General features: G+C 46.0%; 2 protein-coding genes and 1 pseudogene across 6 annotated transcripts; 2 read left to right on the top strand and 1 right to left on the bottom strand.

Annotated features, from left to right (window-relative positions):
- Positions 1-30,972: 30,972 nt before the first annotated feature.
- On the bottom strand, positions 30,973-31,713 carry LOC130876836 (cyclin-dependent kinase 4-like; annotated as a pseudogene).
- A 9,252-nt stretch (positions 31,714-40,965) lies between these two features.
- On the top strand, positions 40,966-73,699 carry LOC130877326 (organic cation/carnitine transporter 2). Of its 5 annotated transcripts, XM_057774494.1 has the most exons (10): positions 40,966-41,587; positions 52,706-52,809; positions 62,270-62,424; positions 63,286-63,457; positions 64,571-64,697; positions 66,837-66,937; positions 68,592-68,806; positions 70,549-70,731; positions 71,935-72,070; positions 72,405-73,699. In XM_057774494.1, exons 1-10 carry the CDS (start codon positions 41,195-41,197, stop codon positions 72,490-72,492), a joined length of 1,674 nt encoding a protein of 557 aa, XP_057630477.1. In that variant the 5' UTR covers positions 40,966-41,194; the 3' UTR covers positions 72,493-73,699. The 5 variants fall into 5 exon arrangements, with proteins under 5 accessions (XP_057630477.1, XP_057630479.1, XP_057630478.1 ...); XM_057774496.1 differs by lacking the exon at positions 71,935-72,070; XM_057774495.1 differs by lacking the exon at positions 72,405-73,699 and having other exon boundaries at positions 71,637-72,070.
- Positions 73,700-79,327: 5,628 nt separating this feature from the next.
- Positions 79,328-102,027, top strand: LOC130876835 (uncharacterized). Its single transcript, XM_057773468.1, has 4 exons — positions 79,328-79,333; positions 80,689-81,147; positions 98,234-98,331; positions 101,211-102,027. Exons 1-4 carry the CDS (start codon positions 79,328-79,330, stop codon positions 101,383-101,385), a joined length of 738 nt encoding a protein of 245 aa, XP_057629451.1. The 3' UTR covers positions 101,386-102,027.
- Positions 102,028-141,387: the final 39,360 nt, after the last annotated feature.

Below are 141,387 nucleotides of genomic sequence, written 5' to 3'. Positions count from 1 at the left end.
ATCAGCTAGTTTGTAGCCAACTGCAGCTGCAGCTGTGAGGAGGTTCCTGCCGTCTCTTAAAGGAGCTGCTACAGGTTACAAAGGAAGAAAAATAAACCATTGAAAGATCTAAAGAAAAGGCAAAGAATGCATGCATTATTTTACATTTCTTAAGTGTGATTAATAATATCTGGACATGGTTAGTCAATTAACAGTCTTTCCTAACACCTGAATATCAGGACCTACACTGTCTGGACTAGAGAGATGGGGAGAGATCCACTTGACTTGGGGTGGGGGGATTGGGAGAGGGTGGGGCTTGTCTCTTAAAGGGACAGGATACCAAGGTGACAGGGCAGGCCAGCAGATTTATTACAACAGTATATTTCTAGGAATTGAACTCAGTTCTTAATGTTTGGTGGCTAACACCTTTATCACCAAACCATATTGTTGCCCCATTCGTGTCTTTCCGCAGAGTTTTAAATTTTCCTCTTCAGGACTCTGACCCACTCTTTACTAAGAGAATTCTTTGACTCTGAAATATTACTATGGCTAATGATACCTTATTTTGTCACATTATTGTTGTACAGGACTGCACTCCAAATCAAACAAACACCAGCTTTGCTTCGCTACAAAAGATCATCCTATCTGGGGTTAACAGTTTGTTTCCCCTCACAGAAGACCAGGGAGGGTCACCTGAGTATCCACCTACTCCCTGCCTCTTGTTGGATGGAACTCATCCCTAATAGCACATGGTCTCAGAGAGAGACTGGAGTGTATAGACCAGGGAGACTAGGGGAAGAGGGACATTCTAGCTATGTGACTGCAGGTAGCTCTCATTTCTAATGCATGCTTTCCGTTCTGGCCTTTTGTGTGGGAAAGAGAACACCCAGAGGTGACTGTTGGGGGCCAGTCTCGACAAAAATACCCTCTTCCAGAGTGGAGGTGTGGGAATTTAGAAATACAGTAGACTACGAAGGCGTGAACGAAAATAATAAAATGCAGAAACATATAGAATAGTTTTGGGAGGGAATTTTTCAATGAGTACTGAAAATTTACCCGTGTTTAATTTCCAACTGGTTAATATACCCCCAACCCTAAGAGCGTAGGAGTAAAACAAAAGACTGCATTAACACACAAATTGAAAGTCGTGGCTACAGTCTTTGCTCGAGCCCTAGACTCACGCCCTAGACCAAATACTCTGTAGGCAAACCACTCCCTGGGTGCAATCCCAAGTTATTTCCATAAAGGGAACTGGAACTTAGTTGGATCCTTAGACTTTTGTTTTAGGTAGGAACCAAGTACTTCCCTATTCCGGGAGCACAGGGCTAACAACCAGTGTTGACAATAGCCTTGAGAGAGCAGAACTCTGTTTCACAACTAGGTGGGACCTTTGAGTTAGAAGCACGATAACCTTGAATGAACAAAAAACAAGTCCCAAACTCTCTGACCTTGTGGCCTCTTTGGTGGGTGACGGTGACGTTGTGTCCAGAGCCACAATGGGCTGGGCCCTCACCTCTCAATCACTAATTAAGAAAACACCCTACTGGATTGCCTACAGCCCGATCTTATGGAGGCATTTTTGCTGTTGAGGCTCCCTCCTCTCCCATGACTCTAGCTTATGTCAGATTGACATAAAACTAGCCATCATAGGAACTAAGCCCAGAACCTTGTGCATATTAAGAAAGTGCTCTACACCAAGCTTTAACCTGACCCATTTAGCTACCTACAAGAAAAGACAGTTGCTCCTAAGAACTTTATAGTACTCCTGGGGCTAGAGGTCAAAATGGTTGGTAGACTGCTTGCCTAGCATGCACCAGGTCCTGGATTCCATAAAAGTCAATGTGATGATGCTTACCAAGTGCAGCACTGGGGAGAATCCATACTTCAATGTCATCTGAAGGCACATATTGAGTTTGGGGCCAGCCTGAGATATATGAGACCCTGTTCCCAAATATTATTATTTTTTAAAGGAAAAAACAATCAACGACAAATGTGTTCCTAACTCTCAGTAACATAAAGCACTCCCCCTACACTGAAAATACCGAAAATCCCAGACAGAGAAGACCTTGTAAGACCTACCCTAGGGGCTCTAGTATGTTCCGATTGGAGGAAAGAAGACTGGTGTCTGTCTTAAAGACAGTAGTGTGAAGAGGGGGAATGGATAACGAGAGTCATCACACTAGACAGGTTGGTTGAACAGATTTGGAGGACATAGGACTTTAACTTTGATATCATAAAAAGAAAGAAAAAGAAGACATGTGTGTTGTGGAGGGTACTGCAGCTATGGGTACCTTGAGTCAGTCACAGCAGGTCAGGGCTCACGGTGGGGGCATCTGTACTGGGTCAGGATGAGGCTAAAACCAAGAACTTGAGCTTGGAAGAAGTAGCCACACAACAGCTGATACGTTCTCAGGAGCAAGGGGCTTGGCACAGGAGGTCCTGGGGGAGGGACAACAAGGATATGAAGTCTGTGATTTGGGTTATGACAGCAGAAGGCTGGTGGCCTACCAAGGAAGAGGAGACAACAGGGGAGTCAGAGCAGCTCAGGTTAGGAGCAATGGGGGTGGGGGAATCTGTGCCAGGCAGTCAACCCTCAGTGTCTTTTCCTTCCTTCCTCCCTTCCTTCCTTTTTTCCTTCTTCCTTTCTTTCCTCTTTATTAATTTAATGTGTGTGTGTGTGTGTGTGTGTGTGTGTGTGTGCGTGCTCATGTGTGTGCATGTATATAAGTGAGCACAGGAGTGTGGGCATGTAGACTAGAGTGAATCATTGGATGTCTTTCAAAATTGTCCCCTGAAGTATTTATTTTTATTTTTTTAATGTTTGTCTTTGGAAAGGGATGCACACATGCCACAGCACATGTGTAAAGGGCAGAGAACAACTTGATGAAGTTCATTCTCTCCTACCAAGCGTGCCCCTGGACTTCAACTCAGATTATCAGGATTGGCACTGAGCACCAGCTAGCCCTATCTTTTGACATATACTCTTAGACTTAACCTGGAGCTCTCAGCCCACTCCAGGGATCATCCTGTCTCTGCCTGCCCAACCCTGGGATTATAAACATGCTCCACAGGGCCCAGCTCTTCTAGGTAGGTGCTAGTGATGTTAGCAGTTGCACATGAATCACCTGCTATTTTAATTATTATCTGTATCCCAGGGCCCCTCAATCAGTGCCCCTCTGGCCACTCAGGCCAAGGCCTGAAGGGGCTTCCAGTCCCACAGGCCCAGCTCTGCTGTGGCCATGATATGTAGGTTTAAGTTAAGTCTATATCATTCTATTTATCAATAAGACTGGGAGTCAAAGGCTGGGGTAAAAACCTGCTAGCTCAGAGAGATTGAGCAGCAACTAGATGACTTGCTTTTTAGCAGTTTTTTCTACTAGCCAATGTCTCTTCACAGCTGTTGTTCCTTTCTCATTAGTATTTTAAAAATTTAAAGTTGAGCTGGGAAGATGGCTCAAGGCTGGAGATATGGCCCAGAGGCTAAGAGCACTGGCAGGTTAGGAATTATAAATAGGCACTCTTCTGTCCTGTTCTTTTAAAGATGTAGTTAAAAAGAAAACAGTCTTTAAAATCAGTCACTATAATAGACCATCCCTTAGGTAATAAGAAGGCAAGGGAATTCCAGGCTGTAAAGATCCCATTGGCTCAATCAGCTTATTTATGACTATTAAATCTTTTAATTTCTCCATTTTCCAGATTTCCTTTTAATGACAAATACAACAGAGTTCCAAGGTCTGGTTATTTTTTTTTTAATATGTTAAGTATTTAGCTGCTCCTGTACCGGTTTTTCTAGTACCCATGATTTTTTTATGTCAATGGCCTTTGTTCTACTCACACAGGATTTTCAGTTCACCATTTTAAAGGTAGGGCTGTTGATCCTTTGAAATACAAACAGCTGTTGTGCTCTGCTTATGTACATCCTGAACAGTCTGTGACTGTTCTTCAAAATACCTTTTAATATTTCTCTCAGCAGCACTCTTAATTTATGGTTTGTTTCTAATACTGGAGAAATGTCAGTCTGTGTTTTCCATTGCTGCAATAAATCACATCCCCCTAAATTCATTGCTATGGTAGCCACATATGGCTTTAATTTTTTTCTCTGTCCCTCTGGCCCTTATACTCAACCTATCTTACACTTTGTTTTACCTGAGAAAGTTCCAATCCCTAAAAGCTGAATATTTACCTCCTCAAGAGGCCAATTTGGATGCCAAGATTTTGGTGAAATTATTGTTAAATCTGTACCTGTGTTTATCAAATCCTCAATTTCAATGCCATTTATTTGTATTTTGGCTTTGGTCTCTGATCATTTACAACGGTTTGCCAAAATACTTGCTTTCTGGTCTCTCCTGAACTTTTTGTTGTATCTATTGAAATTGTTCTGTATTTGATCACATCCAGAGAAGCATGGCTTCTAACAACAGGTATTAAGTCTTTTCATTGCTCTGTGGATGAGTTTCTCTGACACTGACAGGGAATGGTTGAACCAAGTTTGATATTAGGGCCTGCGGGAGGCCCCTCATGGCATTTTCTGATAGCAAAGTTTTATTTTGTCTGTCCCTTGTTGATCTGCATTCATTAGTCCAATGCCAGCCTTTATCACACCTTATACATACTCCAGAAGGCTGGCATCATGATTTATAGGCTTAAATTAAGTCTACATTGTTCTGTTTATCAGTAAGACTCAGGAATCAAAGGCTGGGGTGAAAACCTGATAGCTCAGACTGAGTAGCAACTAGTTGAGTTTTGGCTGGAGACACTGCAAAGAAACACATCTCTTCCCTCATCCCAGAACCCCAAAAGGAAGTTCAAACTCTAGTCTCCAGTCTTTCTTTACTATGTGTCTCCTCTATCCAAATTGCTGGTTTCTCTGTAGCCAATTCCAGTCAGCTAGTCATTGGGTCCACCCCATGATTCAAAGGTTAACTTTATTGGCAAGTTTCAGGAGTGTCAGAGTGTGATCAGAATATGCCACAACATGCTAGGGATTTGAATTCACTTTCTCATTCTTTCATGACAGGCACTTTACTCACTCATTCTTCTCCCTAGACCCAGAACCAGCACAAACACCAGCCCTAGTACCAGCACCAGCCCCTCAAGTTCTGAGAATAAGATCTCTGAGAGCCTCTTCTGTGAGAGAGGGACAGTGCCACAGCTCTAGTGCGACTTTCCACAGTCCTCCCTCTTCCCCACGTGGCCTCACTGCAGGGTAGAGAAGGAGGAGAGGGCCAGGTCAAAGGTAGGTTGGCACTAAGGTGTGTCAAGTCAACAACCAATAAAGAACTCCCTGTCTGTTTGGGTCCACACCCCTCATCCTAGCAGGCTCTACAGGAAACTGCTGGCATTAGGTCTGGGATAACATTTGTACTAAGACCTCAGGTCTGAAGGCCTTTGAGTTTCACTGAAAACTGATCTGTCTCAAAACAGGCGGAGTTCCAAGTTAGTTCCTGAAAGGGAGGACTTGGTGGAAGGACAGAAACAGTAGGACTAAAATAGCTACATTCCAGAGGCATTTTGGGGGTTTTTCTTTGAAGCCAGATTTTAACCCAACAGATTTTTATTTAAGAAATTCTGTCTGTGCCTACACTTTATCCTCCATGCTCTGGGAAAGAATCTAGATGCTTGGGATGGTAAAAATTCAGGTTGGAAATTAATTTTCACACTGATTGCAGAAGCTGAATTCTTCCCAAAGCTGTACGGAGTCTCCTTCTGGGCTGCACTTAACTCTCCCCAGGCTTGCCAGAGTCTTAGGTTGTACAAAAGGCCAGCCAAACTCTCCAAAGCAACGCAGAGTGCGGAGGAAGTAGGACTTAAGACCAGGGTCAATGACCTCCCGCACCCCAGCTTTCTCCCAGACTCCATGTCATTCTCAGGCACAGCACCATAACCTGTCTACAGACTTCTGTGTAAAATGGCAGCAGTTCCCTCCTTAGTCTTCTATAAAGAACTGCTTCTCTGTTTTCTACGGGTAAACCTAACCACTTCCTGTCTTGACTGATTCATCAATTCAGTATTTGCCAGTACTTCTAACATCAACACCCCACCCCTAACCCCTGCTATCCCATGCTAGGACAGTTCTTTAGACATGCTTAAAGCTCTCCTCCTCTGGTCCATATGTTTCCCTTCAGTAAGGGTAAAACTGATGGCGCCTTCTACAGCTTTGACTCACAGGAATCTCAGATTTGTTTGAAATTGAACTACACCAGTTATGTAGCTTTTATCAACCACGTATTTATTTTTCACTTATCTTCTAATGTATTTATCTTTTTATATTGAGGATCAAACCACATGTCTCCTGCATACAACTGTATTGAATCTACACTACAGTCCTTAAATGCTTTTAACTTGAAATGTAACATTATCCTTGTCTATTTGAATGGAATAGAAAAGACAAAGTTCAAAAACAAAAATTTTATTTTTTTGTGTCATAGCAGCAGGACTGTGAGACCCCTGGTCACACTGTGTCACTATTCAAGAGACAGAAAAAGATGAGTGTCTGTGCCCAGCTCTCTTTCTCCTTTTCCACCATCAGTAAGAAATTTACTTATTTTCTGGGCAGTGTTGGTTCACACCTTTAATCCCAGCACTCAAGTGTTAGAGGCAGGTGGATTCTTGTGAGATGGGAGCCAGCCTAATCTACCAAGCAAGTTCCAGAACAGCCAGGACTACACAAAGAAACCCTGTCTCAAAAATAAAATGAAAGGAAAGGAAGGGAAAGGAAAGAAAGAAAAAACAAGTTTACTTATTTTTTAAAAATCCAATGTTGGCATTGTCCAGAAAATTTTAACAGGTTTATTTATAATAATTGTAAAGTTGAAATGAGTTCCCCGAAACATTTTGCTTGCATTATTGCTTTACATCTTGCATTTATATTAAAATTTCACACACAAATGAAAATGGCAAAACTGCCAATACCTGATTTCTGTCCCCTATTTTTCCACTTGGAATCATATACTTAGGTCACTCTTGATGCCATAGGAAAAAAAAATCTCTAAGATTCAGAACTACTGATAACAGGAGGAAGACAGAAAAATTATTTAATAAAATGTTTCTTCTCATAGTGGACTCTTTTTTAATTTATTATGTATACAATTTCCTTCTGCATGTACACCTCCATGCCAGAAGAGGGCACCAGATTGCATGGCAAATGGTTGTGAACCACTATGTGGTTGCTGGGAATTGAACTCAGGACCTCTGAAAGAGCTGCCAGTGCTCTTAGGCTCTGAGCCATCTCTCCAGCCCCTCATAGCAGACTCTCAAGCACGTCATCCACATATGTGGCATGCTGGCTAGATATCTTTTGGCATAATTGTTACATGTTTGGCATGGATAGCACACAGGTTGGTAGCTTAACAACAGTCAACCAGATAGGCCACATTTGCCTCCTGCAACACGCTAACAGCTGCACTCTAAAGGCCCAGATATGTTTTGAAGACCTGAGCAATTTCTCGCACCCAACACTAGAAGGGGAGTTTGAGAATTGGAAGGTCAGTGGATGATTTCTGATTTGTTGTTGATGCTATTTTGGGTTATGTTTTTGTTTTGTTTTTCAAGACAGGGTTTCTCTGTGTAGCTTTGTCTCTGTGTAGCTTTGGCGTTTGTCCTGGAACTTGCTCTGTAGACCAGGCTGGCCTCCAACTCACAGAGATCCACCTGCCTCTGCCTCCCGAGTGCTGGGATTAAAGGTGTGCACCATCACTGCCTGGCTAGAGTCTGATTTTCTAGCGTCATAGCACCAAGTCTGTAAACATGAGGTTTCCTTACCCCTCCAGTAGAGCTTGCACTCTTGAGAGTGGGTTTTGTAGCCAGTTGTTTTCAGGGTGCTTTACCGCCTATGGATTTGCAGGTTGTCTGCTTTGTATGAGCCATGGTATGGGCACCTCCTTACTTACCCCTTCTCCTTCGGCTGGAGCTCTGCTAGTGAGAGGCAGCGCTGGCATTACAGTGGCACTATGGGCTGTGAATGCCCTTGCTCCTTTGTATTCAGTCCTGCTCCCTATCCCATATCCTGGCACCACCCACGATTAGAGTGGATCATTCCTCCTCAGTTAACCCAACCTAGAAACTTACTCACAAGTATACCCAAAGCCTTGTTTCCTTGGTGGTTATAAAGCCCAGCACATTGACAAGAAATATTAATCTTAATCAGGGGACTTAGCATCGAGGAGCCCACACTGGGATACTGGACATACCCCCTCAGCCCATCCTAGGGTCTATGGGAAAGAGGAGGAGAAGAGATCTGGTGAGCGGAGCTGGAAGGCATCACCGCCATAGGTCTTTTTTCCAGGTTAGCCCAGAGAGTGCAGAGTGGATTCTAGAAAGAGCTAGGACTCCATGATAAGAGGATGCTGTGCTAGAATCCTGACCCGAGCGACAAGGCCATCTCTGAAGACCCGCTGCTAGTGACCTGCTATGTACTTGCTGCACGGAACAGAAACCAGCTGCCAACACATCCTTCCCCAGCACTGCAATTTCATGTTCCCTTTGAGCCTTTGCACTGGTCACTGGGTGTGTGTCCAGCGCTGGGGCGGCCACTGCAGGGAAAGTAGACCAGCTCCTTCCCTGCCGTCCCATCAGCGAGCACTGTCTGCCTGGGGAGCATCAGTTCCAGTGCTGACCACCAGCCCTGGGAATATCCAGAGGCAGCTGGCTTCTGGGTGTCACATCCAAGGGTTCAAGGACAGGAGTGCGTCCTGACAGCCGGAAGTGCCACTGTTGTCTCCTAGGCCAGTGTCTGTTCACAGTTGCGGACAAGCGTCCCACACCCTGACTCCACACAGTGTCTCAAAAGAGCCACTCCTTGTCTCCTGGACAAGACCATCTGTGTCTCCCACTGGCTTCTTATTCTGAAAATGCAGCAGTAGGGCCCTTGTCAAGCATACGTGGGTTCAATTACTCCATCCTGAGGAGTGTATGAAGGTTCAGGTGGAGTTTGTATTCAGAAAAGAACCTTTCCTGGTTTGCTTTGTCTTTTATTTCACTGGCATTTGAAAGATTACTTAATTTTTAAAATGTTTATATATATGGGTGTTTTGTCTGCATGTCTGTCTGTGCACCATATGTGTGCAGTGCCTGGGACAGCCAGGAGAGGGCCTCAGATCCCCTGGAACTGGAGTCACAACAGTTGTTGGTGACCATGTGGGGCCAGGAATTGAACCCTGGTCTTGTGGAGGAGCAGCCATGCTCTTAATCTACTAATCCTGGAAAGACAGCTTTGTGAGAGTTGGATATTATGCTGATTTATCTGGAAGTTTCCAATGGAACCCAGGCTGAGGGTCAGTCAGGAAGGGCAGGCCACGCCCCACACAGCTCTGCCCGAGAGAAGCTCCGGATTGGTCACTTTTCCTGTTGCTGTCACAGAATGCCTGACAAGGAAAGAAGGGTTTGCCCGGGCTCACGGGTTGGGGTACAGCCCATCGCTGCAGGGAGGCCGTGGGAGCAAGGACTGGAGGCTGCTGGCCACACTGTGTCCACAGACAGGAAGCAGAGAGCACGGAGAGCTGGCGCTCAGCACACGTTCTCCTCTTATTCAGTCCAGCTGCGCCAGGTGTCTTCCCACCTCAGCTAACACAGTCCAGAGCTTGGCACCAGCTTGCCCAGAGGTTGACTCCTGGGTTATTCGAGATGCTGTCAACTTGATCAACTTGATCAATACAAGCACGTGGGTATACAAGAGCAGAGCTGTGTTCTGCAGGAAGAGAAACTGTCATTATCACCATCAGCAAATGTCCTTGTCCCTTTCCTCCCCTGCTAAGCTAATGGGTTTATCTGAAAAGAAGTTGGTGGCAGGGAATTCTCTTAAGACACATGTTATTCTCTGTCGTCTTTGTTCCCAGCTTGAGTTGTCACTTTGGCCTAAGGTTTCTGTATTTCTGAAAGAAAAAAAAAAAGTTGTATTCAACTTTACACCTTATGATTCTATCAGAGGCAGAAAGAGAAACAGGGGCAGCAGTCACAGAGTCCACACAAGGTAAGAGGTATCTGCCTGGGGACCATAGTAGGGACCTCTGATCCTTAGTCCCCAGAATTCATCAGGACATGACTATTGCAGAGGTCTGCCCATTCTTAGTTACAAGAGTTTTTCTGGGGGCTGGAGAGATGACTTAGAGGTTAATATCATTGGCTGCTCTTCCAGAGGTCCTGAGTTCAATTCCCAGAAACTACCGGGCTCACAACCATCTGTAATGAGATCTGGTGCCCTCTTCTAGCATGCTGGCAGAAACTGTACACTTAATAGATAATAAATCTTTAAAAAGAGAGAAAGACAGTTCTTCTGTCACCCATGGGCTGGCCCACATGCTACTGGTGATGGGCACATTATACCTAGGACAAAGCTGCCCCAGGCAAAGGGCAGCCAGAGGCCAGCACTAATGAGATGAGGGCTTAAGAACAGATTTTAATTTTCCTATTTAAAAAAATGAGTTCTTAGTTCTTACCCAAACAGCTCATCCTTTAGGGTAAGACTTGCAAAACCATCAGCCCGTAGACTGGGGTGGGAAGTGGCTGTGCTTAGGCAGCTATGTATTTGCTGCCTGTTCAGAATGAGGCAGACTCCAACAATATGCCACCCATTACCTCCGAAGAAAACCTACAGAGACTGTAGTGTGCAGCCTCACCAGGCTCCACCAGTGTCCAACATAATCAGCTCAGCTTGAGATGTTGCTCTAAGTATCAAGGCAATTTGAAAACACAGACCCATGGTCCTAAGAAGGGTAGGCTGAGAATGGGAGAGGCATCTGGACAAAACCACCGCCGTGATTTGGGATTTTTTTTAATGCCCCAAATTCCCATTAAAAAGCTAGGCAGTGAATGGTCACAGATGTAAGTGCATATATGTGTTAGAGCATAGGAGCAGCAGTGAAAAAGGGGGCCATACATGGGCTATGCAGAAATCTCTACAATGTCAAGATGATCAAATGTTAGAAAGCCAAGGTCATTGATGACCTTGACTCTACAGAAAGGAAGGAGAAAACCCTGTGCAGGTAGAGAGGGCCAGCAGTTCACGATCATCTTTTACTAGGTTACCACCTAGTAGATTGAGGCCAGCCTAGGCTACATGAGGCCCTGAAGAAAAGATAGGGAAGGAAAGCAGAGGAGAGAGAAGAGGAGGAAAGGCAGGCGGGAGGGAGGGAGGGAGGGAGGGAGGGAGGGAGGGAGGGAGGGAGGGAGGGAGGGAGGGAGGGAGGGAGGGAGGGAGATGAGAAAAAGAGGACATTGCTAAGTATAACCTGGCAAAGAAAACAAGATTGAACCAGGAGAGTAGCTAAGAGAGAGAAACACAAATTAGGAGTTCTGTGGATAAACTGTTAGGAGCACAAAGGTCTTTGCATCCACAGTCCACTGGGGAAACCGATAACATTAATCACACGTGGTGGTCTCCTCAGAGGAAGAAGTGCCTATTTTCCTCCTAGGAGGCTGAGAGTTGCTAACTACCTGGTGAGCCAGAATGTTTATCCCAGACTCTCCCTCCCTAGACCTTTAGCTTAGCTTTCTCAGTCAATAGAATCCATCCTTAGGGCTGGGCGGTGGTGGTGCACGCCTTTAATCCCAGCACTCGGGAGGCAGAGGCAGGCGGATCTCTGGGAGTTCGAGGCCAGCCTGGTCTACAAGAGCTAGTTCCAGGACAGGAACCAAAGCTACAGAGAAACCCTGTCTCAAAAAAACCAAAAAATAAAATAAAAAATAAAAAAAGAATCCATCCTTAGGGGAGATGTCAAATGTATCATATATCTTTATATCATATCTTTATATCATTCAGAGAACCACAGCAGATCCTAGACCCTTAAGCTATATGGAACCCTCTTCATGGTCACATGTACTTTGAGCTGAGTTTTAATGTAGTTATGCCAACTTGTGCACCCAGATGGCATCACACCACTATAGCTGGATTTTTCTTTGGTCACCACCTCACAAATAACGACACGGAGACTTATTAATTATGGAAGTTTGGCCTTAGCTTAGGCTTGTTCTCAATTAGCTCTTGTACCCTCACCCATCTATATTAATCTACGTTCTCCACGTGGCGTTACTTTTCTTCCATCCTGCACCTCTTGTTTCCTCTCCGTGTCTCGCTGGCAAATCCACGTGCCTAGAATCCTCCTCCCAGTTTCTTTCTCTCTGCCCGGAAGTCCTTCCTACTCTCTCCTGCCTAGCTATTGGCCATTTAGGTCTTTATTAAACCTATAAGAAGGAGACTTAGGCAGAGACACATCTTTACAGTGTAAACAAATATTCCGCAACATACCAGTAAACTTTGTCCAAACTGTACTGTGTTTAAATATTACCATAAACAGCCAGGTGTCGGACGCTCTAGAAGTTTAAACCAGCATCAACTAAGTTGGGCTGAACTGAGTTTTCCTTTCTGCCTCTTGTGGTTCCTTTCCCTGTCGGCTGTGACACTTGAAGGGACCTCCTCTGCTCCCCCCCCCTCGTGCACAATTATCCGCTTGCCATGCAGTTGTGAGAACCTGAATTCAGATCCCCAGAACACGTACAAAGTCATGCACAATCCCAGCATTCCTAGAGCAAGATGCAGGCAAAGACAGGAGACTCCACAGAAATTTACAAGGCGCCTGGGGCATGCAGTGCTGAATGAAAGATTCTGTCTCAAATGAGGCGGGAGACGAGGACCAGCACACACAGTAGTCAGGCCTTTGATCCCCACCAGGTTCCACCTTGCACCTGCATTCACACTCACCCATGGATCAAAGACAAAAAATGAAATAACAATTAACAATGACAACAGCAGGGCTGGAGAGATGGCTCAGTGGTTAAGAGCATTGCCTGTGCTTCCAAAGGTCCTGAGTTCAATTCCCAGCATCCACATGGTGGCTCACAACCATCTGTAATGGGGTCTGGTGCCCTCTTCTGGCCTGCACACATACACACAGACAGAATATTGTATACATAATAAATAAATATTAAAAAAAAAAAACAATGACAACAACAAACCCATTATAAGTTGACTTATTTTTTTTAGATGTGTTTTAGCATTCAAGGAAAGACAAGTGTGCATAGCACCCTAGAATGGTTGGGGTAGTTGCTGACCTGAGAAGCTGTTGGAAACCACAGAGACATTCTGCAGGTGGTGCAGTATGCTCACCTTCCCCTCTGACTGCTTGACAACCTTAGGGACACAGATATCCTAACCATCCTTTGTCCTAATAAACAGGTGACATCTGGGGCACCAGAATCCCCCCAGGAATGGACAGGCTCTTTCCTCCAGGCATATGCAGTCTGGTAGCCACGGTTCTTTAAGAGACCACACTGGCCTTTTGAAAGTTTAAGCAGTAATACTGTCAAACACCCACACCTAAGGTCGTGGACTAGGCCTGCTCTCAAGCACACCTTACATTCTTCCTTGCAATTCGTTCACAAGTTTGAACTAGGAAGCTGGGATGATAGCTTAGTGTTGTTAATGTGCTTACACTTTGCCAGCATAAGGGCCTGAGTGTGACCTTCAGAACCCATATAAAATAGCCTGGGTATGTTGTTACTAAACATTTATAATTCTAGTCCAGGAAAGGGACGACAGCAAACCCCTGGGGCTCCCTGTCCACCACCCTAGCCTCCTTGATAGAATCCAGACTAATGAGAGACTCTCTCAAAAACGGTGGATGGTACCCAAGGAGGAATGATAGCCACGGTCCTCTGCCCTCCATATGCATGCACACACATGTGCACACCCACCTGCATACACACATGCAGTGTGCACACATACACAAAAGAATTTTGAAATGTGTTTTTATTTAATCCTATGACAACTACCTCGCAGTCTTCTAAAAGACCAACTCATCATTGCCTGTTGTCTAGATGCAATGAAATGTCATACTGTGCCCTAGAAATAAAGTTTACGTGTTGAATAACAATAAAAATTATTTTAAATCAGGATGGTTAAAACATTAAAATTATCTAGGAGAACCATGATTGCTGGTATCAAATCCTGTGGTTATAAAAGGTTATGAACTGACTTCCATCTTTGGAACCCCCATGGAAGAAGGAGAGGACTGATGTCAGCATCTCTTCCTCTCCCCACACACTTGCCCACAGAAATAAATAACTAGCCGGGCGGTGGTGGCGCACGCCTTTAATCCCAGCACTCGGGAGGCAGAGGCAGGCGGATCTCTGTAAGTTCGAGGCCAGCCTGGTCTACAAAGGGAGTTCCAGGAAAGGCTCCAAAGCTACAGAGAAACCCTGTCTCGAAAAACCAAAAAAAAAAAAAAAAAAAAGAAATAAATAACTAATAAACGTGGGGTGGTGCAGACTAAACAATAGCAAAAAACTTCAAAGCCACAAATAATGCAAAGGGGATATATTCCCCTTTTCTAGTGTGACTGACTTTCTCCTATTGTAAAATACAGGCTGATCTACTACTACTGACACGTTGCATCAGGCAAAGGAAACTGTTTCTTTTGTCTCTCTTCAACTTTTTAACCCCTGTGGTTTTAAACCCAGGGTCTTACACTAGTCAAGAACTCTACCATGGAGCTATATCCCTGCCCCCCTTGTTTATTTTTAGAGGCAAGGTCTTGCTAAGTGGCCCACCCTGATCTTGAGCTCATTATATAACTTAAGCTAGCCTTGAATTTGTGTTCCTCCTGCTTTAGCAAATATTAATAGCTGGGATTATTAGCAAGCACCAGAAGCTGGAGGATGACTCAGTGGTTAAAGTACCTAAGGACCAGAGTTCAGATGCCAGAACCCAAATAAATGCTGGGCAGGAATGATGGTTCACCTGTAATTCTAGCCTTGCATGACTACACACATGCAAAAAGCATATACACATGAACACCATACATTAAAAAAAATGGAAAACTTTAAAAAAAAAATCACGCACTACTGAGCCTGCTAGATCTGTATTTATTTATAATAGAAACCAGGAGGAAAGGACTGGCCCCTCTCTTTAGAGATTAAACCTAACCATATTAACATATAACAACTGACCATGAAACTGCTGTAACGAATAAGACAAGTGGACAGGGGCCTCATTATACATTAATAATCCAGAATAACAGTAGCTCCAAGTCCAAGGCCACCCCTCGCCTTCCATCGTCAACCATGTGCTGATGGGGATGTTTGAGGACAGAGTCTTGTCCACCATACTGCAGCTCTCTCACACACACCAGCTTTTTAAAAAAGGTAATAGATGTTCACTGTGAAAGCTCCAAATACTATAGAAAACCTTGGGAAATGTGCTTTCCCTCCTAACTCCACAGACAACTCTAGAAGTAGCCGACCCAACAGTTCAGTGAGTACAGCTTCAGACATGCTTTGTGCAGTATAAACATATTTCTGAACCATCACAATTATGCATTGGGTATAACTTCCTAAAAGATAACATTGTGTCAGAATATCCTTTCATGTGAGTATATATTACTCTGGGCTTTCTTCTTAATAAGTGTAACATGAGTGGGCTGGCTTGTTTGTTTGTTGGGGTTGTCCCGCCCAGTACCCCACAACTGTTTAGTCCCAAAGAAAATCACACAAAGATCTCTATAAGTTATAAAGCTGATTGGCCCATTCACTCTAGCCACTCATTGGCTAAGTCTCACATCTTGATTAACCCATTTTTCTGATCTATGTTAGCCATGTGGCTCAGTACCTTTTTTCAATGGGGCAGATCACATCCTGCTGCTTTGGTGGTCTGGGCAGGAATGGGAGTAATCAGCTTCCTCCTTCCCAGAATTCTGTTCTCATTACATCATTTTTACTTCCTGTCTGGTTTTCCCACCTATATTTCCTGCCTGGCCAATCAGCGTTTTATTTAAAACATGATTGACAGATTACAATTTCCCCACACGAAATAAGTACTGTCTTCTAATATATGCATGCAGATAATTTATTGAACCTGGTTCCCATGAGCTGACATGCCAGTTCCAGATGTGTGTGTGTGTCTGTGAGAGAGAGAGACAGAGACAGAGAGATGGAGAGAGACAGAGAGAGACTGACAGATACAAAGGAAGAAAGGTGATAGTCGTGGCCTGCCATGGTCTTGGCTACTGCCTACCACTGCTCAGAGACCTGCAGCATGGCCTCATGGCCCACTGCCCCCACTTGAGGACCTGCAGCATTTCTGCCTCTGCGCCCCTTGGGGGTCCACAGCATTTTACTTAAACCATTACAACTACCACAATTTGAGTCAAATTCGAAGCAAGCTTGATTTTTTAGGGGCTGCACCCAAGAGCTGGCCAGCAACTGCCTCCTAAGTCGGGTTAAAGAGAGAAGTTCTGAATCCACGTCTTGAGCCCTTTTAAATCATGAATAGTTTTACAGAAAGGAAAAAATGGGCAATAAAAAAGTACAAAAAAAAAAGCCATGTGATCACCAACCATGTGATTAGAAAGGTCAGGAAGGGTCAGGGTAGTCTCAGAAACAAATTAAGGTCATGACTTGGGAAAGGTCAGGTTTCAGGAAACAGAGCTAGCTACTCAACTCTCACAGTAAATAGAAACTTATTTTTAAAAATACAGCATAATGAGTCCTGTCTTTAAAATGAAGTCAGGTAGGTTTCTCGCTCTCACCACCCATCTCAAGTTACTTCACCTAAGGAAGCTCTGACAGTGAAGACGTCTATCCAAGGAACATCTGTCATGCACGGATGGACATGCAGTTAGCTTAGAGCCTAGCAGTATGCTAATGTACAACCAGGAGGTAAATAATTGTAGGAGTGCAGGCTTGTCACGGCCCCCTCGTCCAGCAAGGAAGACACGCAACACCGGAGCTCTTCTTGCTAAGCAGTTTATTCAGGACTTTATTCTCTTTCCCTTTCTCTCTCTCCTCTCTCCCCAGGGAAACCTCTCCCAGCCCTTAAGTAGGCACGGGCCGCCAACCCCGGATTGCCAGGTGGGCACTGTCCATAGGTCCACGCATACGCAAGCAGCTGACAATCATTGCGTGATCACAGCATAAGTCAGGTCTTAGCCATAATTAGGAGCTGATTATCAGATGTGGCTTCACGCAGCTCGCTACAGTTCCCCCTTTTGTTTTGTAAAGCTACAGGCAAGAGTAGAGGTCTGATCTCTGTTAAAAATGGAACATGTACTAGTGTCTGTCCAGGTGTCATCCACCCAGAGAACACTAGACCTGTCCGGTGCCTTTTTACAGAGGTGGGAACTAGACACCAACCCACATGCAATCAGACTTGCTCTTCTTGAGGTTGATATATGCTTACCTCAAGTGCAGTGCGCAAGCCTCGCATCCTGTGCTCAAATATAGATAATCAAGCTTGAGGGGACTGTCCTACTTCAATGACCGTGAAGGCCTGAATGATCATAACTGCATTGCGATGCTGTGAAACCCTTATGTGACAGACGCACCACAGGCATACCAGGGAGGCAAGCACCATTAAGCCTGTTAGGGCTCCTACTCCCGCCCACTCCTTCAGATGATCCATGGAGTGATCCAGGAGGATAGTCCTTCTGCCAGGCTGGTGTCCATGCGTGTGGAATCTGCAGTCGCCACTTGCAGCTTTTCCAGTTGTTTTCGAATTCACCAGACCAATTACCTAAAGGATATCTAGACAATTCTTTAGACAGATTAGCTGCATGAGTCATATTGAATCCTGGTCACACACAGCCCCGGATGGATAGAAATGTCTGACAGACTAGGGTATAGACTTGCCTCTCTTAACATACCCCAGCTGTCATACCCCCGTGGCACATTCATTCTTGTCAGCTGAGTGCATGGAAGACACCTTCTCCCTCGTGCACCTCTTTGGCTTCCCTAGCAGCTCAGCTGATCCTGCTTCTGCTAAGTGACCATATGCTGCATTCTCATGGGTTGTCTGATCTTACACAGGATTTAAAGATAAATGCCCATGACAACAGGTGTTGAGATTGCCAGCAGTAGGGTTCCCAATCACCACTAGACCCAACCTCCCATTTGGGCTATGGTATTCTACCAACCCTTTGGCTAAAACAGATCACACAGGTATCAACAATCTGGTGTGCTAATTGTAACATTTCAAGGGCTATTCAAGTAACCATTGAGTTGTTTCACCACATAAGAGGCATTAGCAATATTAACAGATGTCATACAAATGAAATAATGAACAAGACATTTGTTGTACCAGCCGTAGGTCCACCTGCTCCTACAAAGGGCAGTCTCTTGATTTAAATTCACTCTGCCGCAGACTCTTCAGTGGCCTGCAGAGCCTGAAACTGCCATTGCCTTTTCCTTGCCCTGCAGCTACACTGCGTTCTCGGGCAGCCCTGTGGGGTCTGTGCTCCAGCTTGTCTCAGCTCCAGCACTTGTTGCGTTTGCTGATACTCTTAGCACTGCTGTGGCATCCGCCAAGCTAGGCACCGACTGCTGAGGCAATGTGCCTTCCACCACAGCCACCTAGCAAAGTTCTGCTCCAGCTGCCTTCTAGCCCCAGCTGCATTTGTTCTGGGTCCAAACTGGTGCATGGAGTGGAGCGGAACTCAGGGAAGCAGGCTTGCTGCTCTGAAAGAACCCCGCTTAAATTATCTTATAGGGAATTTGGACGTTGCATTCTTACTGCCATTTTCAGCCGCGCTCGGAAGCAGGTAGTGGGGGGGGGGAGCGGAGACTCCACTTCCCCACTGAGCTGGAAGGTGGAAGGTGGAGTCGTGGCAGCACAGAGCAGCCGCCGCCCACCCCCACCCCTTCGGCAGGGACAGAGGTCCAGGCCAACAGATCTTATCGCGGTTGTGCTGTGCTTCTATGCCCTGAGGCACACGCTGGGAGTGGCCTAGCGTTCTGGCCTTGTCGGTCCTCAAGGCAGGTCCTGGGTGTTTGCTGCTTCGAAGACCCTCAGCTGACAATCATTGCGTGATCACCGCATAAGTCAGGTCTTAGCCATAATTAGGAGCTGATTATCAGATGTGGCTTCACGCAGCTCGCTACACAGGCTGTGGCATCCCACTGGAACAACCTGTCGTATTTTGCTGACTCTCCTTCTTCTGAAAAAGGTTAGCCTAAATCTGCTCTCACAGCCTGTCTGCACCTTGACAAAATGACTCCCAGGAGCACGTGCATATCTAACTGATGCTCTGTGTCCGGTGCTTTACAGGGGCCTATAACAGACTCCTGCCCTACATTCTCATGGGCAGTCTGACCGTCCTGATTGGAATCATCACACTTTTTTTCCCTGAAAGTTTTGGAATTGCTCTACCAGAGAGAACTTAGACCAGATGTAGAAAGTGAGAGGGTAAGTAGCAAAAGTATTGGAAGAATAAACATGAGAGAATATTGAGCATGGTCTGGAAAAGAGGAGCTCTGAGTGGAGATTAGTGGAGGGGCACTGAGGAATATTGGCATGGCGACGGTGGAGGGATAGAGACCAGTGGGGCAGGAGAGAACAAAGCCCAAGAAAATAAAAGAATTCAGAATATGATTTAAAACAAACTAACCAAGCACGTATCAACTTAAAATCCTTTGGGAAGAGCAGAGCACACACCTATAGTACAAGCTTCAAGGGAGGGTAAGGTAGGAGGGTCACATGAATACAGGAGTTCAAGACCAGCCTGGATCAAATGATGAACCCCCTCAGTGCCCATTCATCCATATATACATGCATACATGCATATGTAAAAATAATCAGGTTTTTTAAAGAAAAAAATTAAATCCTCCCAAATACATCAAGATAAATTCTAGAAAGAAAAAAAATAGGACTAAAAATACAAAATCATGAATCTACTACAACAAAACAGTTTGTGTAAATGTGAACTGAGCAAAGAGGGGGAGACAAGATCAAGAGCTAAAGGTCATCTTACACACTGAGACCCTGGCCCCACACCAGACAACCAACAAAAAACAGCAAAATCAAAGCTGATAAGAAGGGGGAAATATGTAAAGCACAAATGTAGACAGAGGCTGATGTCCCAAGTTCTGCAGTCGTGGGAAGAGGTTTTGCCAGCAAAGGACAGGAACTGGCTACTTAGAGAAGGTAAAATTTAACTGTGCAGCACACATGAAAATCAGTCTACTCATCATACGTCTAAAGAAATAGAGGAGCCCGTGAGATGGCACAGAGGGTGAAGGTGCTGACCACCAAGACTGGGCACCTGAGCTCCGTTCCTTGATCCGAGAGTGAAAGGAGAGATTTGATTTCCCCCAGTTATCCTCTGTAGTAGATACCATTCTGTTGTGGTGATAAAATGCTGTGGCCAAGAACAGCTTACACAGAAAGGTTTATTTTGGCTTACAGTTCGTTTGCATCCATGTAAAAACCAGGCATGACTTCTGTAATTCCAGTTCCAAGAAAGCAGAGGCAGCGCTGACCCTGAGGCTTGCTGGTCAGTCAATCCGGTCAAATTAGTGAGCTCCAGGTTCAGAGAGATACTGACTCAAAACCCTAACATGCACCTACATACACATTTGTGCACACACACATCCACACACACAAGAATACAAATCTGGGTGTTCCCACAATTTGGCTCAATTCTAACACCACACCTAGCCATCAGACCCCTCAAGTGTGAGGGCCCAATCCCACACCTTTCTCAAACTGTGGATGCCAACTACAAGTCGTTCTCACTAATGTTTGACTTGGCTACAAAAGTCTGGGGTCCCACAGCTCCCATCTTTGTGTTCAGCCACTTGTTAGGAAGCCTCACAGCTTAGGGAACACTTCCCTCACCAGCCGTCAGCACTGTCTGAGGAAGAATACAGGCAGCTGGGTGCTGGAAACCCTGAGTGTGGGGCTACTGCTCCCCTGACAGCAGAGGCAGGCCATGGTTCAGGAGCTCCCCAAACCTCACAGGATGCAGATTCTCCATCCTGTGTGCTTGATTGGTCACTCACTCTATCCCCACCCTACCCTTCTCTGCAGAGGTTGAGAGAGCAAAGCCACAAAGGTCTGTGCTCTTAAATGAAGGCTTCTTCTGGGAGCCTGTCCCCATGCTGGGCTAGCTAAGCGCCCTCATAGAACTCAGGAAACCACAAGAGATTCGGGAACTCGGTGCCAGGACCCAGAGGCAAAGGCCAAACAGGCGTAAAGCTCAGCGGCTAGATGGAGAAACTGACTCTGAGCTGCATCGGCCTGGCTCCGAATTCCCAACTTATGGCGTAAATTAATTAATAGGGAAAGTATTTGTCTTCTCAACCGTCGGTCTTCCCATTTATTACATGGGAATATTTCATGTGACTGCCTGGGGGTTCTGTGAGATAAAGTGTTAGCCGTGGCAGACCATAATAAAGCTAAGTCCGTATGTGTAGATAATGGTCTGTCAGAAATTTGAACAGGTGCTTGTGTTGATAATTCATCTAATCATTCTGATTTCTCAGTATAATTCTTCAGTATTGCCATAAACTTCCTGCTACCCTTTAATCCTTTTTTTTTTTTCTTCAGGGAAACCAAAGAACTTAGATTCTTGACTTTGTGTTTAATCAAGAAAGTAGCTCAAATCCTACGTCATGAGGTCTGCACCTGTTAGGTTCTTTAGTTAGAATTCACAGGTTTTTCACTGGTCAAATGGGGAAATGTTTTCCTATGTCAGTCTGGTGTTTTAAGGAGAAGAGTCCTAACTGTTTAATTTTTTTTCTGCCACTGTTTTCTTTCCAGGTTCAGATGTGGGAAAAAACCAGCAGCCTCTGTGGACAGAGAAGAAAACCCCAAGGTTCTGATCACTGCATTCTAATAAGGGGTCCTCTGCACTTGGCAACCTGAGACACAGATGTGAGATGACCCGGGGTGATGGGACACACCTGTAATCCCAGCGTGTAGAAGGGGGGCAGGAGGATCAGGAATTCAAGGTCATCCTTGGCTATGTCAGGAGTGCCATTTTTGACCATAATAAAGGCTTTAAAATAAATACTTCTATTGCCTACTGAACTAGCAGGTCTCCGTCATTGTTTCTGTTTTCTTTGTGTTGCGGTGACCCTATAGCACCAGCGGGCTCAGCGGGAGCTTCTTTGCCACTGAGCTACACTCCCAGTTAGGCCTTAGGAAACAAAGGGACAGAACTTGAAGACTGCAAAACTCTGGCCCTGAGGTGACTTAGGTCACTAGCCCAGCCTGGTGCCCCCGACTGGTGCTGTTTGAGGAAGCTGAGTCTAGTCATTTTTTGAACATTTCACACCTTAGAGCACTCACCTCTACTCTTGGCCAGACCCAGCCAAGCTGGTTCTGCAGGGGTGGATGACCTTATCACCAAGGTGATATTTAGCAGACTGCTTAACAGGTTGGGAAAAAAAAAAAAATACAAGGACTTGAACTATTACCCAGTGTCTCTGCCTACGTTGGCACGGAAAAGTCTAAAACCTGATCCTGTGAACCTTGAGCCTAGATTCTTCCAGCACTGGGTGCTGCAAGCTTCCTATTCAAACCTCTGAGCCATCTCAGTGAGTGGCTCAGTCCTTTAATCCAGCACTAAGGAGGCAGAGGCAGGTGGATCTCTGAGTTTAAGGCCAGCCTGGTCTATAGAATGAGTTCCGGGATATCCAGGGTTACACAGAGAAACCCTGACTAGAAAAATAAAAAACAAAGCAAACAAACAAAAAACTCATGAAGATTCCCCCCCTGAGCCCCCTTCCCCCCTCCCCTGCCATCCACCAGCCCTCCACACTGCTCTGCCTTCCCAACTCCGCTGCCCTCTTTAGAGGCACCTACCCTTAGTTGATTTGCACATCTTCTCATTGCTAGGTTTTGGAGTGGGGGTTCACGAGGGACACAGACAGATTACGGGGAATAAGGAGTTTACTCGAAGATTTATTGATACCGTGGGCAGGCAGTGTGGCAGGGACTCAGAAGAGAGTTCACCACCCGCCCCACTCCACCCTCTGCCTCAGAGACAGCATGGCAGGGTCTCTGATGAAGGTCAGAAATGGGGTGTCTTTTTATAGTTTTCTGAGGCTGGAGGACGTTTCATAGCTCAAGTTTGTAGCCGAACTCTTGGATTCATAGAAGGCAGGGGCTGGGGAGCAGGATATGTGGCCATCAATACCCCCTTTGATGCTAACTCACTTCCCAGCTGAGAGAGCCTGGCACCAAGACCTCTAAGGACTCACAGACAGTGTCTCAGAAGGTGCATGTAAGTATCCTGTTGAGTGTAAGGCCCTTCAAGTTGGCTCAGAACACCTCAAGACCAAGTTCTCGGCACAAAGGAGATTTATATGTCCCAAAAGGACAGACAGGACAAAGACAAAGACAGGAGCTAGAGAGGGAGGAAGAAAGGCAAAGGAACAAGGAAGAAGGGGAAGGGATATTTGTCCCAGAGGAATAAAGGACTGCCTCTGGATAGAGAAGAGCAGACATGGGCCATAGGCAAATGGCAGTTTATAAAGGTAAAAAGGGAAACCCGGTGTTAGGGTGAGGCATTTAATTTTGATTGGACAGGTTAGTTAGAGTAGTCACAAAAGGGTTTCTGATTGCTGGACTTCAATACTTTGATAGCTGGACCTTAGTAGTCAGCCTCAGGAGGAGGAAGAGGCCGAATAAGGGAACAGACCTTGGTGGCTAGCTTTAGGAATGTAATCTGAATCCTTTGCTTTTTAGCAAAGCAGAGGAAATGGGGGAGGAAGGCAAGGCCTGCCAGAGCTGTGTTTGCCGTGCTCAGGCAGGCTAGAGTCCCCTCACTGGGGCTGAAGCAGACGGTGTGGCTGAGTAGAAGCTAGGATCTAATGTGACATTCTTACCCCTGCCCTTGCCTTCCCGGGCCTGGCTTCCCCTTGATGCCCCCTTCCTTCTGAACCCTCCCAGGAAGCTGCTTGTCTCCCACCTGCCAGGAGCTTGAGAGCCGGGCAAGGCCTCTTGCACCATCTCTAACCATCTCCAGCTTTTCTGTGTAACGTACCTCTGCTGGACAACAGCCAGCCCAGTTATGTGCCCACATTCTGGGAACTCCGCAGGAGCCTGAACAATCAGTCCCTCGCCTTGGGGTCACAGTTCTCAAAGCCAGGGCCACACCCAGACTCCGTGAGTCTCAACCACTCCACCCCCTCTATGAACTTTGCTTTCCTTCCGTCCAAGCTTATTCTGTCCCCAAACTTCCTCAGCTGACTTCTAAAATCCAAGTCCAAGATAAACTGGCCAGTTTCCCCTCCAGCCCAGGCTGAAACTGAATTAAGATGTCGCTGGGATGACTGCTGGGAAGGAAGAAACCACCAGCTGGGAGAGACACTCTCGGCTGTGACTGGAAGCCAAATCACAAAGTTGTGGGATTTCCTTTACTGGTCTAGGGTGGGAGGGACATGCACAAATGGCTGGAGTTGGGACTTTGGAATTCAGGTGAGCAGGGTGATAATACGATGGAGGAACTAAGATTTATTGACACAAAGGATCAGGGGCTGCAGATTGAAGAGAACAGGAAGTAAAGCATGACATGAGTCAAATTTGCAATGTTCATCTGTCTGTATGTGAGTGTGAGAGTGCGTGTGTGAGTGTGTGTGACTGTGAGTGTGTGTGTTTGTGGTATGTGTGAGTGTATGTGAGTATGTGTGTGAGTATATGTGTGTGTATGTGTGTGTGAGTATATGTGTGTGAGTGTGTGTGAGTATGTGTGTATGTGTGAGTATGTGTGTGAGTGTGTGAGTGTGTGTATGTGTGTGAGTGTGTGTGAGTATGTGTGTGAGTGTGTGTGAGTATGTGTGTGAGTGTGTGTGAGTATGTGTGTGAGTGTGTGTGAGTATGTGTGTGAGTGTGTGTATGAGTGTGTATGCACACACACACGCACACTCAAGCATGTCCTGCTTGTGGGTGCCAGAGCTCAACCTTGAATGCCTTCTCAAATGCTCTCCGCCTTATTTTTATTAGCATATTTGATGGGATCTCTGCAGGTGTCAGGCAGAGAACCTCAAAGAGGTGGAAGTGAAAACTGTTCAGATTGACTTCATCAACCTGGAATAAGACTTTGGGGAGTCTGATATCACACAGTTTATTCCCAACAAACTTAAGCCCCGTATAATTTAGCAGGTGGGGGTGGGGATGTTTCTGGAATTATTCTATTATAGAATCCCGGTGCTCAGGAAGCATAATTACATTGACGCTCAACCCAGGGTGCATGCCATGTCCTTCAAGATGGGTTCTAGAGATAGGCTACCTGTACTAGTTAAAGGCCTAAGGAAGGGTCTGGCCTGGTCTCGGCCATACAGATAGCATAGAGGTCATTTGGGCCGTTAGCCACCTCTAGTCCTGGTTGTGGGGGCTTAGGGAGCCCTGGGCTGTAAGGGTCATTTAGATTACTAGTCACCTCCGGTCCTGGATGTAGGAGCTTGATATGGCCTGGCCCAACAGATAACACAGATCACCAGGTAGTTAATCACTTCCAGTTCGCAGCTTTCTGGATGGAAGAACAGGTTTGCTACACCTTTCCCATTGGAAACACAAACCTGTTTTAACAGGTGCTTAACTGGAGATCTGTGGGCACAAGGGCCTTCATGATATGCTCCCAACACAGATTTTTTATTTATTCTTGGAGAATTTTATACATGTATACAATAAATTTTTGCCAAATTTACCCCTAGCCTCCTCCTTCTACTCATCTGGATCTCCCCCATCCTCCCCCACACACACTTCATGTCCTCTTTTATTTTTTAATAACACACCAAGTCCATCTAGTACTCCCCACATAAGCATAGATTCTAGGTCATCCGCTGGAACAAGGCCAACTTCCAAGGCACCGCACCCCTAAAGAAGAATGGCTGTCTCCACGAGCAGCTAGCAGCCCTCCATAGCTCCTCAGCTAGGTCCACTTGGAGCTCATTGACTTGGCTAGACTGGCTGGCCAGCAGCCCCGGACATCCTCTTGTCTCTACCCTTCAGTCATTGAAATTAAAGGTAAGGGCAACTGCATCCAGCTTGCTTTTGTTTTTAGTTAATGTGGGTGCTAAAGCTAGATCTCCTATCCTCATCCCTGCACAGTGATAACTTTACCAACTGAGTCATCTTCCCGGCTTCACACTGGCCTTCTTTGTCATTGCTGGAGTTAAGAGCCCGTGGCAGTGTACAGTATCTGGCAGTCCTATCAAGAAAGACATGATGTTCCTCCACTGAAGTTCTTTTTAAGTGACCTGAAGGCTGTAACTCATCTTCAATTACACAGTGAGTTCCAGACTAGCCTGGACAGGAGGAGGAGGAGGAGGAGGAGGAGGAGGAGGAGGAGGAGGAGGAGGAGGAGGAGGGGAAGGAGAAAGGTGGGGAAGAAGAGGGGGAGGAGATGTGAGAGGAAGGAGGCAGGAAAGGAGGGGAAGGAAGAGGAGGAGAGAATGTTCCATTCCTGTGTTTTGTTCTTTGCAGGCTTTCTTTTGATAGTCTCTGGGTGGTGTCTGTCCACACAGGCAAGGGTAGGTCTTTACTTGGTGTACTGATTCAAATTCTTTCTGGTTTCTTCTAGAACAAACCCTCACAGAAACACCCAGGCATAATATTGCACCCGCTACCTAGACATCCTTCCCAGGGAGGGAGACACATAAAACTGATTTCACACAGAGTTCTAACTGAACCTGCCACACACTGACTGCTAACTCTAGCAGCTGAGTAGACACCGTGTCTCTTCCGCTTCTCAGCAAAGGGCTCATCTTTAGTCCCACCCCTCAGGAGGCAGAGGCACAGGAAGGCAGATCCCTAAGTTCAAGGCTGTCCATTGTATGAAGAGAGTTCCAGACCAGCCAGAGCTGCGTAGTGAGACCCTAGAATAAACAAACAAACAAACAAAAACCCTGCAGAAACAGGTGCTGAAGAAATGGCTCAGAGAGGTTACAGACATATGCCTCTCTTCCTGAGGACCCAAGTTCAGTTCCCAGCACCCGCAACAGGTAGCTCACAACCACCTGTAACTCCAGCTCTAGGGAATCTGGTACCTCTGGCTTCCTAGGACACCTGAACCCATGTGCATATATCCACACACAGACACACATATACATGATTAAAAATAGTAAAAACAAATTTAAAAATAATAAAATTAAACCTTAAACAAGCAAACACCAGAAAATAACTTTGCTGATATGGGTGTAAGGAATCAGAATCTTTAAAGTTGCTTACAAGAATGTCAAAACTACAGTTACCCCCCTACAAACATGAGAGAGAGAGAAAGAGAGAGAAAAGTTCTTCAAAAAAGTTAAACATAGGTTTGGGGATATAGGTTAGTGGTAGAGGGATTTCCTAGTATACACAAGGCTTATTAGGTTTGATATTCAGAACCACCAAAAAAATAAAATTCAGGTTTTGGTGGCACATGTCTTTAATTCCAGTGTTCAGGAGGAAGAGGCAGGCAGATGTCTGAGTTTGAGACCAGCCTTGTCTACAGAGTGAGTTCCAGGACAACTAGAGCTACACAGAAAAACCCTGTTTTGAAAAGCAAGCAAACAAAAAAAAATGGTATTACCACATGACCCAGAAATTCTATATCTAGACATATACCCAAAAGATCAAAAGAGCCAGAAGCTGGGGAAATAGCTCAGTGCTCAAAGTGCTTGCTGTTCAAGAAAGGGGACCAGAAATGCTAGCGGGGTGATGTCACATCCCATAATTCCAGGTCAGAAAGTAGAGACAGACTCTTAGTCACTGTTCAACTGCTGTGAAAAGACACCATGACCAAGACAACTTATAAAGCAGTGGTTCACAGCCTTCCTAACGTTGTGACCTTTCAGTGCAGTTCCTCATGTTGTAGTGACCCCCCAACCATAAAACTATTTTCATTGCTGCTTTGTAACACAATTTTGCTATGTTTTGAATCATAGTGTAAATCCTTTTGGAGCCCCACAGGCTGAGAACTGCTGTTACACAAGGAAGCATTTAGTTGGGAGATGGCTTACAGTTTTAGAGGCTTAGTTCATGATCATTGTGATGGGAAGCAGGAAGGCACAGCACTGGAGCAGTAGCTGAGAGCTTTACGTCCTGATCTGCAGGCAGCTGGGAGAGAGAGAGAGAGAGAGAGAGAGAGAGAGAGAGAGAGAGAGAGAGAGAGAGAGAGAGAGAGAGAGAGAGACTGGTGCTTTTATGCTTTTAAAACCTGAAAGTTCATCCATGGTGACACACTACCTCCAACAAGGCCACACCTCCTAATTTTTCTCAAACAGTTCCTCTAACTGGGGACCAAAAATCCAAACTTGTAAGTTTATGGGGGTCTTGCTCATTCAAACCACCACAAAGGGGATCTCCAGAGCAAGCTGGTCAGCAAGAACAACTACACAGGTGAGCTCAGTGCTTGAGAGACCTTTCTTCAGTGAAGAAGGTGGAAGAGCAATAAAGAATCGTCCTGACATCAACTTTATGTAAGCCACTCTGCCCTTCTGGCTTGCACAAAGCTGATGTGCACATGAATGTTTTACATGTGTGGGTTTGCACAAAGCTGGTGTGCTCATGCATGTTTTACATGTGTGGGTTTGCACAAAACTGATGTGCACATGAATGTTTTACATATGTGGGTTTGCACAAAGCTCGTGTGCTCATACATGTTTTACATGTGTGGGTTTGCACAAAGCTGGTATGCTCATGCATGTTTTACATGTGTGGGTTTGCATAAAGCTGATGTGCACGTGCATGTTTTACACATGTGGGCTTGCACAAAGAGTAGCAAATTAGTTTAATGCATGCAGTTTCTGCTTTTGTAAACTGGAAAGTGTTCCACAGCGGAAGTGGCACAGCTCCACACTCTAAAAACACGTCACTGAGCTGTGTAGCTTGTAATGACTATAATGCTAAGTTTCACTGAGTAAATTGTCCCGACTTTCCCAAAGCCTAACACAAAACAATAATAAATTAAATTTAAAAACAATTTCCCAAACCTCTGCCATATCAGTTCCCCTTTTCAGAAACTGGTACCAAATGCCACCAAGTTGCTTGGGCTGAAAGTCTAGGAGCCATCCTCAGCTCTTGTGCCCATGTCCAATAGCTGAGGGACTAGTGGTTAGACACATTTCCTGATAGGCAGACAGATAGGGAGAGGAGCCATGGCCAAGTGACATGGTGAACTTCCAAAACAGCTGCCTTTCTTTCTTAATTCAAACTGACCAACTCTAAAACTGAGGAAAACCCCTTCAAAACCCTTAAAACCCCTGTCCCTGAGTGAGAAAAAGAAATAAAAGGAAGGACATGGCTGCTTCTAGGTATGGTGGAGGAGAAAGGTTTTTGTTGATAAAAGGGAGAGCATGGCCAGAGGCAGCGACACAGTGACATCTGGGAGAGCCCAGAGTGGCCATGCCCCTGATCCATGTGAGGTGACAGATGACGGGGTAAGGGGGACACAACCAGGTGCAGCAGCCAAGAGGTCAAAGGTACGAAAGGAGCAGGTAATCAAAATGTCTGGATTGTACAGAGAAGAGAGTCTCGGGGAAGGGCAGTCCAGCCCTGGGTTGGCAAAGTTTAGGGTAGGAACTGAGGGATGCTGAGACCAGGAGGCCAGGTCTGCTTTGATAAGTTAAATAGGCACCTCAGTCATTTGTCCCCAGGTTTGAGACTTAACATCCCCGCCTATTTGCTGATTACAATTGGTAAAGGGTGACATCATCTTCTATGACTACTTCCTGTTGACAGTGGGGCATTATTGTTGGGGACCCAAGAAAGCTGGAATGTTGGCCAAGGTCAGGGAGAGCGATCCTCAAGGGAGACTTCCCCAGCCCCCTTCTGGTCTGTGAAGGGTCTTTATCCCTGTGCGTGTGTGTCTGCTGTATGTGTGTGCTTCCTCACCCCTAGAGAAAGCCTTGCTTTCACTGCTCATCCTATCTGATCCTGTTTACTGTGTTTGAGAATTCCCCTGAGTCTATCTGCTATGCCTGAGTTTTTCCTATCTTTTTATTCTTTAGCTGGCATAGAATATGAACTGGATCAAGACCCCCTAGACAGTAACAATACTAACCACGCCACCATTTTACACACACCCATCTGTGTTTGTATTTGATGGTGAGGATCAAACACAGGGCCTCGTCCATCCCAAGCACATGCTCTATCTCTGGACTACACACCCAGCCCCCTAAATATCTCCTATTTCGCCCACTTATCTCTTCTACAGATGTCACACTAGTCAGACCATAAGAAGCTCCTGCCTGTGTTCTACCACAGCTTCCTGTCCAATAGACCTGTCTTCCTTCCTGTCAGTTCCTCGACTCAAAAGCACCCTAAGAGCCTCCCAGTCAGGATAAAACACACATACACACACACACACACACACGCACGCACGCACGCACGCACGCACATACATATGCGTGCACATACACCTTGGAACTGTCTATGGGTACTCTTAGGTGGATTTCACCTCCCGTCCTCATGTGTGACCTATGTCCCATACCAGCTCACTTGGATTACTGAGTTCCTGTCACACCTCACATTTGTGACTCAAGACTTTCTAGTCAGTCCCCATGCTGTTCCTCTGGCTGGTAACATTCTTCCAGGGTCTTTACAGAGGCCATTTGGTTTCTTTCTTGCAGCTCAGCTCAGACATCACCTTCGAGAACAGTGTTCCCTGCCTGCGCACTCTCAAGTAACCACCACCAGGTGCTTCCTACCTCAGCATTCTCAAGCTCATTCTTGGTACCGACCACTCTGGAAAATTTCTCTTTATTCCCACCACTGTATTGGAGGCCTCCCAAATGCAACTAAAGCGTGAGTGTCCAGAGAATGAATATCACACTTCTCACCCAATCCCCTGAGCCCGTGTTTGGCATGTACCAGCCTATTCATTCCTTACCCTTGCCAGGTGTGGAACCAGATTACATCAGTGAGCCAGTGTCCCCACAACAGTCTCACCAAGCTTTGGGGAAACTCATCTTTCTTTTTATTTATTTTTTTCCTTTGTCTTATTTTGCTTTTCTGTACACACACACACACAAAAAGATCCCTATATAAATCATGGAGAAAAGAAGACAAGGTATGCCCATGCTTTAGTAAAGAGAAATGGGAAGGCAAAAGGGTGAGCCTCATATGGAGGAGTAGGGCATGTCATAAGGCTTAAATATTCTCTGGAAAAACAAAAACAAAAAACAAAAAACTGGAGGCATCTCCACAGCCTCAGAGGAAAGCAGAGGTGGCCTTTTCAGTAAATTTTCTCCACTCAAGTGTCCAGAAGCGGGGAGAGGCAGCCACTCTTCTTCTCACTCCGGTCACCTTCTTCCTTGTGTGGACACGTGCTGCAGGGCTCGGAAGGAAGGCAGAGATTCGCTTGTGGGTTAAAAGTCAGCATCTCTAGCACTGCACGTTGAATTCCTCCATCTCAGGCCCTCTGAGGGAAGAGGCTTTAGCTCCGGAGGCCAGTCATCTTCTGGAGGCAATCCAATAAGAGCAAAGATTTTGCCCAACTGGCCAGCTTCGGAGTTTCCACAGAAGGGAGGTTTTCGACAAAACATGTCTGCAAAGACACAGCTGTAGATTCTGTCTAGGACAAGGTCAGCCAGCTGGACAGCCCTGTTACTTGTCACCAGAACGTTCTCTGGTGTCAGGTCCCAGTGAACAATGCAATATGCATGAAAAAAATATGGACTGCTTAGAAACTGACCCATCAGATCCCTGATGGTCTCAACCGGCAAGCCTGGTGGGGGTGCTTGTTGCGGTATGCCCTTAGATCCTGGTCAATACGCTTAAACACTAGGGTGACCTTGATGTCTGGATCAGTTCAGCAAGTAGCTACAACAACATTACGATGCTCGAAGGCCTCCAGCCTCCTCAGTTAAGACCACCTCATGAACTATGCTAATGGAAAAGCTCCCTCCAGTTCATTCTCCATTAGGAACTCTCACACTCCTGGGCATCACAAAGTGGCCCCTGAGGAGATCTCAGGCCTTGTACATCACCCCATGGATGCCAACATCAATTTCAGCCTCTGGTTCATATTGAAAGGTAGCCATTCTCAGAGCAGGGGATTGACTTATGCCCAACAAAGAGGTGTGGAGGTGACCCTTTATCAGGCCGGGAGGGTGTCACACACTGGGAATCCATCCTGGGCTGCTGAATGAACACTATGGTCCAGACTATAGACACTACTTTTAAAATAATAATAATAATAATAATAAGGTCTCTTGATGTTTAGTTGGCCTTAGAGTAGCTGAATTTCTCCTCTGAGTGATCAGCACATACACTGAAAAACTGAATCTTCAGCACTACTGTTGACATCTTTCCTGTGTGTTCTAGAATCTGACAGCCTGTCTTCAAATGGTAAAGGGAAAATTTCACATTTCACGCAGCGCTAACCCAAAAGGAGTGAGCTCAAGTTACTACTGCTGTTAAGTTACTACTGTTGTTAATACTATGTGATTTTTCTCTTTTCTTTCTTTGTGCATGTGTGTTTGTGCATGTAAGTGTGTGCATGTGGTATGTGTGTGTATGTATAGGGTGTATTTGTGTGTGCATGGGGTATGTTTGTGTGTGCACATAAGGTGTGGGGGTATGTGAGGTAAATGTGTGTGTTTGTCTATAGGCATAGTGTGTGTATGTGTGTGTGTGTGGTGCATGCGTGTAAGTATGCATATTTGGAGTGTTCACAGCAGGAATTCAGGTGTCTCACTTTTCAGTGCATTTCCTTATGATAGGATCTTTTACCAAACCTGGATCTCATTCTTTGGGAGGCTCCGGGATCCACCTGCCTCTACTGCCCCTCCCAGCACTGGGATTATAAACTCGTGCTGCCACACCCAGCTTTTACATGAGTCTTGAGAATCCAAATCCAGCCTTTCATGCTTCTGTGGCCAGCACGTTACCCACTGGACATCTCCCCAGCCCATACTGTTGTTTTTGACATTGAGTGCCTGGGGACTGCTACAGAGTACTGCAGCCCCACTGGCAATCAAAGCTCTGCTCCTCCACATCCCGCTAGCTCATAGTTGCTGTTTGTTGAAAGGAGCTGTTTGTTCATCCTGGCCGCGCAGAACCAAAATAACCACACAGAAACTGTATTAATTAAATCACTGCTTGGCCCATTAGTTCTAACTTCGTATTGGCTAACTCTTACATATTAATTTATCCCATCTCCATTAATCTGTTCATCACCACGAGGTCGTGCCCCACCAGCAAAGTTTCAGTGTGTCTGTCTCTGGCAGCAGCTCCATGGCTTCTGACTCCTTTCTCTCAGCATTCAGTTTAGTTTTCTCTGTCTATCTAAGTTATTCCCTGCTATAGGTCCAAAGCAGCCCTTTATTAACCAATGGTATTCACAGCATACAGAGGGGAATCCTACATCATCTCCCCTTTTCTGTTTAAATAAAAAGGATGGTTTTAACTTTAACATAGTAAAATTACATATAACAAAACAGGTATTAAGCAAGAATTACAGTTACAATATTTATATCTACTTTATGTTTTATTATAACTAAGGAAAACTATAACTATAAATTCTTCAACTCCATCAGAGACTCCAGAAGGATATAATATTAGCTAAGTAAACAGGAAGTACATTGTAAGCAACTTCCAAAACTCTAGAAATGACAGAGACATCTCACTGCCTGGATAGTCACCAAAAGTTCTTCTGTACCATTGGGGCATCCATCTTCAGCCTACAGGCCCATAGTATCTGGCAGACTTTTTGAGGAAGCAAGAAATTTCAAAGACAGTTCCACCTATATTGGCAGTTTGTCAGTCACTTTCTTCTGTGTCCTGCAGAATGTCTAGCAGACTCTTTCATGAAGCAGGAACCCCAAAGGACCATCTCACCTTTAGGCAAGTTCATCAGTCATTTCTCTGCAGGTGCTTCATGTCCAATTTATCAAGCAGTCCAGGCAAGAGCAGTTTCTTGCCCAAATGGCTAACCAACTCCATAAGGATCCTCTTTGATGCCCATCTTCCTCTTGAAGCGGATTGGAGCTGCCTATCTAAGTTCTGCCCTGCTATAGGTCTAGAGCAGCCCTTTATTAATCAATAGTATTCACAGCATAAGAGAGGAATTCTACATCAGCTATTTTCGGCCCAGAGCATCCATATGCAAGATAGGATTGTTTAGGATGCTGTCAGGTGAGATGGAGAAATACCTATTTCTCCAGTCTGATGTTCAGACCCAATGAAAACAATGTTCTACAGTTGTCTGTGCAAAAAGCCACTGTGATACTTAATCTTGATTGGCTTGAGAAGCACCTAGGAGATTTGTAAAGCATACCTCCCAGTGTGTCCATGACGGAGCTTCCACAGACTAGATTGTGAGGGTTATAATCTAATTAATAGGTCAATCCAGTGACAGACTCAACATTTGCATAGAGTGAGTAGAAGTTGGAGGGAGTGGATCACAGGGATGGTGGAGGTGCCCTTGAAGGGTCTGCCTTGGCCCTGCCTCTGTCCTATGGCTCCTTTGCTTTCGTAACTGCCATGAAGTGAGCATCTCTGCTTTGCCACACACTCCCCAACATGATGATATACCTAGCCACAGCCCTGGAAGCAATAGAGCCAGCTGATCATGGGCTGAAGCCACCCCAACCATGAGCCAAAATAAACCCTTCCTCCTCTAAGTGGTTTCTCTCAGTATTTGTCACAGTCTCAATGACAAAACCTGACTTACAGCTACTTCAGAGTTCTTAAGGTAATTTTTATTGTTTTTAATCATGGGTAGGGAAGTCTTAATATCACAATAGAGAATGATACTGTACTTCAGTGTTTCTCTGTGAAACACTGTTTCTCTGACTCATTTAAATTGTAGCAATATCCTCCAGACCCATTAAATCTTGTCAGTTTGTAAATGAAGGATTTCATGATTATTTTAATGACTGAATAGCTTTCCATTGTGTGTGTATCCATATAGGTGTGTGTGTGGTACACACACACCTATATGCATACACACATGCATATTCTCTCTCTCTCTCTCTCTCTCTCTCTCTCTCTCTCTCTCTCTCTCTCTCTCCTCTCTCTTTCTCTCATTTTTATTGTCTATGACCCCAGCCATGGGATGGTGCAGCTAAGAGTTAAGATGGGTCTTCCCACCTCAGTGAACTCAATCTACGAACTCTCTCTCAGGCATGCCCAAAGGCTTGTCTCCTAGGTGACTTTAGATCTTGTCAAGCTGACAATATTAACTATAACATGGACTGAATCATCTCACCGGCCCAGATCTGATCTTTTCTCTTATAACCAGAGGCTGTGTTCTCAGTACACTGCACTCACTGTACATATTGTATCTTGGGGGATATAAGAAGGACTATACGTGTGTTTGTTCTTCAGGATTTTAACATCTGACTTGACTCAAATAATGCTAATTATCTATTGCCACAGAACATAATGTCCCCAAACTCACAGCTTAAAACAGCAAATGTTTGCCTACTCACCATATCCAGTCTCTCACGAAGCTGAAGTCAATCTGTTGCTGGTCTCTCATGGCTCTAATGATGCCGAAGCAACCATGTCAAAGACTGTAAGTCCTAGTAGAGCAAAACTCCCACACATAAAAATTTTTTAAAGATTAATTTAAATAAATTTTATAACTGTTACCAGAGGCCTACCTCTGGGAATCTGAACAGACCAGGTTCTGCCAGATGTATCTTCCAGGGTCCAAACATCAGAGAGAGATAAGTAGTGAAACAGAAAGACAATTTCTCTGTGGCCAGCTTAGAAACTACATTATGGGTATTAACAATAGCTTCAAAATTATAAACAGAAAGGAGACAAAAACAAACAAACAAAGGGTGGTATGCCTTGAGATCTCACTCAGAGTGCTTTGGTTGATCCTGATCTCAGAGTTGTTTCTATAAGTCCTGCTAGCATCAGAGAACCATAGAAACTGTGATTGGGGGGCTGGAGAGATGGCTCAGAGGTTGGGAGCATTGCCTGCTCTTCCGGAGGTCCTGAGTTCAGTTCCCAGCAACCACATGGTGGCTCACAACCATCTGTGGTGGGGTCTGGTGCCCTCTTCTGGCCTGCAGGCATACACGCGGACAGAGTATTGCATACGTAATAAATAAATAAATATATATATATATATAAAAAAAAAGAAACTGTGATTGGTTGACTAGTTCCCAGCAGTTGATTGGCTGCAGGGTTCACCATTCCTGGAATTCAAAGTAAGTTGGTGTGGTGGTTTGAATGAGAATGGCCCCCATAGTTTCATAGATTTGAATGCTTGGTCACCAGGGAGTGGCACTATTTGAAAGCCTTGTTGGAAAAAGTGTGTCACTAGAGGTGGGCTTTGAGGTTTCAAAAGCCCTTTCCAAAACCAGAGTCTCCCTCTTCCTGTTGCCTGCAGATCTAAATGTAGAACTGTCAGCTACTTCTCCAGCACCATGTCTGCCTGTGTGCCACCATGCTTCCTGCAATGATGACAATAGATAAACCTCTGAAAGTGTAAGTGAGCCCCAATTAAACATTTTCCTGTATAAGAGTTACCATGGTCATGGTATATCTTCACAGCAATAGAACACTTACTCAGACAGTTGGGAAGGAGAAATAATTGGGAAAGAGAGAGCAGTTTAGAGGGTCAAGATAGAATTCATTAAGACAAAGAGACCAAAGGACAGTTTCAAAGGAGCCCCAATCAGTTCCACCATTACTACTTTTTGCAGTTAGTTACAGACACCAACAGGACACAAGAGGGAAGGCCCTTCTATGGGATAGCAATACCAGGAAGCTGGGACCATTGGCTGCCATCTAGGAGGCCCGTTATCATACCTATCCCTGTTTGAATCCATTTAAAATAAGCTTTTTGTGTGTACATATGTGTTTGCACATGTGTATGGATGTACCTGTGCACATATGCATGTGTAGTTGCCAGAGATTGATATTGGCATCTTCGTTAGCTATTTTTCACCTGAATTTTAATTTTTTAAAATTACACTTTATTTGGTGTGTGTGTGTGTTTGTGTATGTGTATGTATGACACCGCCGTTGCACACATGTGGAAAGAAGAGGAAAATTTGCCAGAGTCAGTTCTTTTCTTCTACCATGTGGACTGCAAGTGTAATGGCTATTTTTGGTTGTCAACTTGATTGTGTCTGGATGAACTACAATACAGAAATGGAGGACACACCTGTGATCCAGATCTTGAGGGAGGAAGACAACATGTCATTGGTCTGGATCTTGAGGCTGTAAGACACAGGCCTTTGATAGGAATCTTGAGGTAGGATGACACAATCCTTTAATACAGATCTTGAGGTGGGAAGACACACCTCTAATCTGGACCACATCTTCTGCTGGAAGCCTGTATAAAGACATGGAAGAGGGAAGGTTTTCTTCATCTTTGACTGCTTATCCTCTCCTTGTCAGCACATCCATTCCTTCACTTGAATTGTAGCCTACTTCTTTGGGATTCTAGCATATACTGAAGACCAGTTGGTGTAGGAGGTCCTTCTGTCTTTGTGTTGCTTTCATTGGTTAATAAAGAAACTGCTTTAGGCCTGTTAATAGGGCAGAAAATTAAACAGAATGCTGGGAGAAAGAAGGCAGAGTCAGAGAGATGCCATGGATCTGCTGGAGACAGATGCTGGAAATTTTACTGGGTAAGCCACTGCCACATGGTAATACACAGATTAATAGAAATGGGTTAAATTAAGATATAAGAGTTAACCAATAAGAAACTAGAGTTAATGGGCCAAGCAGTGATTTAATTAATACAGTTTTTATGTGGTTATTTCAGGACTAAGTTAGCTGGGTGGCTGGGACAGACAAACAAGCGGGCTCTCCTTGCAACAACCAGCTAAGACACCCAGTCTCCTCAGACTGAGCAACTACTAGATTCTTGAACTTTGCATTCACAGATAGCCGTTGTTGGGCTGAAGCCTGTAAGTCATTCCAGTACATTCCCTTTATACATACATACACACATACATGCACATACTTACATACAGAGAGGGGGGGGGATTTGTTCCATAAGTTATGTGACTCTAGAGAACCCCCACTAATACACCAAGGATCAAACTCAGGTTATTGAACTTGGGAGCAAGCACTTTACCCACTGAGTCATCTTGCAAAACCCAATGTTTTCTATTATAGTGTAAACTAGCTTTTATCTATGGTAAAATAAGACTTTTTTACCTGGTTTTCTTTGGACAGGAGTTAACATTCTTTTCAAAGAGGTTTTCAATTATTTCAAAATGCTTAATAATATTTTAGGATACAAGAAACTGGTTTATTACCAAGAAGTTGTGCTTTCTTTCTTGGTAATTTCAAATAAGGACCAGTTATAATGTTAGCAAGAAACAAATTCTCTTCTAAAGGCATAGCCATGGAGATTAAGGAAGAAGGAAGGCTGAACAGTCAGATGCAAAGAATGACCAGTGCTTGTGATAACACTTTTACCATTGCTTCTGAAGGGTCTCACTATGAGTTCCAAGCATGCATGTATTGCCCAGGGTGGCCTTATATTTACAATCCTCTTGCCTCTGTCCCAAATGCTAGAATTATACATATACTATAACACCTGGCTCAATGTAGTTTTAGTTTAAAAATCTATGTGTTATGTAAATGTTTTCTGTAGTGGTCTGAAGAGGTATGGCCCACATGAACTCATGATTTGAATGCTTGGCGCAAAGAGAGTGGCACTATTAGGAGGTGTGACCTTGTTGGAGTAGGTGTAGCCTTGTGGGAGGAAGTGTGTCACTGTAGAGATGGGCTTTGAGGTCTTACATTCTTCAAGTACATTCAGTGTGACACTCAGACTCCTTCCTGCCACCTGCAGATCAAGATGTAGAATGCTCAGCTCCTTCTCCAGCACCATGTCTGCCTGCACGCTGCCATGCTTCTCACCATGATGATCACTGACTAAGCCTCTGAAACTATAAGCCAGCCCCAATTAAATGTTTTCCTTTATAAGAGCTGCTGTGGTCATGGTGTCTCTTCACAGCAATAGAAACCCTTACGAAGACATGCATATTTCCTTGTCTAAGAACTGGTGGTAATGCTGGATTCCCTTCTATATTTTTGTTTTCGGTTTAGCCTGTATTAAATGCTATCGTGATTGTATTGTTTTGTTCTATTTTAAAACAGACAAGCAAGCAAAGGCCCTAGGTTCAACCACAGGACCACAAAAAACGAGTAAATAAAACAAAATAAAAGCAGGAGAAAACACAAAAACGTTAAAAGGCATTTTCACAAAATAAGAATATCTTGTAATATTTAAATTATTACTAGCAGCCAAAATTCTTAAAGTCCTTAAAACAGTACAACCCAATATGGTAGCCACTAACTAAATATAGTTGTTAAGTATTTAAAGGTGTACCTCACCAGATCCAATTGAAGTGAGACTCAAGTATACACCGGACTACTCAGACTTAGTGTGAGAAATGAGATTCATGATTTTTAGAATCAAATGCATTTATAATTTCCATATCAATTTTATGATGAAATAATAATGATTCTGATACATTAGGTTAAGTACATTACAATTTGTTTCACACATTTTAAAGAAAGTTTTTTTTAACAGTGGTGGAATCAAACTCAGGGTCTTGTGCACGCGAGGCAAGCATTCACCCACTGAGCCCCACCCCAGCTCTAAAAGCTTTGAATATGCAGCATTGCCAGGTAGAGCCCAGGACACCCACTGACAACTCAGTTTCGAATATCCCTCCCTTTAGGGGGACATAATTGTAATTAAAATTGCTTCTTGTTCATCTAAACTTTGAGTTTAAACCAGGCAGATTTTTCAGTTATTAAATCTGGAAATTGTATTAATATGGTTAATTTTAATTGCAATGGTTAATATTGTCAACCTTACGGCATCTAGAATCACCTAAGAGAGACACCTCTAGGCATACCTGTGAGGAAGTTTCTAGGCTGGGTTAGCTGAGCCAGAAAGACGAACCTTAACTGCGGGCAGCATCCATTCCATGGCCTGGGGTCCAGGACCATATAGCAAGACCTATCTCAAAAAAATAAGTATAAATAAAATTACAAATGTCTCATTTTATTAGGCAATGTTGCTTTAGAATCACACGGTTGCTGTTTTATGCCTTTATTATTAGCATACATTACTTAAACAAAATATTGGTTTTCATGGTAAGGTTTTGTGTTTGTTTATTTTGAGATAAGAGTTTCACTATGTAGCCCTGGCTGGCCTGAGAAGGTGTCTGCTACAAACCCAGGCAGGTTTTTGATGTTGTTGCTATATGTTTTGTTTTTGTTTTAACTAATTGGTTCCTGAGTTAACAGTAAAGATTACAAATCTGAGAATCCGAGACTAAGCTCATTAATCTTGAAGTTAAATTTTTTTCCATTCCTTAAATCAACTGAGAAACAACCAAATTATTTAAGAACACAAAACAGAGTGGGAGTCTGGGAATTAAAATTCATTGCAACCTTTTTCATGGCCAGTCTCAAAATCCATCCCTTTTTAATATACATACTACTATTATTTTATTTTTATGTGTTTTGCCTGCAAGTCTGTCTTGTCCATGCACCAAGTAGATGCCTGTTGCCATCGGAGCTGCCCTATGCCTGTTGGGAAGAGAGCCCAGGTCGTCTGGAGAAACAATCTGAACACACACACACACACACACACACACACACACACACACCAGAAAGGGGTGTAACCCTCGCTGTCCTGGAACTCAGTAGAGCAGACCCGCCTCGAACTCACAGAGATCTGCTTGCCTCTGCTTCCTAAGTGCTGGAATTAAAGACAGGCACCTTCACGCCAGGTTGCAACCTAGGCTCTTAAATACTGAGCTATCTCCGCAGCCCCCAAAGATGCGGCTCTTTTCAGGAAAAACTGGGACAAAGGCGGTTGTCAATTCTCAGATGATCACAATACCTTCTGACCCACAACAAAAAGTTGAGAGTGTAGGCGACTCTACCCTTAAATTCTAAGACTCTCTCCAGTGAATGCCCAGGTTGGCCATGGAAAAAAGGCCTTCAGAGTCACCCTTTCCCAAAGTAACCCAGGGAATCTAGTGCCTGTCATTACCTGAGGAGACCCTATCCAGCCCCTACAAGCCTACCTGCACAAACGCCCCGCCCCAAGACCCGAAGCCAAACAGTCTGGGCTGAACTAGAAGACACCACCCCTGCCAGGCCCCAAACCGAGACCAGCAGAGGGGGCGGGGCCATATTAGGCCGCGCCTTCCCTCTCTCCCTCTACGGAAGCCAGGCTCAACCCCGCCTTCCGCACCGCCTAGCCTGTTCGGAGTCCTTGCTCGGCTCCACTCAGGCGCACGCGCAGCCGGCGCCCACCATGCGTCACTCAGCCCCCTGCCCCGCCCCCGCCGCACCGTGCCTCCGAGCCGGGACGGCGGGGCGGGCCTTGCGGCCCAGGCCCAGAGCCCGCCCCGGCCTCAGGCCCTATGTAAAGTTGGCGGTGGCCAAGTCTGAGGCAGCGGGGAAACTCGCAAGTCTGTTCCTTGCTCACTCGCAGACACCCGCAGCGCCCGGTCTCCTGCGCCGCGGTGTCCCCAGGTCCCCAGCCGGGCGCGGTGGGCTGCTGAGGACAGCATGCGGGACTACGACGAGGTGACCGCCTTCTTGGGAGACTGGGGACCCTTCCAACGCCTCATCTTCTTCCTCCTCAGCGCCAGCATCATCCCCAATGGCTTCAATGGGATGTCAATCGTGTTCCTGGCGGGGACCCCGGAGCACCGTTGCCTTGTGCCTGACACCGTGAACCTTAGCAGCGCGTGGCGCAACCACAGCATCCCGTTGGAGACGAAGGACGGACGACAGGTGCCCCAGAAATGTCGCCGCTACCGACTGGCTACTATCGCCAACTTCTCCGCACTAGGACTGGAGCCGGGACTGGACGTGGATCTGGAGCAGCTGGAGCAGGAGAGCTGCCTGGATGGCTGGGAGTACAACAAGGACATCTTCCTGTCTACCATCGTGACCGAGGTAGGTGGCAGGTTCCTGTCAGCATCTGGTGATAAACGCGGGCGACGGTTGTAGTCCTTCGTCCAAGGCACAGGCTCCCCGGTGATGGGCATCCTCCAGTCAGGACGCCCAGGAACACAGATTTATGAAATGACTTCTAGCCTCGGTATGTCCCTCAGAGCACAATTGTCAGGCTGGCCATCCGTCCTTAGAGCCACATTGAAGATGAAGTCCAGAAGGTCCTGCTTCTAGGAGAAGCCCTAAGGTTCTGAGTGGTGCGACTTTGTCTAGTGATGTGATCCAGAGGCCTCCGTCTCAGCGTTTGTGTTCAGAAAGGGATGCTCGGCAGAACTTTTCTACGTTAAGGAAGCATGTGTCCCAAACTCTCTTCCTTTTCTCTAGTTACTCTCCCTCCTTCACCAATCCTCACCCCAAATGAAGTCTCATCCTGCCTCATGAGAGATGCCCCATGAGAGATGCCCCATGAGGATTCCCCATGGGAGGAAAGATGCCCCATAGAAATTGGGGTTTTTTGTTTGTTTGGTTGGTTTTGGTTTTTCGAGACAGGGTTTTTCTCTGTGGCTGTAGAGCCTGTCCTGGAACTAGCTCTTGTAGACCAGAGGATTGCTATTTCTTAAGGACCCCTGGGTCTGAAGATCTCTATTCAGGGTGACTTTAGGGAGGGGGGTTGAGACCAGGTTTCCTTGTCTTTGGAGCCTGTCCTAGAATTAGCTCTTACTTTTCCTTCTTCTGGATTTTTTTTTTTTCTGAGACAAGGTTTCTCTGTAGCTTTGGTGCCTGTCCTGGAACTAGCTCTTTTAGACCAGGCTGGCCTTGAACTCACAGAGATACACCTGCCTCTGCCTCCCAAGTGCTGAAATTAAAGGCATGCCACCACTGCCTGGCTATTATGGGTGACTTTATATGGAGTCCTTTCCACAGTATTCTGAGACAAGAGTGCTGGTGAGGTTTAATTATGGCATGTAGCCTTCATGTGGAGAACGATGGAAACCTAAATCCTCATCCCCTTGCTCTTTATTCTTCGGTGACTCTGTCCGACCCATTGCAGTCTCTCAGCTGGAGATGTGACATGCTGTTTAACGGTGCATGTGGACGTGTTTTGGGGACTTAGGCACCAATTGTCATTTCCTGGGCTTTCAGCAGTACTGAGTATGCAGAACAATGAAAGAGCCCTATGTGATACCATTGGGCATCAGGGTCACTGAATGTCAGGGATAGGGATTGATCAGTTAGACCTCCTGGAGGAGATAACTTCTTGGTGAACCTAGCCATTAGGTCCAGATCCAAGAGCAAGAAATGGTTACAGGAGGATGTATAGCAATAGCAATAAGGAGAAGCTAGGGGTCCATGTATGGCATCTAAGCCTCCTGGAGGCCGGAGACTGAGCTTCCCTCCTTATGGAGGCTCCCAGGTATGTTGTTTCAGGGGGTTGTGATCCTTCAAGGGTAGAGTCTGAGAGTGTCCCCGCAAAAATCACTGCCTGCTTTCTTTGGATGTTTGAGAGTTGGTGTCTCCAAAACCTGTGCCTAACCTGCTACCTAAATAAGTAGTTAGAGTGAAAGTTAAAGGCGGTGGTGGCGCACGCCTTTAATCCCAGCACTCGGGAGGCAGAGGCAAGCGGATCTCTGTGAGTTCCAGGCCAGCCTGGTCTACACAGTGAGTCCCAGGACATCCAGGCCTACACAAAGCAAAAACGAAACAAAAAGCCAGTACTGACTAAGTTGGTTAGTGTTTTCAATCTATGAGTCCACAGAGAAGAGATTCTCAGTGGCTCCACATCCTGGTCTCCAAACTCACAGTGCTTGGAAGCAAGTGGGATCTGACAGAGGCTTCTGGGCGACACTAGTTCCTCAGATCTGTTTCTGGCTGCCCAGAGACGGGCAGTTGAAATCTGAAGGGACTTACTGACATCTCTTGAACTTTTACCCTGACCTTGAGGGTACTGGGTCACTTGTGTCACTTGCCTTCACTCACTGTCATGCTGCTTGCTGCCTAAGGTGGACGCAGTACTGTTGAGCTCCCCAGAGGAAAACTAAGCAGCAAAAGTCCAGATCCTTTTGACCTACCGCTGCTGCCAATGTCATCGTGTCTTTTTTTTTTTTCCCCAATGGATCTGGATGTTATTGAGCTGTCTTAGCAGTTTCGTAAGAGCTGTATGCCCTTTCACCTACTTACAGGTCAGCAGTCTTTGCGGGAGGCGAGTTTAATACTTTACTTAGCTCTTTTGTTTGGGAATACTGGAATGCCTTACTTGAAGTTCAAGGCTTGTCCTCTTAGATGAGCAACTGCTGTTGAAAGCTGCTGCATTAACATTCTGATGACTTTTTCCAAGACCTGATCTCTTTCAACCCACACCTAGCCTGCTGACCATAGCAGCTAGTCAGTCCCCTGCCTGGTAAATGTCTCTAAGCCTGCCTTCTATCCCAAATCAAAGTAGAGGTTAGAGGTCTTTTAAGTACACTGGTTTTGAACAATTCTTCTTCTTCTTCTTCTTCTTCTTCTTCTTCTTCTTCTTCTTCTTCTTCTTCTTCTTCTTCTTCTTCTTCTTCTTCTTCTTCTTCTTCCTCTTCCTCCTCCTCTTCCTCCTCCTCCTCTTCCTTCTCCTCTTTCTTCTCCTCTTTTTCTTCCTCTTCTTTCACTTTCAAGTTAAATTACATGCATGAAGTACTAAACTTTGCAATAGATTAAGATATCTGTGTCTCCCTGAATCTTGACATGATGCTAGATGAGGGAGATTTTTATTTTTTGGTTTTTCTGTGGGTTTTTCGCAGGGTTTCTCTGTGGCTTTGGAGATTGTCCTGGAACTAACTAACTCTTGTAGACTAGGCTGGCCTCTAATCACAGAGATATGCCTGCCTCTGCCTCCCAAGTGCTGGGATTAAAGGTGTGTGTCATCATGGCCCAGTTTGAGGGAGATTTTTTTAATTGAAATTGGGTGATTAGGAAAATAATTTATGAGCCTTTCTAGAAGGTTTAAGAACTAACTGATAGACAAAAGAGAAACTTGAGGAGCCACAGACTGACTGGAATGCTTTCAGGGAAATGTGATTCTCCCCCCCACCCCCACCCACACACTGACTGTAGCTTGGTTCTGTGTGTATTGAAAACCAGGCAGTGGGGTTGGCCAAAAGAAAGAGATCCTTTCTATGAGGTCAGAGAACTTTGTGAGACCACGTTTCAGGAAAGCTTGGTGAGCTACATGCTTGTAGGCTGACCCCTCTTCCTTCCCCTTGCTTATCTCTGGGACACCTGGCAACTCCTACCCACCATGCTGTACTTCTGCTCCAGGACTACCTCTTCTTCTGAGAACCTGCCTGTTTTTTTCATTGCTGTGCCACCTGCTTTGTGGTTTCACAGAAACCCTGCCAAGCCTGCAGGCAGAAACATTTCTGTATGGCTTTCTGGTGCCTATGAGTTCAGGCTCCTTCAGCTGAAGTCTGGCATGGTGCTGCATTGTCCTACACCATACCCGTCTCTGCTTTCCATGAGTCTCTTTGTTAAGGCATCAGCAGGACTCCAATTTGTTTTTTGGTGTTCCAGACTAGCTTTTCCAGCAGTCTTGCCTCATGCCTAGGTCATCTTGGAAAGTGGGAATTCTTTCCACCATTATCCACAACCCACTGGATGAAAACTCCTAGCACATGGGTTTGGTATGAGTCTGAAAAATAGAGACCAGAGAACCTTGGAGCCAGGACCTTACTGCTTACCTGTGTTAGCCACCCCCTCGCCCACGCCCTGCCCACTTCTGAGATCCACAGATACTCATCTTTGCCTTGGTAGCTACATGGCATACCAAAGCCACTTGCTGGCCCTAACTCCTTGTGCACATACAGCCATAGTAGACACAGCTGAAGGAGCAGTCACACTGAGCCCTCTCTTACTGAGAACCAGCACTCTGGGTCAGGGTTCAATAGTGACACAGTCAGGAGTCATAGAGCAAAGAAAAGAATTCATCCTAAAGATGAAAGTCTGGAGTTCATCTGGACTCTGTGCAGATAGGCACAACACCGTAAAGGAAATGATGGTGTTGAAGGGCGGTGGCCCTTTTATCCATTGAGCCACTCAGCCATGTATCATTTAGTTCCCAGGTCATTGCTCTGTTCAGGGCATGGTGGGCATGACAGAGGTTGTTAGAGCAGGTACTACTTCTCTTTCCTGAAAGCCCTGAAGCAAGAATCCACTATAATTTTTTCTTCAATTTTATTTTGTGACATAGAGTTTGCTAAGTTGACTAGGCTGACCACAAGTGATCTTCCTGCTTCAGATTCCTGATTGTTGGGACTATAAACTCTCACCATTAATTGTAATAGAATTCACCATTAATTGTAGTGGGGGCAGAACTCAATGTTTTAGGGATTAATGAGTATCAATAGGAAGTGAGACCTGCTAGTGTGCTTGGTCACTGATGCAGACACACTAGGTACATCTCAGGGAGATTTGTATCTCTTGGACATAGATCCTATCACTTTTCTCTTCCAGCTAGTTCATGGGTACAAGAACATTTAGTCCCAGAAGACTTTATCCTCCCTCCCCCCTTCACCATCGTAAAAGGAGCCGTTTCCCGCCACCCGGCTCCCAGCTGCCTGGCTAGCTTATACCCCGCAATAAAAACAGACAAATTATATTCATTTAAACACGTCTGGCCCATTATTTCTAGCCTCATATTGGCTAACTCTCACATCTTAATTAACCCATTTCTATTCATGTGTATTGCCTCTTGACTGTGGCTTACCAGCATGAGTCTAACCAGCGTCCGTCTTGGAGAGGAGAGCCATGGTATCTGCCACACTGCCTTTTTCCTCCAAGAATTCTGTTCTGTCTGCCCCACCTACCTATGTTCTGACCTATCAGGCCAAGCAGTTTTCTTTGTTAATTAACCAATGAAAGCAACAGTTAGATAGAAGACCCTCTTACACCATTTCTCCTTTTTCTGTTTAAACAAAAAAGAAAGGCTTTAACATAGTAAAATTACATATAGCAAAACAGTTATAAAGCAAGAATTACAGTTACAATATTTATATCTATTTTATCTTTTATCATAACAATTGAAAACTATAACCATCTATCTATTCTTCAACTCCATCAAAGACTCCAGAAGGGCATAAAATTACCTAAGTAAACAAGAAATAAGCAACTTCCAAAACTCTAGAAATGACAGAGACATCTCACTGCCTAGACAGTCACCCAAAAAGTTCTTTTGTACTGTTGGGGCATCCATCTTTGGCCTTCAGGCCCATAGTATCCAGCAGACTTTTCCATGAAGCAGGAAATTTCAAAGACAGTTCAGTCACTTTCTGCTGTGTCCTGCAGAATGTTTCACAGACTCTTTCATGAATCAGGAATCCCGAAAGACCATCTCACCTTTAGGCAAGTTCAGCAGTCCCCTTTCTGCGGGTTCTTTGTATCCAGTTTATGCAACAGTCCAGGCAAGAGCAGTTTCTTGCCCAAATGGCTAGCAAACTCCATAAGGAGCCTCTTCGATGCCCATCTTCCTCTTGAAGTAGCTGGTGCTGCCAGGAACAGACGTGTCTCATTGTCATGAAAACCCTAAGTTATTAAAACATTTAAAATGCCATATTCTGTAGTCTTTGAAAGATATGAAGAATGCCTATCTAACTGAAATATATCTCTATATATCTAGAAAATCTAACTAACATGACTATAAGCTTGACTATTATCGATGATTATCCATTAACAACCTATATTTCCTAATTATACATTACATTTTTAAATGAGCTTCACAATCACAATACCTTAATCAAGATCAGAGATACATATACATATAACAAAATTTATACCAATGTAAATTATTCATATCTATATCATATACACCTTTAAATATAAAAGAACATTTATAAACAATGTTTGGGAATATGGATGTAGTTATTTCTCTCCAAACTTCTTCCTACTGTATGGGGACACTGTTAATCAGGTCTTTTATGGTGTATCTTGTTTGCTGGGTTCCTCTCAGTCAGCAGTTGAGTGAAGTAATTTTTTGAGAGTGTTCACGGCCACCTTTCAGGAGGGCGTGTTCTATCATACCATATTGGGATAGAAGCAATCCACAGGGTCTCATCTTCCATGAAAACAAAAGAATCTCTTTTCCAAAGCATCATATCCTTAGACCCAAATTCTGAAGTCAAGATAGCTTTATAATACACATGTTGGATTAGCTTAGCAGACCACACAATGAAATGTCTCTCTGTACTTAGCTCCTTTACAGTCAAAAAATTTAAAGAAAACACAATAATATACAGAATCCAGGCTCTCTGTGAATTTTCCATTTTTATGTGGCTTATTTTTCTTTATTTCTTTTAATCTATAACTATCTGTACTTTGTCTCTCTAAAGACTTTACCTTTTTTTTTAAGGCATTAACTTTATTCTCTATATTCTTTTTCTTCTCTCTCCCAAGCCTACATATGTCTAACACTATGACCCATTTAGAGGTCTTTTATGTCTGAATCTGTCCTATTGCATTGTCTGTAATTCTTTACTGTTCAGAAACATTTTTGCTTTGTGCTTTTAAATTGCTAAGAACTTAAGAATCTAAGCTGTGACATTCCTAGGTCAAAAACCAGGTACTGTGGATTTGCCCCATCCAGTCCAACATGGCGGAGCCCCTCGTGCCTCTGAGCCTTGCACATTGCACCACTAGCATGGCAGAGCTGCTTGTGCCTCTGAGCCACGGAGCGGTGGGCTGTTCTTGATGTTGGCTCCACCTCTCCCCAATATCAAAATGATGGACGTACCATTTCTGCTAGCTCTGGAGCCACCAGGTAGGAGCCACACTCAGCACTTTAACTCTGAGACTGAGCATGCTGCAAATAAACTCTTCCTTTTAGAGTTACAGCCAAATCTACCATGCACAGCCTGGAAACATCTCTCTGTATGGCAGCAGAAATCTGCCATGCTCTCCCGGCTGCCTAAGCCTGATCCCACAGTATGCTCAGGCAGGGAGCACAGGCATGGTCTCAGAGTACTTTCTTCCCAATCCTGAGCAGGAACACAAACATCCAGTCCCATAAAAGCCATTGAAATGCTTTATAGCCGAGTTAGCTCTGGCGGCACAGCCCAGGAAGGTACGTTTTAAAACTGTGCAGCTTTTTTCCTGCTACGGCTGCTGAGTCAGGGAAATTTCTCTGCAGCACCCCGGCCAGCAAACATCAAAAAGCTGTGTTAAACTCTATATTTGTGTCTAGAATTCCTTTTTAAGCCCTCTTAGGTTTTACATGGAGTTAGTTACCCCTCTGTCGTAAAAGGAGTGGCGGGCCACTTCCCACTACCCGGCTCCCAGCTGCCTGGCTAGCTTATACCCCAAAATAACAACAGGCAAATTATATTCATTTAAACACTGCCTGGCCCATTATTTCTAGCCTCATATTGGCTAACTCTCACATCTTAATTAACCCATTTCTATTAATGATTATTGCCACTTGACTGTGGCTTACCGGCATAAGTCTAACCAGTGTCTGTCTTGGAGAGGAGAGCCATGGTGTCTGCCACACTGCCTTCTTCCTCCCAGAATTCTGTTCTGTCTGCCCCGCCTACCTATGTTCTGACCTATCAGGCCATTTTCTTTATTAATTAACCAATGAAAGCAACAGAGAGAAGACCCTCTTACACCACTACCCCCTCTCCCTCTCTCCCTCTCTCTTTCTCCTACCCCTTTCTTCCCATTGTTGAAAGGAATGTTCATTATATATGAAGTAGAGATGGCTTCTTTGGGCTGAGAGGTGACTCAGGGTAAGTATGCTTGCTGATACTGGATCCCAGCTCCCATACTAAAAAAGGGAATGGAGGGTGGGAGGAGGGAAGGAAAGAATGGAGGAAGGAAGTTAGGGAGGGAGGGAAGAAGAAAGGAAGGAAAGGGGTGTGGTGCTTATGAGATGTCTAAGTGTTAAATAGCATTTTGTGCTCATCCAGAGGACCTGAGTTCAGTTTCTAGCACCCATGGGCAATTCACAACCACCTGTTATTCTGGGTCTAGAGGATTCAACACTTTCTTCTAGTGTTGTATACACAGGCAAGTATATGCTTGTGATATAAACTCACATAAACACAAAAAGTTTAAAAAGTCATACACAAATTCTTAAAATCATTTTTTAAAAAGAGAAATAGAAAGCTGGGTGTGGTGGGGCACACCTTTAGTATCAGCATTCCAAGAGGCAGAGGCGGTGGCTCTCTGAGTTTGAGACCACAGCGAAGCCCTGTCTCAGAAAGCAAGAGTGTGGAGGGAGCCAAGCATAGCTATGGTGTTTAGTGAGAGACCCCATCTCAAAGAAATAAACAGGACACCCAACATACTCTTCTAGTCTCCATGTATGTAGGTATAAATGCCTGTACAGACATGCATGCACATATACTAATATGCGTTATATAATAATAGTAAATAATAAAAATAAAAAGATGCGATTCTTCTTCTTTTAAAAAATATGAACAGTTGTTTTTTTTCTTAAAGATTTATCTTTGTGAGTGTTTTGCATTCATGTGCTTGAAGTACCACATACATGCAGTGCCTGTGGAGGCCAAAAGAGGGCTTGGGATCCTCTGGCAAAAAACGCATCAGTGATTCAGACATAAATGAGATAAAGAGTCTATCTAAGTGGACAGTTTGGAGAGCTCTGGCACCTATGTTAACATACCCTTGAACCCACTACTACTAGAGAGACACATTTCTGACTAGAAAGAAGTGTGGACCCTGGTCATAGCTGTTCTCGATTCTCCAAGTTTGGGTCCCTTCTTCCAGTTCTCCATCTATGAAGCTTGATGCATGGCCAGTAATACAGAGTCACCTACCAAGTAGAAGAAGCATTGATGGTTTAGCCTTCGGGTGCTTTAGTTATAGCTGAGTAGCCAGATGAGTACAGGAATACTAGGTTCGTGTGTAAGCTCATCAAGCAGGAATGTATAACTTTGACTATGATCCCACCCCTCCAACAAGAATTCAGGCCAAGTCCAAATGCCTACTGCATTGGATATGAAGGTTGGCAGGTGAATGAACAGGTGGGAGTCACCCTGTGCTTTTGAGAACCCTTGTCCTTAGCTGACTATTCACAGGCTCCCTATAGCCAGTAGGAGACAAATATTAATGTAAGCCAGGCCCTGGGAGGTATCAGAAACTGTCAGTGGTAGGTAACAGAATACTTACTTCGGTGAGTTAAGCTTGTGCCTAGACTAAGGACAGGATAAATTAAGCAGGTGGGGTGAAAGCCTGAAAGATGCTACAAACCATTAGAGCAGTTTCTTCTGCTTTCACTCGGCATCCAACCTTGCAGTGTGGGGTTCCCAGAAGCCTGTTTTGGGTAAACTTACTAAGATCCACTGTTGTAGGAAGAGCAGTAGTATGCCTGAGGCAGCAGTGGAGGTTCTTTATGGGCAGCCAGTTGGGTGCCCTCCACACCCAGGTATAGGTGACTGCGTGAACCCAGGACAGCAGAGAGGCCTGGCTGTTTATTCCTCTGCCATCACCCTAGAAGACATTCTCTGTGAGAGCAGCACTCTCCCAGCCTCTGCTGAGTGCTGGGGAGGCAGCAGGCTCTGTGGAAGGCAGACAATAGTTTGGTGCCAGCAGAGGGAGCTCTAGACTGCCATGAGAGTGGCTGTACTTATAAGGTCTACAGAGGTTCCTACTGCACATAGTCTCTTTACCAAGCAATATCTTTCTGGGAAACACCTAAGTCCCTGTTTGGACTTTCTTCCAGTCTTGCAGCTCTATATTGAGGTGAAACAGCTAGATGTCTAAGTGTCACTATTTTCCATGTACCCCACTCCTCCCTGTATACTTCATTTTCTAGTTGTGGTAACTGTAGATGAAACCACATTTTGAGTGTTAGAAACTCAAACAGTGAATCCTGTTTCCTACCCTAACCTCTGCTTTTTTAGACAAGAAAATTAAAGCACTGTTCAGTATGATAAGCAGGGCCTTATGTGAGGTTGGAAATCTAGTTAACACTTGAGTAGGTATTTATCTTACTCAGTGTTCTATTGCTGTGAAGACACCAAGACTGGCAACTCTTATAAGAAAAGCATTTATGGGCTGGAGAGATGGCTCAGCAGTTAAGAGCATTACCTGCTCTTCCAAAGGTCCTGAGTTCAATTCCCAGCAATCACATGGTGGCTCACAACCATCTGTAATGAAGCCTGGTGCCCTCTTCCGGCCTTCAGGCATACAAACAGAAAGAATATTGTATACATAATAAATAAATAAATATTTGAAAAAAAAAGAAAAAGAAAAGCATTTATTTGGGGCTTGCTTACAGTTTCAGAGATTTAGTCCACTATCATGGCTGGGAGCATGGTGACACACAGGCAGACATGGTGCTACAGAAGTAGCTGAGAGTTCTATGTCCAGAAGAAGACAGCCACTAGGCCTGGCTTGGGCTTTTGAAAACCTCAAAGCCCATTCCCAGTGACACACTTCCTCCAACAAGGCCACACCTCCTAATCCTTTCAAATAGTGCCACTCCCTGGTGACCAAACATTCAAATCTATTAGCCTCTAGGGCCATTCTTATTCAAACCACTACAGTTAAAACTGTTTTCAGAATCCTAGTCTATAGCTCTTAGGCACAGCTGGGCTTAGTCCTGATGATGTGTGGAACCAGATATTCCAGACCAGGATATCACAGGGACCAGGGGACCATTGGCCTTGGTGAGAACCCAACAGAGCCAAAGGAGCAGGTCTACACAGAACACCCAATGGCCTTTGGCCTTTATCTACTGGATGCTTTGCCTCTTGACTCCCATAGCTCCAGTGGCCTAGAGTGTATTAAGCAAAGATACCTTGCCTCTTCCACAGCCTATGGTCCTCTCTGGATTCTTAGTAGTAAGTACAACAGGCCTTGCTGACCATAGGTCAGTGTCTGGGTAGAATGATGATGCTTTCCTCAATCCCCTCCCCAAATGAAGCCATGCATGGGAGTTTGTGCTATGAGAGAAAAGATAGAGGGGGAGAGGCTCCTGCTTTCTCTGCATTGCTGCCCAGATGAGCCATTGCTTGTGTTAGTGAGCACATATACTCAGAACATTCAGGGATGCAGGGTATTCCAGTTCCTTTAACAAGAAGCCTTACATTTCAGAAAAGAAGTGAGTGATGCATCCCTTTGCTTTTCCTACAGTGGAACCTGGTGTGTAACAATGACTGGAAAGGCCCTCTCACCACCTCCTTGTTTTTCGTGGGTGTGCTCTTGGGCTCCTTCATTTCGGGACAGCTCTCAGACAGGTAAGGTGTCTGGTACTGATCAAGGAGTATGTTCCTCTCCTTAACTTCAGCTGATGGTGTTCTCTTAGACCATAGCCATTTGTTTCAGAAGCAGCAGCATCTATGTCTAGCATGGACTTCCAACAACTTCCAAATGGGCCAACCTCTCACGTAATTTCCCAGTTCTTGCTGAGCAGAGAAACCTGAGCTAGCCAAGCCATGCATACCCATGGTCATATGATTGCCATATTCACTTCTACACGTGTATGGTCCCCCTTTTCTGGGAGATTATAGCACTCTCCTATTCCTGAGAAAGGGAGACAGAGGTTGACGCTATCCATGTGTGGATGTGCTGTATTGTACAGCACTAGGCAATACCATGGTGCCCACATCTGTATTCTAAAGATAGGGTTCTTTCTCCCTGAGCAAGGTGAGGGAAAATCGAGATCTCACTGGTCAGTTGGTGGTGTGAGGAGCAGAACTCTGGTGTCCCTTAGCTAAGTGGCCTGTGGTTATGGCACTTACTGTATGACCAGAATAATGATTGTTATTTGTACAATTTCAAAGATTTTATCTAAGTTACATTAATGACTATCAGACATGCATTTTAAAAAATAATTTGATGGAAGGAAAATAAGAGAGATCTTTTTTCTTACACACACACACAACCTCTCTCTCTGCTTTTAGTTTTTGGTGTTTTGTTTTTTCAATACAAGGTTTCTCTGTGGGACTCCTTTTGTAGAGCAGGCTAGCCTTGAACTCACAGAGATCTGTCTGCCTCTGCCTCCTGTGTCCTGGGATTAGGCGTGCACTGCCACACCCAGTTTACAAGAGAGAACTTAAAGGGATCAATTAAAACATTTTCAGTGGTTCTTTCAGAAGATGATAGGGGCTGAGCATAGGACCAAGGCTGGAGAGATGAGAGTGAAATCAGGAAGACTTGCCGACTGGCCACATGTGGGGAGTGCGGACAGAAAAGGCCTCTACCTTCATAGCTAAGACAGAGAACCGCATTTGCAGGGGAGACATTGGATACAATAGGAAGGTATTGAATTTGGGGTGGTTACAAGACCTCTAATTGGAGAGATTCAGTGTGTTGTTGGATGTATAGCTACTCCGTGAGAGGTTCCTGTAGGTGTAATGGCAGAGGAGGGGCAGGAGCAGGCTGAGAGGTTCTTCAGGTAGAAGTGAGGAATTTAAGGGTAGAATGACCACTGAATCTCAAAGGAATTGATTTGATGTCAAAATCAAGGAGGAAGTGCCCAAGTTGAGTGTAGGAACCACGCCAGTTGTGTGCTAGGTTAAATAGATCTTTATGAGCCATCTTAAGAACCTGTGTGCCATGCATGGAACACTATGATCACCTGAGGAAAGGGGAAGTCCCACACTAAAGGGTTTGCTCCCAAACAAACAATGGAAACAAAATTCATAAGCATGCTAGTCATCACCTACAGAGGGGGATGGAGTGTGTTGGAGACCTTCTCTGAAATTTTTGAGGCAGGGAGCTAGGGATGTAGCCCAGTTGGTGAAGTGTTTGGCTAGCATGCATGAAACCCTAGGTTTGATCTACACACCGAATAAACCAGGTGTGATGGTGCACCCCTGTAACTCCAGCACTTAGAAGACAGAGGCAGGAGGATTACGAGTTTAAGGTCATGCTCAGTTACATAGTGACTTACAGGCCAGCCTGGGATACATGACACCCCTCTCTGAGTGTGTGAGTGTGTTTGTGTGTGTGTGTGTGTGGTGTGTGTGTGTGTTGGCTTTTGCACCTGAAATCTCTTTTAAGCAAGCTTGCTCAGCCTGGAAAAGAAAGCACTGAGTGCTGTGTTCTGACTGCGGTCCTCGCCTGCAGCGCCCAGCACTGCCATAGCCTGTTACACAGCCAGAGACGTGCTGGGGCTTGTGAGGACGGCTCTGCACCTCACTACTTCTGAGTACAAGGTTGACAACCAAACCAGATTATGGCCTCAGTTGGTGTTCAGAGGAGCAGCAGTAACTTTTTTTCATTTTTTTTTGTTTTGTTTTGTTTTGTTTTGTTTCCAGACAAGATTTCACTGTGTAGCCCTAGCTGTCCTGGAAATTGCTGTGTAGACCAGGCTCGCCTGCAACTTACAGAGATCCACTTGCCTCTACATCCCAAGTACTGGGATTAAAGGCTTGCACCATACCACTGGGCTTAACAGTAACTTTTTATGTTGGACAAATGTTGATCTTTCTTCCTAACATATTACTAAGTCTTACGTTCAAGTTCAATTAAAATAATCCTATTTCCATAGCTTTTATGTGACAATATCAGGCTATCATTTTGTATTATGAGAGGTTCAACACTGGGAAGAAGTAGATTAATAGTTCCTGGTTTTGTAAATATGTATGCTTGCCATTTTGTTGACCAGCCTTTAAAGTGAGGTCTGTGGGTGGGCGAGATGGCTCTGGGTAATGGTACTTGCCAAGCTCAGCCACCTGATGTCCGTCATAGGGACCCATGTAGTAGAAGGAGGGAACCAACTCCAGCAAGTTGTTCTCTGACTGCCACATGTACTGTGCCACCACCCCATTCAGAAATATAACAAATTAAAAATAAAGTTCAAAATGAGGTTTTCTGGTCTAAGTATGGTTGTGCATGCCTATAATCCAGGCACTAGAGGCTAAGCAGGAAGGCAGACTTTGAGGGTAACCTGAGCTATATGATAAGACTTGGTTTAGCCCATCAAAATCCCAGCAAAATTCTTCAAAGACCTCGAAAGAATGGTACTCAACTTCATTTGGAAAAGCAAAAACCACAAGATAGCCAAAACAATCCAGTACAATAAAAGAACTTCTGGAGGCATCACAATCCCTGACTTCAAACTCTCCTACAGAGCTACAGTACTGAAAACAGCCTGGTACTGGCATAAGAACAGACAGGAGGACCAATGGAACCGAATAGAAGACCTGGATATCAATCCACACATCTTCGAACACCTGATGTTAGATAAAGAAGCAAAAAATATCAAGTGTAAAAAAGAAAACATATTTAACAAGTGATGCTGGCATAACTGGATATCAGCACGTAGAAAAATAAAAATAGATATCTATCACCATGCACAAAACTCAAGTCTAAATGGATCAAAGACCCAACATAAAGCCAGCCACACTGAACCTTATAGAAGAGAAAGTGGGAAGTACACTTGAACACATTGGCACAGGGAATCACTTCCTAAATATAACCCCAGCAGCACAGACACTGAGAGAAACAATTAAATGGGACCTCCTGAAACTGAAAAGCTTCTGTAAAGCAAAGGACATGGTCAACAAGACAAAACGACAGCCTACAGAGTGGAAAAAGATCTTCACTAACTCCATATCAGACAGATGTCTGATCTCCAAAATATACATACAAAGAACTCAAAAAATTGAACACCAAAAGATCACATAATCCAATAAAAAAAATAGAGTAAGACCTAAACAGAACTCTCAACAGAGGAATCTAAAATGGCTGAAAGACACTTAAGGAAATGTTCAACAACCTTAGTCATCAGAGAAATGCAAATCAAAACAACTCTGAGATTCCATCTTACACCTGAAAGAATGCCCAAGATAAAAACACTAATGACAACTTCTGCTGGAGAGGTTGTAGGGAAAAGGGAACACAAGCATTGCTGGTGGGAACACAAGCTGGTACAACCCCTTTGGATGTCAGTGTGGCAATTTCTCAGAAAATTAGGAAACAACCTTCCTCAAGACCCAATAATACCACTTTGGGGTATATATCCAAAGGATGCTCAATTGTGCCACAAAGACATGTGCTCAACCATGTTCATAGCAGCTTTATTTGTCATAGCCAGAACTTGGAAACAACCTAAATGTCCCTTGACTGAAGAATGGATAAGAAAAATGTGGTACATTTACACAATGGAGTACTACACAGCAGAAAAAAATAGCAACAGCTTGAATTTTGAAGGAAAATGGATGGAACTAGAAAACATTATTTTGAGTGAGGTAACCCAGACACAGAAAGACAATTATCATATGTACTCACTCATAGGTAGTTTTTAAACATAAAGCAAAGAAAGCCAGCCTACAAACCACAATCCCAGAGAACTTAGACAACAATACGGACACTAAGAGAGACTTACATAGATATAATCTACATGGGAAGTAGAAAATATAAAGAGACAGGATCTCCTGAGTAAATTGGGAGCATGGGGACCCTGAGGGAGGATTGAAGGGGGGAGAGGAGAAACAGGGAGGGGAGCAAAGAAAAATGTAGAGCTCAATAAATATCAATATAAAAAAAAGACTTGGTTTAAAAAAAAACAAAAGCAAGTTTCTTTTCTTCACAACCTCCAGCTGCCAAATAGTGGTATGCGAGGATTCCCTAGGTTTCTCTCATCCTGAGCAGCCTTTGGAAGGAAAGGGGTAGAGTTTGTACTAGTCTGCCTTGTACCTGTGGCATGCCCTCCTTACAGAACAGTGCACAAATGGGAGTCTCCTTGACCAGAATTTCTTAATTTCACCTTTAATGGCATTTTTGAACAATTTAATTTTGTTGCTGTGGGGCATTTTAGAATATTTAGCAATATCTCTGGCTTCATCCAATAGATACCAATTACACCTCTGCCTGGATTATGATAGCCCAAAGATAAACACCTAAAACTGTTCTACTGAAGAAAAGTAGCAAACCCTCTTTCATAGCCACAAAGCCTTATACAGTTTTAGTTCAATCCCTCCACCAATTTCTGCTGGGCAATTCATACCTGCCACTCAAGCTTTGGGTTCAGCATACCCACCAACCCCACTCCCCACCTAATGCTTTTTCTTCTCAGCAGGTGGCTCAATGTGGCAATTTCCATTACCTCAATTCCTAGACTTCCTTCATAGCACCAATGAGAAATTCATGAATGGAAAGTGTATCATAAGATTAATGATCTCTCCCTCTAGACCAGTGGTTCTCAACATGGGTTTGTGACCTCTTTGGTGATCAAACAGTCATTTAACAGGGGTCACGTATCAGATATTCTAATACTAGATATTTATGTTATGATTCATAATAGTGACAAAATTCCCATTATGAAGTAGCAACAAAAATAATTTTATGGTTGAGGGTCACCACAACATGAAAAACTATTGAAGCGTATCAGCATTAGGAATGTTGGGAAGCATTGCCTAGGCTGAATGCTCCCCCTCTACCAGCAGTTTCTTTTCCTTTGGATCTCGTCAGTGCCCTATTGTCAGAGAGATCATCTCAAGATACCCAATCCCTGCCCTTAGAGTCTGAGTTCCTTTGTTGTGTCTCCGTGGACCTGGGGCCATTCCTTTTATGCCCTTGTCTCAGTGTGTAATGGTGTGTCTGGTAGCATGGTTGATTAAAGTGTGATTGATATTGTCTCACCAATCAGACAGTAGCTTCTTGAGGGCAGAGGTGGCATTCTTTTAAAGCAGAAATATTCCCAGTCCTAATATAAGAAAGTAAGCATTCATTGAATGCACATGGTATGAGCCAGCTCAGAACAGATTCAAGCAGAATCTGCTGCTTTCCCCAGATTGACTTGTTCCTTCCTTTTTTGAACCCACTTTAGCAGCAATAAACCAACAAACACATGTGTTTGTTTATTTGGTTGGTTTCAGGTTTTTGTTTTGTTTTGTTTTGTTTTGTTCTTGTTTTTTTGTTTTGTTTTGTTTTGTTTTTTCAAGAGAGGGTTTCTCTGTGTAGCCCTAGCTGTCCTAGAACTTGATTTTGTAGACCAGGCCTCAACTCACAGAGATCCGCCTGTCTCTGCCTCCTAATTACTGGCCTTAAAGGTGTGTGCCACCACCACCTGGCTACAAGTTTGTTTTTTAAAGTAAGATACAGAGAGTGTCATAGAATAATTGTGTGGCTTGATGAATTATTCCAGGAAGTAAGCCGAAAGGTTTTGCATTTGTAGATCAAGGTGGGAAGTAATTGAGGTAGATTGTTCTTTTGGAGTAGGAGATTTATTAAAGTAGTTATTAACATGGCAGAAATTTGGAAAAGAGTTCAGGCCCGCGTGCATAGTGGCAGTCTCTTCTACACTTTTCATAGCAAGGGGTCTGGGAAGGAGATTGAAAAAAATCCGTTTTAGCCCGGTGCTTGGGAGGCAGAGGCGGGCAGATCTCCAAGTTTGAGGCCAGCCTGGTCTACAAAGTGAGTTCCATGACAACCGGGCTACTTAGAGAAACATTCTCAAAAAAAAAAAAAAAAAAAAAAGGAAAAGAAAGAAAAAAAGAAAAGTTTCCTTTTTAGCTCATAGTTGACTGTTGCTGGGAATAATCAGAATGTGGGCAAGGGATCAACATCTCCCTTAAAGGGTCATGACTGGGGGAATCTTTAAGGATGGGGAGGGTGAGAACCAAGAAAAACAAGTTTACTTTAGTTCTGGAAGCCAAATTACTTTAGATTCTGTCATTGTCACAGTTCAACCACAATGGAGTGGCCTAACAACTACCAGCAAGTCAAGCAGTAGAACTTTGTGCCTCAGAAGCCCATCCAGTGTCTGCCCCACCCAAGTTAGCACCCATGAGTAACCACTTCCAGGCCTGGAGACGCACTCAGCAGTGAGTGCTCACTGCTCTTGCAGAGGCCCCGAGTTCCATTCCCAGTTCCCACATTAGGCAGCTCCCAGCTGTCTCCAGCTCCAGCTCCATCTGTGGGGGATCTCATTTTCTGGTCTCTATGAGCACCTGTACTGACACATGTATGTATCCCCTACCCCACAAACATATATGTACACATTATTCAAAACAAAAATCTGCAAAAAAGCTTCCATTGAATAAGGTTATAGAAGAACCACTTCTATGTAAACAGCTGGGTGCTTTGCTTTATAATCCCAGGGATGGAAAAGCAGGAGCAGGAGCTTTTTTTCCAGCCACCCTAAGCTAATGGGTGAGTTCTAGATGCCAGTGAGAAACCCTGTCTTAAAATGAGGCGGACAGCTCTGAATAATGACAATGAGATTGACCTCCGGTCTCTACATGCATATACATACACACATGTGTACATGAAAACACATACACACACATACACATAATCACACGTATGCATATGATACTCAGTATAACTACAACACAGTAGGCAGATGGACACCTGCAAACCTGAGAAAGCTTTGTTTCAGGTGTATCCAAGGGTGTTTCCCACAGTGTGAGAGTCTACATGGACTGAGGAGAAGGTCCTCCATGCAGACAGTGTGGGTGAATGTATTCTCCAAAAAGAACCATGACCAAAAGAAAACAGAAGCATGCTAATCTAAGAAAGACAGCAGTCTGCACTGTAGATAATGATGCAAGTCTGCTGCTCCTCTGACCGCCTTCATGCAGTTCCCCGTAATCTGTCCCTGTAATAAACGGTTTGTATGTTGGGTTGTTTCTGTAGTTGTTTTTTTTTCATTTGTGCTGGAAGTTGAATCCAGGTCCTGGTGCTTGCTAGGCATGCCCTCTGCCACTGAACTATGCTCATCTCCTCCCATTATTTTGAATTACAAATAGCATTTTCTACAATTCATTATGCTACATATTTCATATTTGCATCATTTCCAATTCCTGGGATTTAGATGGTATTTTCATTTTGTTTATTTCAGGAAAATTTGGTTCCATGAAGATACATTATTCCAGCATTGATTTTGTGCTGATCTGTTGAAACTTCTTCTTTAAATGAAGAGATGTACTTTTTGTACATCTGCACTTAGGAAAGATAAAAATTTTTCCATATCTCAGCTCCTTGGGTGACCCATGCAGGGTTTTTTGTTTGAGGGTTTTTTTTTTTTGTTTGTTTGTTTGTTTGTTTGTCTCATCAAGAGTTAGACTGGGGACTGGAGAGGCAATTCAGACATTGAGAGTACTGGCTGGTCTTCTAGAGGAATTGGGTTTGATTCCCAGAACCCACATAGAGCCCACAAGCATCTGTAACTCCAGTCCCAAGGTATCTGGCACTTTCTTCTATCCTCTGGCACCAGGCATACACGCGGCACACAGACACACATGCAAGTAAAAATACCTATACATACAAAATAAAGTTAGTTTTTCCAAAAAAAAAGTCTGTTTTTAGAATTTTGAAATTTTAGATCTTTCAGAGTTTCAGCATTCAAGATTATGGAGTGCAGGATTTTTGTCTTTCAATTTTAGTGCTCAAACTCCTTTTTTGTGTGATTTCTTTGGGGGAGGATAGTTTTTTCTCAAAAATAATTTTCTTTAAACCCTGTCTCAAAAAAAAATGTGTTCTTATTCTGTAACCTTGGCTGGCTTAGAACCATACAGATCCACATGCCTTTTCTCTCAAATGTCTTGAGTACTAGGATTGAAGGCATTTGCCACCACACCAGGCCCCTAATGTACACCCTTAAATACAAATTTTGCCTTGTCCATTTGCAAACTTTAGTATATCTTAGGGCTGTAGAGACAGCCAAGCATTTAAGTGCATTGACTGTTCTTCCAAAGGACATGGATTCAAGTCCCAGCCCACATATGGCAGCTTACAACCATCTGTAACTCTAGACCCAGGAGATCTGATACCCTCTTCTGACCTCTACCTGTACTCGGGATGCATGTACATCAGTCCCCAGGCACACACACATGCACATAGAATAATAAAATTACATTTGAATTGAGTATATCCTCTAGTCTACTTTATTCTGTTTTTTCCCTTTATCCTTTTCTTTGCCATGAGGTTTATCTATTGAAGAGCCATGAGCAGTTCCATTGTAGAATTACCCTGTCTAGGTCTGAGTGATCGTATATTCCCTAAGCCTCTTCCTTTGTCTTCTGCTTTATTTGCAGATAGGCAGCTACATTCAGAGACTTGGATCAGGGTCAGTCCCTCTGGCAGGATTATAGGACAGCATCATGAGGTTGTCAGTCATTCTCACATAGTACCCATGTCACTTCACGGCACTTTTTTTCTCTTTGTTTACAGCATTTTTATAAACAATTCTCCACCCACCACCACCTTTTTCTGGTTATTCATATCACAGACAAAGGGAAGTCAGGATAAATTATCAGTCTTCTTTTACCATGAATTACAACTTTTCTTTCTTTAAGATTCATTATAATGACATGAATTTTTTTTTTTTTTTTTTTTTGATTTTTCGAGACAGGGTTTCTCTGTAGCTCTTGGTTCCTGTCCTTCCTGGAACTAGCTCTTCTAGACCAGGCTGGCCTCGAACTCACAGAGATCCGCCTGCCTCTGCCTCCCGAGTGCTGGGATTAAAGGCATGCGCCACCACCGCCCGGCAATGACATGAATTTAAACAAATGCGTTTCCATCCCCTGCAGTCATTAGCATCATTGTGGTGCTGCCATTGGAGCAGCCTGAGTGTCCAGGCTACAAATTCATCCTGAAAAGTGTGGAATTCAATGACAGCATGGAGACTGAGAGGGTGGGACCACTCTGGTACCAATCCTTGTGACAGGAGAAAGCCCCTCTCAGTGGATCCAGTTGCTGCTGCCTCTCCCAACTGCTTCTCTGTGACCTTCCTCTCCTCCCCAGGTTTGGTCGGAAGAATGTGCTGTTTTTGACCATGGCCATGCAGACTGGCTTCAGCTTCCTGCAGGTTTTCTCTGTGAACTTCGAGATGTTTACTGTGCTCTTTGTCCTTGTTGGCATGGGTCAGATCTCCAACTACGTGGCAGCATTTGTCCTGGGTATGGACATCAGGTTGGAGTTGAGTACTTGATACTGTGTTTCACTTTACTGGAGACAAGTTGTTATGTCCCTCAGGGAAAACTGGCTAGGATTTGCAAGTAAATAAACCAAGCTTACCTGCTGGGAAATTGAGCCTGACAATGGTTTCTGACTTATGATGTCCAGTTCTCTTCTGGCCTCTGACTTGTGGCCCCTGGGCCTTATTAGTACTTAAGCCATTAACTAGGATTCACCACGGGGCATCCATTCTTAAAGACTTGCAAGGCAAGGGCCTAGGTAGCTAAGGAAAGGAGGCAAAGCAGCATGGGGGCGGGGCGGGGGGCATGAAGGACAAGCTCCCCAGGAAAGGGAGATGCCAAAGAGCATTGGTGGCTGTCAGTGTCTGCCAAGGACAGTGAGCTGAGAGGTCCAGTTAAGGTTCTGTCAGAGTCCACCCTTCAAGGCTCTGACTCAGACAAGCCACCTTGTTCCCACTGAAAAGCTTCTGGTCTCCCTGTTTGGAAGAGCCTTGCTGAAGCAGTCAGATCACTGGGTTCCTTAGGCTGTATTGTGGAAAGCATTATTACTTTCTTTTCACATTTCCTAGAACAGCCTATTTTCCTCGAAGGATAATAGTTAGCATGTGTGGCTGGGGATGATGATGTTGTTTTCATGAGAGCACTGTTGCCCAGGGACCTCAGAGAAACACCCAGGAGCAAAATCAAAGCAGACTTAGTTCAGATGCAACCCTTCCCACGGCCTCAGAACACAGCTAACTCTGGCTCCCTCCTTGTCTCTGCGCTGAAAATGATACCACAGAAGAGTCATAAGAAAATAACCCCAATTAATGATTAACTTTACTCCTCCCTTGTTTTGAACAGGAACAGAAATTCTCTCCAAGTCAATTCGAATTATATTCGCCACCTTAGGAGTGTGCATATTTTATGCATTTGGCTACATGGTGCTGCCTCTTTTTGCATACTTCATCAGAGACTGGCGGATGCTGCTGCTGGCACTCACTGTGCCAGGGGTGTTGTGTGGGCTTCTCTGGTGGTAAGTGTGGCCCCGCCCCTTGGGCCGACTGCCTTTGGGGAGGCTTCTGTCTCATGTGCAGTAGAGGGCAGCAGTAGTTCCCAAACCCCAATTGTAGATCCCAGAAAAAAGGTAGTGAATATTATTTATAAATCAGGTCAGAAAGTCTCTCCATACTCAGAAAAGCCTGCTTGTCCTGTGTCCTGTTCTAGGCTGAACTAAGAATTTGCTGCATGCAGATAGGGACCAACCTAACCTCTGGGGAATTCTCAGATCCTGGTACAAGACAGCAAGACCTGGGCTGTAGATGCTTGATGCTGAGGCTCCAGGCATGGGTGTCGGGAGGTAAAGAAAGGGAGAGCTTCAGAAGTGAGCTTCCTTGAGTGGCTCTGCAGAGGAATGCAGGCTCCAGCTACACTTCCAACAGAGGGGCATTGATCAGGCAGAGCATAGGCCTCAGAAATAAGCCATGGAACTTGACAGAGGAACCAGGCAGGAATCACTCCTTCCACTAGATCGGACTAAGGTGAGATCCTCATCCATGTACAGTGGTGAGCACCCTGGAGAATAGTGGGAGAAGAAATAGTGCATTATGGCTCCTGATTATGACAGAGGAGAGAGGGCTGCCTGGGGACAAGGAAAATATCCAGTAAGACTCCAGCCTTGATACCCATGCTGTTTTGTGGAAAGAGACTGACGAGTCCAAATCAGAGGTGGAGTGAGGAAGAAATGATGTCAAGTGATCGCTGCAAGTTTCTGTGGATGTTGGGGACAGAGTAGAAGATGGCAGGATCTGGCTGTGCCTAACTCTCAGCACCAGGAGCCCATCCTGTGCTTGTCTCCTTAAAGCCCACAAGGGGGCAGCACTGCTGCAGACGGGCAGGTGCCAGCCTGAGTGGAGATCACCTTGGGATGTGCAGGATGCTTGAGTTTTCCTCACTATAGTCAGTGTTCAGCAGAACTCATAGCTTAGGGAGTGCTGGGCCATCTCTGTTTCTGGTTTATGAAAACACCTGATACCCCACACACTCCCTCTGCACCTGAAACCTCATTTCCCGTCTCTAGTTAAGCATGCCCAGCCTCTGGAAAAGCAAGCGAACAGGAGGCATCACTAGAATGCACTTGTACTTTCAGGTTTATTCCTGAGTCCCCCCGATGGCTCATCTCTCAAGGCCGAATTAAAGAGGCAGAGGTGATCATCCGCAGAGCTGCCAAAATCAATGGAATTGTTGCACCTTCCCCTATCTTTGATCCAAATGAGGTAAATTTGTGTGGAATGTGGTGGGGAGACTCACACTGGTCATTTTAGGTCAGCACCATACAGCACAGCTCATGGGAGCTCAGCCCTTACTCTACCCAAACCCCAGCCTTCCCTAGAGCAAGGTCTGTTGAAATGCAGAAGTTAAAGGCATAGAGAGATGATTCAGTCTGTAAAGAGTCTGCCACATAAGTATGAGGACCTCGGTTCAGATCCCAGCCACCAACCAAAAAGCCAGGCATGGCAGAGTGTACCTGTAATCCCAACACTGGGGAAACGGGGACAGAAGGATCCCAGGGACTTAGTCAGGACTGGCTAGTCCAGCCAGCTAACCAGTCAAGGAGAGATCCTGTCCCTAGTGTAAGGTAGAAAAGTGATTGAGGATGACACCCTAAGTCAACCTCTAGCCTACACACACACACACTCACACACACACTCATACACACACACACACACATTCCTGTGGTCCATATACATGTACACCCATGAACATGTGGTGAACATGTGTACACACAAGCCTCAGAGGATGAGGAGTGGGGTCTAGCTACCTAATTCTTCTCCATGGACGTCCCCCCCGCCATGCTTCCTTTACTTCTTTCCAAGAATCATATTTTTTTAACCATTTCTTTTTCTTCCCTTTTTTTCTAAGAGTCTCACTGTGTAACCCTAGCTAATCTAGAAATCTCTGTGTAGACTAGGCTGGCCTCAAACTCACAAAGATCTAACTGTCTCTGCCTCCCAAGTTTTGCGATGAAAGGGACATGCTGCTGTAGCTAGCTTAATTATTACTTTTAACAGTAAAGACCTTTCATGGGAAATAGGCTTTTATCAACTTCAGCGTTTCTGGATGTCTTTGTTTTTTATGCCTCAGGGGCTGCCATCTGAAGATATTGGAACACTGTTAGATTTGCACTCACAGTATTCTGTCTCTTCTCACTCTCAGTTACCCATCGTCCAGGAGCCAGATTCTTTCTGATGACCACCTCTTCCCTGTTCTTAAGTACTCTGAGTAATTTTTTTGGTTTTGCATGGTTCCTCGTTCTTAATTCTTGTTCCATTTCCTGCCTTCTTTATAGCAGGCAGTTTCTTCAGATTCATGATAGGTACTGTAGATGTTGACAGACATGGGACTTGGTATGTTTCTGGTTTGATAAGACAAGGGACTGGCTGTAGGACTGCTGTCCATAGCAATGCTGAAGGGTGAGCCGCAGGCATGTTTGAGATGCTCTGGGTTCACAATGAAGACTTGGGGCTTTTGAGAGAGGAAGCAGTTGTTATAAGCAACTGAGAGGCTGTTGACCACCAACAGCCCTGCTGACGTCTCCCTTAAGTGGTGGCCCGGCAGCGGCAGTCCCTCAGCATGCTTTAGAAGGCCTCTGAAGCACAGAAGTCAGGGCTGAGGGCATTTTAAGTGAGCTGCTTTGGTAGCATTTAAGTAAGAGGTCAGTCTAGGTGAACCCTCTAGCCTCATTGGCATCACTGAGGAAACTGGACTGTTTCAGGATTTCTTTGAGCCTCAAGTTGACCTTTCACTGAACTGCTGAGTTTGTAAAATCAAGCTAGGTTAGCTAAGAAAGAGCATCAGTGTGTTTAGACACGTGGTTAGTCATGGCTTTGGCTCTGCAGAATCTCATAGGAAGTTACTCTGGGTTAAGGGTGGGTCAGTTTTCCTGTTTTCAATTTGAATATTTTTTTCTCCTGGAAGTAGACCAATAACAACACAGTATGAGGACTCAAAACATTCATTCCACTTAAATATCAGTTTAGTAAAAATACAGTCATATTTTTCTTTGACTGAGATAACAGGGAGTCAGCCTTGCATAGGAAACCTTAAAGGCCTCCCTGAGAGGCAGCAGTGAGCGTGATGGGCAGGGTAATCCAGTGAGGTGGCTGTCACCTTGCACCTCTGCCTTTGCTGTGCTCCTCTCTTTTTCAAAACCCCATTCTCTTTTATTCCAGTTTATCATTGACTAAGCCTACGGGGGCCTTGGACATCTACCTTGAGTCACTGTGCTTCTGTCTTTTCGAAGAGCCTTAGGATAGGATGCTCCTCACTCTTGAGAAGTAGATGGTGTAAATGATGGGTCCCAAGTCTCCCAACTTTTTCTCCTTCCTATACCATTAACTGTATTCTTCCTGCAGTTACAAGACCTAAATACCAAGACACCTCAGTCACACCACATTTATGATCTGATCCGAACCCGGAATATCAGGATCCTCACCATCATGTCCATAATCCTGTGGTGCGTAAGTGAGACCTGCCTGAGCCTTCCCCACTCTCAGGACTCTTTGTCTATAGGCATGCTCAGACCGAAGCTGAAACCTCTGTCCTCGCATGATGCAAGGTTGTCCTTGTGATGGATGGCAGCCACAGGGACATAACAGTTCTTTTGTGGTGGAAGCCCAGGAAAGGAGAAAGTCATCATAGAGGCTCTAAGGATCTAGGGATTCCAGAAGGGAATCCCACAGGTCCTTGCTTAGCTGTTCCTATCCCCTCTCCCCTCCCTCAGTAGATTCTGTGTGGTAAATAGGCAGGAAGAGACTGTCAGCAACTCTGCTACGCTCATGGAGACAGAGGGAGCTCCCCTACAGTGGGGCCACGGTGTTTGTCATTTGCACATGCACCCTGCACATCCCCATGCCTGGCTGTTTCCTCTTAAAAGTGTTCTCTGTTGATGACCCACACCCTGGCTGGGACAGTTGTGGGTTTGAAGAAGGGTCTCAGTGAGGTTCCAGGGGCTGCTAAGAGCTTTCTGGAAACATGAAAGTGGGATATGGCCCTTCTGGGATGTTCATAGACTGTCCTAAAGTCAAGACCATGGCCTGGATGTTTCCTGCAGGTTTCTTTTGACAAGGTGTTACAGTTATTGGAAGGAATCTTTAAATTACCAGGGAGAAGTACAAGGCTGAGTGCCGGCATAGCTCCTGCCAACCACTTGGGATATCAGAGATCCTCGAATATACTGAATGAGTGTGATGAGATAGTGAGGAGGGGAGACTTCACCGCAGAGACCTTACTGATGGACTCAGCCAGCTTTGGACCAGTAAACTAGTTTGCTTCTTAGTTTGGGGTAAGGTTGGTCTTTGAGTCACCCATTTCCAAGGAATTGTCCTCGATGCCTCAAAGGCATCCTAAATCCATGGAGACTGTACCTCAGCATTCCAGCCTGAGACCTCTCACCTACTCTGAATTGCTCACACTCTAATCATGCTCTAAAGTTTCCTGGGGCATATGAGTCTTTCTTTACCGTGCCAACTATGTTCTCAGCCTGTACATGAGTCAAAGACAGTCTGGTGCCAAAGAGTACAGCTCATCAACAGAGAAACCTATTGGGATCAGAGCCAGACACGGGAGTGGTGTAAATGAGTGACAGTGAGGCCTCACCTTTGGGAGCTCCCTGTTCCAGAGAACAGTGGGGTTGCTGTCAGCCTCTTCCTGGCAGACTACAGATAGTCTGTTAAGGGCCTTCTTCTCCACGTCTGTCACCCCTTACCCAGTCCGTTGCTCATTCTCTAGGTCCTCGTACATTTGCTGTGTTTGGAGAAGCATGTAGAGCAGGGAATTGGCGTTTCACTCCAGAGTAGGATTTTAATGTTGAAATACAGGTTGGAACCTTTCCCCTGATGATGAAGTCAATGTGAATCATGTAAGCTCTTTTGATGAGACACATTTTTATGGAATGTTCTGAAGGTGTACCAACAAAAGATTTACACTGGTCTCTGGGGCTAGGGAAAGTTAACTTGCTAGGAAGTAAGGCACAAGGTGAAATCTACTACTACCCTCCTATTCCCTGCATCAGGAACAGTTCAGAACTTGTCAAGATGAATTTTTTTCAACATATATGGATCTGGAGAGGTGGGTGCCACTTCTCCAGCTCTCTTCTGTACCTGTTGCAGGCTGACCATATCAGTGGGCTATTTCGGACTTTCTCTTGACACTCCTAACTTGCATGGAAACATCTATATGAACAGCTTCCTTTCGGCAGCTGTTGAAGTCCCAGCTTATGTGTTGGCCTGGTTGTTGCTGCAGTACTTGCCCCGGAGATATTCCATCTCTGCTGCCCTCTTCCTGGGTGGCGGTGTACTTCTCTTCATGCAGCTGGTGCCCTCAGGTATGGATGGTGTTTATTTGCAGACCTGCGTTTTCCTTATGTCACTTGCTTTGAACCAGGCTGTTTACAAAAAGAATGCAGTCAGGTCCACCACATATATGCCTCATGAATGCATTGCTGTCTTAAAAATCAAGAGATGACACTTCACAAAAAACAGGAGGGGGTCCTTCATGGCATGGGCTGTGTACAGTGTGAAGAAAGCATTGGGCTTGTTGGTTCATTATGCCCTAGACCCAAATTAACATGTTCATATCTGCTTTCCTCAGAACAAAAAGGAAGAAGGAAAGCCATCCTACTAGTCTGTCTTATTTATTTATTCAAGCAGTAGGAGGTCTTGATGGAGTCTCTTTCTAGTAGAGAAGAAACAAGTTAATAAATGCTTGTTAATCTTAAAACGTTGTTACCTTCAGTGTAGAAAGAAAGGGAAATGGAGCTCTAAAGAGAAGTCATGAACAAGAGGTATTCAGCGGAATTTAAATGGGGTAATAGAACACCATAAGAAAGTCAGTGAGACCATTCCAGGAAGATGAGACAGAAAAAGAAAGCTAGGCAAGATGGCTCACACCTGTAATCCCAGCACTTAGGAGGTGGGTGCAGGAGAATTAGATGGTCAAGCTCATCCTTGACTGTCTGGGGAGTCTGAAGCCAACCTAAGTTACATGAGACCCTATTTATAAATAAATAAATATAAACAATGCTCTGGCAGGAGGTGAGCCCAGTGTGTTTCAGGGTAGCAAATGACCTAGTAATCCATAAAAAGATAGAGAGGAAAGGTCTTGGAGGCTTTGGAAAAGACTGTGCTGGTAAAACTGCCTTGTTATCCCACTAATAGACAGGAGGAACCCTTTCTGACAACCTGGGGAACAGATGACAAGCCTTATTTGTTGTCCATCGCTTGCCACAATCTTTGATGCCCCTGTGGCTTTGGGGACCTGTGGTGGTAACTTTGAGGCTGTACAAGGGGCAACCCGGTATGTGGCAGAAGGAACCTGGGAGTGACTGCAGTGCCCTCACCTGAGCTCAGAGTGACCTGTGGGTCACTGGTTGTGCTCATGAGACAGTAAAGTCAATTGGAAGATCATCCTTAACTTCAGATGGCTTATAGATATTTTCAATGACTTTATTATACTTATTTATTGGAAGCAGGGAGACATGCTTCCCAGCACACATGTAAAGGTCAGAGGAGAGCTTGCAGGAAGTGGGAAGAGTCAGTTCTCCTCTTGTACTGTGTGGGTCCTAAGAATCACAAGTCCTCAGGCTTGGCTGAAAATGCCCTTACCCACTGAGTAACCTCAAAGCCCAGATCTGTGAACTTGTTGAGTAGACTGCAAGCATGAACTGAGCTAGAGCTGGACTCCCACATGCATATGCAAGTCCTGGTTAATTCCACGGTGCCCTCAGTGTGAATTTCTGCGGAAGCAGCTCATCCCTAACACAGGAAGACTTCTGGAAGGCAGGCAGATTGGGATGAGGGGCACATACTGTCTGGGCCTCTAGGTTGAGGAACACATTTACCCTCATATAGCTAAAGTGCCCAGTCTCTTTGTAGGAATCCCCTTAGAAAGAAATCTAAGCCATAGTGTTTTCTCCCAATAGGAAGATATAGAAATTGCCCAACTCTCTCCACCCTGAGTCAGGGAGAAAGTAAGTTCATTCTAGGCTAAAAAGGAAGAGAACTCCTCCAGGGCAACCCTTACACACTGGTCCCTCTTGCCTTTGCTATCATTCCTTTGTCTCTCCAGACTTAATTTATTTGTCTACTACCCTGGTGATGGTGGGCAAGTTTGGAATCACCTCTGCCTATTCCATGGTCTACGTGTACACAGCTGAGCTGTACCCCACTGTGGTCAGAAACATGGGTGTGGGGGTCAGCTCCACAGCATCCCGCCTTGGCAGCATCCTGTCTCCCTACTTTGTTTACCTTGGTAAGTACCATGGAGCACTGGAGCGATGGATGGGACAAAAGCTCTAAGTACCTTATATGTGAGCTGGACACAAGCACCTATAATTAGCAGGATGCATCCGTTCTGGGACCCTGGGTGGAGAAGGTGCTTTCCAAGTGTAGTAGGGAGAAGGCACCCATTTCAAATGGAAGATAGCTCATAGACCAGCTAGATGGGATTGAGAGAGTCTTGGTGTGTCTTTTTCGATCTCCCCAGACCCTCCATCACCAACTAGATTTCTTCATCCTAAGAAATTCTTTAGGGAGCCAGTTTACTTCACTAGAGGAATTTCTTCTTGGAGTTAGGAACATGGAGAGAAACCTGTCCATCCAAGAGGTCTGAGCGATGGACTGACAGTTGCCGTAGCTTAGAACACTTCATTTCTTCAGTGTGTATGTTGAGATCAGAGGACAATTTAGGGAAGTCTTAAAATAGTTCTTTATTTGAAGCATGTGGATCCTGGAGATCAAACTCAGGCCACCAAGCTTAGCAGAAAGTATTTTTACAAGCTGAGCCATTTCCCTGGCTCCATTTCACTTTCAAGATCGTGGCTCACTAAGTTGTGTGAGCTGTACTTGGACTTGCTCTGTGGCCCCAGCAGCCCTTGAACTTTATCTCCTCTTGCTTTGGCCTCCCAGTAGGTGGCACACAGGCCTTCATTGTCACACATGACAGGATGTTTATGCCCTGTGAAGATCTACCTTCTGACATTATATAGCAGGACTCCTTCCTGGACGCTGCTGCTCCTCTGTACATCCCTAGCTCTGGGGAGGACCTGCCAGTGTCCTGAGAGTAGCAGGTACTCTGAAGGCCTGGTACATGGCTCTAAAGGGCTGTGGCCCCTTGTCTAACTGGCATGCAAATCAAACTGGGACATATCTGCACAGGTGGAAAGTTGCTCCTGTCCTAGACAAGTACCTTGTGTTCCTTGGGAACCCTGCAGCATGGTGACTCTGCTTCCCTGTACCTCTCACTTGTCCATTGTGGACACTGCTGGACCTCTGGGCACATCTGTGCCAGGACTGGGTTCTGAGACTCTCTAGATGCCAGCCTTCACTCTAGCAGTCTAGGCTTTGGGAAACACTGAGACCAATAGTAAGGTGAGTCCTATATAAAGCCCCGAGGAAATAGAGGGTCAGAATGAAACCAGTGTCACTGTAACCTGGGTCCTCTGCTTGACCACAGGTGCCTATGACCGCTTCCTCCCTTACATCCTTATGGGAAGTCTGACCATCCTTACAGCTATCCTCACCTTGTTCTTCCCAGAGAGCTTTGGTGTCCCTCTCCCAGATACCATCGACCAGATGCTAAGGGTCAAAGGGTAAGATACTTTCCCCCTAGAACTATGGATGCATTCGTCTGGGCCTGACCAGATCTTCGAGGTGTGCTCCTCAAACTAGTGCTCCCTGCACACTGTCTCACAAATGCTGGACTACTTTAACCATGGTGCTGTAAGGGCAAGGGCCTGATCCTGTGTGAACATGTGTCCACGTGCATGACCATAAAAGCAGCCACTCTAGTTTAGTGCAAAGACTACGGAAAACTTCAGAATCTGACATGTCTTTGGTTTTTCTCCACATATGGCTTGTTTGTTTTGAGACTGATAGGTATTTTTATAAGATCTGTAAGTAACATTGCTTTCCTTGTATTAATAGAATAAAACAATGGCAAGCCCAAAGCCAGACAAGGATGCTAAAAGATGGTGAAGAAAGCCCAACAGTCCTAAAAAGCACAGCCTTTTAACACTCCTCCAGAAGGTGAAAAACTAAATAGACAGCCTTGTGTTGTCAGAAACGCTGTCAATGGGCGAGGAGTTTTCGGTTCTGTTGGGTGCAGCTGTCCAGAGAGCCACCTTCCTCCAGGGACACCAAGGATAATTGCAGACAGCTTGCCCATCCCATTCTAGTGGTGGACTTGGCCCTTCCAAAGAAGTCAATGAGTCTCTTGAATCAGTGGGACTTGGAAGACTATGCAAAACTTTGTAAGATGGGTAAGGTTGCACAGATAGAGATGCAGGTCCATTTTTCCCTCCTCTCCCTAACTGACAGACTCACAGGAAAAGGAATAGGTGTTGCTAGGTGACAGTGTGCTTGGTTAGGATGCACAAGCCCCTGAGTTCCATAAGAAGAACCAGAAGGAAACAAAACTTCTTCAGAAAATAAATGATTCCATGAGGAGTTTGATTTCTCATCTTTCCTAAGTTACAAAACTCCTTACTGTGATTGCTTTAACTCACAACAGGAGAACACAAGACCTAGGGCACCCTAGAAGGAATGAAGGTGGTCAGCAGTGTGTGGGCGGTGACTGCTCAGTCCCACAGCCAGCTGTGCTGTGTATGTCTGGTCAGAGTCCTGGGCTTGTCCGGGCCATGAGAAATCCACTGTTGAGGCCACGGCTTGGCTTCCACTGCTGTGTAAATCAGAATCCCTGGCTACCAGACGCTTACCTGTGCCTTGAAGGGCATGTATGGGGGACAGAGTGCCCCTTCCTTCTCTCAGCACTGTCATGGGATTGTTGTGTTTGTCATCTGTTGTTGTGTCTCAGGTTATTCACCCTTCAGCAGAGACTTGGGAGCAGTGTTTCTCAGCTCTGCATTACCCTGGCTGGTGTACAGTTGCCGCCATGGAAGTGCAGTTGCGCCTCCCAGCCTTAGCCACTGTCACCGCTCTGAGTGCCCAAACAATAACACTACGCTTGTTCCTTTTACGATGTATAATCATGGGGAAATTCAAGAAAGAAATGTAAGTTGTGTTGACAGTCTCTCAGAGTTGCTGGCTGCAGCCGTGTAACATCGGCGGGTGTTTTGTGTTAGTGTGATTGTCTCTATTGATTATGTTGCCATGGTACTCCTAACGCACTCACTTCACCTACTTTTTAAAAAAGAATGTGTTTTATGAAACTACTGAGTGCCTTAGGCAATGAAATGGTTTTAATAAACAATGATTTTTTTAAATAATAGCAACTGACTATAATCTTTATTCCTAGTATTTGATGGGCCCTTCTCAAACCAGCATGTAACTCTTCTGTAGGCTAACTGTAACAGTGTTCAAGGTTAAGATTTAACTAGTACTATGCTATATAGTAGGCATCTACCCAATATTGACCATGATTTGCACCAGCCTGGTACACTCAGCCTGCGTCTCCCTGGAAACAGCCTGAGCTCAGAGCTTCTGTACAGTTCTGTACATACCTGGAGCAGGAATGCAGAACAGGGAAGGAGGGAGGCCCAGTCCTAGGATGCTTACTGTGTTGGGCAGCACCTAAGAAAGAAACTGCAGGGTCCTGGGTCTCTGAGGAAGCCTGGGAGATGCATCTCAAAACCGTCTTGCAGCACGGAGAAAAGTGGGGAGCATTTGCCTCATCACCCATTTAAAAAGACAACACTGGGGTCTCTGTTTCCTATACACACAAAGATCCTGTCCCTTGGATGGAATGCATGAAGCTGAACACTGCTGACCCAAATGTAGCCCTTCAGGCTGCACCTCATCAAAGCTGCCCAAAGCCTGCTTGAACTGGCCTTGGAGCTCCTGGGTAAGGGGTAGAGCAGAGAGCACTGGGCTGGAGTGGTGTACAAGACACACATGTTGATGACCAGTGTTTGCCAGGGTGATCTGTGCTGGAAAATACGATGGGACCTAAGTCCAAAGCTCAGCTGTTGCTTGGACAACTGAAGGCCGTGTCACATGACAAGCAGGGGCTTCTGGCTCAGGAGTAATACAGAGCAGCATATCTGGAAGATTCACTTTTCTCCCCTCAAACCAGGTCCTGAGCTGTCTTTCCAATGGCATGCCTTCTCAGGAACCCCAGATTATAACTGCACTTCTCCCCAGCATACCCTGCTGTGAGTGAACAGCTCCTACACTGGCTTTTATTCTTGGGGTCTGTTTCCAGACATTCAGATCCTCCTGAAGCAAACACTGAGCTGCCTGAATGCCCTGAGCTCTCTCTGTGGGCAGCGGCAACAGCCCAAGGCCCTTCTCCTGAAAAACCTCACCGTCTGCACAAGCCTACTGTACTTACATAGTCTGTTTTCATTGGAGCGATGTCTTCAGAAGGACCATCTTCAGGAGAGAGGCATGTGAGCCATGAGGCCCTGAATGCCTGTGATCATTGGAGCTGGCATACACATAGACAAGATGAGAAAGAAATCTTAAAAAAAAAAATCTCACCACCATCCAAGGTGAAGGCACAGATCCCAGTATGGTGGTACACATCTGCTATCATAGAATTTAGGATGCAGATACAGAATCACAAGTTCAATCCGATGTCTTCTGGCCTTCACAGGGAACAGGTATATATGCATGGAGACAAATACATACATACATCACATTAAATTAGTTTTGGTTTTTGGTTTTGGTTTTTTGTTTGTTTGTTTTGTTTTTTGAGACAGGGTTTCTCTGTGTAACAATCTTAGTTGTCCTGGAAATCACTCTGTAGACCAGGCTGGCCTAGAATGCACAGAGGTTCACCTGCCCCTACCTCCTATGTGCTGGGATTAAAGGTGTAAGCCACTACCACCTGGCCCCTTTTTTGCTTTGTGAGACAGGGTCTCTTTGTATATTTGTAGCTGTCCTGGACCTCCCTATGTAAACCAGGCTGGTCTCTAGCTCACAGAGATCTGCCTCTGCCTCCCTAGTGCTGAGATTAAAGGTGTGAGCCACCATACCCAATCCAAAAATAAAATTTAACGAGCCGGGCGGTGGTGGCGCACGCCTTTAATCCCAGCACTTGGGAGGCAGAGGCAGGCGGATCTCTGTGAGTTCGGGGCCAGCCTGGTCTACAAGAGCTAGTTCCAGGACAGGCTCCAAAGCTACAGAGAAACCCTGTCTCGAAAAACCAAAAAATATAATAATAATAATAATAATAAATAAATAAAATAAAAAATAAAATTTAACAACACAATATTGAAAAGATAAATTATTCATCTAATATATAGATTCTGTGATCAATTTCAGGTACCCAGGCTCACACAAACAAGAGCCTTTACCCACTGAGCTGTGTCATTGCCCTTGGCCAATACTTTAGTAATTTATCCCTTATTGAGAAAGATATCAGAAAAATGCTCTGTGTTCTGCTTGTGTTGTTGAGAGTTAAGCCTGGGCCTCAAGCATGCTGTGCAGGTATCTTGCCAGGGACTGTGTCCCCACTCCTAGTAAATAGTACAAAAATACAGAAATACTTATATAAAATAAGTCAAATTAAAATACGTTAAATAAATTAAATAAACATGTTTTTTTAATCCTTCATGTCGCCCAAATGTATTCTTTTTGTGTTTCAGTCCAAGCTTTCTAATGGAACCTAGAGTCCCTGACCATGTGACATCCTAGAGAACTCAATGTCCCAGCTCAGGTAGTTAAGGCCCATGAGTGCTCAAGCCTGCTTCTGTAGGAACAGCCTGTGGGGTCTGAAGAGCTCTGTCTGCACAGGTGATTCTGTCACTCGGTCAAGCTGACAGAACTCAGGGACAGGGCCACCCTGCAGCTCTCCAAGGGCGCCTTGTTCAGAGAGGCTGCCTTGGGGTGAGCATGCCTTTGATGAGCAGCTACTTCTCACTCCAGATGACAAGGATTCTGTCTTCGGGACAGAATAAAAGGCAAGATCTTTCACCAGGGGACACTTTAAAAGTGATGTCAGTCACCCTTGTTGACTTAGGTACAAGTTACTCCTATCTTTATGTTGATTCTACTTTTGCTTCATGATCTCTTTTAAGAGTGGGTTATTTTTTCTCTAGAAGGAAAGAGTCCCAGCACTGAATTTTACTCGGAGGATGGGGGATGGGGTAATCCATAAAGCAAGGCATTATAGATGAGACCAGTCCCCTACAAGGAAGGCATGGCTGTTAGCTTATTATTGAACACAGGAGCATATTAAAAGTAGGGAAGTTGAGACATGGTGGTTCTTTACCCATCTGATACCTTGCCCATGCTGTGAAGAATTGAGGGTCTCCAAAGAGGGTCTCCAAAATCCTTCCAAGGCTCTAGCTAGTATGAGGCCATCTTTGTCGAGTGAGCCCTTCCACAACCAGCAAGATAGAATAAGGTGTGAGGTGTTTACTGGCAAGAGCAGAAAGCAAAAAGAGAAAGAAAAAGAAGCCTAAGCCAGGAAAGACTGAGGTCTGGATTCAGGTCTGTTGCCAAGAAAGGGGAGCGGGACAGAAGAAAGCTGAGGTAGGTAGAGCCGCAGGCAGCAGGACGGAAGCATGGGCTACAGTCACAAGAAGCCCAAGAATTCAGACTTGATGATGAGGCGAGTTTTACCTGCTAGTTGCTCCTACAAGATTTATATCGTTTTATTCTTTTATGTGAGAGAGTGTCAGGGCCTGTGTGTACAAGCCAGAAGACCGGTGTGCCCTTTCTTCCATTGTGGATACTGGGGATCAAGTTCATATCATGAGACTTGGCAGCAAGGGCCCTTACCAGCTGAGCCATCTCATTGGCCCTTGTCCAGCATTTAGGATGGTTTTCTAGATTTGACTGATTGCTCTTATTTCCTCACTAAAGTATGTGTACTGAAGGCAAAGACCACATTTATGTCTGTTTGCATTCGATCACCAACATTGGCAAGGTGACTGCATTTCTTGTGGTTGCTACCTAATGTTTCAAATTTGATTGTGGTTTGTTTGTGTGTGTGTGTATGTGTGTGTGTGTTTTGCTTTTTCAGTTTTATTATTATTATTACACTTATTTATTGGGAGGCACACCAAAGCACACATGTGGAAGTCAGAGGATGGCTTTTGAGAGTCATGTTGTCCTCTCCTTCCAACAGATGGGTCCCAGAGATTGAACTGCTGAACTATTAGCCTGCTACCTACTACTGCTTACTACTGATTGTAGATTAAAGATGTAAACTCAGCATTCTCTTTTGTATAACAGCACTAATCAATGCTAAAATGCTGAAAATCAGTGAACTTTTGGGTCCCCAGAAACCAAGGACCAAATATAGACCCACAGAAATCACCAAGACTCTAGGCAGCCTTGGCTTCCTAGCACTGGGGAGGCAGAGACAGGAGGATCTCTGGGGCTTGCTGGCCTGCCAGCCTAGCTGCATCTATAAGCTACAGGTTCATGGAGCGCTCCTGTCTCAGAAAAATAAGGTACAGAGTGATTAAGGAAGACATCTGACGATGACCTCAGGCCCCCACACTCAAAGGCACACACCTGCATGAAACCAGGATTTGGCTTTACCTGTGGGAATTCCTTCCTCTCTTCATGACTGTTCTAGTCTAGAATCTGTTGCTGAATAAAACATTGATCAAAATCAGCTAGGGAGGAAAGGGTTCCTTACATCTTACAGTCCATCACTGAGGGATGTCGGGAGGAACTCAAGGCAGGAGCCTGGAGTCAGGAAGCTTACTGGCTTGCTACCCCACAGCTGCTCAGCTTGCTTTTTTATACAGCCCAGGACCACTTGGTCAGGGCTGTCACCTCCCACAGTGAGCTGGTCCCTCTTGTATCAGTCATCAGTCAAGAAAATGCCCCCCCCCCCAAAGTCTGCAGGACAATCTGATGGTGGCAATTCTTCAACTGAGGGTTCCTCTTCCCAGGTGGATCTAGTTTCTCTTTAGTTGAGAAAAGTTAAGCAGCACCCTGTCTAAAACCTTGCAAGACTTTGTTTATGCAAAAACAGCCAGAGTTCCACTCTGCTCCCACGAGTCAGAACTGCCCTATAACAAGCAAGAGACTTGTGCAAGGCTTGCCTTGGCTTTCTAATGTTTTCCATTTTCTTCATGCTGCAGACCATAAAACACCTTCTGAGGAAGAGCTGTGAGCTGCTGTTTTCCTATCGCCATTATTTGGGCTGTCTCCCTTTCCCTCTGCTCCTGCAGGAGACACAGAAACCTCCTGTGTATAGACCAAGGCCTCCATCCTGCAGGGCGTGTGCAAGGTACAGAAACGCAAAGCAAGCAATTCGCAGTTATGCAGTTCATTTGCCTTTCACTCCAGTTTTTGGACTTCTCTCTGGGCTCTGTAAAAATAATTGTTTTATATTTATTCTGTCTCTCTCTCACACACACAGGAAGGGGAAGGTGGCGGGGGTGCTAACCGTATATGTCATGGCATTTCCCAATAGCAAGTGTTAGAAATGTCACGTGTCCAGGCCAGTGCAGGACAGAGCTCAAAGCATTTGGGCAAACTTTGTGGCATGTCTGCCTTGACAAAAATGTGTTCCAGTGGGCTAACCTCAGCAAACTGTGAGACTTAGTGTTAGAAGCCTTGCCCAAAGACTGCAGTGCATCCTCGTGCTAGACTTCAAACTGTCCTGTCGTCATGGAGACACCACCAACCTTACCAGGTCTTGTCTGTCCACAATGACTTAGCCGTTGCTCTCAAGTTACCCACCCAGAGGCTCATAGAAAATAGTCTGCCAAGGATTTCCTTCATTGATGGTTGCATTTCCCACCTAAAACCTAGAAGGAGGTGTGACCGCAGGGGAAGAATCTAAGGCTCGTTAAATACAATACCCCAAATCATGGTCCATCAGAGACAAGATTAGGGCCTGGCCAATAGGTGTTGATAGACAGCACTTGGACCAAGGAGTCCAAACCTTAGATTTGGCATTTTCCAGTTTTTCTGATCACATGACGGTACTCCCTTTTCACCCAAGTGCTTTTGTATGTGTGTGCAAATATGGGACTTAATGGTCAATATCTTCCTCAGTTGGTTCACCACTGTATTTTGTGTGTGTGAGTGTGTGTGAGAGAGATATATACATGTGTGTTGCTGAGTTATGCACATGTGAGTGTATGCTAACACACATACACACACACGAACAAGAAGTGTAGGCCAGATGTTAAAGTTGAGGGTCATTTCCTTTTTATTTTTATTTTTTCAACATTTTTATTTATTTTGTGTCTTGGGGCAAGCAAGCTTGTGCCACATGTACATATGCATATGTCAGATGCCAACCTGTGGCAACTGGCTCCCTTCTTACACCACATGGGGCCTGGGATCACACTCAGATCCTAAAGCTTGGTGGCAGGTGCCCTGCCCTGCTGAATCATCTTGCCAGCCCAGCTATTCTTTAGAGACAGGTTCTCGCACAGACCCAGTGGCCAACATACCCCAGAAACCCTCTTGTCTCAGTTTCCCTGATGCTGGGAATACAGGCATATTGCTTGTCCAGTTTTTTTTTTTTTTTTTTTTTTTTTTTGGTTTTTTGAGACAGGGTTTCTCTGTGGCTTTGGAGCCTGTCCTGGAACTAGCTCCGTAGACCAGGCTGGTCTCGAACTCACAGAGATCCGCCTGCCTCTGCCTCCCGAGTGCTGGGATTAAAGGCGTGCACCACCATCGCCCGGCGATTGTCCAGGTTTTTGTGGGTCTTTGGAGACTGGGTTCTGGTTCTCGGGCTTGCAGGACAAGTGAACACTTCACTGGTTAAATCCTCTCTCATCCCTCACTGATTCGCTGCACATCTTGTTGTGGCAGATAGCCATTACTTAGGGCAACAAGAAACTTCCTTTACAACATTTAGAACGAGGTGGTGGCACACGCCTTTAATCCAGCATAAGGAGGCAGAGGCCGGCGGATCTCTGTGAGTCCTGGCAAAACGAGTTCAAAGCCAGCCAAGGCTACACAGAGAATCCCTGTCTCAAAAGACCACACACACACACACACACAGAGAGAGAGAGAGAGAGAGAGAGAGAGAGAGAGAGAGAGAGAGAGAGAGAGAGAGAGAGAGAGAGAGAGAACTCTTACATGGTTAACTCTTTACAGCTCTTCTCAACCTGTGGGTTTCAACCCCTTTGGCAAACCTCTATCTCCAAAAATATTTACACTATGACTCATAACAATAGCAGAATTACAGTTATGAAGTAGCAACAAAAATAATTTTGTGGTTGGGGTCCCCACAACATGAGGAACTGTATTATAAAGGGTCCCAGCATTAGAAAGGTTGAGAATCACTTGGTACATGAAGGTGAGGTCTCCCCAAGCAAGGTAGGGTCACTCAGTTCCAGTCACCCAGGCTAGCACTGGCTGCTCCAAGCCAGACCCATGTGCTGCCAGTGGTCAAGTCCAGTCCAGGGCCCAGGCCCTGAGTGGCGCTCAGCCTGGAGCCGGGAGCCGGGAGCCTGGCTCGCGTGCCCTTGGGCAGGTGTTTTGGGCACTTAGCAAAGCAGCGCGCCTAAGAGGTCGCGGCTCCACTGCGGGCCGCGGCTCCACTGCCGGCCGCGCGCGCTGTGAACGCGGACTCTGGCGCGCACACTGCCCTGCCAGCCCACAGCGCCCGCCCGTGGGCCGTGTTCGCTCGGGGCGCGCACTGGCCAGGCCCGCCTCCGCTGGTTTTCGCTTTCGCTTTGCAGCTACTCTGCAGAGAAACAAAGCAGCCTCGACGACTGGAGATGCGTCCGCGGTGAGGGGAGCTGAGCGCGGCGACCTGGACCCCGGACCCACAGGCGAGGTAAGCGCAGCCCCTGCCGCTCGCGGGCTCCTCCTTGCGGAGCAGACGACAAGCTCCGGGTCCACGCGGGTCACAAGGACGCCTGGTGCGGGGCAGGGAAGGCCTTAAGCATGGCACGGCTGGGGCCCGAGTGACTCAGAACCACCAGGTCAGGCTGGAGGATCCAGGATGCCTCAAACCAGCCTGCCTAGGATATAGCAGTCCGGGGTCTCTGTCTTCTCCCACGTTTTAATTTTGCAGCATATTCTCTCTCTCTCTCTCTCTCTCTCTCTCTCTCTCTCTCCTCTCTCTCTCTCTCTCTCTCTCTCTCTCTCTCTCTCTCTCTCCCTCTCCCTCCCTCCCTTCCTCTCCCTCCCTCTTTCCCTCTCTCTCTCTGCCTCTGTCCCCCTCCCTCTCTCCCTCTGTCCCCCTCTCTCCCTCTCACCCCCTCACTCCCTCCCTCTCTCTCCCTCTCTCCCTCCCTCTCTCTCTGCCTTTCTCTTCTTCTTCCCTCCCTCCATCCTCATTTCTGTAAAATCCCATGTGGGAGGATGCATCTGAATGTAGAACCTGCCTTACCTGAACTCACAGCAGCTCCTAACCTACCCTCCACCCTTACCTGTCAGCCTCAGCCACTTCTTAGTTGTCAAGGTTTGTGCACCTGTCCTGCCTTCTGAGTGTTACCAGACCCAGAAAACTCAGTCCCCCTTTCTTGATCATAGCATTAAGACAAGGCCAGAAACAAGGCCTCTTCCAGGGTCCTTCCCCTATGTGAAGTCTGATGTTCCTTCTGAAGGGACCACAAGCCCATGCCAGCAAAGATGGCCAGGGATGGGTACACCCAGATATTGAAGGTAGCCCTCCCCTGACGATGAATCATTCTCCTGCCTCCCAGCAGAAGGATGAAATATGGGGCTACCTTGTCTTGCCTTTGATGAGGTCTATACACTTAGGCATGAGAACTGGACTCCACTCTGGAGACAGCCCCTGCCCTCAGGGCATCCACCAACCCTGGCAAGAAAAATTGTACAGATGTGCTTTGGTAGAGAACACCTTCAACCCCAGCGCTCTGTGGGCAGAGATAGAGGGATCTCTGAGTTCAGGCCAGCCTGCTCTACACAGCTAGCTCTGTCTCAGCCAAGGCGACACAGTGAGACTCCATTGTACAGTAGAGATAAAACAGACGGCACAAGAGCCACAAGCTAAGAGGACAGGGACCAGGTCTTCAGATACTTGCTTACATTTGAGTGACAGCTTTCTGCCTGGTCCCTGGGAGCAAGAACCCCCTTGTAGTCAGCTTCTGTCTCCACAGAAGTTAATTTCACCTGGTCCCAGATCTGATCCAAGGTCCATGGCTGAAACAAAACTTGATCTGATCTTTAAGAAGGGGTCTGGATTTGAGAACGGTGGCCAGACGTCCTAATTTGATAAAGCATGGATCTCCCCTGTGCTTCTTCCTGGATGGTATGATTAGGTATTGCTTTTAGTACATTCAGTTTCATAAGTCAGAAAAATTAGGTTTTCATCTCTTGTTTTGTGACTTGCTTTCACAAGCTATTTCTTTTCTCCAGAACTCCTTTCTCTCCCTCTGAGCCGAACTGAAACAGCAACCATGGGAAATAAATAGAATCCCCAAATATTGCTTTCTAATAAAAACAAAGTGCATCAAACGTGGTGGCTACACCATCTGAACTTGGGCCGCTGAGAGGTTGAGAGGTGGAGGGGGGCACGGAGGTTTGTCCTAATCCTGTCTGCAAACGCTTTTGGTTTTGCTTTTGATTGTTGATGGAACTTTATTAAATGCTTATGCTGTCTTTGGCAAGGTGATCATGTGATCACCTCTTCCTTCCAGTTTCCAATAACATTAAACCAGTTGGTATTTCCTATATTCTGTGTGCAGACAGAGCTCATTTAGGAAGGATATCTGCTCATTGGAAGTTGGTAGAATACTCTCATAAAACCTTCCGGGTCCAAAAATGCAGGAGATTTTAAAATCTTATAAATTAATGTCTATGTTAAAGGGGGAGTTATTGAAGTGGTTTATTTGTGGTCCAGGTAGTCAGCAGTGCTGTCCCCTGAGTGAAAGGCCAAGAATGCAGTGGCGGTTCAGCCCCAGTCTCGTCCCAGAGTCCCAGAGGATTCCTAGAGGGCTGCCATCTTCAGTCTATGTTGGAATCCTGAAGAAGTAGGTTCAGTGCCTCAGGAACGAGCCTGATGAGCTATCCCGGGAAAGTGAGGACAAGCAGGCAAAAAGCAAAAGCTTCCTCCTCCCACACCCTTTTATGTGGGCTTCCGCCAGAAAGTGTGGCCCAGAGTTAGGGTGGGTCTTCCCACCTCAAATACCACAGTCAAGAAAACCCTCACAGGCATGCCCAGCTGATCCCAAATGTAGTCAAGTCCACAACCAAGATTGGCCCTCAAACAATGCGCTTTTATTTGATGAGCCATCGCTCAGTTGTGTGGCAATTTTATAACTTTTAAAATGTCAGTTGTATTTTTCACTTCCTCCTTTTCTGCATAGACTGTTTTTAAATTAATTTTGTATGTGTATTGGGGGTGGGGTGCATGTGTGTTTTTCAGCACACATGAAGGTCAGAGAACAATTTAACAGTGGATTCTCTACTTCTAGCCTGTGGGTCCCTAGGGTGAAGCTCAAGTCATCACCTTGATGGCAAGCACCCTTTTCTCTGCCCTGCTAAGCCTCTTTATTTATTGTTTGTTTTTGTTGTTGTTTTGGGATAGTTTTGGGTATTGGTTTGTTTGTTTGATTTGTTTTTTTTTCTTCTTTCCTTCCTTTCTTCTTTCCTTCCTTCTTTCTTCCATCTATGTATATGAGTGTGCTGTGTTTGCATGTATGACTTTTTGCCAGAAGAGGGCGTCAGCTCCCACTATAGATGGTTGTGAGCCACCATGTGATTGCTGGGAATTGAACTCAGGTCCTCTGGAAGAACAGTGCTCTTAACCACTGAGCCATTTCTCCAGCCCCTGTTTTGGTTTTCTGAAACAGAATCTCACTATGTAGCTCTGGCTGTCCTAGAACTCACTATGCAGACCAGACTGGCTTCTGTAACGACATAAATGAATACAGACAGATTATAAAAATATATACAGCTTTAATGAGGAAATAGACTTACAGGACCACAGGTTCCCGCGGAGAACAGGAAAGCAGAGAAAAGGGCTGTAGATTTATCAGTAAACATTAGCCCAAGGCGAACACGCCCCCAATGGGTGGGGCTTATCCCTACATCTCCCTCTTTTGTCTAAATAAGACAGAACTAAACCAAATACAACCATATATAATAATAACAAATAATAAATATAACAAACAATATTGAGAACAAAAGTTTTGCTAAACATTCTATCTCAAGGAGTCTAAATAACATAGAGAGTAACTACAATTATATAATCTTTAACTCCATCAAAGATCTGAGAAGGGAATAAATATTACTTAACAATCGAGAGATATCCAAAATGTGCAACAATTGACAGAGACAACTGACTACCTCGGCAATCACCCAAAGTCTCGTTTGCAATGTTGAGTCAATCAACTTTGGCTAAGGCCTAACATAACTGACATACCATTCTTAGAACTATCCTACCCTGTCTTGGCAGGATAAGACAATCCTGTTTTATCCACTTAGGGATATTCTGTATCTTTGTCAGAAGTTGAGGTATGGGCTTTTCTTAACCCAAAGGCCAGTTTTGCCAAGAAGACAAGCTCCAAGTGGAGTGTCTTTGGTGTTCAACGTTTTCTCAGGAGTAGAGTGGCGTTGTCAGGAGTAATTGTGTCTCATTGGCACAGAAATTTTAGGTTAGATTAAAGGCCATTTTCTACAGCTCTTCGAAGAGGCTGAAGATCATACTATCTATACTAAATATAATCTCTATGTATCTAAAAGACCTGATTAACCTAAAAATAAATATGACAAACATATAATTCTTAATACCTATCTAACTTGAAGACTAAAAGAATAAACAACTGTGTAATATATGAAGACAATGATCTTCAACTGTAAAGAATGTCATAGTATCAGAGGTAGAAATGTACATTGTAATGTGGTAGATGTATCAATACAATATAGACAAAGTTATAAGCAAACTCATACAAAAATAGAAGTAGGAACACTCACATTTAATATTTAATATATCAATATACAAGAAACAGTACCAATACAATTTTCTATAAACAGTAATTCACAAATACCAATCATCCCATAAAACCAGTTAATCCCCCTTCTTCTTCTTCTTTTTTTTTTTTTTTGAAAATACCCCTAAGTCTATAAAAATATCACCCCATCCCCTCAACCCTAAACCAACCACTAAAAGATGTCCCTAACCCTGAGGGCAAACTCTGTTGGGAGAGGGGATGTTGTCCTCTAAGATTGCTTCTAGCTGACATGGGGGCGATGTTCTTCTTAGGGGGTCCTGTGAAAGCAAATAATGGTAAAATTTCCAATTTAACCTTTGACCTAAGAAAATTGTAACTAGTCTCAGAGCGTTTTGAGAAGGTCCAGCCAGAGTGTTGTCAAAAATGTGCACCATTTGAAATTGTCTCGTGTAGTTGGTACCAAAAAACAGGTCTAATATTAGCGCTTTAAAAAAAAAATTCATGATGTCATAAAAACCACATTGAGTTGATGTTGTGGGGCCCCATCTTCATCCTGGAAACTTTAAAGATTACTGTAGGAAAATTTGTTGCTTGTTATGGGAAATTTAAACATTAACAACAAGGACATATACTGACATATAAAGAAAGACAGAGATATGAGGAATGGCAAAGAAAGTTTAAGACATATATATATATATATATATATATATATATAATTAATATTTATAGAACATGTCCCTCCATCAGTAATTAAATATTTAGGGTCCCTTAAATTCTTTGAAGATGGGTATTTTCCTGTGGAGATAAGAAGAGAACCCTGCCCCCAACCTATCTGTATTACTTACCGTCAGTATGATCGCCATCCATGTGACTGAATTGTTATTTATCTTTTTCAAGTGGCTTTTCTTCATCAAAACGAACCTTTATTAATTTTGACAGTATCCACAATTTTCTCTCACCTGTGGAGACAAGAGCAAATCCCCTTCCCCAACGTAGCATATTTCCTGGCTTCCATTGTGAGGTCAGCACATCCTTGAAATAAACTGGTTGATTTAGTTTAGTAGACTTTTTTATTATCCAATGTCTTTCTGTAGCCGATGTTTTCTTCTCATTAGCGTTGAGAAAATTTAAGGTTAACAAAGCATTATATAACCTATTTTTGGGGGTGTTTTCCACCCCTTTTTGTTTGTTTAACATATCCTTTATAGTTTGATTTGATCTTTTTTTTTTTTTTTTTTTTTTTGGTTTTTCGAGACAGGGTTTCTCTGTGGTTTTGGAGTCTGTCCTGGAACTAGCTCTTGTAGACCAGGCTGGTCTCGAACTCACAGAGATCCACCTGCCTCTGCCTCCCAAGTGCTGGGATTAAAGGCGTGCGCCACCACCGCCCGGCTGATTTGATCTTTTTATGACTGCTTGACCTGTAGGATTGTATGGTATACCTGTAACATGTTTGATATTGTAATAATCAAAAAACCGTTTCATTTTCCTAGAGACATAAGCAGGACCATTATCTGTTTTTATTTGTGTAGGTATACCCATGATAGCCATGACTTTTAATAAATGAGTGATTACTGAATCAGCTCTTTCTGAACTTAAAGCCGTTGCCCATTGAAAACCTGAATACGTGTCAATGGTGTGATGAACATATTTTAATTTGCCAAATTTTCCAAAGTGGAACACATCCATCTGTCAGATTTTATTCCTTTGGGTGCCCTTTGGATTAACCCCTGCAGGCAGTGGCGTTTGGTTATAGAAAGAGCAAGTAGGGCATTTTTTTACAATCTCCTTAGCTTGTTGCCATGTAATAGAAAACTCTTTCTTCAAACCTTTGCTATTAACATGTTTTTTATGAAATTCAGAGGCTTGTAGCACATTACCAATTAATAATTGATCAATTTTTGCATTACCTTGTGCTAGAGGACCTGGCAGACCCGTATGGGATCAGATGTGTGTTATGTACATAGGGCAAAGCCTGTTCCTAATCAAATCTTGCACCTGGATAAACAAAGAGTTTAGTTCTGTATCATCAGGTATAAATTTAGCAGTTTCAATATGTAAAATAACTCTTTTTGCATATTGTGAATCAGTAACTATATTAATAGGTTCTTTAAAATCCCTTTAGCACCATAAGAATGGCATATAATTCTGCCTTTTGGACAGAATCATAAGGACTTTGTTCCACCTTACCCAAATCTTCTGATTTGTAACCTGCCTTCCCTGATTTATTGGCATCAGTGTAGAATGTACGGGCTCCAGTTATTGGAGCATCATGGACGATTTGAGGAAGGATCCAAGAAGTTCTCTTTATGAAGTTAAGTCTCTTGCTTTTTGGATAGTTGTTATTAATGTCTCCCAAAAAATTAGCACAAGTTCTTTGTCATGGTTTATTATCTTCCCATAATTTTTTTAGTTTATCAGCAGTGAAAGGCATTATAATTTCTGTTGGGTCTATGCCTGCTAGTTGACAAAGTCTCAACTTGTCTTTTATAATTAACTCAGAGATTTTTTTCCACATAAGTTTTTAGTTTTTTACTTGGTTTATGTGGTAAAAAGATCCATTTCAAGATAATATCATCTCTCTGCATTAAAATTTCTGTAGGGGAAATTTTTGATGGTAGTATGACGAGAATACAGTCGAGCTCTGGATTTACCCTGTCCACATGTGTCTGTTGTAATTTTTTCTCAATCATTGTCAGTTCTTTTTCTGCTTTAGCTGTTAATTCTCTGGGACTGTTTAAATCTTTGTCACCATCCAAGGTTTTGTTCAAATGAATTATTAGATCAGGTGTTATCCCAATAGCTGGTCGTAGACTGGAAATATCCCCTAACAGTCTTTGAAAGTCATTAAGAGTCCGTAGGTGATCTCTCCGAATTTGTGCCTTTTGTGTCTTAATTTTTTGTAAACCTATTTTATAACCTAAATAATTAACAGAATCTCCCTTCTGAATCTTTTTAGGAGCAATTTGTAATCCCCATTTAGGTAAAAGTATTTTTATTTCTTTAAACAGTCTGTTCAAGGTATCCATGTTTGAATCGGATAACAAAATGTCGTCCATATAATGATATACTATCGTGTATTATTTGTAATGGTTGATTCACAAAATATTGGCACAGGGAGGGGCTATTTAACATATCCTGGGGGAGGACGGCCCAATGGTACCTCCTCGAAGGTTGAGAATTGTTATAAGTAGGCAATGTGAAGGCAAATTTTTCTCTATCTTCTTTTTGTAAAGGTATAGTGAAAAAACAAGACTTTAAATCAATAACTATGAGATGCCGTCCTTTTGGCAATAAAGAGGGCAAAGGAATTTCAGATTGCAGAGGGCCCATAGGTTGAATAACCTTGTTGATAGCCCTGAGATCTGTCACCATTTTCCATTTACCTGATTTTTTCTTAACCACAAATACAGGAGAATTCCAAGGGCTAGTAGATTTTTCTATATGTCCAGCATCTAATTGCTCTTGTACCAGCTGTTCTAAAGCCTGTAACTTTTCCTCAGCTAAAGGCCATTGTTTTGTCCATATTGGTTTCTCAGTCAACCATTTTGGAGGCAAGGCTGTTGGTATCTCTGAAGGGACATCAATTGCTTGTTCTTGTACAGCCTGAATGGCCGGTTTTCTCCGTTTGTAATATCTTTTAATATTATTCTCAGAAATATAGGCTCTAGAAGTAGCAGGAATGTTAATTTGGGTATTTCATTGTTGTAATAGGTCACGACCCCATAAATTTATTGCAATATTGGCTACATATGGCCTTAATTTTCCTATTTGTTTTTCTGGTCCTATACATTCAACCCATCTCGTGCTCTGCCTTACTCGAGATAGGGTTTCAATTCCCAGGAGCTGAACATTTACATTCTGAAGAGGCCAATATGGATGCCAAGATTCTGGGGTAATGATACTTACATCCGCACCTGTGTCCAGCAGGCCAGTAATTAAAATGCCATTTACACACATTCTTAGCTTTGGTCGTTGATCATTTATAGAAGTTTGCCAAAACACACGGAATTCATCTTTCTGATCATTGTTGCTTGTAACAGTAGGCATAGGGCTTCCTAATTGTCCTGACAAGGCATGTTCTCTGCAGTAACTGGAAATGACTGAACCATGTTTGCCATGGGGGCCTGTGAGGCCCCCCTTCTCACGTTTCCTGTCTGTATCAGGTTGCCTTGTCTATCTCTTGTAGACCTGCATTCACTCGTCCAATGTCTGCCTTTTCCATATTTTCTACATAAACCTGAAGGCTGAGTCGTCTTATTTCTGTTATTTCTAGAAGATGCATTATTATTATTTTTGAAAATCTGTTGTCTACAATTCCTTTTTATATGACCTATTTTGCCACAATTAAAACATTTGGTATTCTGATGTCTCCTTTTACCATTGGAAATTGCTTCTTTTACCCATGTTTTAGTGTCATAGTCAAATGTATCAACATTTAGTGTATGCAAGACCCATTCTTCCAATGGCGTTGATCTGAGCTTTAAAGGTCCCAAAATCCTTTTGCATTCCACATTTTCATTTTTATAAGCCAAAGACTCGATCATTATATGTCTTGTTTTTGGGTCAGATATCCCTATTTGTACAGCTTTAGTTAGTCTTTGTAAAAAGTCACTAAAGGGTTCTCTCTGACCCTGTTTAACTCTGACAAATGATTCCATTCTCTGTCCTGGGTCTTGCACCCTGTCCCAAGACCTTAAGGCTGCTGTAGTACACATGGAGAGTATGTTTTCATCCAAATTAGCTTGTTCCTGAGGGTCAGAAAAGAGCCCCTCTCCTAGAATTTGATCTAGGGAAATCTCAATTCCCTTTGCTCTTTCCAGCTGTTCTAAAAGTCTAGCCTCTTGCCTGAATAAGCATTTCCATTTTAATTGCGGTCCACTCTCAAGTACAGCAGAGCTCAGCTGTAACCAGTCAGAGGGCGTGACTTTGTTTGTTGTGGCCCAAGATCTTAGCATCTCTTTAACAAAAGAGGCATTCATCCCAAAAGTCATTACAGCCTGTTTAATTTCTTTGAGATCATTCATACGGACAGGTTCCCATGTATCTTCCTTGATGACCCTAGGGTTTCTGGAACTGACCATTTTCTCTGTTGTTACTATTGGAAAGGCAGGTAGAACTGTAGGTAGAGCTTTGTGGGAATTGTCCCGGAGAGATTTACCCACAGATGTAGTTAAAATTTGCCTTTCTACCTCTTGCTCTTCTTTATCAGAATTTAGAAATTCCTCAATTTTTTTAATTCTATTCATCATTGTCTTCTGCAATGTCTGAATCTCCTGTTCAGAATTATGTTCTAAAGCCTTTATTGAGGATTTTAAAGTATGAAGTTTGTCCATTAGAGATAACATCTCATCTTTGGACATAATTTTTATAGCATAAACCGTGTCTTCTTGTATTGACAATCTTTCCGCCAATCCGCCAATCTGTCATAAGCTTTAGACAAAATCTGATTGTCACATTCAGCAGTTTTGATTCTCTCAGTTAATGTTTCAGTTCCTACTGAAAGGGACTGAAGCTTACGACTCAAATCAGCTGTTCCCTCTTCCATAGTAATGAATTTCTCCTTAACATCAGCCTGTACCTCTTCTAAATTTTGTTTAGTTTGTTGAGTTGTGTTAAACAAAGATCTGTTCTCTGCCTGGAGAACTTCAAACTGATTTTTGAGAAGATTGTTATCATTCTCAATTGTTTTTAAGCATTCAACCTCGTCTCATAAAGACTTTATCATATTTTTATTATCAAACCATATAGTACCAAGGAAAACTACGAATCCCAGAAAGATCCATATCTGTGGGCTGACAGACATTTCTTGTAAAATCTCCCACATGGTACAATTGAAAAGGCTGTTAAAGTCTTGAATGGTAATGTTTTTAGACATTTTTTTTATTTATAAAAGAAAATTATTTACCTGTAATGACGTTTTCCTGCCAGTGGTGGCGAAAGAAATGCACTTGAGTCCACGTGGTCTAAGCCAGAGCCGGTCTGAAACAATTAACTCAAAATGAAAATTATTGTACTGCCTGAGAAGTTAGACTGGTCGTGGAAGGGGTCACTTTGCTGCTGTGGTGGCTTTTGCTTCAAAACCGCAGGTGCTTCCATTAATTCAGGCACTGTGGCTTAGCCAAGTCAAGCAGGGAGCGGTTAACTGCTCTGGCCTGAGTAAGTCTCAAAGAAGGGGCAGGCCCACTGGCTAAGCGGCTAAGCGTAAGGGGCCAAGTGGGGGTCGCCGCTCTGCAACTGTATCGTGGCCTGGAGTGGGGGAAGGGAAAGCGAGCGGGGAGTGTGCTGTGAAAGCTAGCAGGCTATGCTCGCCCAATCGCACTTCCTGAGCTCCAGTAACTAACTTGCTCGCAAAGGCTGGGAAAGATGGAGCTTGCGCCCCCCCTGTGCCGGGGCAGGGACAAAATAGCCCCACGTTGGGCGCCAAAATGAAACGACGTAAATGAATACAGACAGATTATAAAAATATATACAGCTTTAATGAGGAAATAGACTTACAGGACCACAGGTTCCCATGGAGAACAGGAAAACAGAGAAAAGGGCTGCTGGGATCATGCCTGGCAGATTTATCAGTAAACATTAGCCCGAGGCGAACACGCCCCCAGTGGATGGGGCTTATCCCTACAGGCTTCAAACTCCACAGAAATCTGTCTGCCTGTACTCCCAAGTGCTGGGATTAAAGATGTGTGTCACCATACCTGGCCTCTAAGCCTCTTTGAAAAAAAAAGTCTTCTGTTGGTTATTCTCCATCAGTCTTCCTAAAGCTCTGGCCTCCACCATGTCTACCATACTGATTCAGCTTTTATACTTGGTATTCTTTCTATATTTTGTTGGTTACTTGCATTTTGCAATAGATTCAAGCAGTGTACTTGTTCGTGTGACAGGAAAGTTCACTCCTGCCTCCTGTGAAACACTCTCCATAGGCAAACAAGGTTATGGTACTGGCGCTTTTGTCTGGACCCTTTCCTATCTCTTACAAACATATTTGTACAATTTTCCAGATTATGTAAGTTATAGGTCTCTGATTATATTGCGTACACACATCTATTTAAATGGAATCCCCTAATTTATCCAGTTCCTAACCATGAAATTATGTTGAAAGCCTTGAGTGGTGGGATTTAATTCATCTGTTTTTATTCTGTTCAGTGTAGATGTAGTCTTAGTTCTGTAGTTTTGTTTGACATATATTTGTTATAAATTATTCTTCTCCCACCCCCAGTTCTGTTTTTGAAGCAGGGTCTCATGTAGTCCAGGCTAGCCTCAAACTCAATGTAGTTAAGGATGACCTTGAATTCCTGACGATCCACCTTTAACTCTTCAGAACTGGGATTCAGATATATACCTGTCGTCGCCGTCTTCTTCTTCTTCTTCTTCTTCTTCTTCTTCTTCTTCTTCTTCTTCTTCTTCTTCTTCTTCTTCTTCCTCTTCCTCTTCCTCTTCCTCTTCCTCTTCCTCTTCCTCTTCCTCCTCCTCCTCCCCCCTCCTCCTCCTTCGTTTTTGGTTTTGGTATTTCAAGACAAGGTTTCTCTGTGTAACAGTCCTGGCTGTCCCAAAACTCACTCTGTAGACTAATCTGGCCTCAAACTCACAGAGGTCAGCCTGCCTCTGCCTCCCAAGTGCTGAAATTAAAGACGTGTGCCACCACTGCCCGACCCATTTTTTTTCTTTTTATAAAGAATTTACTTTTACTTATCTGCGTATTTATATGTCTGTGTATGCTCATGCAGCCAGGAGTGCCTTTGGAGGCCGAAGAGATTGTTGGGTCCCCTGGAGCTGGAGCTACAGGTGGCACTGAACCAGCTGCTGTAGGTGCTGGCATCAGAACTCCTCTGTCTTCTGCCAGAGCAGCAAGTGCTTTTCACGCTGAGCCTTCCCTCCATCCCTGCATACTGTTGTTTTCTTTAAGGAAACAGGGTCTTACTCAGGCTGCCCTCCTGACCCTTCTATCTTAGCCTGTGGTCTCCAGTAGTTAGGACTACAGGCATGTACCACCATGCCTGACTTTCTTGTCCCCTTTTGAGTAGAGATTGGAAAGTTCCTAGCTTTACAAAGGCCATCATTCAGTTCTTTAAAATATATATACTTATTCCATTTTTAATGGGTATGTGTGTATGCCCGAGTACATACATGTACACCACATATGTGTGTATGCCCGAGTACATACATGTACACCACATATGTGTGTATGCCCGAGTACATACATGTACACCACATATGTGTGTGTGTGCCCGAGTACATACATGTACACCACATATATGTGTGTATGCCCGAGTACATACATGTACACCACATATATGCAGGAACCACATAGAGGTCAATGGAGGACATCAAACCCCCTAGAACTGGAGTTATAGGTGATTGTGAGCTGCCGTGTGGGTGCTGGGGCTCAAACCCCCTAGAACTGGAGTTATAGGTGATTGTGAGCTGACGTGTGGGTGCTGGGACTCAAACCCAAGTCTTCTGCAAAAGCAGTAGAACTCTTAACCATTGAGCCATCTCTCCAGTCTGTCATTCAGTCTTAAACATATTTTCCCATCAATGGCAAAAATTAATTTGAATCTATTAATTACTTCCTTTTAAACATGAAACCTTTTAACCTGTTTTTAATTTTTATTACATTTACTTATTTGTGTGTGTGTGCACATATATGTGGAGATCAGAGGATCACATGTGGAAGCCAGTTTCTCTTCTTCTACCATGTGGGTCACAGGAATTGAAATCAACTCGTCAGACTTGGTGGCCAGTGCTTTACCCAACTAGTCATCTCGCTGGCTCCCTGATATCTTCTGAGCTTGTTTTTACTTTTTTTTTTTTTTTCAACTTTCCCCAGCATTTCTACAGACACTGTCTGCCCAGAAGAATCATCTGGAAGTTTCCTACGTTACTAAATTCTTCTTGCTTTGTTTCAAAACCCACATTCATTTTTCTACTTTAGAGATCTTAAGCATTGCACTCATCCGCACCCTACTCATGCATTTGTGGGTCTGAAGTGGACTGGGAAGGTTCAAACACGTTTCCCTTGGCTCTCTGAAAATGCACGGTGAAGTGTATCTGCCGAGTAATGCTTCCCAGAGGCTCACATTCTCCGCAGTATATGCTGGAATCCCTATTCTTCTGACCCTCGGCTGACCTCTCCTGGCACAGGCCTTTGGAGTGTTAGCAGAGGCTGGAGTCACTTCCTCATGCTTTGCAGAGTTTACGTTAGCTCAGTTAAACCAAACCCTGTTGGCTCGAGTTAACTTCCTAGTAACTGAAGGTTCCACCAGCAACCCTGCCCTAGAATCCGAGACTGGCTAGAGAAACGTGAAATTGGAAATTGAGCTGCTGAGGACTAGTGATGTAGCTCAGTTGATAGAGTGCTTACCCAGCATGCACAGGGTCCCGGTGTTCATCCCCCAACACCGCACAAAACCCGGGGGTTATGGGAGGGGTGCTGGAGAGATGATTCAGCCATTAAGAGCACCTGCTGTGCAGTTATGACAGACGATGGGGCTTAGATCCCAGCACCCACACAAGTCCAGGTGCCCCATGCCTACTTGTAAGCTTAGCTTTGAGGAGAGCAGAGACAAAGATCACTGGGACTTTGCTGCCTTCTAGCTTAACTGAGAAAAAAAAAAGCCAGCCCCAAGTTCAGACAGAGACCCTGCCTCAAAGGAATAGACAGAAAATGATAAAAAAAAAAGGAGGGGGGGGGCCTTGATACCCTCTTCTGACCTCTGCATGTACCCAATCATGTGTGCACACACAGAGATAGAAAAATCTTAATTTAAAAAAAAAAAAAGGCATGGTGGCAAACCCCTATAATCCCCAAGCTTAAGAGGTAGAAGCAGAAAGATCAGAAGTTCAAGATAGTCTTTGGCTACATAATGAGTCTGAGACAAGTCTTGTTTCAAAAGCGAACAGGCTAGAGAGATGGCTCAGTAGTTAGGAGCACTGGTTGCTCTTCCCGAGGCCCACATTCAATTCCAAGCACCCTCTTGGTGGCTAATAGTTCTAGTTCCAGGGAATCAGTGCCCTCGTTTGACCTCTGTGGACACTCTTATATGTGTGGTATACAGACATACAAGTAGGCAAAACATCTGCAGCCATAAAATTTAAAGCAAAGCAACAAGACAAACGTGGAGCTGATGGCTCAGTAGTTAAGAGCGCTCACTGCTCTTCAGAGGACCCAGGTCCTATTCCCAGCAACCACAGGGCGACTCACAATTCCCTGTAAATCCAGTTCCAGCGGTTCCAGAGTTTTTTTCCTATTCTGCACCTGCATCAGTCATATACATACATGTAAACAAAATACATACACTAACACACACCCCGTGAAGTTAACTTTCCCCTGCCCTAACCGTCTGCCAGATATTTTACCATCCGCAGGTACACCTAGGCCTTTTTATGATTTTAGAATCCAGTCAGGCTCCTGTGACCTCTGCATGCAGCAGACAGCTGAGGGTGGGGTGGGGGACAGATGACAATGGCACTGTCGGGAAGGAGCCTTCCTCATCATCTGCTCAGGATACTAGATCCAACTTTTCATAGATGCTAAGATGGCTCTGTAACACACTGACTGCCTCATACCATCCTGCTGCAATCATCCGGAGACCTGAGTTTGATCCCATGTAGTAGAAAGAGAGAAACACCTCCCCAAAGTTGGCCTCTGTCCTCTGCTCACACGCACATGCATACACACGTACGCACACACACACATGCCACAAATTTACACAACTCAGTGCCTTAAAACAAGACACACTTTGATTTGTTAATGGTTCTGGAAGTCAGAAGCCATAAGATGGAGGGTTTGGCAGTACTGCATTCCCTCTGGAAGCGTGGAGAGGAAACCGTGGTTATTTATGCTCACCTGGATGCTCTCCCTCTCAAGACCCCCACTCAGACACACCTGCAACACTGCCTTGCCTGTGTGGGGGACCATATGCACAGCCTCAAGGAGTCAGACAGCCCGTCTTTGGAGCCTTCCAGCTCACCACCTAGCACAGTCTTTGGAAAACACACATCCAAGTCCCTCACTCCTCTGATCAGGACCCTGAGAGGTGCTGTGGTTCCCAGAGAACAAGGCTGCCATGGCTCCTTGGCAGCAAGAGCCCTGAAAGCCTGGCGCCTCTTCTTAGCCTCACCCTGCCTCCACACTGCTCCCTGCCTGTGACCCAGCCTGTACACACAGCGTGTTTCCTAAAGGTTGCTGCTTCCTACTGCAGGGTCGTTCCCCATCTCCCTCCCCCAACGCTGGGTGCTCTCAAGCTTCAACTTTGCATTTATTTAGATGATCATTGGGCTAATAACAAATATTTCTGTGTTAATACTCTTTGAGGTAGGGGCCACAATGACTTGATTAATTAAATGTTTCTTATGTAACTAAAGATGCCATTGGGGCTAGGACCATGTCTAATTCCTATGATTGCATCCCTAGCAAGGCGCGTGGCATGCATTTGTGAGCAAAAAATGATATGGTCCATGAGCTCTTGGAGAGAAAGGCATACAAGAGTAAATATTTGTTTACTGTCCTCATTTTCTACCTCCTGTACTTGGCTTCTGCCCAGGAGGTTTGTTTTAGGGTGTGTGTGTGTGTGCGTGCGTGCACACACGCATGCATGCGTGTATACACAAGCACACATATACACATGGCATGGTGAATGTGTGAAGGTTAGAGGACAAGCTGTCTTTGATCCTCCCCTTCCACCTGGCTGGAGGCAGGGTCTGTGTGTTTGCCTCTGTGCTGTGTACTCCCAGCTCCGTGGCCTATAAGCTTCTGGTGAGTCTCCCATCTCCACCTCCCACTTCCCCATAGGAGTGATTGGACTATAGGTGCTCGCACTAGTGCCCCTGGCTTTACATGACAGGCCTTGGCACTCACTTGTGTGCAAGCACTTCCCACTGAGCCATTCTGCGGCTCCAGCTCAGCTTTTTCCTTCCTATGTCACCTCCAGCAGTAGAGTGGGAGACCCAAGTGGAGGGATTTGTGTGTATGCAGCTCCCTCCCCAAACACCAGGGCAGTGCTGTATCCATGGAGATTTGGGGATGACCTCCAGGATGCTCAGCATCTCCAGGTTTTCTTTTTTCAAACCCCTTTGAAATCAGGCGATGCCTGTCCTTCATTTTAATCACCCAGCCTAATGCTGCCATCAGGCCGATTGGCAAGGACCTTTTAAAAAGCGTTCACCAGGTGCTATGAAGGTTCTATAAATGAATAAAAGCCAAGCATATAAACTATAGCTGCAGTGGGCATAGTGGCTCATGGGTTAATCCCAGCTCTTAGGAGGCAAAAGCAGGTGGATCTCTGTGAGTCAGAGACCAGCCTAGTCTACACAGTGACTTCTGTGATAGCCAGAGCTATGTAGAGAGACCCTGTCTCAAAAATATGTGTGTGTGTGTGTGTGTGTGTGTGTGTGTATACACACACATATGGATAGGACTAGCACTTGTCCTCTAGCCTGGCTATCTGAGTTCTGTCCTCAAGACCACGTAGTAGACAGAACAGATTCCTGAAAATCGTCCTCTGACCTCCACACTCATGTCATGGTACATGCGTGCCAACACTCTCTCTCTCTCTCTCTCTCTCTCTCTCTCTCTCTCTCTCTCTCTCTCTCTCAAATCAATGAATAAATGTAATAATTTTTTAATGTGCACATCTGCCAGGTGTTGTGGGACATGCGGACCTGTCTCCAGTCCCAGCACTTAGGCTGAGGCAGGACCACTGGTTCCAGGCCAGCTTTGACTTCATATCGGGGTCTCAAATAATTTTAAACAGCAGCTGGGCGTGGTGGCCCATGCCTTTAATCCCAGGAAGCAGAGACAGGAAGTCGAGGCCAACCTGGTCGACAAAGCACGTTCCAGGCCAACCAGGGCTATATACATCCCTGTCTCAAAAAGTAAAAATAAATAAAATAAAATAAATAGGGCAGGGAGGGAGGAGAGGAAAGGACTTGCCTTGAGAGTGGGTGGCTCAACTGGGCATTCTGGGTCCTCGCTTAAATGTTTTTCTGTCTGACCTGCAGGTGGCAGCATATCCTGGGCCTCCTTGTGATGTCAAGCGGCTAAGGAAGAAGAAAATGGAGTCCCTCCTCCTGGAGACTTGCTTGAAAGCCAGCCATGAGTGAGTGTGAGCTTGAGCAGGGCCCTGTATTAGGTTTCAGGCATTGATGTGAACCACGTGTGTTCAGTATTCAAGGTTGTTTGTTGATATTCACAGGTTGTTTACAAAAAAACCCTAGCTGCAAAACCAGTTATCCTTATGGTGTTGCATAGGCCACGAGGGGCAAAGTGGGGCTCTGGGGGCAAAGGGAAGTGTACCCCAGAAGCTCAGCAAGTGTGTGGTATGTTACAGGTAGGAGGTGTTTGGTGCAGGGCTCTTGAGTCTCTCCTCCAGCTGCTCTGTCATGGTTCAGGCTCCCCTATGCTGGCCCATCAGATCCCAAGCTGTGTCAGCTCTCAGACCAGACTTCTTTCTACCTCTCATCACCCTGCCCACCACCCATCAGCTTCGCCTTGCTTATCCTAAGACCTTCTTTGTGCTATAGTCATTTGAGGGGCTGGAGGGATGGTTCAGGGGTTGAAAGCACTTCCTCTTGTTTTAGAGGACCCAAGTTCTGTTCCCAGCACCCACTTACCTCCCAATCCATACCTGTAACTCCAGCTCCAGAGAATCTGATGTGCGTCTCTGGCCTCTCCCACAGACATGTGTGCACACCTGCACATGAATAAAACTTAATCTTTAAAGGAAAATTAGAGGAGTTGGAGGGGGCTGGTTTCTGGTCTATCTTTGATCCAGCTTTGTTAGTATTTCTGCTGGAAAATAATTCTAAATGTTGTATTGGTGTTGAGTGCTTTCTGCCTCCTGCCACAGCATCCCTCCCTCCTCCTGCCCCCCCCCCGAATTTCACCCACCGGGTTGCTGATGACTGTCCCTTAGCTGCAGCCCCATAAGTCCCTACCTGAGAAGGATTCTGTGACATCTACAGGAACCTTGTGGTCCTTGTCCCTTACCGCCAACCTGTGTCTGCTTTGCTCCGCACTGTCTTTTCAGACCCTCAGCTGGAATGTTAGATTCTAATTTTACCAAGCACCATGCTTCAGTGAGAGTTTCTCACGGTTGGAAGAAGGGAGTATTTTGTAAATCAAGCTTGTTTTTGTTTTTGCCTAAAATTACTAGTTTTAAAAATTGGTTTGTTTAGAGTTTTATTTTGTTTATCCTTGGCAATGGGTTTATTCAAGCATAGTCAATAATCTGGTGAAAAAACTGATACCAGGAGGGGGATGGATAGTGAGATGGTTCAGCAGGTAAAAGGTGCTTGCCGCTAAGCCTAGAAACCCGAGTTCAATTCCCAGAACCCACGTGATGGAAGGAGAGGATCAGTTCCCATAGGTTACCTTCTAACTTCTACCTGTGCGTCATAGTGCTTGCAAGTACACACAGACAGGCACACAAAATAGAGTGTAATTTAAAACATGTTTTTAAAGAGCTAGTATTAGGGCTAGAGATGCAGCTCAGTGGTGGAGGATTCGCCTAGCGTGTGCAAGGCCCTGGGTCCCATCCCCTGCATCACAAAAGCAATTAATAATCATATCGAGTGTCTGTTCCACCTCAAGCTCCTGGAGCGCTACAGAGCTGACATCTTATTGATACCTCTGGAGAGGTATCTCCAGTTAGAAATACAGAAGCTGGGGTACAGAAGGTGTCGCTCAGGCGTAGAGAGCACTTATCTGCTGTGGCGGCGCAAATGAATGTAGACAGATTATATAGATATATACAGCTTTAATAAGGAAATAGACTTACAGGACCACAGGTTCCCGCGGAGTACTGGAAAAGCGGAGCAAAAGAAAAAGGGCTGCTGGGCTCACACCCGGCAGATTTATCTGTAAGCATTAGCCCGAGGCGAACACGCCCCCAATGGGTGGGGCTATGTCCCTACATCTCCCCCTTTTGTCTAAATAAGATAGAACCAAACCAAATATAACTATATACAATAATAACAAATAATAAATATAACAAACAATATTGAGAACAAAACTTTTGCTAAACATTCTATCTCAAGGAGTCTAAATAACATAGAGAGTAACTACAATTATATAATCTTTAATTCCGTCAAAGATCTGAGAAGGGAATAAATATTACTTAACAATCGAAAAATATCCAAAATGTGTAACAATTGACAGAGACAACTGACTACCTGGGCAATCACCCAAAGTCTCGTTTGTAATGTTGAGTCAACCAACTTTGGCTAAGGCCTAACATAACTGGCATACCATTATTAAAGGCAAGGAACTTTTTTAGGACTATCTTACCCTGTCTTGGCAAGATAAGACAATCCTGTTTTATCCACTTAGGGATATTTTGTATCTTTGTCAGAAGTTGAGGTATGGGCTTTTCTTAACCCAAAGGCCAGTTTTGCCAAGAAGACAAGCTTCCAGTGGAGTGTCTTTGGTGTTTAACGTTCTCTTGGGAGTAGAGTGGTGTTGCCAGGAGTAATTGTGTCTCTTTGGCATAGAAATTTTAGGTTAGATTAAAGGCCATTTTTTACAGCTCTTCGAAGAGGCTGAAGATCATATTATCTATATTAAATATAATCTCTATGTAACTAAAAGACCTGATTAACTTAAAAATAAATATGACAAACATATAATTTTTAATACCTATCTAACTTTGAAGACTAAAAGAATAAACAACTGTGCAATATATGAAGACAATGATCTTCAACTGTAAACAATGTCATAGTATCAGAGGTAGAAATGTACAATGTAATATGGTAGATGTATCAATACAATATAGACAAAGTTATAAGCATACTCATACAAAAATAGAGGTAGGAACACTCACATTCAATATTTAACATATCAATATACAAGAAACAGTACCAGTACAATTTTTTATAAACAGTAATTTACAAATACCAATCATCCCAAAAAACCAGTCACCCCCTTCTTTTTTCTCTTTTTCTTCTTCTTCTTTTTTTTTTTTTTCTTTAATAACTTAAGGCTTTTCATGACAATGAGACACATCTGCTCCTGGCAGCACCAATCTACTTCAAGAGGAAGATGGGCACCAAAGAGGCTCCTTAAGGAGTTTGATAGCCATTTGGGCAAGAAACTGTTCTTGCCTGGACTGTTGCATAAACTGGACACAAAGAACCTACAGAGAGAGGACTGCTAAACTTGCCTAAGGGTGAGATGGTCTTTCGGGGTTCCTGACTCATAAAAGAGTCTGCAAGACATTCTGCAGGACACAACAAAAAGTGACTAAACTGTCTTTAGAATTTCCTGCTTGATAAAAATGTCTGCTGGATACTGTGGGCCTGTAGGCTAAAGACAGATGCCCCAACGGTACAGAGAAACTTTGGATGACTGTCCAGGCAGCGAGATGTCTCTGTCATTTCTAGAGTTTAAAGTATCTTACTTCTTGTTTACTTAGGTAATATTATATCCTTCTGGAGTCTTTGATGGAGTTAAAGAATGGATAGATAGTTATAGTTTTCCTTAGTTATGATAAAATAGATATAAATATTATAACTGTAATTCTTGCTTGATAACTGTTTTGCTATATGTAATCTTACTATGTTAAAATGAAAGCCTTTCTTTTTTTGTTTAAACAGAAAAAGGGGAAATGATGGAGGAAGGTCATTGGTTAACTAATAAAGAAACTGCCTAGGCCCATTTGATAGGCCAACCCTTAGGTGGGTGGAGTAAACAGAAGAGAATGCTGGGAGAAAGAAGCCGAGTCAGTGAGTCGCCATGATTCTCCCACTCCAGACAGACGCAGGTTAAGATCTTTCCTGGTAAGCCAGCTCGTGGTACTACACAGAATATTAGAAATGGGTTAGATCAATATGTAAGAGCTAGCCAATAAGAGGCTGGAACTAATGGGCCAGGCAGTGATTAAAAGAATACAGTTTCCGTGTAATTATTTTGGGGCATAAGCTAGCCATGCGGGCGGCTGGGTGCCGGGGACGCAGCCCCGCCGCTCCTATTACAACAATCTGCCATGCCTAAGACCCTGGGTTCCATCCCAGCACCTCAAAAGAAAAAGAAAACATTCAAAACAAATCCAAATTCCAGAGAACTGTGACTTAACAAGTCGGGGTGCCCCAGGAAGACCCTTGTCCTCTTGCCTGTCATCAGAAACTGTGTGAGCTTGGCCTTCAGAGGGTGGAAGGTGAACCACATCTGTCCTCATAGTGACCTGAAAACCAAAGTAAAATTAATGGAGAAAGTGCAATCATAAATGGCGCTGGAGGAGCCCGTCTCAAGAAAAAGGAAAAAAAGAAAACAGCAAAAGTATGATCTTCAAACAATGCCTAGCTCTAAACTTCCTATCCATTTACACAATTCTCTGTTCTATTTTGTGTAACACAAATTATTGGAACACATTGGCCAAATTTGCCTGACATGCGTGATTCAAACTTTACTGGTGAAGGCCTGGAGTCGTAGCACAAGTGCCAGGATGCTTGCCTGGGGTGTTCACGCCCCGGGTTCCATCCCTAGCGCTACAGAGTAAACACACGGATGAATTAATTACAGTCAGAGGGCAGACGGTGTCGCTAGGTGGTAAGCTGTGTCTGATTAAGACTTTGAGTTATGCCCGGCGAGGTGGCGCATGCCTTTAATCTCAGCACTAGGGAGGCAGAGACAGATGGATCTCTGTTCGAGATCCAGGACGGGCTCCAAAGCTACAGAGAAACCCTGTCTCAAAAATCAAAAGAAAAGAAAAGAAAAGAAAAAAGACACACACGAAAAAATTCTATTTTTAGCTGGTTAATACATAATTCACTGTAATTCATTTGAAGGACTAACAATCTCACAAACTGGAAAAGTTTTTTAAAACTGAAAAGCCTTCCCCTATAGCCAGGTTTAGCCACACATTGAGGGACATACACCAATGAACACTGAACTCTCGGGGCACGACCTTCACAGCTTCATTCCAGAAACTGATGCAACCATGAATCCACTCCTATCACAGCCAGAGACTTCGGGAGCAGTCGTGGGCTTGCGGCTGTGTGGATGGGTGTCAGTTAGGTTGGTTATGCTCTGGCCATTGACAGCTAAGTACCTCATACAAGTCTTCCAAACATGTCCCAGCGAGCTGCTCTGAACTAATTGCCTCCAGGACATGCTGGGCATTTCACACTGGGAGACTGGGAAAATAAACGCCTCAACCATGAACTCCTTTTCCTTAAAAACCAAAACCGGAAAACAAATAAACACACACACACACACATACAAATGTAATAAATAAATAAAAACATAAGCAAGAAATAAGTCTGGGTCTCGAGGTTGTCCTGGATACAATGGGCAGTTGTTGTGAGTGGGGGCTCATCCAAGGACTTTTCCAGGTGTGCTAGACAGGTGAGCAGGAGCGGTGAAGGCCTGGACCAGAGAGAGGGGAGAGGCAGTAGGAGAAGCTGGGGAGGCTTCTTCCCAGCGGTCTGCTGAGACCACAGGACACCACTCTCTGAGCCTGGGCTTCTCCCTGCCGCCTCTGTGGGCCTGACTTCAGCTTCTCATCCCCTGGCCTTAGAAAACCCTGGGGCTGAGCTGCTGCTTTTGAGTAAAACGCAGGTGTGAACCTTGTGGTAAAGGACACAAGCAGCCCTGGGACTCTGACAGTCACAATCATGCAGCATTTCCGGCCAGGTTGTTTTTAAACCACCAGTACCAGTTTTCAGTTGAACTGTGTTTTCCTTCCTGCAGTCCTTAAGTGAGACTACTTGTGAGTTCTCGGCGCTCTGTTTTGAGGGAGCTCCTCCGTTGGCCGGTCTGGGTTGGAAATAGAAATGATTTTCTTCCTCCCCCACAGGCCAAACATGCAGAAAGAGGTGTGGCTTAAATTTGTCTCCAATTTCATTTCTAGGTGTTTCTTTTCCTTTGCTTGGAAAGTAGATGGAGTACTGGGGTCACTCTTAAAGAAATTCTAACTTGTAACTTCAAGTGAGTCAGTATTTTTATTTTTTAAAATTTTTGGTTCCACATTTATTTGTTTGTGGAGGTCAGAGGACACCTTATAGGAGTCCATTCTCTTCTTCCATCTTGGGGATCCTGGAGACGAACTCATGTTTGGCAGCAAGCACACTTGCCCACTGAACCAGTTCACCAGCCCAGTACTTTTATTTTATTTTATTTGTTTTACAGTGCTGGGAACTAAACCTAGAACCTCATATACGTTGAGAAAGTGCTCTGTACCAAGCTTATAGCCTGACCCGTACCTGGTATTTTAGATACCCAAGAGAAAGGACAGTTAATCACAAGGATCTTACATTCTTCCTGGGGCTGGAGGTCAACATGGTTGCTAGACTGCTTGCCTAGCATGCCTGAGGGCCCTGAGTTCGATCCTTACCTGCATAAAACTCTGCAGAGCGCAGTGATGTTCACTTGTGCTGCACTGGGGAGGTGGAGGCAGGAGAATCAGGACTTCAAGGTCATCGGAAGGTACATATTGAGTTTGGGGCCAGCCTGAAATACATGCACTCCTGTCTCCAAGAAATAATAATAATTAAAAACACAACAAAATTTATTCCTGCCTCTTGGTGACACAGAACCATCCTCCAAACCCCTTCACACACACACACACACACACACACACACACACACGTATACATGTACACAATAAAAAATACCCTAAAAAGCCTAGTCAGAAAGGCTTGATAAGACCTGCCCGAGGGCTCTAGTAAATCCCAGCTGAGAGAAGGGTGTCTGCCTTAGCTGTTCAGGTGTAAGGAGGAACAGCTATCACACTACCTACGTCGGTTGGGCAGGTTTTGGTGGGGTTGTAAATTTGAATTAGCTGCCAAAAAAAAAAAAAAAAAAAAGGAAGGAGGGAAGGAAAACAAAACATAATAGACTTTAGAACAGAGGGACCACTTAGAAATTAAAGTAGGAACTTTTATTTCCATTTTACTTACACCTGGAAAAAGCAACCCTTTCTTTTCAAACAAGGTCACATGGCAAACTGGGCTTGGATCTGGCACAGTCCAGAGTCACACACGCTGTCCTCTGTTATCTGCAGCAACAGGTTGACTTTGCGTGCAGCTAGGTCCCATCCAGTCATGACCTAGTGTGATCTTTAGTCTATACATTTGCCTATGACAACCACTCCCCAAGCTGAACGGTCACCGGGTGAAAGGGGACTTTAGGTAAATCACTTCTCAGGGTGTTGTTGGCACTGGGAAAGCCAGGGCAGGAACCAAGCCAGGTCTCCAAGCTCCGAATAGAGAACATGACAGACAAAGTCTGCAGAGCTGCAGAGAGCAGCTAGGAAGCTGTGGCACTTCCAGGAAGGGCTTTCCTCTATAGTGGGAGCTGCGGAGATGCTGGCAGTGAAGTTGAGGCACGGGAGAAGCTGACAGTGAGGGCCCAACACAGCAGCAGGAGCTGATGCCTATCAACCCCCTGCCAGCTCTGGCCTGCACCCAAGCGTCCTGTGTATTCCTCTGTTAACTTACTCCCTGGGTGTTCAGCAACCAGCTGAGCACCTAAAATGTACCAGGTTGAGCTGTGGGTACAGAGGTACAGTAGGGCCTTCCCTTAAGAGGCCATGAACCCTGTGCAGTACAGACTGGAGGGGAGGAGGGAGGGCCATGTTGACCAGTTCTGTAGTGAAATAAAATCTGTCTTTATGGTTAGAAAAGATACTCTTGACGGGCTGGAGAATGTAGCTTGCTTAACATGCATGAGGCTTGGGGCTCTGTGTCCAACATTGCATAAATCAGGTGTGGTGGTGAGCACCTGCGATCCCAGCAGTGGCCAGGTGAACCAGGAGAATCAGAAAGAAATCAAGGTCTATCCTCTATTTAGTCAGAGTTCCAGGCCTGCCTAGGCCACAGGAAACTAAAACAAACAAGATGGAATGGAGGAAAGAAGAAAAAAGTGTATACAGTCTCTTAGGATGTTTTCATTTGGGTTGGAGAGAATCCACTTTGACTGGAGGGGGAGCTTTTATCCTCGTTCTCCCCTCCCCCAAGATCCTGAGCGCCTAAGCTGCTCACCCCTTTCCTGGCCTTCTAGTCTGTAGTATAAAATCTGGTTAATCAGATTATTATTCTTATCTGAAGGAGGAAAAGAAAAATAACTTCTTGAAGAGCATTCCCATTCTGATTCTGCTAAGAAGAAAAACTTCCATGAGATAGGCACGTGGATGGGTGAGTGGGAGGTGCGTGTGTGTGGAAGCCAGGGGTGCATGTCTGGTCCTTCCTCAGTTGCTCTCTGTCTTATTTTCTGAGGCAGGGTCTCTCACTGAACCTGAGGTTCACTCACCCAGCTAGGCTGAGTGGCCAGCAAGCTCGCTGTCTCCGTCTGCCCAGTGCTAGGACTACAGACATGCCAGTGCGCCCAACTGTGACCTGGGTGCTACAGGCTCTGAACTCAGGTCCTCCTGCCTACATGACAGCACTTGCCCACCGTCCCAACCCAGCCCGGAAACTTCGTAAGAGGATCAAGAACATTCCCTTAGCTGTGTCCAGGGGGTTGTGACTGTTACTCATTTTATGCAGCCCCCAAACCCCTTTCTTTTGCTTTCAAAACACTCGCACATCTGTCCTCAGTCTGTATGTCAGTGGTCGAGGACATGGAAAGACTGTCCTGACAGCGGCCGGGTCACTGTCCTCCCAGTTTCCTCCTCTGCACGTAGGAAGGGAACAACTATGGTAAGCATGCAGTAAGGCTGGATATGACTGCACAGTGCACAGCATGCGGCTTAGGGTAAAGCCTCGTGGACCGCCAGCTAGGATGCTGGTGATACAGCCTGGAAAATGGAAACCCCAGAGGTCAAGTGACTCAGATAGGGCCTTGTGGAACTCAGACAAAGCCAAGCCTGGTTTGTCTGGCCTGTGCTCTCTCACTCCGGGGTCCATTTTGGCTTCTAGGGAAAATGGTGATATAAACAGACCTGTCTGTGTTAGCCCGTTAGCTGCTATCCCCAGCTTTTGCAGGAGACTAGTAGACAGATTTCCTTAGCACACAGGAGCCTCAATTCTAGGTGTGCAGAGCCCTTCTGGGCCAGGCAAGTGGGAGCAAAGGACAAGGTGTCCTGCCCTCTTTGTGCTGTGAGTGGCAGTGGCCGGGGTGAGGCATGCTCCTAGTATATCCTAGCCTTTGCCTGCTGTAGCCAAGTCCTGCCAACTTATAGGGCCATCGCAGAATCCTCCTGTAGCCTGGAAGGGGATCAGCTGGATGAACAGCCCCTGTCACCTGTGCGTAGGTGTGGTGGCGGCAGGGCCTTCCTAAACAGTTGCCCCCATAAATCTTGTGCTCTATGGAGCTGGAGTATCAGATACTCTCCCCAGCCATCCTGATCGCCGGGGTGCTTTAGGACTGTCCTACTGATCTCAGCCACAGAGTGGCAGTGCTGCTGATAGAAGGCAGCTGCACTGTGCATTTTGTGCCGGACAGTGTCCCGCAGCAGGATCCACACACAGTAATGCCTGTGCTAGAGGCTGGGGTGGGTATGCTTGGGAAATTATTCAGCCTTTCAGCTCTCAGTTTCTATATCTGTAAAATGGGAGTAAAAATACCCAGATGTGGTTTGAAATAGAGTGGTGCAAACTACAGAGAGCATGCCTGTCTCTAGGAACTTTTTTTTTTTTTATTCTAGCAGTTGTTAAGTAGAAACAGCTTGAAGTTGTGACCTCGGGCAGCCCCCTGAAGGCTGCACATCTGACAACTCAGATTCTAAATTGAAAGAACCGAAAATCTCAGTTTTAAAACTTTTGTTGGTATGTGTGTGTGTGTGTGTGTTCTTTGCACATGTGTGCCACTCCATGAGGAAACCAGAGGACAGCTTGCAGAAGTTAGTTCTTTCATCCAGCAGGTGGACCCTGGGGATTGAATTCAGGTCCTCACTGTTGGCAGCTTTTCCCCACCCCTTTACCCCCTGAGCCATCTTGCTTACTCTGTCTCTGCCACCTTGCTATTTTCAGTGATTCTTGCTGCCTAGCTAATGGAGCCAGCTGAAGTATGACACCGCATTGTTCATTCCCAGCATCTCCTCTGTGTAGTTCAGGGACCCGGAAAGGAAGCTTAGTTACGCAGCTAGACTAACCTAAAGTGGGACTGGAGAGACAGCTCAGCAGGGAAGGGTGTTGGCTGAGCTAGCGTGAAAGCCTGAGTTCAGATCCCCAGCACCTATGTAAAAAGTCAGGTTGGCCCGCCATGCCTCTGTTACCCAGTGCTGTGGAGGACAAAGATGGGAGGGTCACTGGAGCATGATGGCGCCGGTTCACTCCGCCTTCATTAGGAGACGCTGTCCCAAAGGATAAGGTGGAGAGTGAGTGATACAGCAAGGTGCCCCTGTCCTTCCTCTGACCTCTTCCCAGGTATCAGCACACCTGTGGGCACATGTGCCATCCTCACACACAAAGGTAAATGAGTAAATTGAAGGTTTGTAATACCGAAGTTTTTGTGCAATCTTTTGATTCACATGACATCCAGGTGGTAAAACAGATTGCGATGATCCCTGAGGTGGCCCTGTTGCCGTGCAGCACACGTGAGCTCGTGAGCCCATGGCGTGCCTGTCTTGGTCTCTGCACTGTCCGCTGGGCGTGGCAGTGGTCGAAGCAGTGACTATCAGAAAACAAGGGCCCTGGTTGACCCCTCCCTATTCTAGACTGAGCTGTGCATCACAACTGGAGAAAATCTGTCCGGTCTTAGAATATTCCGTGGACCACTGCTGGCTCCTCCTTTGCTGGCCTCTTTAGGGCCTGGAGAACAGTGTTCCTCTGAGGCTGGGCATCCATTCTGAAGAGTAAGAGATCCATTCTGAGAGCTTGCTCAGTCTTCTGGCAAAAGCGTGGACAGACAGATGGTGAGGTCATGTCTCACGGGCATGCAGGTGGCACTGCAGGAGGCTGCCCTGGCTGCATGTGAAGCTTGAGCAGTAGCCGGGCACCATCCCCACCCGCCCTGCAGACTGCAGCTGGGCTCCTTCCTCACAAGTTTTACATGCATCTGCCTTGGAGAGAGTGTAGCAAGTGGTCTGTGGGCCCGCCAGCCAGTCCCCCAGCAAGGTGAATCAGAGGCCAGTGTCACCCTAGGCTGTAGTCCCACAGGACCGGAAGTGCAGATCTGCTCTCCTAGCGTCATTGACACCCAAAATAAACACACCCTACTTAGTTTCTGCTGTGTGCCTCAGGTGGTTCCAGCATGCAAGCAACTGTTGGGCGGCCTGGAGCCCAGATGCCCAGTGGCCAGCAGGGAGCCCCAGTGCTCAGAAAGCTCTGAGGCTGCTGGCCTGCCAACCGGGCCAGGTTGGCTATGCTGCTGTTAATACCAGCAGTTCCCATGACAACCTGGAGATAAACACCTGCGATGAAGCAAAGGCTGGAATGAGATCAGGTGTCTGGGCAGAGTAGGGCCTGGACTGTGATTCAACACCTTTAAATGACCTGTATTTCTACGTGGCTATTCAAGAGGCATAATTTTTTTTTTTTTTTTTGGTTTTTCGAGACAGGGTTTCTCTGTGGTTTTGGAGCCTGTCCTGGAACTAGCTCTTGTAGACCAGGCTGGTCTCGAACTCACAGAGATCCGCCTGCCTCTGCCTCCCAAGTGCTGGGATTAAAGGTGTGCGCCACCACCGCCCGGCTCATAATTTGTTTGTTAACCAGCTAGGTAATACAGCAAGAACTCAAAGTGGCTCCCCTGTGCAGGCGTCTTAGAGGAAAGCAGGTTGCTCTGAGCCTTCTGAGGGAAACACTGGTGTGAGGGGTGTTTGGGAGCTGCTAGTGCAGCCCTGGCGCCTCATGAACCCAAAGCCTCTGCTGCCAGCACTGGCTTGCAGTCGCGCTATGATCCCCTCCTGGCCTCTTTGCAACAAGTGGCTCTAACACCTTCCTACCCTAAAGCAAAACATGTGACTTAAAAGAAGTAGACCTGACCTCAACTACCAGCTGCAAATATCAGTCGCTGGGAGTCACCAGGAGGCCAGTCCCTGCTTGTTAGCTATTAAGAGTACACGGTTCGTGTGTGATAAAGGCCGGCCGCCTCTCCGTTTATGATTTCCAGTAAACCAGAGCACTTCAAGGAAGGGCCAGGGCAAGTCAGAGGCTCCAGACCAAGCCCTCCACTGAGCTGGCACAGCAGTTTCTGCAGAGGCCTAAGAGACAAGAGCAAGATCTCAGCTCCTAACAAAAAGATTAGCCCTCTCTGGGGGCATGGCTGAGAGCCAACCTGTCTGGACAGCTCTGGAGGGCCAGGCCAGTTCCTGCCCCCAACCAGGCAGCTCATAGGCACGCTCAGGGCAGGAAGTTCAGAAAAGGAAGAAGAAGCCAGTTATGTATATTAGTTGCTTTGTGCTTACTGCCGGCTGCCAAGGCAGCTCAACGCCCTGGGCACGTTTGTCTGCCACACTGGGCAGCAGCAGCTTAGCTCTTAGAGAAAGCTGGGCAAGCATTCCCAGCAGGCGCCTGTGGTGGGTTCCTCTTCGGTATGGGGAAGCCCAGGCCACAAGGAAACTGCAGACAGGCAGTTTATCCCACCTGGGAAGGGAACTGAGGTTCTCCTGCCTACCCCCTGCTGTCAGGTGGTTCCCTAGAATCTCTGGGTTTCTTTGAGGCACCCAATCTAGCAACAAAGGTAGAAATTTTGTATCAAATGAAATTAGCGGGCAGTTAACAGTAACATGTATCCATCTACTAAGTGTGTCGTTGCCCCCATCCGCCTCAGGTTGCTAGGGCAAGTCTTTGCTCAATAGAGCTGAGTGGTAGAGATAGAAAATGAACACAGGATGAAGCATCGGGGACTGATGCTCAGCTACTGGAGTGCTTTCTTAGCATGCACACAGCCCTGGGTTCAGTCTCCAGCTATAACCTGGGTGTGATTGCACATGCCTATAATCCCAGCATTAGAAGTAGAGGCAGGAGAATCAGAATCCCAAAGTCACCCCTGGCTACATAGTAAGTTTGAGGCCACACTGGGCGGCTACTTTAAGACCCCATCCTTTTTTTTTTTTTTTAATACACTAGCAGAAGTGCTGTTTGAAAGTTGAAACACACTGATATGTACTCAAGGGACCGAGGAACTATGGACAGGGTGGTCAGCAAAAGGCTTTCAGCGGGGGTGCCTGAAAGAGAAGCAGACTCAAGAAGTGCGTGGTGGCCTGTGCAGTCCCCTGTCCTGTCTGATACAAGGACAGGAAAACTAGTGTGACAGGAAGCAGGATACTAGGGGGGCGTGACTCTGCCTTTCCTATCTTCTAAATCATTACCTCAACATCCATCTGGTGGAAACCTTTACCGGGCGTCTTCAGTGCCAGGCACTCTGCTTGGAAGTGCTGAAACCAGGACCGCTTATCAGGTTCCCCTCACAAGAGGCGTTTGGTGTGTTGGGGAATGCACCACGGGAGGAGAATTCCAGAGGCTAATAGTGGAGGTCGGAATGGCTTCCTGATCCACTGTGAGCTCTAAGGGAAAATGATGGGGGAAATGAGGCCTGAGCGACGGTGAGGGATGGGGTGAGAGGATGCCTGAGCCACGGTGAGAGATAAAGTGTAGTTAGTCTGGAGAAAGAGAGCAGGGAGAAGCTGGAGGCAGGGTAAAAGTATGCGAGGCCTGGAGATGGGCAGCTGCTGGGTGCAGATACATAGGCCTCAAATGCCCTGGAGCCTCAGCCAGACAGACACTCAAGAATAGCCTGTAGAGTTGAGATAGATTCTTAAGGGGCCAAGGCTGGAGGTCAGGATGCTGCTTATAATCTGAGACTTGGACCACTCTCCATGGACAGCTTTCTTCCAGAGAACCAGACCATAGGAGGACCAATCCCTGCCAGGAGCCACTTGTCAGATCAGAATAGAAATGAACCCGGGCACCAGGGTGTGAGGGAGCAAGGATCCAGGGCACATCAACTGCTTGCTTCTTCGTGGGCAGGGCTGCACAGTTCCAACCTGTGAGTCTAGAGGCAGCACAAGGCTTTGCATGTAGGTCAAGGACTTTCTTACCAGATCCCTTTCAGGCACATCACTGGGTTGGAAAATATACAGGAGTGGTTACCGCATCCCAGTGAATGCATATTCAGACTTAACAACAAGATAATCATGTATGCAGCCCCAGCCTGCTGAGGATGCTGGAGTTCTCCATCTTTCCTCTTTCTCCTTCCCCATTTTGTATTCCCCTGTCTCTGCCCCAGTCCCAGAGCCTCTGGTTGTCTTTTTAACACACTGCTTCTTAGCAACACTCCGAGGTGCATGGTGACAGATACCTGGTTACTTTAAGGACTGCCACCGTAAGTTGATGTGTTGACAACCAGAAAATAGAGAGACAGAGACCCACCATGTGCTAAGCACTCTGTGGCCCCAACTGTTCCAGACACTGCTAACCACATCACCTTCCTCCTTCTCCCCACCCGTTTCTTCTTTTGGTGGGAGGTGTTGAGTCAGTGTGAAGCCCTGGCTGTCCTGGAACTCTCCCTGTAGGCCAGGCTGGCCTCAAACTCACAGAGATTCATTCATCTCTGCCTCCCAAGTGCTGGGATTAAAGGCGTGTGATACCACCACCCAGCTCTTTCTTTTGCTTAAACAGAGGGTCAGTCCATTTGTCCATAAAGGTCCTTTCTCTGCCCTTAGCACAAGCCCAGTGCTGGGAGCCAACTGATGGGCTGTACCACCATCACCCTTGCCTCTGGCTTCTGGTCAGGCTTACTCAATGGAGAGCACTAGCAAGAAACAAAGAAGATTAGAACAAAGTTTATTCCCCTTGGGGCTGGTTGAGATTGCTCAATGGGTAAAAGGAGCTTGCCACCAAACCTGAGGATCTGAGTTCAGGTTCTTAAACTTGTCTGAGCCTCAGCTTCGCTGCCTTCAAATGGGGCTGAGACAGTTCTTACCTCATATAAAGTTCAGTGGTGGGCCAGCTATGGGAGTGTGGGAGGGGCTGTGGCAGCCCCAGAGAGTGAAGTTTCTGGGGGATATGGGGGATATCAACAGTGAGGAGCAGTTAGGACCTGTAGCTTGATGGTGGTGTGAAGGAAAGGAAGGGTAACAGAGGTGCTGGGAGGGGGCACCTGGCGGGAGTTCTGATCTCCAAGTGAGGAGGATTCAGTAACTGGATAGACACCAAGGGGGTATTAAATTCTTTTTTTAAAAAAATTACATTTAGCAGGGAAGTGGTGTCGCACGCCTTTAATCCCAGCACTCGAGAGGCAGAGGCAGGCAGATCTCTGTGAGTTTAAAGTCAGTCTACAGAGCAAGTTCCGGGACGCCAGGGCTGTTACACAAAGAAACCATTCTGAAAAACAACAACAAAATGCATTTATTTATATGTGTGTGTTGGATTGGGGGGAACGTATGCTATACTACACATGTGGAATTCAGAGGACAACTTGTAGGAGTCTGTTTTCTTTCTACCATGTAGACCCTGAGAATTGAACTTAGATCCTCGGGTTTGGTGGCAGGTAAATAGCAGAGCGGATCTCAATTCCAGCTGTTCCAAAGTGTGTGTGTGTGTGTGTGTCTGTGTGTGTGTCTGTGTGTGTCTGTTTGTCTTTGTGTCTGTGTGTCTTTGTGTCTGTGCGTGTATGTCTGTCTGTGTCTGTCTGTCTGTGTCTGTGTGTATGTCTGTGTGTGTGTGTCTGTGTATGTCTGTGTGAGTCTGTGTGTGTGTCCGTCTGTCTATGTCTGAGTGAGTCTCTGTGTGTGTCTGTGTATGTCTGTGTGAGTCTGTATGTGTCTGTCTGTGTCTGTGTGTATGTCTGTGTCTGTGTGTCTGTGTGAGTCTGTGTGTGTGTCTGTGTGTCTATATGTATGTCTGTGTCTGTCTGTGTGTGTCTGTGTGAGTCTGTGTCTGTCTGTCTGTGTGTGTCTTGTCATTGGGTTAGATTGCTTCCCACCCACTAGAATTCACCTCCCCTAGACTTCGTGTATCTGTTTACATCTGTTTACTCTAGTCTTTTGTTTCTCAGCCCACACCATTTTTTTAAAGCATGAAGTAGACTTTCTGGTAACTGTGAGAAGTGACTGGTGGCTGGCATGGATGGAGAAAGGGCAACACCTGCTGCACTAGGCTGGCGTGACTGTCAGTGTCCCATGCTTGCTATCCCGAGGGTCTGTCTTTTGCTCTGAAGGGCACGTCTCTGGCATCATAGCCCCCAGGGGCTGCAAGAAAGTTCTCAGTCTGCCAGGAAGGTAACCTGGGGTTACCTAGTGTTGTTCCCCACTTCTCAGCACTAGGCCTACACTTTATTCTAGCTCAGAGGCGGAGACATGGCACATGATGTGGTTCTTCGGTGGCTGGCTTTCATGATCTAGGGTGACACCCCAAACTAGGGCAATCCTGAAACTGCTGATTCAGCTTGCATGAGGATATTACTTTTTATTTTAAGGAACTTTCAAAATCACCTAAAATTTAATTGTAGACGCAGTTTAGCGCTGGAGAAACCTTGGGCGTGGCTTTTCCCAGCACTTTTAGATCACTTGAGGCTGGATATTCCGAGGACACTGGCCAGGAAGTCGCTGTTGGGCCCCTGAGCTATCCAATAGCTATAGACCTTTTAAACCCTGGAACTTATCTGCCCTTCTTGCCTCACCAGCCTTTCTGGATGAGACCACGGAAGACTGACCCTTTATAAACCTTCTCATTTTAAAGTTTTTTGTTTTTTTTTTAAATACTTTTTTTTTTTTTTTTTTTTGCCAGGCAGTGGATCTGACACACTCTTCTGGTCTCTAGGGGCATTAGAATGTACATGCACACATATACTTGCAGGCAAGATGATCATATACATTAAAAAAAAATCTACCAAATAGCTGGGTGGCACACACCTTTAATCCCAACATTTGGGAGGCAGAGGCAGGTGGATCTTGAGTTTAAGGCCAACCTGGTCTATAGAATGAATTCTAGGACAACCAGGGCTACATAGAGAAACGCTATCAGAAAAACAAAAATTATTTTCTTCTTTTTAATGTATTTAGGGTGTATACAAATGCTGCGTCTGGGCGTGGAGACCAGAGGGCAACTTGCAGGAGTCGCTCCTTCTATACCGCATGTGGTTTGGGGATCCGACCCAGGTTGTCAGCACAGTGGCAGGTGCCTTTACCTGCTGAGCCATTTCAGCGGACATCCTGTTTTAATTATTATTCGTTTTATTTTATGTGCATTTGTGTTTTGCCTGCACGTATGTCTAGGCAAGGGTATCAGATATTGCAGTTACAGACAGGTGTGAGCTGCCATGTGGGTTCTGGGAATTGAACCCCAGGTCCTCTGGAAGAGCAGCAAGTGCTCTTGACTGCTGAGTCATCCCTCCAACCCCCGCCCACCCTTACTTTTTAAAATGAGGGTGTGATATCACTCACCACAGGCAATGAGAATGAGAGTTTCCATTAGATAAGGGTGGAGGGTGAACTAGAAGGATCCTAAAACCCTAATGATGACTTCTGGGGCCAGCACACCAATCCTGGAATAATGACTTCTTCCAGGTCGTCTTTTCGTTTCTTTTTATATTGGAAAGAAATATCTATCTTGGTTAAGCCAGATACTAAACAATCATAACATTTTGTTTGTCATTTGGAGTACAATTTTTTTCATTATTGATCTGCATATTTTACATATAGGCTAATCATTCTCTGTTGCTGTGAATTCTCCTCTATTTTTACTTGTGTTTGGATTTTGTCTGAGTTTCATTTTAAAGTGTTGGTGTTAGTTTTTTATGTAGACAAAATTTTCAGGGGTTTTTTGGTTCTTGTTGTTTGTTTGTTTGTTTGTTTTTGAGTCAGAGTTTTTGTTCATATAGCCCTGGCTGTCCTGGAGCTCACTCTGTAGACCAGGCTGGCCTCAAACTCATTGAGATCCACCTGCCTCTGCCTTCCGAGTGCTGGGATTAAAGGTGTGCGGCACCACTGCCCAGCACCCAGTCCACTCTTAACCTGTTAAAGGCTATGAGTCTCCAACCCCCCCCCACTGCTCTAAACTCTTAACACAGAGGCCAGCATCCCCCTTGTTCACAGAGGCCAGCATCCCCCTTGTTCACAGAGGCCAGCATCGCCCTTGTTCACAGAGACCAGCATCCCCCTTGCTCACAGAGGCCAGCATCCCCCTTGCTCACAGAGGCCAGCATCCCCCTTGCTCACAGAGGCCAGCATCCCCCTTGTTCACAGAGGCCAGCATCCCCCTTGTTCACAGAGGCCAGCATCCCCCTTGTTCACAGAGGCCAGCATCCCTCTTGTTCACAGAGGCCAGCATCCCCCTTGTTCACAGAGGCCAGCATCCCCCTTGTTCACAGAGGCCAGCATCCCCCTTGTTCATAGAGGCCAGCATCCCCCTTGTTCACAGAGGCCAGCATCCCCCTTGCTCACAGAGGCCAGTATCCCCCTTGTTCACAGAGGCCAGCATCCCCCTTACTCATGCAGCCTTTTCTGATCTGAGCCTCCTGGAAAGAGCACAACTAGCACACACACTCCCTGCCTGCCTCTGTGGCCATCTACCTACCACCCAAAGAAGCCCTAGGCTTCTGAATCTAGAACTCCACCGTCCTGTGCTCAGCACTAGTCTATCTGGTCTCTGATTTTTGTTTAGCTCGACCAGCCATTGATAGCTCTCCCCATTATCAGGAACCTTTTATTATTTCTTCTCTAGAAAGGCGTTATGAAGAACACTTATTTTTTCTGATTAGTTATGGAGTTTTTGGTGTTTTTGTTGTTGTTATTGATGATGGTTGGTTGGTTGGTTGGTTGGTTGGTTGGTTGGTTGGTTGGACATGGTTTCATGTATCCTAGACTGGCCTCAATGTCGCTATATGGCAAAAGATGACCTTGAATTTCCAAGTGCTAGTATTACAGGCATCCACTACTACCCCTAGTTGGTGCTAGGAACCAAACCCAGGGCTTCGTACAGCTAAGTAAGCATCCTATCATCTGGGCTCCATCTCCAGCCCATTAGGGAGCTTTTTAAATTAAAATTTAAATCCAGCACTTGGGAGGCAGAGGCAGGCCATTCTCTGACTTTGAGATTAGCCTGGTCTACAGAATGAGTTCCAGGACAGTCAGGATTATAAAGAGAAACCCTATCTCCATACAAAAAGTGAAAGATCTACCCAACACCCCAAGGAAAGTGCTATAAAAAGTTGGCTCACCTCCCCCAAAACTTGCTTATATAAACAAATGTAAACTAGGGGCTGTGTTAGTCTTCTATTGCTGTGAAGAGACACCATGGCCAAGGCAACTCTTAAAAAAGAAATCATTTAGCTAGGGGCTTGCCTACAGTTTCTAAGGGTCAGTCCATTATCATTATGGTGGGAAGCAGACAGGCATGCCTGGTGCTGGAGCAGTAGCTGAGAGCTTTCTATCCTGATCCAAGGCAGCAGGTAGAGAAAGACAGACAGTGGGCCTAGTGTGAGCTTTTGAACCTCAAAACTCTCCCCCAGTGACACACCTCCTTCAACAAGGCCACACCCTGGAATCCTTCCAAAACAGTTTACCAACTGGGGACTAAGTATTCGAATATATGAGTCCATGGGGACTATTCTCATTAAAACTAACACAAGGGTTTTGGGGGTGGGGGGACCAAGCCTAGACCTTAGGCATGCTAGGCAAGTGTTCTATCAATGAACCACATCCTCTGCCCTTGGTTTTTTGAGGTAAGAACTCTCTCCGTGTAGCCTAGGTTGGCCTCAACTCATGATCCTCTGCATCACATGTGTGTCCTTCCTTACCTGACTTCAGAGCTTGTTCATGAAAGTGGGATCATGTATTCCTCGTCCAGCACCTGGAGTTTTACTCTTACCAATCGCAGTATATATGTGTGCATCCTTTCAGACACTGCATAGAGACCTGTTCTATTTTTTTACCTGTGTGTGGTATGCGTGTAGGTATGTACACCTCTTTTTTCATGTATGTATGGGTGCATATACTTGTGTATGTTCATGCATAGGGAGACCAAAGTTGCTATCAGGAACTGTCATTAATCTCTTTTCTACCTTACTCACTGAGTCAAAGTCTCTCAACCAAACCCAGAGCCCCCCAGTATGGGCTGTCTTGCTAGCCAGCTTGTTCTGGGAGTCTCCTGTCTCTGTTGTTACCTTCTAAGACTAGAACTACAGGCAAGCAGCATGTCCACCTGTCATTTACATGGGTTTCTGGAGACCTGACCTCTGGTCCTCATGCTGTGCAGCAAGAGCTTTGACCACTTGAGCCATCTCCCCAGTCCCCATGTTATATTTTTACTTACTTACTTATTTTGAGTCAGGGTCCCATTTTTCAGCCCTGTGTTGCCTAGAACTTGTTATGTAGAATAGTCTGGTCTTGAACTCATGGAGATCCTCCTGCCTCTGCCTCCCAAGTGCTGGCATTCAAGACATACATCACCATGCCCAGCCACTATATTCTTTTTAACTGTTCTGTGGTGCATATTTCATTGTTTTATCACACCAGTATTTTATCTTCTTCCTAATAGACTATCCGGTGTCCTGCTCCTATCTATAGAGACCTGGAAACGTCCTTGTTCTCATTCTCTTATACATTTGGGGTAGCATTTCTGTAAGATGGATTCCTAATACTGGGATTGTAGAGTTATGGGAGAAACATACAGTAAATTGTACTTGCTCTGTAGAAAGCAGAAGAAAGAATGTGAGGGAAGAGGTAGAGATACAGCAGGTGAAGTGAAGGGCAAGGTAGAAAGACAATATATGGTGTGTTCCTGTTTGCGCATAATTGAGATTTAACTATACACGCACATATACAGGCATGACATCGAAGTAGAGAAGCAGGGTGGCCTGGGGCCAGTGAGAGGGGAAGCAGATGCCAGAAGAGGGGTGAGTGTGAGCAAAATAAAATTATTTAGAAATACGAAAATATGGAGGGGACTTGGGGGAGGGGGCAATATTTGGGAGGAGGGGAGGGAAATGGGAAACGGGGAGAAGGTGGAAATTTTAATTAAAAAAGAATAAAAAAAATAAAAAAAATAAAAAAATAAAAAAATAAAAAGAAATACGAAAATATGCCAAAGCAACAAAACAAAAAGGCACCGCATGCTTCCAGTTGCCCTTTGTCAATCCACAGTGCATCCATCACCCCACTTCTGGAATTATTTCTACAAAATTTAGATCTGGCTATGGCTTTCTCTGTTTAAAGTATTCCGTTCTCACTGCCAGCAAGTACTGAACATCCACCCCAACGCCTTTTCAATCACCTTTTGCATTTCATGGTATTATTCTGTACGGTTGCCTATGTAGAAGTCAGAGAGCAACTTTTGTGGCATTGGTTTGCTCTGTCCACCTTTAGGTGGGATCCAGGAATTGAACTCGAGTCGTCAGGCATACACAATAAGCGTCTGTCCCCACTAAGGCCATCTCACCAGCACCTCCACCAGTCCCAGATCCTCTGGGAAACAGACCCCAAGCAAAACTGAAAATGCTGATTTACTGAAAGATACAGTGGGAGAGGTGGGCAGAGAAAAGGTATTCTTGTGAGAGTGATTGCTCTCTAGTTCTTGGAAAGGAAGGGGAGAGACTGCTGTCTCTTAAGAGACACCTCAGACTGACCTGACCTCATCCCAACCAGCCCAGTGACTGATCCCCTCCCTGGGGAGAAATGGACTGGCCTAGGGTGCCACATCCTTGACATGGCTTCCAGAAATTGACCTGACTTGGGGGCAGCTTGGGTATGAAGAAATGACCATTATACATACACATAGAAAAGCTGGGATCAGGTAACCCAGGCTCTCTAGTGGAGAGAGCACAGTAGCCAGGAAGCTCAGCAGGTTTATTATATACAATAGAACAGAGAAACAGGATTATTACATAGCTGAACAAGGAGGAGGGGTTATTACATAGCTGAACAAGGAGGAGGGATTGTTACATAGCTGAACAAGGAGGAGGGGTTATTACACATAGACAAGGAGGAGGGGTTATTACCTACAGATTAACAAGCAGGCAGGTGTGGCTAATCTCTGCAGGAGCAGTCTCTATAGGAAAGCAGTCTTTGGGTCATAAATATGGGAAGGTTGAGGGGAGAAAGCTATGGGGACATTTCCTGCACATACTATCAACATTCATACTTTAACCAGAAGAAGGCTTTGCTGTTCTTCTGAGCCTCACCCTGGGGGAAGGGAGGAAAGTTTTGCTATTTTCCCATGGGTCTGAGGCTAGTGCCCTGACATGGCCGGCGTGTGTCAGCCAGCTCCTGTCAGCAACACACATTCACTCAAGACTTCACACACTCAGGATCTCACACTCAGGACCTCACACGCTCAGGACCTCACACACTCAGGACTTCACACACTCAGGACTTCAAATTCAGGACCTCACACACTCAGGACCTCACACACTCAGGATCTCACACTCAGAACCTCACACACTCGGGACCTCACACAGGATCTCACACTCAGGACCTCACACACTCAGGACCTCACACACTCAGGACCTCACACACTCAGGACTTCCCACACTCAGGACTTCTCACACTCAGGACTTCACACACTCAGGACCTCACATTCAGGACCTCACACACTCAGGACCTCATGCACTCAGGATCTCACACTCAGGACCTCACACACTCAGGACCTCACACACTCAGGACCTCACACACTCAGGATCTCACACTCAGGACTTCACACACTCAGGACCTCACACACTCAGGACCTCACACACTCAGACCTTCAAATTCAGGACCTCACACACTCAGGACCTCACACACTCAGGATCTCACACTCAGGACTTCACACACTCAGGACCTCACACACTCAGGACTTCACACACTCAGGACCTCACACACTCAGGACCTCACACACTCAGGACCTCACACACTCAGGACCTCACACATTCAGGACTTCCCACACTCAGGACTTCTCACACTCAGGACCTCACACACTCAGGATCTCACACTCAGGACCTCACACACTCAGGACCTCACACTCAGGACTTCTCACACTCAGGACCTCACACACTCAGGACCTCACACACTCAGGACTTCTTCTACTCCCTACACCAGGGCGTCCAGCCATTGTCAAGGAGCTGCCCTGGAGGCAGTGGCCTTGACTTGAGAACTCTCTGGACCCTGAAGCTGCAGTCCCACAGCCACCATAATCAAAGCCTGATTTTATTATCTCCCTTTCCTGTCTCCAAGAGCCTGTGCATTGCTGCCTCTAGCCTAACCCCATGCCAGTAGCCACACAACCTTTCGTCCCTACCCAAACCCAGCCTTTTCTTCCTTGGTCCTCTGCCTCTGATGTTCCTTCCAGCTATCCCAACAGAAACCTTCATGTTTTCAACATCTGGTTTCATTGCGATTTCCTGACACCACTCTGCAAAATCTGTCCTTTCCTGTTCCCGTGGTGCTATTTTTAGGTCAGTAGTCTCCAGACTGGAGTGTCTTAGCTGCGTTTGTTTTGAGACAAGGTCTTGTTAGGTAGCCCAGGCCTGCCTCAGACTCACAAACCTCTTGCCTCAGCTTATTGAGTATGAAGATTACAAACCTGTGCCCCCACCACAGGCCCTCAGCTACTTATTTCTCTCAGATAAATAACTTTGGCCCTCCTAGCCTCTAAACCTGGCACACTGTGAACACACAGTACTGCAGTGCTGACTGAGCTGCTTATCCTGCCCTTCCACAAGGTCCTTGATGTTGCGGGACACAAGCAATAGAAAGTGTTAGGTTGTCTAGGACTTCCGGTAGGCGGGGCTTCTTGTGGGTGGAGTCCTTGTGTGGGAGGAGCCTCACGTGGGCAGAGTCTTGTATGCAAGAGCCCTCCTATGGGAGGGAGGTTTGGAGGGAGGCTCCTGGGAGGAAGCCAAGGTAGGAGGGAAAGTGAAGATAGAGCTTACTATGGCTGGGAATCACCCGTCTATGGCCAAGTCAAAAATTTAATACTAGAGACTGTCTTCTGTTTCTTTTTTCTCCGTTAGTGGGAAAGATGCCCCATCCTTTCTTTTTCTTCTTCAAGTCTCATTGCATTGGCCCTGGTTAAATAAAGGGGTGCTTTCAGGATTCTTACTATGTGTGTGTGGGGGGTATATGTGGCCTGTGTGCACATGCACGCGCACAGAGGCCAGAATGGGTTGTTGGACCCCTGGAACTGGAGTTACAGGTGGTTGTGAACACCTGATGTAGGTGCTGGAAACAAAGGTTCTTTGCAAAAGCAGCGAGTGCTTGTAACCTCTGAGCTGTCTCTCTCGCCCTGAGTCTTCCCTTTTTCCCAGATGTGAGGACTACGCCTGTGCCTCCACCTTCTCCGGCAGGGTGTTCAGCGCAGGTGGAAGTCAGGAGACGCTGGTTGGCTGAGATGTTGGCACTACCTCGGGGGAGTTGTTCAGAATTCTTCTTTTAAAGGATTTTATTTCTATTTTACACAAGAGTGTGTTTTGTACATATGTGCAAGTGCGTCATATGCAAGCAGTGCCTGTGGAAGGCAGAAGGGGACATCAGCTCTCTTGTAACTGGAGTCAGGGACAGTTGTGACCCTCCATGCAGATGCTAGGAACCAGAGCTGGGTTCCCTGCAAGAGCAGCCAGTGCTCCTGACCATTTCCCCAGCCCTTTATTGGGAATCTTGCTGGCTGTGTAGCATGGAGAAGCCTGTCTCTAGGGCCCCACCAAAATCTCTGGGGTGGCACCCCAGGTGCTATCAGATGGCACGTCATTCCTTTGAACCAATAAGTCAGTGAGGGGACCACTATGTTAGTGCAAACTACAGCAGCCTCTCCGATACAAAGGACTGCTTCCCTGGGTTTGGTCTCAGTGTGGAGTCCCACCCTGAAGGTGGTTCAGGAAAGAAGCCCAGACCTGACATTTACTTTAAAATATCCGCAGGAACACTGCATTCCCTGTAACTGGGAACAGGGACCTGATGGATCCTGAGTTCCTAGATCCAATGAGGTAGCCCTAAGAGTTGGACCAGGCATGCTGATACCCTCCTCCGGAGAGGACCAGAGTGCCAGTGAGAGCAGGCGCCTGCTGTTATTACCTCGTCATTCTAAGAACCTCCCCCTCAGACCTGACTGGTGGGCAGCTTGTCCAGAGACCCAGAGTCTGTCATGTGTGATGTGGAGCACCAGACACCAGGAAAAGTGAATTAAAAAGAAATCAGAGCAAATGCAGAGCCCCATCACGTAAGGCCAGAGCACAGTTTGGTGAGGTCTCCATGTCAGCCCTGGCTGCAGTCGCGAACTGAGAACGCTGTCTGCAGAGACTTCCCAAGGGTCGTGTAAACAGTTGGGATGGTTATATCTTTTAAACAACAGTTTCTGAAAACATTGGGTGGGGAAAAAAATCTCAGTTATTCAACAGATCGGTGTCTTGAGCCAGCCTTAGAGCTCATGAGAGGCCGGCCATACAGATTCACTTCCTCTTGACTGGGGCTGAGGGCAGGGCCCTGGCTTCTCAAGAGGGCAGTGATGGTAGCAGCAGGCAGCGGGGTGGATGCCGTCCCAGTCTTCCATTCCTACAAGCAGCTGTGTCTTGTCATCGGGAGAGAGAGCGGGTCTCCTGGGGACTCCGTCCCTCTGGGGAGGGATCCTTTACTCCACTCCCAATCCTCCCATTTGACAGTCTGACATGAAGGAAACAGGCAGGGCTCCGGGCTCCTGAGCCATGGTAAGAATCTGCTCATCTCTCTGGAGTCTTGGCAGCCTTGGTGAGCACAGGGGCTTTCTCCAGTAGATGGAGCTTAGACTCTTTTAAGCAATGCCCATGTCCCATCACATCCTGGTCGCCATCTCCTAACCACACTCGGTGCTCTCAGTATGGGCAGGTGCTTAATGTCACCCTTTCTGCTCAGTTTCTCCTGAACCTCATTGTTGGGGGGGGGTCTGTCTTCAGTCTCAGCACTCAGGGATAGAGGTAGCAGGAAAGCCACAACTCAGGTCTCAAACTCAGGACAAAATGCCTGAGGTGCCTATTTAACACATCAAAGCGGACCCTGGCTGCCAGCCCCCCCCCCCCGCTGTCATATCCCATCCCCCACCCCAACCACTGTAGCCCCTGAGCTTCGCTTCCCTTCCCCAGCTTTTCTGATTCCTGTGTCACCCCAGCCGTTTTGGCTACCCATTCTCTTGGTCCTCTTGATTCCTGTGAGCACTCTCGTGTGCCATTGTCGTCTGGTCAGTATTAACACCACCCCAAGTCTCTGGCCTGGTTCAATCTGATGCCCACGTCCAGTCTGGCTGTTTTCTCCCTCAACCATACCTGGGAGTGTCATGTCCTCATTTTTTTTTTTTTTTATTCAATCAGCAACTGTGCTAGGCCACAGCAGTGACGCATGGCCGTATGTTAGGACTTGCGCACTGTTCATTTGTGTGTATAGCATGAAGCTGGAGAGTCCCGGAGCAGCGTTTTTGCAGAAGGACGCAAGTGATGCCTGTGTTCATCTGATAGGTTGAACCCTCCCAGTCAATTGACAAGGGTCACTGGTAGGCTCCCAGCCAAAGAGGTGGGGAGGGGCTTGGCCACTCCAGACCATAAGTGAGTGGGATGAGGACATGATTTCTCCGAAGTTTGGTTGAGAAGAAGGTTTTTATCGTAGCTGTGAGGGAGAGTACAGCCAGAAGAGGCATCTAGACGAGTCCAGAGCAGGAGAGAAAATAGTACATTGAGCATTTCCAGTAGACAGGACCGAACCACGAGGGGTGGGGGGAAGCAAGAAAGAAATAGAAGCTGGCAGTGGTTGCGCACGCCTTTAATCCCAGCACTCAGGAGGTAGAGATAGGTGGATCTCTGTGAGTCTGAGGCCAACCTGGTCTCCAGAGTGAGTTCCAGGACAGGCTCCAAAGCTACAGAGAAACCCTGTCTCAAAAAACCAAAGAAAGAAAGGAATAGAAGTGGTGGGGGTTGGGGGGGTGCAAGCAGACCAAGAGCCAAGAGCAGAAGACCAACAGATGGTCCAAAATGACCAAAATGGCAGTGTGATATAGGAATCAGGAACTGGGGAAGGAAAGCAAAGTCAATGAAGAGGTTTAGGGTGGGGCGTGGGGTGAGAAGAGCTTAGAAGAGCCCCACATACTGAGTGATCCTGGAGGCCAGTGTTCTAATAGCACCCCAGTTAGCCATCTGTCCCACTTTCTCCTGACCCCACATAGTCTTGAATCTAAGGTCTTGTCTTTTCCACGGGGAAGTCAGACTCATAAAGTAGCATGTGATTGGTAGGGCATCACTCCGTTCAAGCTGGGGGAAACATGGGGAAGTTTTTGGATCCAGATTTCATCCCAGCACATCACAGGGGATTTTGGAAGTGCTGCAGCATGGTGAAGCAAGCACAATGATTGTTTGTAGTCCAGCGCTTGTGCAAAGCTCCTGCTGTGTGCTGACTCAAAGAGGGTAGAATTTCCCTTGGGTCAGCCAGCTGGACAAGTCAGTGCTGCTCTCGGCGGCGCAGGCACAGGCCCCAGCACAGCCTCGCAGGGCCTGACTAAGGGGAGGCTGTAAGGGAGAGGGACGAACCAGGTTTAATGTGCGGGTGTACGAGTGGCCGCTTCTCCTAAGCCAACCAGGCAGGATTAGAATGCTCCCCACACCCTACCCTGCACACAACCCCAGCCTCACAGAGCCATTCCCAGCACTTGGCCCCACATCGATCCAAAACAGACATCTGCACATGCCTGCTGAGCTGTGTGGGGTTCAGCGCCCATCTATGCCACGTGACACAGCAAGGCTCAGGCTTCACACTCAAGTGGACCTGCCCCTGAGGTTAGAGGCTCTCCAATCAGCAGATCATCCCCTCACTTCACTGTGATGTTTAATACTAGCAGTTTTGTTCTTACAGATATGTCCAAGAGAGAGAGGGAGAGAAACAGAGAGGGGGAGAGAGAGAGTTGCTTCCAGACAGCATCTCACTAAGTTGCCCAGGCTAGCTAATTGTAGCCCAGGCAAGCCCTGATCTTGCCATCCCTAATAGCTGGGGTGACAAGCATGGGGCATCGGGGTTATTGGCAGTCATGCAGTCTGTGGCACAGTGAGGGTGACAGGCTGAAAGGTGTCAGCTAGTCTGGCCACTCGGGGAAAAGCCGCAGCCTTAGTCTGAGCAGGAGATAATGAAGCTGTTTTCCTTTCTTGTGGCCTCGGGAGCTCCCAGATGCTGGTGGGCAAAGACGGTCTCTCATGGAACCAGCCTGTTCCCATTGGTAGAGAAGCACCTAGACCCCAGTTCCTTCCAGAGGCTCTCCCTGTGACTAAGGAAGGGAAAGCTAACCATGTGTTCTGGGTCTGGGGAGGGAGACACTCCACAGATGCTAGAAAGGGTCGCTGCCCCGTCTACAGCCACCTTGGCCAGGACACATTGAATCAATGGGACGGGCCTTTGCCCTGATGGCATGCGAAGCAGATGCCAGCTGCCACCCTGCATCCTGATAATTCCAATCAGCTACCCTTGTTGGGTGTCGGCTTTCTGCAGAGTGACCTCTTGGGTACCATGGGGCCTGCTTCTCTACAGGTGTTCCATTTACTATAGGAAAGGGACACTAGTCTAGGTCACCCAAACCCTGCGTCCTCTGTTCCTTCCCTCTTACCCTTGACTTAAGTCTAGCTGCCTCTTTTATTCAGCCTTCACCACACCAGACACCTTGGGGTCCTGGTCCTAGGTGCACAATTATTAGTAAGTCCAGATGCTTATTGTCTGGTGGGAGCCATTTCTACCTCACAGTAAGGTCAGCCAGGTCCTAAGCAGGTCACTGGCAGTCCCTATGTCCACCCTGAGCTGCGGGTCCTCAAGTCCCTTGCTGGCAGGACTGCATTGATGGAGAGAGCCTGGGACACGCCGCCTCACCCCACCCCTTCATCAGCCCTGGACAGCTGGAGGTTCACAGCTGCTCTCTGCAGGAAGATCCACAGGAAGATGGGGTGACTCAGATGAGTGTAGCAGGGGCAGGGTGGTGGTGGAGGGGTGCTGTTGCCCCCAAGGGCATGCCTTCTCTCTCTTAAGGACCTGTGAAGAGGCTGCTCCCTTTCCATCCAAACTCCCTGCTGCAAGCCCTCTGCCTACAGCAAAGTGCGCCCCCAGGGACCAGAACCCAGCCCTGATCTATCTAACCCAGCCTTTTCCTGCTGTGACCCAGGCAAGGCACCTACCGTGCTGAGCTTGTATCCTTATTAATAAAGAGGAGATAATGACTGCTCCTGGTCTCTTCATGATGAATGACACTTCTTGTCCTTACACTGTCCTGGAGCTGGGGATGAGGACTGCATTGTATGTCAGGAGCGTCTGAGTATAGAGGTCAGTTAATCCCGCAGAGCTTCCTGTCTGTGTCACAGGGCCTGGCGGGAGCCATCCCCCAGCCCTTTGGATACCCGTGTTTGTTGAACACCAGACCCCTGTGTATTTTACCAGTGTTTTGTTTAATCCTCATGACAAGCCTGCGAGGTTGATGTTATTGTGGCCATCTTGCAGATGAGCTAGCTGAGGCCTCTGGAGTGGTATGTCCTTGCTGAGGACTACTGCAGCGAGCTGAGGGTCACAGATCTAACAGCAGGCAGAATCCCACCCCTTTGCCACGTGCCTTCCCCAGGTGGTCACCTTCTGGGATGAGCTGGAATGTGTCAGAGTCACGGCACATTCCCAGGTGTGCTGGCCGTCAGAGTTGGAACTCCGAGGGTACACACTGTCCCTGGCAGCCCTCTAAGGGATGAGGAGCAAGCCTGGAAGTGTCCCTGCAGCCCTGACCCAGAGCCAGGATTCCCCCCACACAGGGGGGGAGGGGAGGAGCTTTCCCATGGGGATTTCCCCAAGGGGCTGGAGTGGGCTCTTTCCTGGGGTCAGAGAAGGACATTTGCTCTCCGGCTGAGGTGGGGAATCCCCATGGATTTCACGGTGCCAATGGGAGGAGCCTATTGTTTTCCTAAGGCACAGTCCTTAAGGGAGAAGAAGGCTAGGGCCTGTCAGAATTAGCCTCTCAACCAAATCTCTTGGCATCTGGAGCTCAATCTCCTTCTCCATCACCTACTTCTGCTATGAGACTATGGTACCAGACAGTGGCACTTGTATTAATAACCAAAGGAAATGGTCTGAGATTTTCAGCCTCCACCCACTTCTGAGGGGAAAAAAAAGACACCAGATTGTTCATTACCACACTGACTTCTGGTGGCACTCACTAGAATCAAGGCAAATGGCCAGTGTTTGGGGATTGGATAATATACTGTGAGCAGACACAGGTAAAGTACTAAGAAACGAAAATTATCCCTAAGAGGAAACTTCAATGGCAGGAGCATCTCATAACAGATTTAGTAAAAATTCAAGCCACAAAACAATGGTTATAATTTCTTTTTCTGGGCCGGGCGGTGGTGGCGCATGCCTTTAATCCCAGCACTTGGGAGGCAGAGGCAGGCGGATCTCTGTGAGTTCGAGACCAGCCTGGTCTACAAGAGCTAGTTCCAGGACAGGCTCCAAAGCCACAGAGAAACCCTGTCTCGAAAAAACCAAAAAAAAAAAAATAATAATAATTTCTTTTTCTGTTTTGGGTTTTGTAACTAAATTTTATTTATCTATTTTATAATATATATATATAGATGGATATTTTGCCTGCATGTATGTCTGTGTACCACATGCATGCCTGGTGCCCGTGGAAGTCAGAAAAAGACCTCAGATTCTTTGAAACTAGAGTTAGGGACAGTTGTGAGCCACCACATGGGTACTGGGAATCAAACCTGGGTCCTCTGAAAGAGCAGCCAGTGCTCTTAACCACTGAGTCATCTCTCCAGCCCCTTGTTGTTTTGAGGCGGGACCTCACTATACATCCCAAACTGACTTCGAACGCCCTGCAGTCCTCTTACCTCAGCTCTGAGCAGGAGACTACAGGCATGTACCACCATATACAGCTTGATTTCCTTCCCCTCCTCCCAGTTTTACATTGCAAGCCAGACATGGTGATGCACACCTGTAATCCCAGGCTCGAGAAGTAGAATCATGGGGCCAGGGGCTCAAGGCCAACGTGTGCAGCATGAAACCCCGACTGAAAATGTCTGGAAGGATGTCTGTGAAATGCTTTGCCCTGTTTTTGTGTTATGAGACTGAGTCTCACTATGTTGACCAGGAGCTTTCTATGTAAACCAGGCTGGGCTTATAGTGGTCCTCCGGCTCTGCCTCCCCAGTGCTCAGATCACAGTATATACCAAATGTCAACTGTAATTGTTGCTGAGAAGGAGAATTATAAATGTCTTCTGAGAGGGGTTTTCTGATTTCAGTATTTCCCAAATCCATCAGTGAAAAGATATTGTCTTTTAGTCTTTTGTAGCTGCAAAGGGAAATGTTCACAGTGTGGGGAGTATCTCCTTTTGTCTGTGGCTAGGGAACAGCGGGCCCCAGCCAAGGTCTGGAATGCCGATAGGGCAGATCCTACAAGGGAGGCCTCAGGGGAATTGGCCCAGTTTGGTTATCCAGGCATTACCAGAGAAACCAGCTGACAATGCAGGCTGCAGCAGGAGGCTCCTCCATCCTTTCTGTCCCTCGCCCTACGTTATTGCCCTCACAGGCACACTAGCATCTGAAATGACCTCTCTGCTAATGGCATGTTTGTTGAATTTGGCTCTCTGCAACAGAAGGCAGGCCTGGGAGACAGAACAGGAGCCCTGACTAACTAGTCCTTGAGCCCCCCCTCCCCCCCCACCAACATGGAAGAGCAGATGAGATCTTGGTTTATAAGAACATGGGGACTTTCTCAGCAGGACATTTGTCCCGAGGCTCACGTGGCAGTGGGAGCTGGAACTGACATCACAGGAGTCGAGAAGCCGAGAGAGAGAGTAGGCTTATGAGTCCAGAAGTGGATGGAGCTTGACAACTGGGAGAACCTGGTCCTGTCCATGGTTCCAGTTATAGGTGCCGTGGATGGACCAGCTTTGCGGTCTGCATTCTCCATCCCTTTGCCTCTCACTTCTCTCCTCTGAACCTGCTGCACTTGAGACGCGCTCATTCCATCCATTCTGCTGGTCCTGTGGTGACCAGGTATGCAAGACGCTCCGTCCATCTTCACGGCACATGGCCTGTCTCTGTGTGCTGCTCATCCTCCCTGGCACCCCTTCTCTGAGCTGTTGGATGGGCTTCTGTTGTCCACATCTCCTCTCCAGACATCCATCCTCTTGTTGGTTGATGGTTACCGTAGGAGGGCCCAGCCCACTGTGGGTGACACCATGCCTAGACAGATGGGCCTGGGCTGTATAAGGAAGCAAGCAGAGCGTGAGCCAGGGAGGGAGCCAGCAAGCATCATGCATCCATGGTTTCTGCCCCAGGTCCCTGCTCTGATGTCCCTTAATAGGTTATGAGCTAGAGGTATAAGATGAAATAAACCCTTCCTAGGCCAGGCGGTGGTGGCGCACGCCTTTAATCCCAGCACTCGGGAGGCAGAGGCAGGCGGATCTCTGTGAGTTTGAGGCCAGCCTGGTCTACAAAAGGAGTTCCAGGACAGGCTCCAAAGCTACAGAGAAACTCTGTCTCGAAAAACCAAAAAAAAAAAAAAAAAAAAAAAGTAAATAAATAAATAAACCCTTCCTTTCTCAAATTGCTTTAGCTCGGGGTTTTATCACAACACCAGAAATCAAACCAGAATAACCTCCAGTCCTAGGAGTCCCCCCTCAGCCTATTAGCTCCGCTTTCTAGAATCTGGCCACATCCCAGCACCTCCATGCTACCTGCTCTACCCAAACCACCACCGTCCCCAGCATGTCTGCGGTGGTGGGCTCTCTTGCTGAATGGCTCTACCTTTGCTCCTAAGTTTATTCTCCACAATGCTTCCAGGATGATCATTGCTAAAATATGTTACATCGTCTCTCTGTGTAAAGCCTTCTAGCTTGCCTCTAAGGCCCTGCAATCTCAGGAACCTCTCTGAACATTTGGTACCAGCTCAGGACCCCCAAGACCAAGTTCTCCGCACAAAGGAAATCTGTTTGCCCCAGAGGGACAAATGGCAAAGGGAAAGGAACAAGGGAGAGAGGGAAGGGTATTTGTTGGAGGGGGAAAGCTGCCTCTGGATAGAGAGGAAACAGATGTGGCCCACAGGCAAATAGCAGTTTATAAAGGTAAAAGGGGAGACCCCCCCCATGAGATGAGGTATTTAATTTTGATTGGACATGTTAATTAGGTGAGTCAATGGGGGCTTTTGATTGCCAGACTTCAATACTTTGACAGCTGGACCCTGGTAGTCGACCTCAAGAGAAATAAGTGGCCAAATAAGGGAACAGACCTTGGAGACGAGCTTTAGGAATGTAATCTAATGGTTTTTAGCAGGGCAGAGGGAATGGGGGGAAAGGGCAAGGCCTGCCAGAGCCATGTTTGCTATGCCGGGCTCAGAGTCCCTTTGTTCTCCCTACCTCCCGTTCCTCAGTGGCTTTCCTCACCTCTTACTGCTCAGATCACAACTGACCTCACTGGTCACCTCCAGACCTTTGCCTTTTTTGTTTCTGACCCTGGAAACCACCTTTCCATTAACCCTTTGGGTTCATGGCCTCAGTTCTTCAGTTCCTTTTTCACAAGGTACCTTCTTAGATCTGCAGCCATCCCTGGCTGTGTGTGTGTGTGTGTGTGTGTGTGTGTGTGTGTGTAGACCTTTCTTTCTTTGGCCCTTTTCTTTGTTTTGGTTCTCTTGCATCCTAACCTGCCCTTGAACTTACTACGTAGCCAAGTATGACCTTGAACTTTGAGTTCTCCTGCCTCTGTCTCCCAAGTGTAATGATCATAGGCACATGCCACCACACCTAGCTTTATGTGGTGCTGGAGATCAAATCTATGGCTTCGTACGTGCTAGGCAAGCACTCTGTCAACTGAGCTACACCCTAGCTCTGCTATTCAGAATTTTGAAACTTCTTCTCAATGTTCTCTACCTTCTCCTGATTTTCTGGGTGTTTTTTTTTTTTTCTCCATAGCACTTTACTACCTGTGACTGCTGTGTTCTGTTTGGTTTTTTATTCAGATTTTAGTATTTCCAAGAACACCACACAGTCCCTAAAGGGAGGTACTTCTGTTCCCCTGGAACAGTGCCTGGCATGTACACTAGGTGTTCAGTAAGTAACTGATGAGATCGGGCACATTCGGGGTGATATGGCCATAAGGTGTTCAGTAAGTAGCTGATGAGTGACTTCATTGGTGAAGATAAATAAACAGTTTGCTTTTATTTACTGATCCTTGAAACGGGATGGGAGAGGGTTGGGGGAGGGCTGGGGAGGGCTGGGGCTTCTCCCAGTTTACAAGCATTCAAGACCAAGTGAGAAGGAAATCTCAGAATGGGCCTTGTGTGGAAGCCACGTCACTGTCTGTCTCAGCTTGTGTTCACTAGCCCACATCTCAGTGACTCTGGGAGAACTTGCCGCAGATGGGCCTGCATCATTCACCTTCCGTCCCCGGTGCCCACTGCTCACTTCCCTTTGTTCCTCTTCTAGGTGCCAGTGCTTGTAGCCGCTCAGGCGAAAGCAACATGGAGGTGAGAGCAGTCAGGCTGTGGCTAGCTTGGGATTTCCCATGTTAAAGGTTTTGGAAAGTGGCCCAGGAAGTCCCAGGGGACTGGTGCTGACTTCATGGACAGAGAGTGAACCCTGGGGTAGGGGACAGTTCAGTAACGTCGGGGGTGATGTGAGGTCTTTGGCACTCGAAGATTAGTCAGGTTTCTGGTGCTACAGCAGAACACCAGAGATTGGGTAACCTGTCAGGGACAGCAGGAAGCCCAAGACCAGATGGCCCCATCCTGCATGGGTCTCATGTAAGGAGAGAGGGAGGCAGCAGCCAGCAAGGCAGGGGTCACTGAGGACCCTTCCCTCCCAGTGATCCAGTCACTTGGGTTGCACAGAGCCAATGATTTCAGAGTGACAGGCCGTGTTCTAGACACAGTTTGGGAAAATGCCTGACTGTGAACCCACAGGACAGCTTTTCTGCTCCACCACCCAAAGGCTTCCCTTTCCAGCTCTTTCCAGAGCTCCTACACGGTGCTCTGAAGTCAAGGAAGTCCTTGAACAGTTTAGTTCTAGACTAAAATCACCTCCATCCCAGCAGGTGATTCCTCTGGTTTCCTGCTGAACCTCAGTCTAAATGACAAAATGAAAATATTCAGTGCCTAGTTGATGTAGGCAGCACGTCTCTATCACAGTGTACTGCTGATGTGGGGGACCACTGATGTGGGGGATCTGTGGATATGGGGGACCACTGATGTGGGGACCTGTGGATATGGAGGACCACTGATGTGGGGACCTGTGGATATGGAGGACCACTGATGTGGGGACCTGTGGATATGGAGGACCACTGATGTGGGGACCTGCTGGGGGGGCTGTTGGTGTGGGGAACTGTTGATGTGGGGGACCACTGATATGGGGGACCTACTGGGAGGGGACTGTTGATGTGGGGACTGCTGGGGGGGTGACTGCTGAGCAGCTGGGGGGTACTGTTGAAAAGATTAGAAACAACTTTAAAACTGTCCCTTGCAGGACCAAGCAATTGACCTCACAGAACTAAGGAATAATCATATCTAGGCAAAGGGGAATGTGAATGTACAGGTGTCTGTAACTACATTGTTTGTAAAGGAAACATCAGGAAGCCTCGGGAAACATCAAAAAGAAATTACTCTGAGCCGGGCGGTGGTGGCGTACGTCTTTAATCCCAGCACTCGGGAGGCAGAGGCAGGCGGATCTCTGTGAGTTCGAGACCACCCTGGTCTCTAGTTCCAGGACAGGCTCCAAAACCACAGAGAAACCCTGTCTCGAAAAACCAAAAAAAAAAAAGAAAGAAAGAAATTACTCTGGAGCCTTTTAGATTGCTTAGTAAGGGTGCTTGCCACCAAGCCTGAAGACCTGAGTTTGATTCCCCAAGACCCACACAGTGGAAGGAGAGAACCCCCACTCCACAAGTTGTCTTCTGACCGCCCACACTCTGTCGACACACGTGTGCCCCTCCCCATTCAAGGACACAGCAAATAATAAGAAAATAAATGTAATCCTAGAACAGAAAAGGAAGTATTCAGAATTTGCACATCTGTTCAAGGGTGTGTCGAGCTCAGAGTGACATCTACACATGTTAATGCGACAGGCTTGTCTGTCGTTTTGGTTTGTTGTCTGTGTTTTGAGACAGGGTCTCACAGTGTTACCCTGACTGGCCTGGAACTCACTATGTAGACCAAGCTAGCTTGGTCCCAGAGCTCTGCTGCCTCTGCCTCCCGACGCTGTGATTAAAGGCGTGTGCCATGGTTTCTAGCTGACTGTTTGTGTTTAAGACAGGCTGTCATGTAGCCCAGGCTAGGTTTGGGCTCCTTGTGTAGTCAGTCAGCTCCGACCTTCCTGCCTCTGTCTCTCAGGTGCTGGGATCATGGGTGTAAACCACTATACCTGGCAGTATATTTGGATATATTGGTTGTGAACAAAAGAAAATAGAAAAACCTTATGTCACATAGACGGTACCCTGCATTCTGGAAAGCTGAAGATGACCAGTCTCTTAGCCAACCTGGGGACAGGACAACGTGACCTGCCTCAGCCTGTCTCCCACACCTGGTGAAAGGAACACGTCTCAGGCTACAGCACAGACTCACATGCTGAGCGCTCAGCAAGTGTCTGCCCAGAACACATGGACCTGGAGGACTCTTCCAGAAGCCTTAATGTTCTGTTTTGTTTGGGGGTAAGGCTAAGAGAATCATGAGTCATTTCAGTGTTTCCTTGTTTTCTACAAAGCATACTTCTGCAGTGAGGGCATACATTTTTTTAAATGTATGTGGGTTGTTTGTTTGTTTGTTTTTACCATATGTATTTTTAGTGCAGCCACTGAAGAGGGAGGAGAGGTGGCAAGATAGCTCTGTGGGTAAAGGTGCCTACCATCTGATGATGCAAGCCTAGAAACCCGAGTTCAATCCCCTGGACCTACAGAAAGGCGGAAGCAGAGAAGCAGCTCTGTACAACTGTGGCTCTCTGACCTCTGCGTGTGATACCTTCATCCTTTCACTCAACAGTAAATCAAAATTTAAAAACTTTTTTTTTTTGAGCTGTAGAGCATTTGACTTGGTTAGGCAAGCCAGCTGAATAGCCCCCTGCGTAAAGCTCTAGAGTCTGTGAGCTCCAGGCAGGGAGGAGAAGGGCTGGGAATGAGGAAAAGACACCCTAGGGACCCGCCCCAGGGCCAGCTAGCCTGTTCCTCTCCACACCCCACCCACCGCTGGCTCCTGGTAGAAGAGCTGCTGACCTCAGGCTAGCCTGTCACAGCTTCAGATGGTTAACTGTCTGCCTTCTGCAACTGCTGAGACCGCACAGCTCTGGTCCTTCAGAGAGAAGTCACGTGGCTCCAAGTCCTGGCTCCTTGCCCATCTTTAGCACCATTTTGCCCACATCCAGATCAGGAAAGGCAGGAGTCTTAAGGAATCCCTAAATCATTCTGCAGGAGTAACCACCTCTCAGCTAGGCAGTGGTGGCGCATGCCTTGAATACCAGCACTTGAGAGGCAGAGGCAGTCTGGTCTACAGAGCAAGTTCCCAGACAGTCAGGGATGAATGGACAGATGGTCTATGGTGTGCCTCTGACCAGAGACAACGCATGACATGGCCTATCTGGCACAGTGGACTGGCGGGTGCCACTTTTGCCTGGTAGCTCACTATGAGTGCTCTGCCCAGAAATGTGAAAGTCATATGACTAGCCTTGGAAGGGTCAGGCTTAGGGTCACGCAAGTCTCACTTCTTCTGCTCTAGTCACAAGTCTGCCTGAATTCAGGGAAGAAAACAGACTCATCTCTCAGCGTCAGTCATGAACCGTGAGCCATTCAGGTCAGGTGGTAGTTGGGAAGTTGAGTTTGTGTGTGTGTGTGTGTGTGTGTGTGTGTGTGTGTGTGTGTGTGTCCGTGTCCTGTTTATCGCAAGCATCTATGAGCACGTGTAGATCTGTGCACATTAAGAATCATTCTCAATCACTCTTCCACGATCCTCACTGATCTGGAATTCCTCAATCTCGCCCAGAGCTCACTGATGTGGTTTTTAGCGATCCAGACTCGAGTCCTCACATTCGCATGGCAAGGGCTTTCCTCATTGGACGGCCCACCCAGCCCAGAAGTCGAGTCTTACTCTGGTGTATTCAGCACCCAAGCCTTCCACCCATGATCACCCCTGCGTTCTCCTGCCCTCCTGCACCCTTTCTCTGTCCTGCCACCTGGGCAGGGTACCGTCGACAAGCCCCAGCTCCTCTGAAGCTCCAGGGGCGCGGAAGCTTCACATCCACAAGTGCATCCCTCTGCTCCCCTCTCGGTAGCCATCACTCCCCATCTTTCCTCCTTCCAGGATTTGTTCACGTTTCCTCCACTGTTCTCTGTTTCTTGAGCGTTTTAGACCATTTGATTTTTTTTGAGGGAGGATCTCCTTTGGAATAGTGTTTCTCTGGGTAGCCCTGGTTGTCCCAGAACTCACTCTGTATACCTGGCTGACCTCAAACTCAGAGAACTGCCTGCCTCTGCCAGGATTAAAGGCGGCAGCCACCACCGCCCAGCCCATTTTCTTTCTCGACTGGCATTTTTGCGCCCTTTAGGAGAGAAGGGGTTCATCTGTGTGAATAACCTAGCGTGTTAACTGGAAGCCCTGCCGCATCAGCTTAGATGCATTTAGACTGTGTGCCATGCTCCCAGCCCCTTGGTACAGAGGCCACATTGAGCCTTTTGTTGAGAATTCAGCTATTTCTATGAATATACGCACTTACCTTTTTTTAAAAAAATATTTATTTATTATGTATACAATATTCTGTGTGTATGTCTGAAGAGGGCACCAGACCTCATTACAGATGGTTGTGAGCCACCATGTGGTTGTCGGGAATTGAACTCAGGACATTTGGAAGAGCAGGCAATGCTCTTAACCACTGAGCCATCTCTCCAGCCCCACGCACTTACCTTTGAAGTACTAAGCTAAATAGAGGTGGGTATAAGTTCATGATAGGGACCCCAAACCTGGGCTAGAATCCCTTGTTATTGTGTGTGAGTGAGTACATGTGTGTATATGGGCACTCATGCCGTGGTACATGTGTAGAAACTGGGTTGAGATCAGCCGGGTGGAAGACTTCAACTTTCCTGTTTCCCACCGCGTTTGCCCATCGAAGACCTCAGCTGAGTACAGAGAGGAGTACAGTGATGGGGGTGGGGGGCTTTGTCCCCCAGCTCCTACCCTTACTACCTCAGGCTTGCCAGCGTTCCTGGCAGCACTCAACTGCAGTTCCAGGGGGATGCAGGGTTCTGGGCCACAGCTTCCTACTGTGTTGAAGGCCATTCACCTTCCCTTCGGATTGCTCTCCACACTGCCTGCCCTCCCCTCTTTATAAACAGGCCCTTCCTTAAACTCTCCTGTCCCTATGGGTGTGTGCGGAGGGGGGGGGGAGGGGCATGTCTGCTTCCTGCTGAGACTCTGGCCTATACAAAACATTTTCTGATTTGCATCTAACAAAAGAATCAACAGTTCTCCAGCTGAGCCTTGCTGAGCTCCTCATAGGAGCCCTACCTAGGCAGGCTTTGAACGCGTCCAGGCCAGGGGGGGGGGGGTAGCGGTTGCTGCTCTTCACATTCACATCCTAGCCTTTTTTTTTTCAGTTGTTTTCGAGACAGGGTTTTTCTTTTTTTTTTTTTCTGGTTTTTCGAGACAGGGTTTCTCTGTGGTTTTGGAGCCTGTCCTGGAACTAGCTCTGTAGACCAGGCTGGCCTCGAACTCATAGAGATCTGCCTGCTTCTTCCTCCCAAGTGCTGGAATTAAAGGCGTGCGCCACATCCTAGCTTTTAGGCTGTACTCGGGACAATGGAGGGGACCTGGTTAGTGACTTGTCACTGAAGAATCTGAAGAAGAAAACAAGAAGGTAAATGAAGAGAAACCAGGAGAAAGACTGGACAGTGACTTTCAGAATCTATGTGGCAGGTTGGAAAATACCAGTCGTGCTGGGGTTGGGGGAGGGGGAAGGTTGGGGTGTGTGACTTCCTGGAGAGCAGATCCTTGCTAGGTTTACACTGTGAAGTTGGATGTCTTAGGGGACATCCAGGCAGTGTCCAGTGGGAATCCCCCAGGCTTCCTGTGAGAAGTCCCTCAGGTAGACCCACCCAGCCTGTGTGATGCTGGATCAATTCTACTCTGCAGAGGGCCATGTGTTTGTCTGTCGCTGGCAGAAGAACATGCTAGAGGCCAGGGAGGCATGTGGCTGGCCCACTGTCACAGATGGTGAGTCCGGACTGCCGTCTCTCCACACGGACACTCCCTGGATTCTATCACCACTTTGTCATGGACTCCAGCTAGCCCTTAGTGTCTTCTTTAATTTGCATAACTCTCTGAGTCACACATGTCTCTAGTGAAAGACAAACAATAAAATATAACCAAGAACTGTTTGCCGCTCAGTCCCTAAAAGCACAAAACATCATAGATGGTGATTTTTAATTTTTTTTATTATATTTTTAGCTGGGGTGTGCTCCCATGCCATGCAATGCCTTTAGGGGTCAGAAGACAGCCTGGGGGAGTAAACTCTCTCCTCCTACCATGGAGGTCCCTGGGATCAAGCCTGATGACTTGGTGACAAGAGCTTTGCCACAGAACTGTCTCTGTAGCCCTCATAGGGGCCTCTTAGAGAGGAACCGGTACCAGGCTATGTATCTATGTTGCTTTCTGATACAGGCATGTGCTAGTGGCTATGGCTTTGGGATGGATGACCCATGCCTGTAAGAACACACTGACCATTGTCGCTATGGGCTTTGCAACCTATTAGTATGCTTTTAAAGGCGTGTATGTGTGCACGTGCGTGTGCGTGTGTGCACATGTGTGTGTGTGTGCGTTCTTGACCACTGAACTCCAGTTACATTTTACAAGATATAAAGCATACAGGGCTCAAGTATAACAAGTTTTCAAAGTCTACTGAAGTCTGCCTTTGGTGGTAGCTGCTACAGAGGTGGGTTTAATCCCCAAATGTCAAAACAAGAAGCAATGGTATATGGAAGGGTGCGCTGTACTGTCAAAAGAGAGAAGCTGGAGATGCTTTTTTTTTTTTTTTTTTTATATTTATTTATTAATTATGTATACAATATTCTGTCTGTGTGTATGCCTGCAGGCCAGAAGAGGGCACCAGACCTCATTACAGATGGTTGTGAGCCACCATGTGGTTGCTGGGAATTGAACTCAGGACTTTTGGAAGAGCAGGCAATGCTCTTAACCTCTGAGCCATCTCTCCAGCCCCCTGGAGATGCTTTTGATCAATTAGGCTCCTACCTCACCTGGACAAAGGAGGCGCTCTCTAGGTAGCAGTCAGGTCGGGAAGCTGGGATTGCTGAGATGGTCCAGCGGAAGGCACAGGCTGCCAACTCCCCTGGCCTGAGCTGTATCTCTGGGATCCACATGGCAGGAGGAGAGAACCAGCCCCCAGAAGTTATCCTCTGATTTCCAACCACATGCATGCCATGAAGTGTACACACATGTACACACAAATAATAAATGCAATTTGAAAATTTAAAAACAAGACCATTAAAAACGATCAGTGAAGTTAAAGATTTACTAGATGTCGAGCTAAAAACGAAGTAAATGTATTGTTAATTTAGTTTAAATAGGTCAATGTAAAAATAAATAATTAGGTCGATGAATATGGGCACCAGTGTTTGTAATAGAACACCTCAGAACTACAAGAAAGGAGAAGAGGAACAAAACAGGAAGGGTAGTGTCACACTGGTCAGCAAGAGTTGCCACTGTGGTATCACAGACAGGGCATGAGACAGATGGTACACGGGTGAGTGAGATTCCAGCCAGGGACATTGAAGGCAGGGCTCAGACCCTCTGGGCCACCCCCACAGAGCTACGGACCTTTACCCCTCCTAAGCGGAGGAAAAGGCGTGGGCTATCATTCCCATCTCACTAGGAGGGGACCAGAACTAGGGAAGAGGAATGAATGGTACAGCCTAGTGGAACACTCCGGTCCGCCACTCCTGCCATAGCCACACTTCTCTCACCTCCAGGAAGGAGCATTTCAACCCTTGAGTGATATAGCTTCTATCAGATTAATTTATTCTCTCGCATCCCACGCCACTCTGAGTCCTTTGGTCAAGTGCATCCATCCGAGGAGCACTCCCCACCCCCAGCAGCCCTGTCTAGCAGAAGCCAGGAAGCCTCAGGCCCCTTCCAGTTCACCATGTGAACTCAACCCTGCAAGGCAGATCAGAGGCACTGCTCCAATATCCAGCTTTTAGTTCAGCCCACTCACTGTGGATGGCAGAGACAGCCCAAGGCTTGGATCCCTAGCCCTGCCTGTCTGCATAGCCCCCTCCCACAGCAGGAGCTTCATGGTCCCTGTTTCTAGAGGGGCAGATGGGGCCCAGGTAGGCAAAACACCAATGTGTGAGCCTGTGTCCTGTCTCTTCCTGTCTAAGCTGCCTGTAGTTTGACCAGAGTATACTGGAAGTCAGCTATCTCTAGGGAGATTGCCACCAACCTCATGGAATTTTCAGGAAATTCTCAGTTACACTCTTAAAACTAAGCCCAGTGTGGTCCTCAACAAAATGTTGCAAATTCCTAATCTGGACACAGAGGCCAAGAGGCGTGGCCTGGAAGTCAGAGCTGGCTATTGCCCATAAACACAGACACCCTGCCTGCGTCAGCCTTCCTCTTCCTCTGCTAGAACTGTCAGAGCCTCCGCAGGGCTCCTGCCCTAGGAAAGCCCAGCTGCCACCTCTCTGGGTGACTTAATAGCTGCTTACAGTGAGCGATCCATTTCCCTGGGCTGAGTGGGTGGGGCCTCCCGTGCTCCCATGACACGCCATTTCACCTGATGCAACTGCTTTCAGCACGGAAGAAACACATTGCAACAGCACGCTGCAACACCTCTTCCGCCTGTATGGGGAAACCTCACGTGAGCAAAGATGGCATCTCCACCGCACTGATGCACTGCTCTCTGCTGGAGGTGTCTCTCATCAGGACTACTTTGTCGGGGCCAATGGCATGGCTCAGCAGATGAAGGCGCTTGGTGGCTAAGCCTGACTACCCGAGTTCAGTCCTTAGGACCTACATGGTGGAAGGGGAAAACCATTCCCTCAAATTATTATAACTTCCACATATGTGCCCTAGCATGCATTCCCCTTGCAAAACTAAATGTAAAACGAAGGAATTTCTGTTATTTATGTGTCTGTGTGTGTTTACATGTACCATGTGTGTGCAGGTGCCCATGGAATGTAAAAGTGCCTCGGCCCCCCTGAAACTGAGGTGGCAAGCAGTTACAAGCAGTCAAACCTGGACCCTCTGCAAGAGTGAGAAGTGCTCTTACCTGCTGAGCCATCTCTCCAGCTCCAGCTTGAGACATCTCAGTGGATCTGCTTTTCCGGTGTATTTGAAACTCCTGG

This window comes from Chionomys nivalis, chromosome 7 (assembly GCF_950005125.1).
Source record: "Chionomys nivalis chromosome 7, mChiNiv1.1, whole genome shotgun sequence".
Classification (NCBI taxonomy): Eukaryota; Metazoa; Chordata; class Mammalia; order Rodentia; family Cricetidae; genus Chionomys; species Chionomys nivalis.
Note: the sequence above shows the minus strand (reverse complement) of the source record. Positions and strands in the feature narration are given on the sequence as shown.

Coding starts and splice junctions, on each gene's coding strand:
- LOC130877326 (XM_057774494.1), top strand. CDS start 41,195: ATGCGGGACTACGACGAGGTGACCGCCTTCTTGGGAGACTGGGGACCC. Junction 62,425..63,285: donor CGTGGCAGCATTTGTCCTGG/GTATGGACATCA, acceptor TGTTTTGAACAG/GAACAGAAATTCTCTCCAAG. Junction 63,458..64,570: donor TTGTGTGGGCTTCTCTGGTG/GTAAGTGTGGCC, acceptor TTGTACTTTCAG/GTTTATTCCTGAGTCCCCCC.
- LOC130876835 (XM_057773468.1), top strand. Junction 81,148..98,233: donor ACCCCGGACCCACAGGCGAG/GTAAGCGCAGCC, acceptor TCTGACCTGCAG/GTGGCAGCATATCCTGGGCC. Junction 98,332..101,210: donor TGCTTGAAAGCCAGCCATGA/GTGAGTGTGAGC, acceptor TAATAACTTAAG/GCTTTTCATGACAATGAGAC.